The 112,581-nt window shown below is 53.7% G+C and overlaps 1 protein-coding gene across 2 annotated transcripts; it reads left to right on the forward strand.

Moving 5' to 3' along the window:
• The first annotated feature begins 8,705 nt into the window (after positions 1-8,705).
• CLIP2 (CAP-Gly domain containing linker protein 2) lies at positions 8,706-82,552 on the forward strand. Of its 2 annotated transcripts, XM_055410022.2 has the most exons (17): positions 8,706-9,010; positions 30,341-30,530; positions 46,766-47,316; positions 50,990-51,114; positions 52,589-52,802; positions 53,815-54,012; positions 55,154-55,257; positions 57,450-57,510; positions 62,645-62,749; positions 64,644-65,579; positions 68,139-68,196; positions 70,831-70,914; positions 72,027-72,183; positions 73,737-73,896; positions 75,688-75,879; positions 76,316-76,378; positions 80,536-82,552. In XM_055410022.2, exons 2-17 carry the CDS (start codon positions 30,407-30,409, stop codon positions 80,545-80,547), a joined length of 3,144 nt encoding a protein of 1,047 aa, XP_055265997.1. In that variant the 5' UTR covers positions 8,706-9,010; positions 30,341-30,406; the 3' UTR covers positions 80,548-82,552. The 2 variants fall into 2 exon arrangements, with proteins under 2 accessions (XP_055265997.1, XP_055265998.1); XM_055410023.2 differs by lacking the exon at positions 62,645-62,749 and having other exon boundaries at positions 8,882-9,010.
• Positions 82,553-112,581: the final 30,029 nt, after the last annotated feature.

Below are 112,581 nucleotides of genomic sequence, written 5' to 3' on the forward strand. Positions count from 1 at the left end.
ATGGCTCCCCCCACCACCCCGCCCCTCACCAGCACCAGCTCTGGGACTTTGTGGGGAGGGCTGGGAGAGCTTAGCCAGGAGAAGGAGCTTTTCTGTGTGTGATGGGGAAACTGAGTCAGGGAGTTCTTAGGCGTCTTGCTCGGAACCCTGTGGAAGGTTTGTGCATAGGCTGTTTTCAGCTCCCCAGGCTGGGGGAGGAGGAGAGGAACCAGCTCGCTGATGACATTCACAGACACCCTCCATCCTGCCAAAGACAGAAAAAGGCTCCTCCTCCTCCTCTCTTCCCTGCTAAATCTTGCTCAGAGCTGCCCACTCGGAGCCAGCATTATGGCTTCTGCCTCTCCTTGTCCGGCCAGCAGGAAAAGACGGGGGTGAAAATGCTTTAAGGTTTAAGTTTAAGCCCCACTGCCCTAAATCCCCCAGCACACGACCTGACTTCATAGCCCCACAACTGGGAGGTAGGCGTGACCCCAGGCAGCCTGGCCTGCCTCCATCAGAGCATTCAGGCTTTGAACTCCGTCTGTCTGTCCATCTGTCTGCGTATGTGGAGTCAGAGTCTGTCATTCCCATTTTGCAGACGAGGAGACTGAGGCTGCCCCTCCACCCTCACCTCAGTCCCAGTTCCCTGATGCTCTGTGGGTGGAGCCCTTCAAAGTTCCTCCTACGTCACTTTTGTGCTGCTCCCCCTGCCTGCCACACACTTATGCTTTCAGACACTTCTGGGCTGTCTCATCCTCTAGGCAGCTGCCCTTGGCTCCATGCATTGAGAATTCGATGTGGCCCAAAGCATTCTGCCCACAACTTCATCAGAGCTCTCGTCAGGTTTATACTGAGGTATCTGCACCAAAATCTTTTCAAAGCAATTTTGCAGACACACACTGGGCAGAAAAGTGGCGAAGGTATTCAAAAGCAGTAAAGGGTTTTGTGGCTGGGACACTAGAAGTTTGAATATGAGTTCTAACTGTTGTCTATTATGCACACATGGACCACATCTGTGGGATGAGGGACCAGTTTATGAATGATGAAGCCACAGGAGTAAGCTTTAGGGAAAGGAGGCTGCTGTTTGAAGAGGGCTTATGGTTTTCCTAGTGATGTTTTGTCTAATTGTACTTCATCTTTCCTGCTGAAAAGCAAGAGGGGTTGGACAAATGACCTCCTAGCTTCTCCCCAAACATCTGGCTCATAGATACTGGGGTGATACTAAGGCTCAGGGGGCGCCAGAAGGTGGGAATGGGGAGGATGGAAGGGTGTGTGGGTGGATCTGAGAAAAGCCGGATCAGGCAGTGCAATTTGGTAAGGCAACCAGGGTGACTGACAGTGCCAGGAGTGGGTGGGACCAGCAGAGTCACCACCCGGGCCTGGAGGCCAGAGTGAGTCTCCTTAGGACACTGGTTCCCAAACGTTCCAGGAACAACTGCCAATCTGGACTTCTATCTGCCTCAAAGTGAACAAAACAAAAATTTTCCAGAAACCCAGATTTACTTCATTCAGAGGACTGTCCTTTATTCCAAAACGATACTCTTACCTTTTTCTGGTGCTAAAATGTCCTTTCTTGCAGGAAATGATGGTGATGGCCCAGTTGTTTTTTTTTTTTTTTTTTCCACTAGTGTCTTTTCATGGTAAAATCACAAATGGATAAACTTCTCTCAGTTTCGAGTTTTGTGTTTCTGGTGGGGAGGGTGACTGGTAACCGGTGTGACTTCTCAGAAGGACACAGGAGACCACAAGAGATGTACCCTTTGGTGGGGACTGCAGAGAGGGTGCAGCCTGTGCAGGGCAGGCGTTGCTGGAGGGAGCGGGGGCCCTCGGCCAGCGTCCTGGGCAGGAAGACACTGGCAGGCTCCCCGGGCAAGAGGCTCCCAGAAACGGAATAAACATGATTCCAGGGTGTGTCGCCACCTCGGCCGATGATGCAATGCACAGATGTGCAAACTCGGGGACGTGGAGAGAGGGATGAGGAACAGCAGCTGGGGAGGGGGGCAGGCTCAGGATGGACAGCAGAGGGACCCGGTGGACAGCGCCTTCCAGAGATCTCCCTGGGCCAGGGGAGGCTGGGTGCTTGTGGCCCAGCCGGGGATCCAGGGAGGAGGTAGCCCAGGGGGTGTGGTGGCACAGGGGCCTAAGGCTTCTTGGGCAGATTTCCACCCAGAGGAACCACCCCAGCGGGAACCACGGTGGCAGCAAAGTCCTTAGACACACTTCACCCGATGCTCAATGAGAGGGGGCGTTGTCCACCCACGGAGGGGCTGGTGTCTTCCCTGCATAGTCCCCCATTTCCAAGGCTCCCTGTTGAAGGAGCCTACTTAGGAGTCACCCCAGGACAAGTGCCCCCCGAGTCAGGCCTCAGCTGAGGATTTGAGGTGTCCCCCTGCTGCGTTCTCACAGCCACTGCTTCACCCGAAAGGCAGGACGTGTAGGGATTAAAACATGGACTCTGGGGACCTCCCTGGCGGCCCAGTGGTTAAGCGTCCACTTGCCAAAGCCAGAGACATGGGTTCGATCCCTGGTCCAGGAAGATCACCCCACAGGCCGCGGGGCAACTAAGCTCGTGTCCCATAATGACTGAGCCCAAGCTCTGGAGCCCGTGCACTGCAGCGAGGAGGAGGCCCCGCTCACCCCAAGTGGAGAAAGCCCCCACGCAGCAACGGAGCCCCAGCACAGCCAAAAGCAAAACTCAGAGAAGAACAGACTCTGGCTCCAGGCAGCCTGGATCCCACAGGGCACTGCTCCCTACCTGCCTGTGAGTTTCAGACCCTCCCCCTTAAACGGGGCAGGTACGGCCCCTGCTCCTGGGGCATCCTGAGGAGGATGTGAGCTTACAGAATCTCAGGTTCTGGCCTACAGCGACTAATCAATGCAGCATACAGTAGGCACTCCACATGTGCACGTGGAACCGGCACTTTTACAAGAGCCCTGGGGGAGAGGCGCGATTCCTGTGTCACCTGCCCAGGGTCGTAAAGCTGGGAGCAAGCAGAGCTCGGATTGGAGTTGTTATTTTTTTTTTAATAAAATTTTTTAAGTTGATGTGCTATATTTTCATTTTTATTCAGTTCAGAAATTTTTTCTTTTTTTTTTGGCTGTGCAGCACAGAGGATCTTAGTTCCCCAACAAGGGATTGAACCTGAGCCTATTGCAGTGAAAGTGCAGAGTCTTAGCCCCCAGGGAAGTCCCTCAGGTTGGAGGTGAAGGTGGCATGGATCTCCCTGCTCTCTTCTTACTGGCAGGAGGGAGCCCAGCTCTGAAGCCGCGTGCGCATACCTGCGCATGCGTATACCTGCGCATGCGTGCTTAGTTGCTCAGCCATGTCTCTTTGTGACCCCATGGACTGTGGCCCGCTAGACTCCTCTGTCCATGGGATTCTCCAGGCAAGAATACTGCAGTGGGTTGCCATTCCTTCCTCCAGTGGTTCTTCCTGACCCAGGGATCAGATTCTTTCCTGCTGAGCCATCAGGGAAGCCCCCTGACCTCGGGCATGTCCCTTAACCTCTCTGTGACTTGATTTCCTTTATCCTGAAATAAACTCATAATTACAGCTGGCTTCCGAAGTTTTTGCTTCTACTTCCAGCTTAGGACCAACCCCAAAGCCAAATAGGCCTGCCTCACCAATCACAGAGGTGATTTAGTTTACCTGGCCTCCAGCCTCTCTGGCCAACAGCCTCCCATCAAGGCACACCTGAACGACTCCCCTGTTGGTCCAGCGGCTAAGACTCCACACTCCCAATGCAGGGGGCCCGGGTTTGATCCCTAGTCAGGGAGCTAGACCTTGCATGATGAAACTTAAAAAAAATAAAATGAAAATTAAAAGATCCTGTATGCCACAGTGACGATTGAAGTTCTGGCTACAACTAAGACTCGGCACAGTCGGAAAAAAGAGACATCCCTTTGCCTTCCCTCAGGTCCTCTCTGAAGCACTCCCACTCCCTGGAGGCCCGTGAGTCTCTGCCAAACGCAAGTGATGCTTCTGACTCCCCTGCTGGGGCAAGCACTGAACGAACAGCCTTTGCTGGTTCTCCTTTGGGTGATCTCTGTGGATTTCCCCAATCCATACAACTACCCTGTAACAGGGGCTTCCCTGGTGGCTCAGCTGGTGAAGAATCCGCCTGCAACGTGAGAGACCTGGGTTCGATCCCTGGGTTGGGAAGATCACCTGGAGAATGGAACAGCTGCCCACTCCAGTATTCTGGCCTGGAGAAATCCATGGACTGTATAGTCCATGGGGTCACAAAGAGTCGGACACGACTGAGGGACTTCCACTTCCACCCTGTAATCATGACTCAAATTCCAGCGTTGGGTCACTCATCGAGCCCATACGAGCTGTTATCAACCCTGTATCCACCGGAGGGAGGGGGCACGGCTTCCTCTTGAGGAAGAACAGGGCTCAGGCAACATCCTTGTGTTTGAAAGTAAGGGTGTGGCTTTCAGAGTGAGGCGGCCTCAGCTGACGTCTCCATGGTGATGTCACTCCCAGTCCAAGGCCACGACAACATCCAAACAATCATTTTTGTGTGTTTTTAACAGAAGCACAACATCCAAGCAGTTGTTTGAACAGAAATGGGATGGGGTTTACATTTCTTTTGTTGAAAAAGGCAGAAAAAGGGAAAAGTCCCATTGGTTCTCCCCACCCAAAGGTCACCAGGGTTACAGGTTCCCCTCTCGATGGGTTACCAGGGTGAGTTCAACTGGACCACAATTTCATGCTCTGCTTTTTTCATTTGACAGAAATCCAGGTGTGTTTCTCAAGTCGTTTATTACAAATTCCTTGTGAACAGCAATTTAGAGGTTACAAAATATTCTATCAGGGGAATGTCCCGTTGGTCTTAACAAATTAAACAATAACAAGTGTCCCAGGAGAGGGACTGTCCCCGCTGCAAGCACACCCCTCCCCAGAGAGCTTTGCCCCGGCCGGCCAGTTATTCCCAACAGGCTCTTCCCATGAAACACCCCCACCTCTTGTGGGGCTGCCAGTCACCACCCGTGTCAGCAAGAAAACGGGCAAATCAGCACTTTCTGTGGAGACAAAAGGGCTGGGCGAGAGGTCTGCGGGGAGAGCCCCTCCCTCGGCCCCCCCAGCCCCCCTCCCCAGGTCTGATGCCCAGGGCATAGTGCCCGGCTCCACCCTCCACATCCACACCAGAAAACGCCGATCCGAGCTTCACCAAGGTAGAAGCAGGTCTCCCTGCTCATCTGGAACAAGCCTGGCTTGCTCACTCTCAGGTGAGTCACCCCTTTGCAGCTCCACCCACACCATTCAGGTGGGGGGAAGCTAGTACCCTGGGGTGTGTCTTGCTGCTCTGAATAACTGGGGGTGGGGCTGTCAGTGAGGAGGGGGCTGGTGGGGGCTGAGGTGGGAGGAGGCGGTGACTGGACCTGCTGGGGCGGCACGGGTGAGCTCAGGTGTATTGCGGTGGTGCTTGGGTAAACCCTTGTCTCTCTTTTTTATATTTTGCCACATGGGATCTTAATTCCCCAACTAGGGATTGAACCCATGCCTTCAGAATTGGGAGCACAGAGTCCTAAATGCTGAACCACCAGGGAAGTCCCCTTGACTCTTTTTAGACCTTGGTTTCCCCACCTGTGCAAAAAGGGGCCAGGACTAAATGGTGGTTTCATTTCCAGCAAGGAAACTTAAACTTCTTAGTCCATCCCTGATGGACTGAGGTCCTGGGAACTTTGGCCAATTTTCTGGTTCTGGAAGCCTCGGATGTCCCAGAAGGGAGAGGTGCCCCCAGGGCTCAGGTGTCATTTGATCTGGGTCACCCCATTCCCTCCACCCCACCGCCCTGATTTGGACAAATCACACTTTCTGTTACATCCCAGTGACCCCTGTCTGTTCTGAGCTCTCTCTACCACCCTAGAACCTGGGTGCACAGACCAGGTGGGCTTCCAGCGTCTGTGAATGGCCTGAACCTGCCTGCAATACCCAGTGTGTGTGTGTGTGTGTGATTGTGTGTGTGTGTGTGCGTGTGTGAACACATGTAGGTGGGTAAGCATATTGCATGTTTCTGGGGAGAGTCTCCATGGATTTCAGAGTTCGGAGGCCTCTGTGACCCTAAAGACGCGTAAGAACTTCTGGTTTGGCCCCTCCCTTTGTTTCCTGCACTGTCCTCCTCCCCCACAGCTTCCCAGGCCCCAGCTCTAGCCCACAGCCTTCCAGCTGGTCTCCCAGGGCTTCAGTCTGCCCCCAGGAGCTACTGCGTTCTGAGTTGTTTCTGATTGGGTCCTACCTACTTTCCGTCATCAGGAGCCCCCTGGCCTCCATGACCATCCTGGGCTCCCTTCCTGTTGTTGATGTTGTTTAGTCACTAAGTTGTGTCTGACCATTTGTAACCCAGTGGACTGCAGCCCGCCAGGCTCCTCTGCCCATGGAACTCTCCAGGCAAGAATACTGGAGTAGGTAGGCATTCCCTTCTCCAGGGGAATCTTCCCAACCCAGGTCTCCTGCATTGCAGGCAGATTCTTTACCATCTGAGACACCAGGGAAGCCCAATTTAAGGACGGCATCGACCATTGGGTAGCTGTGGGAAGGCACTGCTCACAATATGCACTCAAGTCCTTTTCTAACCTCGCCCTTTGGGAAAAAAGGGTCACATTTCATGAATGTAGGCGCTATTCATTCTTAGCACTTCACCTAGATTAATGTATTCCAGCTTGATAATGGCCGGCCCTCGCAGATAAGTGCGTCACTAGGCCATGTTACAGATGGAGGAAACCAAGTCCCAGAGAGGACTGCCCACTAGCTGGTAGGTGATGGAGCTGGATTCTTACCACTGCACTTTACCCCAGGTTTTATTTCTTAGTAGGGAGACTGTCCATCCCAGCCACGTGGAACAATTCACTTCATGTTTCCTGAGCACATCCCTCTCTGTGTCCTTCCCATTGTGCCGAGACCCCCTTCAGAAGCTTGCGGTCCACTGGGCTCACTGGGCACCCTCCTTCTGCCATGGGCTCCGGGTCTGGCTCTCCCAACCAGCCGAGGACCTTCTTAAGGCTGGTCCAATGCCCCAGCCTCCATCATCAATACCATGACCGGTTTGCTGAGGTGAAGGGAAACACTACCCTCAATTTATTAGTGGGTAAGCTGAGTTTAAGAGGACTTCCTTGGTGGTCTACTGCAGGGGACGTGGGTTCAGTTCTTGATTGGGTAACTAAGATCCTGCAGGCCATGTGGCACAGCTGAAAAGTTTTTAAAAAATATTTATTTAGGCTATGCTGGATCTTAGTTACAATGTACAGAACCTCCCATCTTCCTTGTGGCATGAGGGATCTAGTTCCCTGATCAGGGATCAAACCCTGCCCCCCTGCATTGGGAGCTTAGTCTTAGCTGCTGGACCACCAGGGAAGTCCCAGGTGACCTATATATATATAAATATATATATATATATTTAAAGAAATTAACTCATTTCTCAAAGATTATGGATTCCAGTGGAGGGAAGTGTGTGTATGTGTGTGCTCAGTCATGTCCAACTCTTTGGGACCCCATGGACTGTAGGGAGCCAGGCTCCTCTGTCCATGGAATTCTCCAGGCAAGAATTCTGAAGTGGGTAGCCATTCCCTTCTCCAAGGGATCTTCCTGACCCAGGGATCGAACCTGGGTCTCCTGCATTTGGGCAGACTCTTTACCATCTGAGCCACCAGAGATCAAACCTTCATCTCCGGCACTGCAGGCAAATTCTTTACTGCTGAGCCACCAGAGAAGCCCAACTCAACAGGTGTCATTATATGCTCTAAGGCATGCTCGGCCAAGCTCTGCACTGGGTGCCTTAGGGCATATAAACAAGCCTGGGCCTGGCACCTGCCCTCCCCCAGAGTCCTACTGTACTGACCACACCTCCCCCAACACCCACACTCCCATACAGTAAGGGGGAGCTGAATTAAAGGTGGGTTTCAAGGGGAGAGATGACTTGTCAAACAGAGAAAGTGGGGAGGAACCAGCAAGGGGCAAAGGCATTGAGGTTAGCTCATCGAGGGGAAAAGAAAAGGAGAACAGAAAGCACAGCGACCAAGCACAGCCAGGCACCTATGGGTGCTGGGACCCAGTTCCTTCCCACCCCTCGGCTGCCACTTAGGCTCTGCCCTCGACTTCCCCCGGGGTGGAGGGGTAGGCGGGTAGCCGTGTCAGTCCTCTGATATTGCGGGAGACAGCTCCTGCCTTGGGAGGATGGTGCAGGGTTCAATCCGCATCTTGGGGACCACTTTTTCCAAACAAGCGTTGGGAGCAAATCACCAAGACTCCCGTGCCGTTTGTCCTCATCCGTTTTGGCTTCAAGACCGTCCAGGAAGACCTGGAGTTTGCGGCTCCGCGACACTGTCGCCTCCTCATCCTGTCCAGTTCAAACGTCACCTCCCCAGTGAAGCCTTCCCGGAAACTCCAGGAACCTCCCCGGCCCTCTCCGCGGCTCCCACCTCCCTCAGGGGTCTGGGACATCCCTGTGAGCCGAGCAAGGCTGAAGGATGCTCTCTTCCGTCACACACGATGGAGGCGCCGAGGTCGGGGGCCGGCACGCTTCGGACGCCCAGCCACTGACCGCCTCCAGGAGCCGGGGCACGAGGTGGCGGCGCGTTTTCCGCCCGCCCGCCCCCTTGCGGCGCGGCGCCGCGGCCTGAGAAACGCGAGGCCGCGCGAGCGCCCGCCGGGCCCCCGCCGCGCCAGGCCCCGCCCTCCCGCGCCCGCCCCAGCGCCGGCCCCTTTTGTTCCCTCCCGGCGCCGGGCCGCTCGCTCCGCTCCCGCTCGGCTCGGCGCGGGCTCCGGCGGCGGCGGCCAGGGCTGCCCGGCTCAGCGCCTACCCGCCTTCCTGCCGCCGCCCGGCCGGCCGCGCACGCGGCGCGCGAGGCCCGGACCCGCGGCGCGACCGCGGAACCCCGGCGCCGGAGGGGCTGCGGGCGGCGGGCGGCGGCGCGCGGGGCGGGGGCCGCAGCATCCTCGGCCCCCGCCGGTGCCCCGGCGCCGGGAGAGGACGGGGGTCGGCCGCCGCCGCCGCGCGCCGCTCCGCCTGCTGCTGGAGGGGCGAAGGTAGGAACAGCCGGCCGAACCCCGAGGGAGGCGGCTGGCCGGGCAACAAAGGACCGAGGCGTTGCGGGAGGCGGCGGCAGCCCCGGGCCTGGTGCGGAGCCGGGAGGCCGACCCGGAGGCATTGCGGGGCGTGAGGGGAGGCCGAAGGGGTCGGGCCCCGGCGGGTGGGCGGGAGCGGAGCTCGTTCCGGGTGCACCCCGCGCCCCAACTTCCCCGTCGCCTGCAGGCGAGGAGGGGAACCCTTGCCGGGCATCCCCAGCGCCCTCGGTGCCCCTAACGGGGGTTCGGCGCAGATGCTAGGGAGCCGCCCGACGCTCCTTCCAAGGGCAGCGCTGGGCGGCTGGACGCGCCGCAGGGCTCTGGGCTCCCAGGCCCCGCGCGGGGGATGGGGGGAGCCGAGCCTGGTGGGCGCGGCCACACGGCCCTTCTTCTCCAGACCTGGGGCCTGGGAGGACACGGAGCCCCCGCCCCACGGGCTGTGGTCGCCTGGCCAATGCCCTTTGCAAAACTTGGTTAAAGTGCATGGCGCAGGGGGAATAGACGGATGAGGTGGGGCGTCTTCCCGCAGGGGTGCCCCCCCCCCCAGGCTGGCGCTGGTGGCTGGTGAGGCAGCACATTTTCTGCCCTCCCTACGGGGAGGGGCCCTGGCCGCCCCGAGGATGCTACAGCTGGGCCTCCAGGGCCAGCCCGTTTGGGTCCTTTAGGCGGGGCCTGGGCGGGGCAGGGTGCCCACTGGGCACTGCCACGCAAGCCCCAGCCCCACCCTGGATAAGAGGGGGCACCTGGGGGGAAGTCACCCACCCAGCTGCGAATCCCCCAACCTCTGATTTGCCGCTTCTTCCCTTCTGGGTGAGAAGTGGGAGGTCCAGTTTGGGGGGGGGCCGCCCTCGCTGCTGTGAAATGCCCAAGGGAGACTTGTGGGGGATGGTGCTGGTCTAGGGATAACAGGCAGAGGAGGAGGAGGGTGCTGGGAGGACCACGTGGGGACAAGACTCCGCACCAGTTGTAACGTAAACAATGAGCCTTTCATTCATCCAGCTGCTGTCACCTGGCCCAGCACTGCCAGGGGCTGGCAGGTACACAGGGCGGGCGCTTCACTGCCCCCATGGAGCACAGCCCAGCAGTAACGGTGGAGCACCGTGATGGGGGAGCTGGGAGCACACCTGGAGGATGGGGTGGAGCAGGAAGCTTGACAGAGCCTGCGTGTAGAAGTTTGCTGCCAGGATCCCAGAGGAGGGGCTCGAGGGAGAGGATATAGTGTGGGCAAGGGATGGGAGTCAGAAAAAGAGGCAAGAGACCAGGTGGCTGGTGGGTCAGAAGGGCAGCAAAGGATTTGGGTGACTGGGTCATGATGCCCTCCTCCATGAGCCCAGGATGTGTTGGCATCTGCAGTCCTGGCCTCGGAGGGGTGGTGGGACTGGTGAAGGGGGATGGGCTGGAGGGGAGTTTCAAAGGCAGAAGAGTCTGGCAGAGAGACCTGGGGGGAGCCTTAGCAAGCAGGACTGTGCATCTGTGGGTCCCAGGTGCAGCCAGCAGGCTGGAAAGGAGGTGCCTGGAATTCCGTGCCCAGAGCCTGAAGTTCCAAGTGAGGAACCCACTCGCAGAGGCAGCAATCTCTTTTCAGCATCTGCTCTCCCCTCTGGCAATTAAGTTTGACTGCTGGAGCCTGACAGCCTGGGTTCAAAGCTCAGCCCCGCCACTTACTAGTTGTGTGACCTCAGACAAGTCATGATACCTCCCTCCGCTTCGGTTTCCCCATCTGTAACGTGAGGATACTCAAGGTGTCTACCTTTTAGGGTTGTTGAGAGAGCTGAATGGATAGATAACTGTGTGCGAAGCATGTGTACTGCAGTGAGGAGAATGCCTGGTGTTTGTGGCCCTTCAGCCTCCATCCACACCCAGGAGTGGCCCGTCCTGCCCCCTCCCAGCTGTTTGTCCACGTCAGGCAGTCCTGCTGGTCAGCCTCGCCCGGGCCCTGCTGTTCTGTGCCTCAGTGCAGCCTCCTCCCTGGGCTGCTCTGTCTTTCCTGGTCCAGCCTCCCGTGGTGATGCCATTCTTGCTCCCTCTGCTCCCGCCCATGAGGTGGGGGACAGTTTCCTCTTGACCTTTCTGTCCCTAGAGCTGCCACCCTAAAGATTGATCCTGCCCTCTTGATGCCATCTCCCCCCACCTCTGCTTCAGCACCCAGAGGAGGGAAGCTGTATTCTTGACCCTCCCGGTTCCCTGTTATCTTAGTCTGAGCTGTTCTAACAAACGACTGCAGACTGGGTGGCTTTAAACAGCCCATTGACTCCTCACATCTCTGGAGGCTGGAAGGCCGAGAACCACGCGTCAGCATGGTTGGATGAGGACCCTTTTCTGAGGCACACTTATTTTTGTGTTCTCAAGCTGTAGAGGGGCTCGGAGCTCTGTGGGGTCTCTTTTACAAGGGCACTAATCCCATTCATGAGCACTCCACCCTCCTGACCTAATCACCCCAAAGGCCCCACCTCCTAATACTGTCTCCCTGGGGGATAGGATTTCAACTTATGAAGCTAGAGGAGGGAGGGCACCTTCAGACCAAAGCACCTGCCCAGTGGTCTTTGGAGAGAATGTCAGCCTTTTTTAGGTTAAAAAACAGCAACAACAATGCATACTGAGTGCTTACTCTGCCAGGAACTGTTTTAAGCTCTTTAAACGCGTGTCTTAGTTTGCTTACGTTTTATGGATGAGGAATTCAAGACGTGGAGAGGTTTCCCTGTTTGCCCTCCATGCATTTACATATATTTATTTATTTTGGCTGCTCCCCGTCTGAGTTTCAGCATGTGGCCTCTTTAGTTCCCTGACCAGGGATCAAACCCGAACCCTCTGCACTGGTAGCTTGGAGTCTTAGCCACTGGATCACCAGGGAAGTCACTCCATGCATTTATTGAGTACCTACTGTGTGCCTGGATGACATAACTTCCTTCCACCATCCCAGTTGCCCATCTGGTTCACTTCCTGAAAGCATGGTTTTGGCCATGCCTTCCTCAGACACCTCCATCCCACGGGCTCAAGTTCAAAGTCCAGACCCTCTTTGGCTCTCAGGGCCCTCTCCCAGCTGGCGGGGCCCTGCCTTTTATATACCTGGGGCCTCACCTTTTATAAACTGTCTAGTGCCCTGGGCCTGGTGGGCAGGCCTTGATGGGAGAAGGGGGAGGGGCCCCTGACGCTTCTCTTTGGTTTATCCTGTGGCTGCGAACAGGGACTGCCTCCAATTAGGTTAAGTGAAAGGGGAGTTGAGAGGAAAGGAACTTTGCAGGCGGCCTGGCTCCCCCAGGACCCGGGAAGCCGGCAGGCAGCCCCTCCTCCGGCCTTCCTCTCTGGACTCCGGTTTCATTTGCTGTCCTTTCCTGGTGCCTCTGTCACGGCTCCTCTCTCTTGAGTTGCCGGCGTGGCTGCCCAGAAGGGTGGCTTCAGCTGGAGGCCACAGGACCACCCAGGGGCGCTCCCCTCAGTCTCTGGGTGCCGGAGAGCCGGAGGGGCCCAGCTTGGGTGAGGGCGCCCATCCCATCTGCTGGGCTGCTGGAGGGCAGGCCGCGCCATCTCTGGGTCTGCGGGTGGGGGACAGGGCTGGGCACAGCTGGTACGGGATTATGATGTGGGGTGTGTGGGCTGCGGGGAGGACAGGGGGCTGGGGGGCTCACCATCTCTGGGAGTCCACTGCAGGCCTCCCCATCGGGCTTGGGGCCCAAGACGGGCTCCCCTTTGGCACCAGGGGACTGAGGTCTGGGGAGCTGGTGCCAGCCGGGGACCCACCCCATCCCACCTCTCTTTTCCTTGCTGGACATACAGAAACGGTAACACAGAGCTTATGCTTTCAGAGGAGATGCTTCAAAACGATAATGAAACATCTCCCCTCTGAATAGAAAGTAGAGCATAGCAGGTGGTTTTGATTAATGAGGCATGAGTTTGGGGCCACGTCCACTTACCAGCTTCCGTCTTCATGGAGCGCCCTGGCTCCGACCCTGGGACGTACCTCTGACTCCAGCCACAGCCCAGGGAGACGCCCGCCCCTCGTTCACTTCCATCTTCGCCTTTTTGGTCTCTTCACCGGGTGAGGGGAAATTTGGGGCTCACGATGAGGGCCTGGGTTTCCCGTTTCTCATCCCTAAAGGAGGTGGTGCAGGGCCGATCTGCTCCTCCTCGCCCCCAGCCTGGCCTCGGCTCCCCCCCGGGCTGCCCCCGTCTCACCCTCCAGCATCCAGCGTGGTGGGTGGGAGTGGGTGGCGGCTGAGCCCCTCAGAGTGGAGGGAGCAGAGTACATCTTAGTTTCAGACCCTGCCTCCAAGAGGCGTTTGCCAAATCAGGAAGACATTAGCCCCCTTCCTGAAAGTATAAATGACGTCAGTGCCTTTGAGGAACATTTTTAAGGCCAAAGGAGAAGAGCCTCCATTCCCAGTGTGGTCACTGCCCCCAACAATGGTTCAAGTCCCTGAGGATGACTCAGAGGCAGGGCACGACGTGGGTGGGATGGCCTAGGGGGCTTTCTGGGGGAGACAGGACTGCGCTGTGTCCTGAAGGATAGGCGGACTCGGGGTTGATAAGGCGCGCCTTCCTGAGGGGCACAGAGAGAGAAGAGTGAAGGAGAAGTTTGGGGGCAGTGGGGCATTGAGTGTCTGACCTGGGAGCTCAATGTGGAGCCCACCATTCTTCTAGGCCCGCTGTGAGGTCGGGCATCTGGTTGTAGGCCCCTCCCTGTGACGAAGGAGAAAATGACATTAGGTGTTTTCCGCTTTTTTGTTGCTACCTTGTGTCCTGATTTTCGGGACTTACCAGGTGGTGCCAGTGGTAAAGAACCCTCCTGCCAATGCAGGAAGACATACCAGACATGGGTTTGATCCCTGGCTAGGGAAGACCCCCTGGAGGAGGGCATGACAACCCACTCCGGTGTTCTTGCCTGGAGAATCCCATGGACAGAGGAGCCTGGCGGGCTACAGTCCATAGGATCACAAAGAGTCAGACACGACTGAAGCAACTCGGCACACACACATACATGCGTGGCACATATCCTGATTTCGCTCCTGCTGTTCCCCCTTCTACTGGAGACTGTTCCCTGCCTGAGTTCATCTGCTTGTAGGTTCACTTCACTCAGCCCGCATTCGGCTTCTCTCTGACTGAGGGCTGCGCTGGGCACTGGGAACGCAGAGCAGAGGAGAGGAGATGCCCAGAAGGGTCTCCTGTGTTCTTTGTCCAATTCCAGAAAGAACTCGAGGTGATTTACAAAGATAAACGCAGTCTAAGGAGATGGAAAAGACGTGAGACAATCGGGGCAGGGGGAGCCCAGGGTAGCAAACATCAGGGGAAGCCGGAGGAGCTGCGGCACCTTCTGTTGGTGGTAATTTGACCCAGCTTTCTAGCAGCCAGATCCAGGGGGCATAAGGAGTGGCTTTGGATTGTCACGTTGTCTTGTGTAAGCCCCTGCTATATATAACATGAAAGCCTGAGTGAGGGGCAGCGGGTCCTGGGAGGGGGTCCCTGGCAGAGGGAAGGGAGGACTGCAGCCGCCTTGTGATCTTAATAACCCTCCTCCCGGAGGCTTCTTAGCAGCAGCTGCAGGGGAGCTGAGAGCTGGGGCTGATGCTCACAGCCAGTCCCCTCCACGAGGGCCTGATGGGCTCTAGGGGAAGGGGTGAGACCCCGGGAACCAAGAGCCCAACTGGTCCCTGCTGGAGAATCCCCATCCTGCGAGGATGCCGGGGGTGTCTGTGATACAGGGGTGTGCAGAGAGCACACCCACTGGACCCCAGGACTTGGTTCAGGAGTAGAAGAGGGGTGAAGGGCTTCCCAGGTGGCGCTCGTGGTAAAGAGCTCACCTCCAGTGCAGGAGACATAAGAGATCCCCTGGAGTAGGGAATGGCAACCCACTCCAGTATTCTTGCTGGAGAATCCCACGGACAGAGGAGCCTGGCAGGCTATAATCTACAGAGCCGCACAGAGTTGGACATGACTAAAGCGACTTAGCATTCCCGCAGAAGAGGGGTGAAGGCGTTCTGGCAAGCAGGCAACTAGCTGGGGTGTCTTCAGGAGTAGGGAGAAGCTCAGGGGAAGTTGGAGCTCAGGGCGCTGGGTGGAAGGGGCCCAGGAAACAGGCCAGAAGCAGGAGGGAGCTGGCAGACACGCTATGGACTGTGATCTCGGCACCCAGGGCCGTGGGGCGCCCTCCTGACCTCCTGCTTCAAACTGTGCCCTTATTTTCCCATCCCGGTGCCTGGAGGAGCGTTGGTCTCAGTTCTGAGGAAGTGAAGAGCAGTGGTTAAGGGGGGCTTCCCTGGTGGTCCAGTGGTTAAGACTCCATGCTTCTAGTGCAGGGGGCACAAGTTGGATCCCTGGTTGGGGAACTAAGATCCCACATGCTGTGCAGCATGACCCCAAATAAACAAGTTTTTAAAAAGAGCAGTGTTTAAGAATGTGAACTCCATGGCCAGGGGACCTGAGTGGGAACCCCACCTGCCACCGCTCAGTTGTATCATCCCCAGCAAGCGACCTGCTGGCTCTGGGCCTCAGTTTCCCAGTTAGTAAGTGGAGCTCATGACAGCGGCATCTTCACAGGGTTGCTGGGCACACTGGACAGGTCAGTGTCTATAAAGGGCTTAGACGTGCCTGCAGCAGGATGAATGTTACAGGTCTATGGTTCCTTGTGCTGAAACAGCTTGGCGGGGGATATAGCACCACCCCACCCATACTCCTGCACCTGGTACACTGCTCAGGTTCACAGTCGGGCACAGTGCAGAGCACAGCTGTGGTGGCCCAGCCCTGGATGGGGGGAGATGCTCAGCAAGTTCTGGTTCATGTTGTTATCCCCAGTGATAATACCATGCCAGCTCACAAGAGCCTCTCAGGGCAGCAGGAACTGAGACAAGAACCCATTCTGAGAGTAGGCTTCAGTCTCTGCTTGATTACCCCCAAGTGACAGGGGGCTCACTACCTGATTCTTTGCTTGTTGGACTCACTTGTGAGCGGTGGCTCTGTGCCAGGTGTGCTTGGCACTGGGATTCTAGAAGAATGTGAGTTAGTCGGAATGCTGAGTTACTCCTCTCTCTCCTTTCCAGAGATCACTCCAAGCTGGCCAGTGAGTGTGGCCATGGGGTGTGACAAGCTGTCATGGGCCCCCATCTCAACATGAGAAGGATGTTGGAGGCATGCATGTGTGCATGCTAAGTCACTTCAGTCGTGTCCAACTCTTTGCAACCCTATGGACTGTAGCCCGCTGGGCTCCTCTGTCCATGGCATTCTCCAGGCAAGAATACTGGAGTGGGTTGCATGCCCTCATCCATATCTTCCCGACCCAGGGACCTGCATCTCTTACGTCTCTTGCAGCAGCAGGCGGGTTCTTTACCACTAATGCCACCTGGGAAGCTAATGAAGGCAGAGGAGGGTGTTTTATCCATTCATGTATTCCTTAAACATTTTTTGAGCTCCCATGTGGGTTGGGTGCTGTCCTAGGTACCAAGAACCCTGCAATGAACAAGATACTCTAAGAACCTACCGTTTAAAGCTGTTCTCAGTGAGAGAGGCCAGGGATCTTGCCAGTGGATGAGAGAAAGGGATTCTAGCAGAAGGAACAGAGTGTGCAAAGGCCTGGAGATGGGACAGACTGTGCGTGGCTGTGCTTGGGCTTTGGTGATATTCCGCCAGAATTTGGTGACTGGGGGCGTTGATGGGGAATGCCTTCCTGGAAGCAATAAAAGAAAATACAGACTTTGAGGGCTTGTTAGTCACTGACCTCACTCCTGGGGCCACTAAGTTCTGCCCCGCCTGCCCGTTCCTTTACACCACCCCCTGCCCCCCACCAGCGTCCTAGCTGGCCCTTCAGAGGTGTAGGTGGTACCCATGGACCCCTGGCTGGTTCATCCCTTCTCCACGCCACCCACATCCTGGCCATTCATCGTGGGCCCTGATTGGTGTCCCCTCCTCTCGTGTGGGTGAGGAGCCAGGCTCTGACCTCAGCGGGCTGAGCCTCCCCCTACCCCCTGCATACAGGGGCAGGCCTGGGAGTGAGAGGACGCTGGGGTGGGAGTCAGCGTGCCTTCTTTAGGGAAGAAAGCTGGGCCTGGAAGGCTGTTCGGTGAGCACAGAACCCCTCTGTGCCAGGTCCTGGGAGCTGGAGCCCCATGGGGCTTGAGCTTGCCTTCCGACCCTTGGGGGAGTCGGAAGCATCAGTGGGTCCACGTGCTTAGGTGCTGGCTGGGCTCATCTGCAGGCTGGGGGAGGCCCCAGAGCAGTAGGGACCACACCTGGTGTGATGATCTGGGCCTGCCCTGCCTCCTCTACTCTGCTGCCACTCCCCCCAAGCCCAGGAAATTAAAAACAAGCCTTTTTGTTGAAGTACAGCGTCCATACAGACAAGTGTGTGTATCATGAGTGTGGTATTTTGTCGACTTTTCTCAAACGGAAATACCTGTGTGGCGCTCACGTCCAGAATCAGAGCCCGCTAGCTCCCCCAGAGCCCCTCTTGTTTTTCCTTCCAGCCTACACCCCTGACCCAAGGGTGACCCCTTCCCTGATTTCTGGTACCATCAATAAACTTTTGCCTGCCCTTGAGCTTCTTTTCAGTTTTAAAAACTGTATTTATTTATTTTTGGCTGCACTGGGTCTTCGTTGCCGTGTGCGGGCTTCCTCTAGTTGCGGCGGCGAGCGGGGGCTGCTCTCGAGTCGCGGTGCGCGGACTTCTCTTTGCGGTGGCCTCTTTTTCCAGCGCATGGGCCCTGGGGCACGCAGGCTTCAGTAGTTGCGGCTCACGAGCTCAGTTGCCACGCAGCCTGCGGGATCTTCCCGGACCAGAGTTCGAACTGGTGCCTCCTGCATTGCAAGGGGGATTCTTAACCACTGGACCACCAGGGAAATCCCTGACCTTCTTTTTAAACGGAAGCACACCGTCGGACTTTAAGCGCTTTCACAGCTGCCTTCTTTCACGCGGGAGTCACACGGTTCGCGTATTATTGCAGGTAGTTGTATCTCGCCCACTCCCATTGCTGTGCTTTATTCCACTTATTCACTCACTCTGATGGGGATGGATATTTGGGCTATTTTCGGTTCGAGGATATTAGGAATAGCCTGTGTCTCCTGGTGCATGTATGCACACTTTTCTGTGGCGACGGAGCTCGGGATGGGCTTCTCGGGTGGCTCTAGTGGTAAAGAGCCAATACAGGAGACATAAGGGATGCTGGTTCGATCCCTGGGTCGGGAAGATCCCCTACAGGAGGGCATGACAACCCACTCAAGTAATTCTTGCCTGGAGAATCCCCATGGACAGAGGAGCCTGGCGGGCTACGGTCCATGGGGGTCACAAAGAGTGGGACACGAGTGAAGTGGCTGAGCACGCACGCGCACACAGTTAGGAGTGGGGCTGCAGGGCCACGCTCAGCTGCGGTGTGTAACGCCGGACTGTCCCACATTGCTTACGCCACTTTCCACTCGCAGGAGCAGTTCACGAGCGTTCTGGATACTCCACATCCTCACCGACACTTGGGGTCCATGCTTCCATTTATACATTCCAGTGGATGTAGTGTTGTCATGGTGACTAATGAGGGTGAACTTCTTTTCATCTGTTTATGGGTCGATTGAACACTCTTTTCTGGGGTGAAGTGCTTGTTCAAGTCTTGCTGAGTGTTTTCTCACTTGCTTTGAGTTTTTCCCATATTCTGAATAGGAACCCTTTGCAGAATACAGGAATTACAAATTCATTCTCTCTCTCCCTCCCCCACCCCCACCCCAGTGGTATCATTTGAATTACAGAAGCGTATTGTCCAGTTTGTCCATCTCTTCCCTTTCCGCACTTCCTGTGTTGAAATCTCTGCCTTACTCCAGCATTAGGCAGATCCTCTTTCATGTCTTCTAAAAACTGTATTGTTTTACCTTTCACGTTTGGATCCTGCCCTCTGTCTGGAGCTGATTGTCGTGTATGATGTGAATTGAAGCAAGCGTATTCGTTTCCTGTGGCTCTTATAACAAATGACCACAAACTGAGTGGTTTAGAACAACACAGATGTATTATCTTACACTTCTGGAGGTCAGAAGTCTGACATGGATCTCAGCAGGCTGAAATCAGGATGTCAGCAGGGCTGCGTTCCTTCTAGGAATTCTAAGGAAGAATCTGTTTCTGGAAACCTTTTCCAGCTTCCTTGAGGCCACTTGCATTCTTTGGCTGACAGCCCCTGCCTCCGTTCTCAAAACCAGCAGTGTCTGACCTGGTCCTTTGCAGGCAGTCATCTCTCTGCCTCTGTCTCTCCTGCCCCCCCTTTCCACCTATAAGGACCCTCGTGATTACATTGAGTCTGCCTGGATCATTCAGAATAATCTTCTCCTCTCAGGTCAGCTGATTAGCAGCTTAGTTCTATCTGCAGCCTTAATTCCCTTTTGCCAGTAAACTGAAATATTCACAAGGACCAGGATGAAGCCATTATCCTGCCAGTCACAGAAAAGATCATGGGTTTTTTTTGTTTGTTTTTTCTTTTCCCTCTAGGCTATCCATTTGATCCAGCACCACTTATTGTAAAGACTCTCCTTTTGCTCAAGGGTCTTTTTGAGTTGCTTATGCAAATCCCAACCCCAGGGAGGAGGCCCAGCACGCTTGGTTGAGGAGAACCCAGGAGATGGGTGGCCCTCCTGCAGCTGCACTGGCCTGGACAGGTTAGATGGAGCTGCCATGGAAACCAGAAGGGAAGGGCAGTAGTGAAAGACGACTGGATCAGCATCCTGTCTGGGAAGGCAGGATACCAGAGCCTGCTCCTTCCTGTTGCCCTGATGTCTGGGTGACCTCAGGAGTCCTGCCCTTCCCTGTGACTCCAGTTGTCTGGTCTCGAGGAGCTTCTTGCCCAGCCCAGCTCTTCTTCATTTGGACAGTTGTCTCTTATTGTCCTGTTCGCTTCACATTTCTGCCCTGGGCCTCAGTTTTCCCATCCCGTGAAATGGGAGTAAAGGTGGGTCGGGGGGCAACTAGCCCTTCTCATCAGGCCTGATGGAGGACCCCATCCAGCAGAGTCAGGCTGATGTCTGCCCAGTGTCCCGGACCAGTGGCGGGAGGGTCCCAGCTGTCCGGTCACTGTGTCTGGGGCGTGGCCTGACAGCTAGGGCTGGGGCTCTGGGGCCATGGCTGTGCCCTGGTTCTGAGCATGCCAGCTGTGTGTGTTGTGTGTGTGTGTGTGTTTTTTTTTTTTTTTTGTGTGTGTGTGTGTATCCACATTCCTTCCCCTCGCTGGACTGGCAGGGCAGGGAGGGGAAGCCCTGATCCCCTTTGCTGGGAGACAGGATCTGAACTCCAAGCCCAAGGGAAGATGGCCACACCCCAGTCTGTCCAGCTTAGGGAGGACTGACAGGCTGGCTGTTCGGAGCTCTGCAGTCACCCTGGTAGTGGACCGGCCAAGGAAGATACTGACTTACAAATTAAGAACCGCAGCCCCAAGCTCAGGGGCTGTGAGGATGGCAGGATGGCAAGCAGGTGGGACTGCATCCCGGCCTTCTGGACCCAGCCCCTTGTGTCTCCCCCTGCGGGTACCAGGGCGATGGGGAGTCGGCCAGGGCTCTTAGGTCCGCCTGTCCTTCCCTCCTCAGCCCTGTGGGTGCGCCTGCCCTCTCTGTCTCCCCGCTTCGTCCTCTCTCCCCGCTCCTGAAAGCCACATCAGCTGGTTTAGCCTGGGTTCCCTCCCTAGCCCAGCTGTGAGGCTTGGGCCGGGTCCCTTCCGCATGTTTTGAATGGCTGCCAGGCATCCCCAGGGCGGCTCGGACCCCAGATGGGGCCCACCACTGTCCCGTCCTTCCTGGAGTGTCCTGCCGCTGGCCGGCAGCTGTGTGGATATTGGGCTGTGGTCCCCCCCGACCGGGTGACGAGTGTGGGGCTGGAGGCACAGGCAGACAGGCTTCACCTCCCCGGCCCTCGCAGGCCTCAGGGGTGGCTGCTTTGAGCTGGCAGGACTCGCAGGGAGGGTGCCCCACTCTCCACTTGACCATGGGGATTCCAGCTGGCTGAAATTTCCCGAGCCTCAGTCACATGCAAACAAATGGCCTCCTTTCCCAGCAGGATGGGACGGGCAGTGGGTGCCGGCTGGGTGGAGGCTCAGGGGGGCGGTGGTCACACTGGATTTGGGGGTTGGGTAGCACTGGGGTTCTAGTGCAGGTGTGGGTGTTGGGGTGCCCGGTGGGCCAGGGCTGGGGGCACCCATCCCATGCTTGCATAAGGGTGCACCATTTGGAGCCTGGGGCCAGCACCTGGGGTTCACTCTCTTGGGGACTGCCCCTACTCTTTTGGCGGGCATGCACTGGGGGAGACTGTTTTCTCCCTCTCTCCTTCTGTCTATCTGTAAAAAAAAAAATGTTTTTTTAATTTAAAAAGTATTTTGAGGGACTTCCCTAGCAGACCCATGGTTAAGAATCCACACTTTTATTGCAGGGGGAATGGGTTCGATCCCGTGCCGGGGAACGAAATCCTGCATGCCTCACCAGGCAGCCTAAAAATAAATACAAATCAATTTTTAATGTTTTGAAATATTTCAGGCACTCAAAAGAATAGACAGGGCACAGTGAACTCCCATGTACAGCATGCAGGACTGAAAGAAGCAAACCTTACAAATACTAATGAAGCAGGACTTGTGTGTGGTGGTCCAGTGGCTAAGACTCTGCGCTCCCAGTGCAGGGAGGCCCAAGTTTGATCCCTGGTCAGGGAACTAGATCCCACATGCCCAGCTAAAAAGATCCCGCATGCCACAAGGAAAATTGAAGATTGAGAGAGCTGCATCAAAGACCCAGCTCAGCCAAATAAATAATGAAAAGTGAAAGTGTTACTTGCTCAGTCTTGTCCTACTCTTTGAGACGCTACGGACTGTAGCCCACCAGGCTCCTCTGTTCATGGGGATTCTCCAGGCAAGAATACTGGAGTGGGTAGCCATTCCCTTCTTCAGGGGATCTTCCCAACCCAAGGATCGAACCCAGGCCTCCTGCATTAAAAAAAAAAATAGAAGCCCCCAGCCCCATCCCTCGAGCCATATTTACCAGGGGTGCTGCGGATCAGCACCATGGAGGTGACTCCTGGACGCTCTGCCAAGGTCCGTGGTGGGGTCTCCTCTGCACCCGCACGGCTCCCTGCTCCCCTCCCTTCCCATGCCCACTGGTGAGCTCTACCCCAGGCCTTTCCAGCAACTTGGTATCACCTGGCTCTTTGACTTTGCACCCATCTGATTGGGTGGGAAACAGGATCTCCTGGAGGCTTGGATTTGCATTTCCCTGATGACTAGGGAGGCCCCATGTGTCTCCTGCTGTCATCGGGTACCCTCAGCTTGGTGCCTGGAGTCCCTTTCTTCTTCCCCTCCAGTCCCTGACCCTGCACACCGGGTGGGCACCCCAGACCCCCATCACTTCACACCTAGCCTGTCCCCAAATGAGCGCCCCCCCCCCGCCCCAGCCCCTCCCTTTTCCCAGGTCCCTCCTGGCGTTGACTCTCCTGCCTCCCGCCATCCTTTCCTTAGCCCTCCATACCCCTCTGTTTGCCGCCTGGTCAGCATCTGTCCCCTCTCCATCCCCTCCAGCCCCTGCCTCTGTCTCAGTTCAGGCCTCCTGGAGTCCCTGTCTGTCACAGCATCTCACACCCTACTCATCCTCATCGGCTCCTGGAGGTTTTGCTAAAATGCTCATCTGGACACACAAGGAAGTGAATCAAAAAGAAAAAAAAATATCGTATATTAACGCATATATATATGGAATCTAGAAAAATGGTACAGACGAACCTATCTTTAGGGTAGGAATAGAAATGCAGACCTGGAGAATGGACATGTGGCCAAGGGGGCAGGGGAGCCTGGGGCAGATTGGGAGAATAGCACTGACATGTATACCCTGCCATGTGTAAAACAGCTGGCGGAGGGGGCTTCAGGATGGAGGGGACACATGTATATCTATGACCAGTCCATATCGATAGATGGCAAAAACCATCACAATATTGTAATTGTCCTCCAAATAAAATCAGTCAATAAAATAGTTAGTGGGAAGCTGCTGTATAGCACAGGGAGCGCAGCCCCTGTTCTATGCTGATCTAGAGGGGTGGGATTGGCAGGGGGTGGGAGGTTCAAGAGGGAAAGGATATATGTATCCTTTACTTTGTTGTACAGCAGAAACCAACACAACATCATCAAGCAGTTATACTCCAATAATAGTTTTTTAAAACATTAAAACAAATATTCTTCAAAGGTGTAGAAAAATGAAACAGAGCAAAAAACTTTAAAGGATTTGATTAGAAATTCTCTACAAAAGAAAACTGATTTCTTTGTGCCTTCCAAGAAAAAAAAAGTGCCCAAGCAAATTGTTGGATTCTTTGCTTGATGTCTTCCGTGGCGCTTTATTCCCCCACCCCATCCCAATGTCTGGGCACCACTGGGAGACCCTCACCCAACCCCCGCCGGCCAAGTGTCCCTTTCAGTCTCTGGATCCCCCCCACCCCCGCCCCATTTTAAGCACTCTAAATCCTCAGCTGTTTGGTCGACTTGGCAGGGTGGGGTCTGTGCCCCCAGCCCCCCCACCCGGTGCTCCCGATTACAGCACTCTTCCTCCCTTCCCCCACCCCACCCATGGCACTGTTGTGGTCCCCAGCCTTTGGGCAGGGGGCCACTCTGGGTCCATCTCTGGCTGCCACGTGGCTCAGAAAAGCAGGGGGAGCTTGGGCACCCCAGCCGCGGGGATCCGTGGGGTGGGGAGGAGGCGCAGTCCCACACTCCCCACTCCCCACCCCCCAAGAGCCGCCTCTGTTGGGCGGAGGGGGCGGGCTGCCCTCCAGCAGGAGAGCTCAGGGTGCGGCTGATGGCTGAGCTGAGGTCTGGTCCTGGGAGCCCACTTCCTGGTGCCGCCCCCCGCGCTCTTTGGGCGACGCTGGCACAAGGGCATGGGCTTTCCACTGTCCTATTTGGCACCTTTCCCCGATCTGCCGGGCCGCACCCTGGGCCTCCGATTGGCAGAAAGTTCTTGGGCCCCATTCCCCCTCCCCCCACAAACTGCGGCCGGCCACCCCCGGGGACAGCTGAAATGGAAACCCTGAAATGCAGCCTGGTTTGTCTTCGGTCAATGGCGATTGAAGGCGGCACAAAGGGGGCCTGTTGGTCTGAGTGCCGCCCGCCCTCGCCCGCCTCTGCGATGCCTGCCTTGTTGTGGCCCCGGGTCCCAGCGGGAGGCGGCGTGTGCGTCCCAGGCCTGCGGACAACATAACAGAGACCCGATCGTAGAGACGCCGCCCCTTCTGCACAGCCTGTGTGCCCGGCACAGAGCACCCTCGTGGGGCTGCCTCTGCGGCCTTGCCCGGCTGTGCTCCCCACGTGGCAGCAGTGTTCCCGCCCATTTTACAGGTCCGACGCTGAGGCTCACACCAGGCCAGGGCCCTACAGCTATTCGTGATGGGTCTGGAGTTTGGACTCCGTGAGACTGAAAGCGATACTTCCTCCCCCAGGCCTGCCCCATCGGCAGCAGCGTGGTCAGAGGCCAGCGTGTCCCCACGTCCCAGCTTCTTCCAAGAAACCCCTCTCTTCCTGTATCCCACGAGCCGGCCTGAGTCATAAAGGGCCCTCCTTCCCCTCTTCCTGTTCCATTCCCCCCTCCCACGCTCCCCCAGTGCTGGAGCCCTGCACGGGGGCGGGGCTGGGGCTGGGGGTGGGCGGCAGGCCTCTCCTCCCCTGACCCCAGCCCTCCGGGGACTGGCTTACACCGCCTGGGTTCTGCTCTCTTCCGCCGGCTCCTCTGGTCTCCTTTGTCAGTGAGGCACGTGGGCGCCATCCCCAGAGGCCAGGGGTCTCACAAATGTTATTCCAGGCCTGGTCCAGGCAGCGCGGGGAGGCGGGGCCAGACCTGGGTCTGACTCCCACCCAGCTGCTGAGCTGTCTTGTGGCTTTGGGTGCATTTTCGGCCTTTCCTGCGCATTGGATGTTCACCCGTAGGATGCCCACTGCGTCACCAGGGCGTATGGTCTGGCACACAGTAGGTTCCTCATACTGGATGCTCCTGGGTCATCAGGGCCTGGGAGGGCAGGAGGGCGACTATGGGAGACTCCGGAAGCCTCCCCTGAGAGCAGTATCCCTAGAGATTTGTTATCCTCTGAGCCACAGCAAATGTGCTATCCTATGGGGTTTCTGAATCACGAGCTCTGTGCCAGGCACCATGCTGAGGCTGGGGTTCCCAGAGAGGAGACTGTGGCCCCACCCGGGGTGGCCCATGGGCTCCTGGGAGGCAGATGAAAAGAAGAGAACAGTATCCTCTCTTCTTGGCTCAGTGTGTGATCCTGAAGTCTCTGGGGGTCAGAGGTCCTGGGGGACTTCCTGGAGGAGGAGGCATTGGGCCAAGTGTCTCATATGTGGTTGGAATATGCGAAGTGAAGCAAGTGGGAGAAAAAGGCACAGGAAGAGTCTGGGATGTGAGGGAGTGTCAGGCGAGAGGTGAGGAAATGCAGGGTCATCGTCAGCGAGGCTGGCTGGGGAGGCTGGGATGCCAGACACGGTTTTGACGCCTGGTCCCTGTCTCAGAGAGCAGGCAAACTAGTGAGCAGACCAGCTGCCTGAAAAGCCGCGGTGTCAGACGACCAGCTGGGCTGATCATCGCAAGCCGCTCAGTCCTGAAGGTTGGGCCCTGGGGAGGTGAGGGGAGCCTCCCAGGCCTTTTATTGCTATAAGCCAGTGTCATTAACCATTCAAGTGATTCACTGAGCACCTGTAGGCACCAGGCCTACATCAGGACCAAGGATACCACAGGAAACAAAACAGACTCAAGTCCTGTCCTCAGGCAGTAGAGAAAAACGAAGCAGGAGACAGGTGGGGAGGGATTGTACTCTTACAAGGGGACACTGGAGCAGGTGCTTGAAGGAGATGAGCTGCACTCTGCATATCTGAGGGAAAAGCACTCCAGGCAGAGGCAACAGCATGTGCAAAGGCCCTGAGGCCAGAACATGCTTAGCGTGAGCATGTGTGGCTGGAGTGGAGTGGGCGAGGGAGCGCTGTGGTAGGGCGTGAAGGCATTTGCACTAACTGCTGTGGGGGGTCTTCAGAAATTTTTTTTTTATGGATTTAAAAAAAAAATGTTGAGATCCAATTTACCTACCGTTAAATCTATCCATTTTAAGTGTACAGTTTGATGACTTTTCATATAAATATATGAGTGGCAGCCATCACCACAGTTCAGCGTTAGACTATTTCTACCACCCAGAATGTTCTCTTGTGCCTATTTGAAGTCAGTCCCTGCCCAACCCCCAGCAACTGCTGATCTTTCTGTGTCTATAGTTTTGAGATTTCAAACAATATGTAGTCTTTTGTGTCTGGTTTCTTTCACTTGGCATAGTGTTTTTGGAGGCTCATTCGATATTGCTGCATATATCTGTAGTCAAGGGCATCCCTGGTGGTCCAGTGGTGAAGACTCTGCCTTCCAGTGCACGGGGTGTGTGTGCAATCCCTGATTGGGGAAATAAGCTCCTACATGCTGCGGGAAAGTGGAAGTGTAAGTCGCTCAGTTGTGTCCGACTCTCTGCGACCCCATGGACTGTAGCCTGCCAGGCTCCTCTGTCCATGGAATTCTCCAGGCAAGAATACTGGAGTGGGTTGCCATGCCCTTCTCCAAGGGATCATCCCAATCCAGGGATCAAACTTGGGTCTGCCGCATTGCAGGCAGATTCTTTACCGTTTTGAGCCACCAGGGAAGGCCTGGTGGCCATGCCATATGGCATGGCCAAAAAAAATTAAGGATAGTTGGGTTCTGCATCTGCAGTCAGAAGGGCTGACTGCACGATATCATTTTATATGAGGGACTTGAGCATCCTCCCATTTGGGTATCTGCAGAGGGTCCTGAACCAATCCCCTGAGGATGCCAAGGGACCTCTGTGTACTGTTGTATAAAAGTGTTTGTGTGTTCACCAGTTGATGGACATTTGGGGTGTTTCCGTGTTTTGTGAATAAGGTCACTATGAACAATTTTTTTTTTTAACAAATGTTTGTATGGATATATGTTTTTATTTCTCTTCGGTGATTGGGTCATATAGTAGGTGTATATTAACTTTTCAAGAAACCTTCAAAAACTGTTTTCCATCGGGTTTGCACCATTTTTCATTTCTCCCAACAATCTGTTCTGATTATTCCACATTGTCATCAGCACTTGATATTGTCGGTTTTTCTGATGTTAGCCGCTCCAGTCGGCGTGAAGTGGTATCGCACTGTGGTTTTGATCTGCATTACCCTCGTGACTGATGATGTTGGCCATCTTCCCACGTGCTTGTTGCTGCTTGCCCGTCTTCATTGGTGAAGTGGGTATTCGGCTCTTTTGTTCATTTTGTTTATTAGGTCTTATTAGTAAGTTGTCAAGTGTTCTCTTTTTAAAAATCATCTGTTTATTATTTTTGGTTGCACTGGGTCTGTTGCTGCACGTGGGGCTTTCTCTCGTTTCGGTGCGAGGGCTTCTCATTGTGGTGGCTTCTCTTGTTGGAGCACGGACTCTCGGGCACGCAGGCTTCACTAGTTGTGGGTGGAGTCTTCTTGGACTAGGGATCAAACTGGTGTCCCTTGCATTGGCAGGCGGATCCTCAACCACTCGACCACCAGGAAAGTCCAACTGCTCTTTATATGTTGGTGACAGATGATATTTATTAGATACATGATTTGAGACTTGACCCATGCCTAACAGCAAGTGACTCCTAGACCCCAGAATTCCTAGGGTATTTGGTAGTTGGTCAGGCGGTTAGAATGCTGGATTTGGTGGATTCTGGGAGCGGGGGGCAGATCAAGGTTGGCTGGTATGCCTCGCTCCCATCAGCCCACTTGGGCATGTAGGTGCCACTTTTCTGTGACTTAGGGGAGGTCATTTTCTTCTGCTCTGATGTCTAGCCACCCTGTATGAGGAGCTGACTCTTCCCATGGCTGTGCCAGGATGGGTAATAGTGTTGCTGGCTCATCGTGCTGGCCTGAGAGCCATTCTGGGGATACTTTGCATATTCCTGCTGGGAGCACTGTGGGTTGGCTTCTGTATTAGTCAGAATTTATTTAGTTGTGGGTGACATGCATGTGTGCTCAGTCGCCAAGTCGTGTCTGACTCTTTTCAACCCCATGGACTGTAGCCTGCCAGGCTTCTCTGTCCACGCAGACAAGAATACTGGAGTGGGTTACCATGCCCTCCTCCAGGGGATCTTCCAGACCCAGGGATTGAACCCACGTCTCTTGCATTGGCAGGTAGATTCTTTAACACTACCCCACCTGGTAAGTCAATTGCAGGTGTCCCTCAAAGAGAATTAGGCAAAAAGATATAACAATGCCTGTGTGTGAGAGAGGATTTGTTGGCTGATGTGAGTGAAGGGCTCAAGGGACCACCTTCAGGTTCAGCTGGATCCAGGCCCCCTGAATCCTGGGACTCGGCTCTGCTTTCTCTGTGCTGGCGCTGCTCCCTGGTAGGCTCTGCCATGTGGCAACCCTGCAGCTCCTGGCTTTCATCCCACAGCCGGGCAGCCCCGGAACAAGAAGAACACCTCTTCCCAAAGCTTCCAACCAGAATCCGGGCCCTGATGCTCCTTGGGTCACACCACCTTCCTTCAGCTAACCATGGGACTCTGGCCAGGCCTGGGTCATGTGTCCACTCTAGGTGTGGGGGTTTGGGGTTGGCTCACATAAGTCATATGGGGCTTCCCAGGTGGCACTAGTGGTAAAGAACCCACCTGCCAAGCAGGAGATGTAAGAGATGCAGGTTCGATCCCTGGTTCAGGAAGATTTCCCTGCAGGAGGGCATGGCAACCTACTGCAGTATTCTTGTCTGGAGAACCCCATGGACAGAGGAGCCTGGCAGGCTGCAGTCCACAGGGTTGCACAGAGTCAGACACGACTGAAAGAACTTAGCGTGCACACACAGATCATATGCATCAAGAATGGAGAAAAGGGGATCTCCCTGGTGGCTCGGTGGCGAAGGATCCACCTGACAATGCAGGGACACCGGTTTGATTCCTGGTCTGGGAAGATCCCACATGCTTTGGAGCAACAAAGCCGTGCGCCACAGCTGTTGAGCCTGTGCTCTCGAGCCCGGGAGCCGCAACTCCTGAAGCCCGCCTGCCCTAGAGCCTGTGCTCCATGACCAGAGAAGCCTGAGCACCGCAACTGGAGAGAAGGCCCCCCTCGCCACAACTAGAGAAAAGCCCGAGGGCAGTAATGAAGACCCAGTGCAGACAAAAATAAAAGATAAATAATAAAATTTTAAAATCGGGGGGAAAAAAAAGAGTGGAGATAAGTGTTCTCTACAAAGGAATAGTGTTCTATGTCCGAGAGTGGGATGAGATATGGCGCCCCTGGGGGCGTGATGCTTTCTCCCCAAATCCTCTATCTGTCCGTGGCGCTCTGTATCCCCTTTCCCCACTGGACAGTGTGCCTCCCGAGGCGGAGGGCACATCCTGCCTGCGGCTCTGGGGGCAGGACAGGGCCCAGCGGGTGGTGAGTCCTCCATGGACACCTCGTACAAGAGAGGGAGTGCGCGCAGGGTGGCAGGGGTGGAGTAGGGGATGGTGGGCCGTCCTTTCTGCTCCCCCAACCCCCCTGCAGCCAGGCCCATCTTGCTGTCACCTGGGGCCCTGCACTGATCACCGTGGATACGGGGACTTCCCCTCTCAGGAGTCCTCTCTGTCAGATCCTAGTGCCTTGCATGCTGTGTGCATCGCATTCTCTGCTTAGTCGTAAAAGCGGGGAGCTGTTACGGTGGGAGGGCGGGCAGAGGATGTGCTGAGTCCATCCTGGTGCGAGGTTGGGGCAGGTATAAGCTTCTCTGTGTGTGGGTGTGTCTCTGCACTAGGGATGGGGTGGGCGGGTGCTGGACTCAATAGCTGGCGTGTGGCCTGCGTGGTGAAGCTGGTTAATTAGATGTTGCTTTGTCCGCCCACTTCGAGAAGGATGTGAGCTGTTGGCTAGTCATAGAGGGTCTGGGGTCCACTGGGGAGCGACCCACCAGGTTGCCCTGCATGTCAGAACCTGCCGGCCTGTGCTCTGGTGGTGAGAGCCGCATTCAGCTGTCGGAGGCCGCGATGACCCATGTGGTCCTGCTCTGGGGCGTCTGGGGTTAATACAGCCAGTGCCGCAGACCCCCGAGCCAGCTCACTCTCGATTCTCACCTCCTGGGCCCAGGACCTGGGCAGAAAAAGCGAGCTGGACCGAGAGTCCGGCAGACCAGGACACAAGTCCCGACAACATCTGCTCATACACAGCGCACACCAGTGACCACTTCTCTGTACCTCAGCTTCCCCATCTGGAAAATGGGGGTGACCGTGTCTCCGCTTCACGGGGCCAGGGGTGTGATGTCACCTGGTGATGTGATGTCGTCCCTTCTGTTGTCTGCCCACAGGTGAGTGACCATGGCAGAGAGCACGTGACCTGCGCGGACCTTCTGTGCCCACCGAGTGGCACCACCATGCAGAAGCCCAGCGGCCTGAAGCCCCCCGGCCGTGGGGGGAAGCACTCAAGCCCCATGGGTCGGACATCCACTGGGTCAACCTCAGCCTCTACCACCATGGCGGCCACTGGCTCTAAGGAAGGTACGTAGGGCCGGGGGTAAGGGGTGAGGGGCTGCAGGGGGGCGGTGGGTAGTGGTTCTTCTGGAAGAGCTGAAAGGACTTGAGCCACTTCCTGACCAGCCCGGAGGCCAGTGGTTCCAGGAAGTTCTTGCTGTCTGCCCACATCTCTCTGAAAATTAACTAGCGATGGGCAGTGACACGTGCTTTGGGTTCATTGTTCCTTTTGACACTTCCAGCTCCAGGACGCAGGTACTGCTGTTGCCTTCCCTTAGGGACGAGGCAGTGGAAGCCCGGGGAGGCATGGCACCTTGCCCACATCACTCAGCCTGGAAGACACAGCCCTATTCATACTCCAACCTCTGCCAAGCTCCCTGCGCCCACTTATTCCCCTTCTGGGGGTCTGAAATGGTCCCCATCTTCCCACCAGCTTTCTTGTGTGCCACCCAGAACCATGCCCTTTGAGCTTGCTTTACTTTACTGCAGGTGGGCACGGGGTGCCCGCAGGGCAGGGCTAAGGCCGGGTCTCTGGCTGGAGGCACCAGCTCTGAAGGCAAATGGGTTGAGGACAGCTGTTAGCTGTTGGCTTTTTCTGGTGACAAAAGTAAGATAGTCCACTGTGTACTAGTTAAAGCTTGATGCAGGGGTAAAACTGCCAGTCATCATCTCTAGAGGCAACTGTTGAGTTGGCCGGAGAGTTCATTTGGTTTTTTCCATACGATATAACAGTAAAACCCAAACAAACTCATTGGCCAACCTGGTATTATTACTTTGGTTTTTATCTTTTCACTTTTTTCTTAGCTGTTTACAGTCATGCTACATATACAACCTGAAAATCTGCTTTTTTCCTTTTAACATGATCAAGTGGATTTTCTCATGTCACTGAAAATCTCACATGTCCATCATTTATAAATGGCTGTAGAATATCCTGTTCACTCAACAAATATAAATCAAGGGCCTGCTCTATGGACGCAGTCCTAACCACTGGAGCTCTGTTTTGAGCAAAACTGGATGTGGTCCCAGCCCTTAGGGGACAGCCGGCCTGGTGGGGGGCAGGGTGCTGAGTATCATGAGGTCCTCTAACTGGGGCCTGACATGGTCCTGAAGGTCAGCAAAACCTTCCCTGAGGAGGGCATGTGTGAGCTGAGGTCTGAGGGTAACGGTTTACTAGATGAGAAGGGGAAGGCATTCCAGGTAGAGGGAACAGGACGTGCAAAGGCCCAGTGGCAGAAGGGAGCGTGGTGAATATAAGGGAGGGGAAAAAAAGTGAGTGTGGCTACAGTATGGCCAGTGGGAAGTGTGCCGGTGAGATAGGGTAGACTGGTTGCAGGGGACAAGTTGGGATTTCACAGGGAGCTTCATTTCCCTCCTAATGGTGGGAAGCTGCTGGGAGATTTTCAATCAAAAGGAATATGATAGAGGGAATTGGGAAATGAGGAGTATGAGGTTGGGGAGGGCGGCAGAGGCAGGTGATGAAGGGCAAGGGGACTGGGTTTGTTTTAAGTGTGATGGGACCTGTTGGAAGATGTTATTATAGCAGAGAACATCTGGGTGTTGCTAAGCATCCTTCAAGCTTGGAGAGAGGGTTGCAGGGGTTAAGAATGGGATGGGAGAGATGGGCAAGGAGGCATGTGGTCACCCAGGTGAGGATGTTTGCACTCACTGCCAGGGCTATGAGAGGTCAAGGGACTGACCACCATGAGTGGGCTGCAAGGAAGACTTCCTGGAGGAAGTGTGAGTGAGCTCAGCCTGGAGGCTGGAGGAATGTAAATGTGAAGGAGGATGACATGGGACCTGGAGGAAGAGCCTGGGCAGAGGTACCAAGTGGGCTGAGCTCAGTCAAGTGCGGGTGGGAGTTGTGTAGCCCTTTGATTGGAGAGGGCTTCCCTGATGGCTCAGCAGGTGAAGAACCCACCTGCTGGTGCAAGAGGCACAAGAGATGTGAGTTCAATCTCTGGGTCAGGAAAATCCCCTGGAGAAGGAAATGGCAGCCCACTCCAGTATTCTTGCCTGGAAAATTCCATGGACGGAGGAGCCTGGTGGGCTGCAGTTCATGGGGTTGCAAAGAGTCGGACACAACTGAGTGTGCTTGCGCGTGTGCACACACACACAGATTGGAGAAGGGCTCAAGTGAGGCCCCTTGCTGACCCTCTTCCCTCTTCAAGAGAGCCCATAGCACCTTCTAGATTCTTTCCTCCTTGCCCCCGCTCTGATCTAGAGAGGCCTGAGTTCTGGCTGTGATCCAGCTCTGCTCTCACGTCCCTTCTAGCTCTGCCCCTGCTGTGTGACCTTGAAAGAGTTACTTGACCTCTCAGAGCCACAAATGGGATAATAACGTTTCTCTCATGGAATCAACTGAGTTAATAAACGTGAAGTGCCTGCAGGCACAAGGCTCATTAAGAGAGTAATTTCTTTTCCTTTCAACCATCCATAATCTCATTACGGAAAGATCTGAGTGATAAAAGAAGGAACTCCCATTACTCCTCCATTTAACCTAATCACCGCCCCCCCCATCGCCCTCTATTTCCTTCTGGTCTTTCCTATTGCACGTGCTGTTTCAAGCAGTTAAGGCATGGTTTGTATCCAAACCTGCATCTGACTGCTGGGCATTTCATTGCCTCCTGTGGCACGTGCCCCGTGCTAAGGCAGTGTCATCTTTACCGTCTCATCTTGAACGGCTGCATCACTGTGGTCCCTGGAGGGAAGGGGATCGGACCACACTGTGGGGCCTGCTGGTTGCCTCCTGGTCACCCTGGTCTGGGACCCCCTGAGGGTGGGGGCTGGGTGGTCTGCCTGGACCCCAACCCCACAGGGGGGGTTGTTCTGGGGAGAGGGGTGCCACTCCATGAATGCCCGATCGATCAGGAGCCATGCTCCCCGCCAAGGGACACGCTGGCGGCCAACGGGGACAGCTGCGCTGGATGCTGCCCTCCTTCCTGCTCTGGCAGCTGCAGGTCAGAGAATCACAGACCCCGGGCTGGGGAAGGGAGTAGTTGGCCGGGGCGAGGACCCTGTGAGAGGGGAAGGGAGGCGTTTTGGGCACAGCTCCAGGTCTCATAACAAGAGTCCCCGCAGAGCTGGGATGGGGAGCAGCAGCAGGGGAGGACGGTGCCCGCCCCCAACTCCTATTGGCCCATGGGCTCCCTCACCCATACCATGGAGCTGGCCATCGGCTCTCCAAGGTGCTGGAGGTGCCCGTCCCCAGGGGACGCTGGGACTCTGGGGGTGGGCACTGGGCACTGGGTCACCGAGAGAGGATCTGGCAGAGCTGGAGCCTGGCAGTAGTTGGAGGGGGCAGTTGCTCTGGGAATCAGGGCAGTGGCAGACTCCCAAAGTATGAGCTCAGCCTCTGGGCAGAGGGTCTGCCAAGGGTTCAGGCCTGGACCAGTGCCCCAGCCCACCCCAGCCTGTGTCGGTTCCCAGAGTGGTGACATACAGGGAGCAGGATGGCCGGGGGCTGGGAGGCAGATGTGGGAGGGGGTCTCCCATACCAGGAGGTGGCCCAGAGGTGGTCAGGGCAGGTGCACAGGATGGCAGTCTGGGACCCACCAGTGGACCAAGACCTGGGTGGGCCTCGAGGTCAGAGGAGCCCAGCCAGATGCGATGGAACCCCTGGAGGCTGCTTGAGATCAGGCGGGGGCCCAGGGGGAATCCTCGCTCAGGAGGTGACACTGGTTGCAAAGATCTGAATTGACAAGCAGGAAGCCGCCCAGCTGAGGTCAGGGGAAGGGCATCCCGGCAAAGATTCTGAGTCTTGAAGTCTCTGAGGACTAGAATGGACGGAGAGCAGCTTGAGGGGTCCTTGGAGGGTTGTGAGTGGGCCAGGGCAGGGGCGGGGCCAGAAGGGAGATGGGGCGCTGAGACCCGGGCTTCCCCAGGGATTGGGGCTCTATCCTGGGCCTCAGGAAGATGTGGGGGGATTTCAGGCCTCCAGGCCCCCAGATGCTGCTGGTGACGGACCACAAACCACTGTTGAGGTCTTCTGCCCTTGCCCCCAGCTGGGGCAGGTGGGTCCTTGGAGGGTCTCTCCCCTCTCGCATCCCTCACACTGTGGTCCAGCCCCAGAGATGCCCGTCTAGCGAGGGATGGCGTCTGACACTTGCTTTGTTACAAGCCAGCCCAGCAGCAGGTGGCTTTCCACATCTCTTTCTCGTTAACCAGCCAGTGCAAAGAACTGCTCTTCTGTCCATTTTAAAGGTGACAAAACTGAGGCTTCGAGCTCTCAGCTGAGTTGCCCTGAGTTACAGGGCCAGAGAGTGGCAGGACTGGGGTTGTGAGACATGTCTAAAGCCGGCTCAGGGGACCTCCCTGGTGGTCTTGTGGTTGAGAGTCCATCTGCCAAAGCAGGGGACACGGGTTCGATCCCTGGTCCAGGAAGATCCCACATGCTGTGGAGCAGCTGGGCCCATGCGCCACAACTACTGAAGCCCAAGCTCTCTAGAGCCCGTGCTCTGCAACAAGAGAAGCCACTGCAATGAGAAGCCTGTGCACTGCAACTAGGGTGTAGCCACTTGCCGCAACTGGAGAAAGCCTGAGCACAGCAACAAGGATCCAATGCAGCTAAAAAAATACAAAGAAAGCAAGAAATTAAAAAAAAAAAAAAAACTGGTTCAGGCTGCTGGCACCCACTGCCCGCCACCAGGGGTAAGGCGGCTGGGATGGCTGGAGTGCTGAGTCCAGTCCCACACTCTGCTCAGACCTGGGGCTGGTGGGCAGGGTGAGAGGAGCCATCTGTCTGCGTTAGGATGAAATCTGTGTGACCTGTGGGCCTGTGGCCTTTCCACATTTGGAGCGTCGGGGACAGGAGACCAAGGATGGGTGTGCGTGGGCATTCCCTTCACACAAGGAGTGCCCACTTGGGACAGGGTCTACCTCTTGTTCTTTGATCTCCCCCAAAGGGCACAGAGCTTTTCAGGTCTGGCTTATTGAGCTGGGGCCCGGGTGCCCCCACATCCTGTGGGTGCTCCAGACATAAGAGCCAGCCTGACATGCCTGGGATCGGGCATTCAGAGTTTCATAGCTGGCTTCTAGTCCTAGACACTGACCCCCCTCCACTCCACCCCGGAGGTCTGTGTCTCTCAGCCCGGTCCCCATGCTCCCAAGAAGGGTGTATGTGTGTGTGTGTCTGTGTGTGTCTGTGTGTGTGTGTGTGTGTCTGTGAGTGTCTGTGTGTGTGTGATGGTGTATCTGTGTGTGTGTGGGTGTGTGTGTGTGTCTGTGTGGGTGTGTGTGGGTCTGTGTGTGTCTGTGTGGGTGGGTGTGTCTCTGTGTGTGTGTGTCTGTGTGTGTGTCTGTGTCTGTGTGTGTGTCTGTCTGTGTGTCTGTCTGTGTGTGTGTCTGTGAGTGTCTGTCTGTGTGTGTCTGTGTGTGTGATGGTGTATCTGTGTGTGTGTGTGTCTGTGTGTGTCTCTGTGTGTGGGTCTCTGTGTGTGTGTGTCTGTGTGTGTGTGTCTGTCTGTGTGTGTGTCTGTGTGTGTGTCTGTGTGTGTCTGTCTGTGTGGGTGTGTCTGTGTCTGTGTGTGTGTGTCTGTCTGTGTGGGTGTGTGTGTCTGTGTGTGTGTCTGTGTGTGTCTGTCTGTGTGGGTGTGTGTTTGTGTTGGTGTGTGTGTCTGTGTGGGTGTGTGTCTGTGTGGGTGTGTGGGTGGGTGTGTGTGTCTCTGTGTGTGTCTGTGTGTGTGTCTGTCTGTGTGTGTGTCTGTCTGTGTGTGTCTGTGTGTGTGTCTGTGTGTGTGTGTGTCTGTGTGTCTGTGTGTGTGCTCAGTCGTTTCAGTTCTGTCCCACTCTGTGTGACCCCATGGACTGCAGCCCGCCAGGCTCCTCTGTCCACGGGATTCTCCTGGCAAGAATACGGGAGTGGGCTGCCATGCCTTCCTCCAGGGGATCTGCCTGACCCAGGGATCGAACTTAAGTCTCCTGTATCTCCTCCATTGCAGGCAGATTCTTTATCACTAGCACCACCTGAGAAGTCCCCCCTAGGAGGGTAGGTGGCATCATGCCCGTTTTAACTGACTTGTCCCAGATGCTGTGCCAGCCTGGGTGGAACCAGGAACTTCCAGCAGAGCCAGCGCTGCCCCGGGCGGCATGCACTCCCTTCAAGGTCAACGCTCCCTCTCTCCTCCCCTAACCACATCCTAAACTTTTTTATGCCCTCAGGATGGGGAAAGCCACGCTGAGCTTTTCTGTGGCTGGACTGCGGACGGGCGGGGGGCAGGGCAGCCTCCTAATGCTCCTGACGTTGTCCAGAATCGATCGGGAGTGGTGGGGGAGGGGTGAGAGCAGGGGGGCGGGCAGGGGCCCAGCTGCCAGCGCCGCCCGCCGCGACTGGCCTGGCCATAGCAGGGCTTCTCCATGGGGACCTGGCTCTGCTCTTTCCAGGGTAAGCCTCCCGGGTCTTTGTCTCCCTTGGGCCCCAGCCGAGTCTGCTGGGTGGGTGCTCTGTCTGCCTGGTTTGGGAGTAAGGGGAATGGAACGGGGGCTTCTGAGTTCTCTTGGGCTCAGGAAGGATGCTGAGCTATCCCTAGGACTGGGACCCGTCCCTAGCGGGCTGGTAGAGGGTCCCTTCTTCAGGGGACAGATAGCTGGGGACAGCGTAGCAGGGGAGATGCCGGGCCTGTGGTGCCTTGGTCAGGGTAGGTTGGGAGGGGTCTCTCCAGAGACGATATGGGCGGGTGCTGTCAAGGAGCTGATGGGAGGTGGAGCGGGCAAGGGGAAAGTTGGCACCCTTGTGGAATGCTGTAGAGACCCCATCCCTTCCTTTCGACCTTTGTGTTGAGTATCTGCTGGGAGAGCAGGGGTCTTGAAGCAGAAAGCTGCTGTGGGGCTTCTGGGGCATTTATGTGTGTTGCTTCAGGGTCACCACGGAGGGGAGGTCAGGGTCTTGACCAGGCTGCATTTGAGCCCCGTCCTGGGGCTCTGGGGCCGGAGAGGCGGTCAGTGTGGACCCTGCTTTCCAGGACTTGTGTTCTGGGCGGAGCAGTGCAGACGTGTACCCTGGCAGTTTGGGTGGCAGGCTGTGCAAACCGAGGCAGAATGAAGCTCCGTGGCAGTACCCATGAGTGGTGCCAGAGCTGGTCTGATGGGCAGGCAGGGTTTCCTTAAGTGACACACAGAGGAAAAATGCTGTAATTTTAAGTCAGAGTGACCATGTACTGCCTGGGACAGCCCTGGTTTATGCTTGCAGTCTTGGCATGATACTGTATTAATAGCACCGGCTTTCTCTCCACCGTGTCTGGCTTTGGATGATAAATCATGTAGTCATCTTATTCAGTGCCCCTCCTAAGTCATCACACTGCTCATTTGCACATTAAAGGCAAAGTCACCTGAACTTTGCTTAAGCCCCTGCTTCTCAAGTTGGTTTGAATTTTGAGATTAAAGTTTTGTTTTCATGAGACCTATTAACACTGTGTGGAACTACATTCTATGGGATATTTATGTGTGTGTTAAGACACTTTAGTCGTGTCTGACTCTTTGGGATCCCATGGACCATAGCCTGCCAAGAATTCTGTCCAGGGAGTCTGTTCATGGGATTCTTCAGACAAGAATGCTGGAGTGAATTGCTATGCCTTTCTCCAGGGGTTTTTCCCAACCCAGGGATCGAACCTGTGTCCTTTCTGTGTCTCCTGCATTGACAGGTGGGCTCTTTACAACTAGCACTACCTGGGAAGCCCCATGGGACATTTACAGATACACTTTATCCCCTCTGGCCTTCAGGGGCAGAGGGCCGACTTCATCACGCCCCTTGGTTCATGTCATATTGCCACTGTGGGTCCTTCCAAGGCTTCTCTTGATTTTTTTTAAGTTGATTCCTTTTTATCCAGTTTCTTGTTCCCATTTCCCCCACACCTAGATATTCATGCCTGTGTACTTTGCCTCGGGACCCTCTTGAACCCTTTCTCACCAAACATCACGTCATCAACACTTCCCCATGTCACTTGAAAGAAAAATTTTTTTTTGAAAAAATTATTTTTAAAGAGTACTTAATAATCTGCAAGACTTGATCATAATTTATATAACTGCTTACTATTTTGGGGGTTTTATTTTGTGAATGACAAGACACTGAGTCAGTTTTTCTCTTTCTAAATGATTTCCTTGGGGAATTGGCCGCAAATAACATTCCTATTTTATTATTTTCTTTCTCAAATATTCTATCTTATTTTTTATTGCACATTATTCACTTTATTACACACGAAACGTGGGCTTCTCATTAAAGCCGAAGGTTAACATAAAAAGTGATCCCCAAATTGAGAGTTAAGTGAATCAGGGGGAATGAGGATATGGTGGGTTTGCCTTCAGGGAGCTTGCACTGATGGCTCTGGAAGAGGGCCTGAAGCTGGGGGCTGGAGACTGGAGGCTGGAAAACCCTTCTGGAAGGTTCTTTGCTGGGCAGGGTGTGAAATCTCAAGGACTTGATCTCAGAATGGGTCTCTGAGACCCTTGAGGGAGGTATGGATTTAGGAGTTATTTCTTCTGTGAAATTTCCAGGTCTTGGTGAATAACTGGATTGGGAGTGGAGAGGTGGGGGGGGGGAAGGGGAGAAGCAATGAGGGTTAGCAGCCTGAGAAAATGCGTGGGTGGGGGCACTCCTGAGATAGGGAGGACAGAGGTGAGGTCACTATGGTTCAGAATGTCAAGTGTGAAGTCCTGGAGGACATCCAGGAGGAGGCAACTGCTGGAAGGGCAAGTCGGCAGCCAGGGAGGGGATCTGGACTGAGGAGAACAAGTGAGGTCCAACTTCATTCTCCATCTTTTTTTTTTCCCCATTCTCCATCTTTTTGTGTCACTTGGATCTTTTTTAAAAAATTTATTTATTTTTAATTGGAAGATAATTGCTTTACAATATTGTGTTGGCGTGCTGCAGTCCATGGGGTCGCGAAGAGTCGGACATGACTGAGCGGCTGAACTGATTGTGTTGGTTTCTGCCATGTATTAACATGACTCGGCCATAGGCATACATATGCTCCCTTCCTCTTGAATCTCCCTCCCACCCCATCCTCTAGGTTGTCACAGAGCACCAGGTTTGAGCTCCTTGTATCATGCAGCAAATTCCTATGAGCTATCTATTTTACATATGATAATGTGTAAGTTTCAATGTGACTCTCAACTCGTCCCATCTCTCCTTCCCCCACTGTGTCCACATCACTTGGATCTTTCACAAGAATTTATTAACATCTTTTTTTAAAAGGCAGAAACATGGCAGTATACAAACAGTAGCTAAAGGCGCAGGAGAGGGTTGGATGGAGAGGGTTAGATTACAGCGCAGAGCAGGGTTCCCAGGTACTGACCACAGAAGAGGAATATTTTTCCCGCCTCTCGCCTCCTGCCCACCCACTCCCAGCACTGGAGACAGGCCAGGGGTTTTGTCTTTCTCCATCTCCTCTTCCTGTCTGTCATTCATAGGGTCTAGAGAATTTAGATGGGTCTCAGATGGGCCACTAGCCAGGGTGTGGGCTGGGACACGGCCAGTGGTGTGCTGGCGCTGGCCCAGGCTGGCTCATGAGAACCAGTGGTGAAATTGTCAGGAATTTTGCAAGCCAGATTCACAGCCCTTATTTAAACAATCGGATTGTCTGTGAACTTTAAGCACATTCTATTAAAAACTAAGGTAATAAGTATTCAAAATTTATGACTTCTCCTAGTAGCATTTATACCACTAATACTACTGTTGTTTTGTTGGTAAAATACTACTATTTACTCCAAGTAAGATTTTTTAGCATCTGTGTTTTTGAGGTTGCATGCATGCTTAGTCGCTTCAGTGTGTCTGACTTTTTGCCACCCCATGGACTGTAGCCTGCCAGCCTCCTCTGTCTATGGTATTTTCCCAGCAAGAATAGTGGAGTGAGTTGCCAGCCCTCCTCCAGGGGATCTTCTTGACCCAGAGATCGAACTTAAATTTTCTGGGTCTCCTGTATTGCAGGCAGATTCTTTACTGCTGAGCCACCGGGGAAGCCCGTTCTTCAGGTTGTTTACTCTATATTGGAAGTACTATATATAATCTCTTCCCAACTCTGTGTTCCATGGCATCATGCTGGCATCTTGAGATGGACCACGGGGGGAGAATTTACACTATGGGAATTGGCAAAGGCTAAAAATCAGGGTTATTATTATTGGGCTGGCCAAGAAGTTCATTTGGTTTTTTCTGTAGCATCTTATGGAAAAACCAGGATGAAGTTTTTGGCCAATCCAATATTACTATTATTTTCTCTTGGAGAATCAGTTAAGCCTTTCCCACCACACCACTAGCCAGAATATAGGTGGAAAGAGATAGATGGAGACCACCCCATTGGAGAGGACCACTGGGGTCGGGCTGGAGTGGAGGAGGCAGATGGGACCCAGTCCTGTCTTGGGAGCAGAGAGCCTTGAGAGGGGCGTGGACAGCAGGGCTGGGCACCACAAGGCCGGGAAGGGTCTCCTGCAGTGAATGGGGAGGACATGGCATCCTTGCAGAAGTTTCCAGAGCCAGGGGGCGGGAGTGGGGGCCAAGAGTTTAGGGTCAGAGAGGGATGAGGAAGCAAGAGTCCTTTCAGGGGATGGAACCACTCCCTTCTAGATGCTGCTGGATGGAAAAACACCCACTGCAAGAACAGCAGAGGACTATAGCCTGCCAGCCTCCTTTGTCTTTGAGTAATAAGTATCTAACTACACCCTGGCTGGTGTTTTGGACTTTTAAGTGCTGTGTGTACACACACACACACACATACACACACACACGCGCGCGTGCGCGTACATGCACAGGACAAAGCCTAGAAAAACAAAGCCCAGGATGTTAACTGTGATTATGTTTATATGATGGAACTCTGGGTCCTTTTTTAAAAATCAGTAACTATTATATGTTTAAAATTTTTTCTGCAGTGTACCTGAGTGATCCATGTAATAAATGTTTAAATAGAGAGAAAAGCTTGTTTTCTGGGAAGGAGATGGGTGACAGCAGGAGGAGGGTGAGGTGAAGGAAGGTGTTTTGTGGGCCAGGAGGGTGTGCATGCTACACGTGGGCTCTGTCCTCTGTCAGAGGGCCGGTGTGGGAAGAGGAGAGAGTTGGCTGGGAGGTGGGTCCCAGGGAAGACCAAAGGGGGATGGAGGTTTGCTTCTAAAAGGAGAAGGAGGTTCTCAGCTTTCCTCTGAAAACACAGGGAAAATGGGAAGGGCTCAGCGAGGTCCAAAGGCGGGAGGGAGACCAGGTGAACCGGAAGGTGCCTGGAGTGAGCCTCAGATTCCTGGACTGACTCCCTGCAGCCCAGGAAGTGAATATTCCATGCACCCTGCACAGAGCCAGGTGGAGCCCAGTTATGTGCGGACTGTGCAGAGTGGCTGGCACTGAGGACCTGCCACAGGATCCCAGCCTGGGTGCTGGAGAGGAAACACAGCACATTATGAGCTTCCATTTAAGTCTGGAAGACAGACATACACTTGTTGAAGATGGGCTAGATCTCTAGAAGAATAAAGCAGGTAAAGGGTGCTACAGGCAGGTGGGCTTTTAGGTGAAGCAGTCACGGAAGACTTCTCAGAGGAGGTAAGGGAATGAACAGGCGACTTTCGGGGCAGAGGTTCAGGGAGGTGCTTCCATCCCCATTCACAGTGACCGTCTCTCCCCAACCCCACGCTCCTGTGTCCTTGTGCCTTCTTGCCAGGCAGGCGGTCTGGCAGGGCCAGGCACTGAGCTGCAGATGAGGTCCTGGTGTTCCCCACCCCTTTGGCTGAGCTGGCATTTGACTGGGTGCTCAGCAAATGGGGTACCTGGTGGCTGAGATTCAGCAGGTGTGAAAAATGCCTGTGCCCACTGGACCATAAAGAAGGCTGAGCACTGAAAAGTTGATGCTCTGGAACTGCAGTGCTGGAGAAGGCTCTTGAGAGTCCCTTGGACAGCACGGAGATCCAACCAGTCCATCCTAAAGAAATCAACCCTGAATTCACTGGAAGGACTGATGCTGAAGCTGAAGCTCCAATACTTTGGCCACCTGATGGGAAGAGCCAGGTTATTGGAAAAGACCCTGGTGCTGGGAAAGATTGAGGGCAGGAGGAGAAGGGGGTGACAGGGGATGAGATGGTTGGATGGTATCACCGACTCAATGGACATGAGTTTGAGCAAGCTCTGGGAGACAGTGAAGGACAGGAAAGCCTGGTGTTCTGCATTCCATGGGGTTGCAGAGTCGGACACGACTGAGCAACTGAACAACAGCAATGGCTTCCCAGGGAGGGTGGGAACAAAGACTTTGCTGAAAAAGGAGAGGATGCACTCTCATCTGGGCAACCCCTCCCCGCCACGCTGGACCAGACCACCAGCTGCTGTCCCTCCGCATCACATCCGTTAGCCCTTTGCATCAAAGTTCTACTTGAAACCAGCAGTAGGTTCCTTTGTGCCTGCTGTCTGGGGAAGGATCAGCTGCTAGTGTGAGGTTTAGGTCTGTCACTGCTCTTTGCTTTCTTGGGGCTTTGCTGCTGGTCCCTGAGGGAATTAAGAGGGCAGGGAGCCCCAGGCCATGCCTTCAAGGACCTTCCAGAACTGCTCCAGAGGCTCAGTCCATCAGCCAGGTCTCTGATGACACACCGGCTCCTCTGGGAGAAGAGGTGAGGCTTGTAGAATGTCCATGCTTCCCAGAACCCTAGCAATTTCTGACCTCACCCTTCATAGTCCTGTGGGGAAACCAAGGCCCACACCTGAGAAGGGGCTTGCTCAGGCCCAGCCAGTGTGTGACAGATGGCTCCTTGGAGGGAAGGGGGCTCGGTGGGGTTGCCATGCCTTCCCCAGCTCAGGCAGCTGCCAGCTGCCCCAGGGTGAGTGGAGGATTTGATGAAAGTTTGTGCCTGACAGCCTGGGCCACCAAAGAGGAAAAACGCAGCAGAACACCCAAGTGCGGCTACCCAGTTCCTGGCCTGGATTTTAGCAGCTGTTGAAACAACTGGTCTCTGGGCCTGTGACCCCTGGAAGGGGTGGGGTTGAGGAAGAATGGAGATTACCTGGGGGTCTGCGTGGGCTGGGACAGCTGGGAGGACAGCTGAGTAGGCAGCTTCTGACCAAGAATAGCCACCCTGGGTTCCCCTCGACCAGGGGTCCCTGTTGTGTTCTCAGCACAGACAACAGGTAGGCTCTCACCTGGGCCATGGCTGTTCGGTTAAGCAGACATCACAGAGCCCCTCTGCTCCAGGAAGTGTTCTGGAAGCAGAGATGGGAAAGGCACTGATGCTTGCCAAGCCCCTGTGGGGCCTGCCTTACCAGGAGGCTCTGAGCCAGACCAGCTGGGCCCGGCTCTGGCCTGGATTGTTTTTCAATCACTCTGTCGTGTTTGACTCTTTGTGACCCCGAGGACTGCAGCCCACCAGGCTTCCCTGTCTTTCACTGTCTCCCAGAATCTGTTCAAACTCACGTCCATTGAGTTGATGATGCCATCCAACCATCTCATCCTCTGTCGCCTCTTTCTCCTCCTGCTTTCAATCTTTCCCAACATCAGGGTCTTCTCCAATGAGTCGGCACTTCCTATCAGGTGGCCAAAATACTGGACCTTCAGTTTTAGCATCAGTCCTTCCAAAGAATGTTCAGGGTTGATTTCCTTTACGATGGACTGGTTTGACCTCCTTGCTGTCCAAGGGACTCTCAAGAGTCTTCTCCAGCACCACAGTTTGAAAGCATCAATTCTTTGGTGCTCAGCCTTCTTTACGGTCCAGCTCTCACATCCATACACGACTACTGGAAAAACCATAGCTTTGACTAGGTGAACCTTTGTCGGCAAAGTGATGTCTCTGCTTTTTAAAATGCCGGCTTGGATCACTCTGGGCAAGTTTTGTAAACTCCATTTCCTAATCTGCAAGATAAGAATATAATGTGTAAAAAGCACCCAGTCCATCGAGGGCATGGGGTCAGCACTCCATGAGTGGTAGCTGCTGTTTTAATGACGATAACCTTGACCTCTCGTAAGCATGACCCATGGGCTGCTTGGACAGTGCTAGGCAGGACCTGGGGTTGGAGCTCCATCTGATTTGTGGCTTCCTCCCGCTATGACTGCTTTTTGAGGCAGCTTTTTTTTTTTTCTAAGTTGGGGACCCACCTGACCTTGCAGGGTTCCCAGTCCCCATACGGGTGTGATCCCAGCAGAAGTTCCTGGTAACAGGATGGTCCTAGATGAGAACTGGGGACCCAGAGCTCGGCCCAGGCGTGGGGAACAGTAGGATGAAGTCGGCTGCTCCAGAGGGTGGGGTGAGGCAGAGCTATTGGTCCAAGGTCACCAGAATCTCCCTGGAAGCCCTTCTTCTGTCCCCTGGGCCTTTTGTGATTTTAAATTTTTTTCTGATCCTTTCATTTGAGTATCAGTCATTCTCATCACAATAAGAATGGTCGGCATTTGTTCTCTAGTGTGGCCCAGGCACCCTTCCTAAGGCTTTATGTGCATCATTGCTCAGCAGCCCTGTGATTGGGGCCAGGTGAGGAGACTGAGGTGGGGCTCTAGAGTCGGCTTCCTTAGCCACCATGGCCTCTATCTCTTGGGATCTCAGGGGTGGAAGAGAAGAACCTTGGGGACCCACCCAACCAGGGTCCCACAAGAAACAGGACACATCCCTCTCCAGGAAGGAGTATAGGATGAGATTGTTCCCTGTTCGAAGGGAACTGTAGGGTTTGGCCAGAATCTAGGAAATGGGTCCATGCAGGGGAGCCCAAGATTAGGGTGGTTGTAGTTTGGGGCTTGGTGTGGTGAGTGTTTTGTACACATTTTTTGGATGAATGAAAGTGCCCTGCACCAAGAACCAGAGGCCTTTGGTTGGAGCTTGGCTCTGCTGCTTCTTGCCTCCTTAGATAAAGCAACTGATGTCTCTGAGCCTCAATTTCCTCATCTGTAAAACGGGATCACAAAATCACTACACACAGTTAACAGTGACGGTCGTATGAGCTACTGTATGTCCGCCTCTTAGCACAGAGCATCAGTTCATGGGTACAATCACTGTGGTTGCTAATCAAGTTCAGTAGCAAAACTCACAGATTTCCCAGGAGCCCAGCTCACAGCTGAGAGGGAGCCCCTTGCCTCTCAGTTAAGACCCCCCATTCTGGCTGCCTAGGCCTCGGGTGGTCACGTGCTTTCCCACCACTACTAGTGCCCCAGAGGGGCACTAGTCCCTGCCTGCTTGGCCTCGTATGTGTGTCCTGCCTTGGAGTTTGTGACTTCCTCATCCTCCAGGAGCTCTGTCCTTCCAGCCTTGAGATAGCATGTAGCCAGGCCTATGGCCCTGGCCTCCTTGACCTTGGATACTGGGAGGATGTTGGCGGAGCTGCTGCCCCTGTGACCCCTGTACTGGCTGCTTGTGGAAAGAACCAGAAACACAAGCATCTCTGATAGGGGCATGGCAGTGTCTGCTTGCCTTCTGTCCCCGTCTCTGTTTGACAGGCGCATCAGCCTCTGGAGTAGAAGAGAAAAAGGATGAGTCCTTCCCTGCCTGATATTTTGTCTGGCAGGAAGGAGGAGCAGCCTCTGAACCTTGAGGTTTAAATGGGGAGACTTTCCAAACACCCACTTGCACACGGGGCCCTGCATGCAACCCAGGAGCCAGACATGCACAAAGCATGGTGGGTTTGAGCTCTGCTCTGTCCTTTTGTGAGTGACCAAGCCTGCCAACGCAGGAGACATGAGATGCGGGTTCCATCCCTGGGTCGGGAAGATCCCCTGGAGGAGGGTATGGCAACCCACTCCAGTATTCTTGCCTGGAGAAGCCCACGGACAGAGGAGCCTGGCGGGCTACAGTCCATGGGGTCACAAAGAGTTGGAAACAGCTGAAGCGACTTAGCACACACGTGAGACCTTAGCCCTCTGACCAGAGATAGAACCCGCACCTCCTGCATTGAAAGGCAAAGTCTTAACTGGGCCACCAGAGAAGTCCTCTGTAACTTTTTTTGGGGGGGACCACACCATGGGGCTTGCAGGGTCTCAGTTTCCCCACCAGGGATTGAACCTGGGCCCCGTTAGTGAAAGGCCATAATCCTAACCATTGGGACACCAGGAACTCCCCATAACTCTATTTACTTCTTTATTTTGGGTGGAAAGCCTTCTGAGGAGGCACTGTCCTGAGCTTTTCATCCCTAGAATCTTCCAGAGGGGTTGGCAGAGTAGGGGATACCCACACAGCCCAGAAGCCATGAGACCTGCCCCAAGCCCCACTCCCAGCCCTACCTGCCTCAGTTTCCCCATCCGTCAGCCAGACCGCGCCCTAGGGGGCCGCCGAGGGTCCAGCCCCCCCCCTCCCCGGACCGAGCCCTAACCGCGCCTTCCGTCCTATCTCCACAGGCTCCCCGCTGCACAAGCAGGCTTCGGGCCCCCCGGCCGCGGCCCCCGCCGCCCCCGAGAAGCCCGGCGCCAAGGCGGCCGAGGTGGGCGACGAGTTCGCCGGGGACTTCGTGGTGGGCGAGCGCGTGTGGGTGAACGGCGTGAAGCCGGGCGTGGTGCAGTACCTGGGCGAGACGCAGTTCGCGCCGGGCCAGTGGGCGGGCGTGGTGCTGGACGAGCCGGTGGGCAAGAACGACGGCGCGGTGGGCGGCGTGCGCTACTTCGAGTGCCCGGCCCTGCAGGGCATCTTCACGCGGCCCTCCAAGCTCACGCGGCAGCCCGCGGCCGAGGGCTCGGGCAGCGACGCCCACTCGGTCGAGTCGCTGACCGCCCAGAACCTGTCGCTGCACTCGGGCACCGCCACGCCGCCGCTCACCAGCCGCGCCATCCCCCTGCGGGAGAGCGTCCTCAACAGCTCGGTCAAGACCGGCAACGAGTCGGGCTCCAACCTCTCGGACAGCGGCTCCGTGAAGCGCGGCGACAAGGACCTGCGCCTGGGAGACCGCGTGCTGGTGAGCCCCTGCCCCCGCCCCCGCCCCCGCCCCGATTTGCATTCTGTGGATTGTCTTTTCATTTTGTTTATGGTTTCCTCTGCTGTGCAAAAGCTTGTAAGTTTAATTAGATCCCATTTGTTTCTTTTTGTTTTTATTTCTGTTACCCTAGAAGGTGGATCAAAAAAGATCTTGCTGTCGTTTATGTCAAAAAGTGTTCTGCCTATGTTTTCCTCTAAGAGTTTCATAGTGTCCAACCTTAGTAATCCAATCTGAGTTTATCTTTGTGTATGGTGTTAGGGTGAACTCCGGGAGTTGGTGATGGACAGGGAGGCCTGGCGTGCTGTGATTCATGGGGTCGCAAAGAGTCCGACACGACTGAGCGACTGAACTGAACTGATGGTGTTAGGGAGTGTTCTAATTTCATTCTTTCACATGTAGCTGTTCAGTTTTCCCAGCACCACTTGTTGAAGAGACTGTCCTGTCTCCATTATATACTGTTGCTTCCTTTATAATAGATTAGGATGACCGCAGATGCGTGGGTTTATCTCTGGGCTTTCTATCTTGTTCTGTTGATCTATACTTCTGTTTTGTGCCTGTACCATATTGTCTAGATTAGTGTAACTTTGTCACAGTCTGAAGTCAGGGAACCTGATTCCTCCAGTTTCGTTTTTCTTTCTCAAGTTTGCTTTGGCTATTCGAGGTCTTTGGGGAACACAGAGAATTTTTAGGGCAGTGAAACTATTCTGTATGATAACTGTAATGGTGGGTATGTGTCATGTATTTCTTGGGAATTCCCGGGCAATCCAGTGATTGGGACTTCACTCTTTCACTGCCAAGGGCCCAGGTTTGATCCCTGGTTGGAGAACTAAGATCCTGCAAGCCGCATGACGTGGTCCAAAAAAAAAAAAATATATATATATATATATATATAAAGATCATCCCATAATTTTAAAAGGATCTGCGTCAGGGGGCTTCTGAGAGAAACACGGATTGCTTTTCTGCTTTCCCTACAGCTGCCTGTGGACCTGGTTGCCCTGGGTTTCCAGCTCTATGTCTGCCATCTTTTCTCCTGTTCTCTTTGTCTTTGAGGGCTTAAGACCTTAAAAAAAAGTCCCCTCACTATCATTCTAGTGCAGATTGAAAAAAGGGTGAAAATAAACTGTGTATTTATCTACCATGTTTGTGTTAGTCGCCCAGTTGCGTCTGGGTGTTATGCAGCGCCATGGACTGTAGCTCGCCAGGCTCCTCTGTCAATGGAATTCTCCAGGCAAGAATGCTGGAGTGGGTAGCTGTTCCCTTCTCCAGGGGATCTTCCTGACCCAAGGATCAAACCTGGGACTTCCTGCGTTGCAGGCAGATTATTTGCCGCCTGAGCCACCAGGGAAGCCCCTACCATATTTATGTGAACCAAAATAGGACTTCTAAAGGTTACCTTCTCTGACACCCCTAAGTATGCCTCAGGTGTGTGCCCTCAAAGGAACCAGCTCCATGATTAAAACTCACTTCATTCCCACCATTTCTTAAGGACCAGCTATGCACCAGACACACTGAAGATGTGAATTCTAAACTTCACAACTCAGGAGTTCTCTGATGGCCTAATGGTTAAGATTTGGTGCTTTCACTGGCTTGGCCGGTTTTCAACCCCTGGTCAGGGAACTAAGATCATGCAAATTTTTTTTTCAGATAGGCAAAGGCTCAATTATTTTATTTCCTCTTGCACCTCTTCTTAGAAAGCAGTGGCAGGCTCTACCAAAATAAGTGAATAAACCAAGAAAAAAGAAGATACTGCGTCCAAGAAATGGGAAATCCAGCCCAGGAGGGAAGAAGAGGGACTCCTCAGGGCGATGGTGACAGGTGGCCCTGGAGTAGTGGCCACGCAGCAGAGGGACTCCCAGCTCCAGGAGAGTCTTCTCCAGAAAGAATTTGATAGAGTTCTCAATGCCTCTATACATTTTGTCAGGAGATTTTAGAGGGCTGAGAGAGTTTGGGGTTAACCTAGTGTGAAAACCTAACAAACAATCATAGAAGACAGTTGTTATCTGTAGGGAAAATTGGTCGTGGGAAGGAAAAGTTTCTGTATCCACCCATCTGTGTCTGTGACTAGTGTTTACTTAAGTCCCAGCACCGTCAGCCTGGAGTCTGATCAAAATGAAGCCACTGATGTCTGGGAAGAGTGGAGAGCCAGGAGGGGTGGGTTCAGCCTCCCCTTCCTCACGGGAAGTCAATGGATGTCACCCCAAACTGAAAAACTGACAAGTAGCAACATAAGCATGTCAATTAGAAATATGCAGTCAACACCAAAAACTTCATCATAAAGAGTAAAGAGTAAAAGTGCTTCTGGGGAGAGGTGGAGAAATTCCCGGGGCTTTTTAAGGCTTTGAAAGTATTTGACTCTTTATGTATATGTGTGTGTTAGTCACTCAGTCGTGTCCAACTCTTTGTGACCCCATGAACTGTAGCCCACCAGGCTCCTCTGTCCATGGGATTTCCCAGGCAAGAATACTGGGGAAGGTTGTCATTTCCTTCTCAAGGGGATCTTCCCCACCCAGGGATCAAACCCAGGTCTCTCGCATTGCAGGCAGATTCTTTACCTTTGAGCCACCAGGGAAGCCCCTTTATGTATATATGTAAACTTAGCTAAAAGTGTTTTAAACCATTTTTTACAGTAATATTCCTGATTACTGGCCTGGTCTATGAGTTTTTTTAACTGTGGTAAAATACATACAACAGGCGGGTGGGATGAACTGGGAGATTGCGGTTGACATATATACAATGCACTGCTGCTGCTGCTAAGTCGCTCCAGTTGTGTCCAACTCTGTGCGACCCCACAGACGGCAGCCCACCAGGCTCCCCCGTCCCTGGGATTCTCCAGGCAATAACACTGAAGTGGGTTGCCATTTCCTTCTCCAATACTATGCACTACTATGTATAAAATCGAAAACTAAGACCCTACTGTCCAGCACAGGGAGAGCTACTCAGTGTTCTGTGCTGACCTAAATGGGGAGGAAACCCAAAACCGAGGAGTTACATGTATGTGTATAGCTGACTCACTGTGCTGTACAGCAGAAATTAACACATTGAAAAGCAGCTATACTCCAGTAAAAATTAATTTTAAAAATATAAAAAAATAAAATACACATAACATTTACCTTCTCAACCATTTCTGACTGCAATTCAGTGATGTAAGTAATAGATTCATGTTGTAGTACAACAGATCTCTTTTATCTTGTGAGACTGAAACTCCTTCCCATTAAACAATAACTCCCAATTTCCCCTCCCACCCAGCTCCTGGCAACCCCCATTCAAGCCATTTTTAAGGATAACATTTATTGAGCTCTTGTATGTACCAGACACTGCACAAACAGTACTTAATCCTCACCAGAGACCTTTTGACAGATGAAGCCGTGCCAAAGCTCATACAGGTTAGGTAACTGGCCCAAGCTCACACAGCTTGGAGGTGACAGCGTTTGAATACAAGTCTGTCTTTCTGACTCCAGAGGTCTCGCTCAGAACAGACTTGGGAAGCATTGGTTATACCTGTATCCCTCCCAGCTGTCCTTGAGCTCCTTCCATCTCTCCTAAACCTTGCACACTGGAAGCGGCGGGGATGAGCCTGGGCGCCTGGGTACCTGTGCCATCTCTGCTCTTCCCACTGCATCCTCTGGACCCGAGTCTCTCTGTGTGTCACCAGGTTGGCGGGACGAAGACTGGTGTGGTGCGGTACGTGGGGGAGACAGACTTTGCCAAGGGCGAGTGGTGTGGCGTGGAACTGGACGAGCCCCTTGGGAAGAATGATGGGGCGGTGGCGGGCACCAGGTATGGTGGGCTTCCCCTGGGCAGGAGGAAGTGGGGTCCTCTTCTTGGATGGGTGAAGGGGATGGGGTTGGGGCATCTGAGGATGCCAGTGTGGAGCATCCAGTGGCTGTGCCTGATACCATGTATAGGTGCTGCCATAGCAGCTCATGGAAGCAGGTGGTGGGACTGTCACTCCCATTTTATAGATGAGATAACCAAGGCCAGAGAGGTCATTTCTCAAGATCATGCAGAGAGTGACGAGCAGGTGCTAAGAGAGTCATCTGTCCCTGTGTCCCTTTCCCCATGCCACCCTGGCTAAGTGCCGTGGGAGTCCCAGGAAAGGAGAGGCAGTGGTCCCTGCCTTCCGGGAGATGCCCTGGGTGACGCAGGAAATAATTGGTGCTTGGTGCTCTACAGTCAAGGTTAGGCTCACAGCTCGGTCCCAGGTTTCTCAGCATCTCTAATTAGAGGGAATTGACTGTCAGGAATTCTCGATCAAGAGGGTCTAAGGCTGTTGCTGGGCCCATTGGGGATGGGAAGGGTGATGTGATGAGTGAGCAGTGTCAGGGGTGTGGGGCTAAGGGGAGGTGGCCCGTGAGCCTGTGTTTGTCACTGGGCTGGATTTTGCGGTCCAAGTGAGGCTGGAACAGCTCTGAGAAGGAAGGCCTGCTAGGCTGGGGGTCAGCCTGAACAAAGACCTGAATGCAGGAAGTGGCGGGATGGCATGGCAGTTTCATGGTGAGCCGGAAACTGTGCAGGACTAGTTCCCTGGTCCCACGTGGAATCCACTGCCAGAGAGGTTTAGAGAGAAGATGCTCCAGAGTTTCCACGACAACACTTCCCTTCCTGTTTTCAAGTCGCATGTTTCTCTCAACTTACTCTTGCATTCAGAATTCAGAGGAAGGTTGGTCAGCATCCCCCATCCCACCCCTAAGATGCTTCCTTCCCGTTTCTGCTTCTCCATGGGCAGGGAGCTCCATGGGCAGAGAACCTTGGCTCTGGGGGTGGTCCAGGGGCAGTTGTGAGAATAGGGCTGCAGATATGCCTGGGGGCCTCTGGTGTGTGAGCGGAGCCAAAGCATTGAGGGCTTTGGAGTCCACTGGATCCACTCTCAACTTTGCTATTTAACCAGCCGTGTGACTATGGCAGGTTGCTTAACCTCTCTGAGCCCACGTCTCATTTGTGAAAAATGGATTACAGTAGAGTGGTTGGGGGATTGAAATGAGCGTTTATGAAAAGGGACTGGCATAGAGTAGGTGTTCATCGATTGTCATTCCCCCATTGCCCAGAAATATGTCCAATTGCTATGCCGAAGAGCAGACCCTGCTTACCTCTGTTCCTTTTCTGGGAGTACTGTCTATTGGTCTTAGCGTACGGGTGATGGGTCCCCAAAGAGGAACCTCTCTCTTTGCTGGGCTCTGAAAAGGTGGGGAAGGCAGGCCAGGCTCCAGGCTGTGGGGCAGTAATGGCAGTGTGGTCTCTCCTGCCCCTCCAGGTACTTCCAGTGTCCACCCAAGTTTGGTCTCTTCGCACCCATCCACAAGGTGATCCGCATCGGCTTCCCATCCACCAGCCCGGCCAAGGCCAAGAAGACAAAGCGCATGGCCATGGGTGTGTCGGCGCTGACCCACAGTCCCAGCAGCTCCTCCATCAGCTCTGTCAGCTCTGTGGCCTCCTCCGTGGGTGGCCGGCCCAGCCGCAGTGGCCTGGTGAGGATGGGGGACTGGGGAGAGCTTCCCTGGTGTGTATATGGGGATATGGAGGGTGGGGCCGTAGAGATTCAGGTGTCCTCTGACTTGCTCTGGCTCCAGGCATCTGTCAGTTTGGAGTTTGTTTGTTTTTCTTTAAATATTTAATAGAATTTTCTATAAAAGAACATGAAAACTTGGTAACTTAGGCTCTTAAACTGAAATATACATTTCAGGTGCTGAGGTAGAAGTTTGGAGTTTTTGAATAAAGATGAGCGTGTAAGAATTTCCCTGGTGGACCAGTGGTTAAGAATCTGCCTGCCAATGCAGGGGACATGGGCTCAATCCTTGGTCCAGGAACTAAGATCCCACAGGTCACAGGGCAATTAAATCCATGAGCCACAACCACTGAGCCCACAGGCCACAACTCGAGAGTAGCCCCCACTCACCACAACTAGAGAAAGCCCGCACCAGCAACCAAGTGCCCACGTGCCACAACCAGCACCGCCAACAGATAAATAATCTTAAAAAAGAAAGTGTACGCTTTTGTAACAGAGAAACTGACCTGTTTACATTTATTGTTATTTTTCTATTAGTGATGTGTCAGTAGTCTAAAACCCTTTCCTAGGAATTAAAGAAGGTCATGCAAATGCAAAGCAGGTAATACTGGTGGAGGGCAAGCAGTTTAGAAAGGCTGGTACCTCACCTGGGGTGAGGCTGCCATGCAGAGCTCTGTCTACACGGGGTTCCTCCTAGTCCAGGAGAAGGGGGCCCAGGTGAGGGACCCCGCCATGGGGTGGGGAGGAGCCCCAGGGGCTGTAATGTTCCTGGGAGTGGGGAGTTCCCTGGATCTCAGATGTCATGATTCCCTCCACGTAAGGAGCAGAGTATCTAGGGCTCTGGAAAGGGGAGGAGCTGGACCCTAGGAGTCCAGGCACTTGGGCCCCACGCCCCCCAGCTGTGGGGTAACTGGGGGTTGTCTGGATGGAGCTCCACACCCCTGAGTCCCGCCTGCTCCCGCGCCTCCCTGCAGCTCACCGAGACCTCCTCGCGCTATGCCCGCAAGATCTCGGGCACCACGGCCTTGCAGGAGGCGCTGAAGGAGAAGCAGCAGCACATAGAACAGCTGCTGGCCGAGCGGGACCTGGAGCGGGCCGAGGTGGCCAAGGCCACGAGCCGCATCTGCGAGGTGGAGAAGGAGATTGCCCTGCTCAAGGCGCAGCACGAGCAGGTGGGCAGGCGGGCTGGGGTGGTGGGGTCCCCAGCGGGGCACCAGCGGCCTCCTCACGCCAGTCTTGTCCATCCCTCATGCTCGGAGAGGAGAACTCGGGGTGTGCAAAAGACACTGAGATGCGGGTTACCAACCTCCCTCGTCCTGGTGATTTTCCTTCCAGGGGCAGGTCCGCATTCCTCCAGAACTTGGATACAGACTTGCGTATCCTGCTTTTTCCTACTTCCTCTAGTGTGAGCAGGGCTTCCCTGGTGGCTCAGATGGTGAAGAATCTGCCTGCAATGTGGGAGACGGGGGATCGATCCCAGGCTTGGCAAGATCCCCTGGAGAAGGGAATGGCAACCCACTCCAGTATTCTTGCCTGGAGAATCCCAAGGCCAGAGGAGCCTGGCGGGTTACAGTCCGTGGAGTCGCAAAGAGTTGGACCCGACCGAAGCGACTGACACACATAGCCCAAGCATGATTTCTAGGTCATGGAAAATTCTTACCCACTTGAACGGCTGCGTTGCCATCTATCACAGGCTGTGTCCTTACCCACGTGGCATGTTCCCTGCTGGTGTTCACGTGGTTTTCCAGTTCCTCACCTTTTCTAAATAATTTCTAATACCAAATTTTGTGGGGGGTACAGATGTCCACATTTCAGATCACATTTCTGAGCAGATTCCTGAGCTGGGTTTCAGGGAAGGAAGGTGTCACTCATCACCTCGATTCTGCTGCTGTCATGTGTCTCTTCTTCCCTGGCGCTTGTCCCCTACCTGGGAGCTCCCTCCTGGGCCCCTGTCCCCATTTGGAGCCCGCCTCCCTCTTCCCTCAGGATCTGGAATTATTAAGGCCAAGCTTACATTTGTGCTGTGACAGGGGCATTCATAAGACAGAAGGTCTTATAGGCCCTCAAAGGTTGGCAGAGGGTGCAGGTCCTGGGGGCGGTGGACCTGTGGTTCCCGCTGGGTGAGGCTGGTCCTCTTCCCTCACATCTAGACCCACAGTTCCTGCCTGACTGGGCTGGAGGGGGAGTAAGGGTGGCTGGGATCCCAGGCCTGCCTCCTCGCATCTCCCCTGCTGCTCCCCATCCCTCCTCACCCTGGCTCCCGGCCCCCCGGGAGGAGGCCGACCCTGTCCGGGCCCTCCGCTCGGGGCCCAGTATGTTGCAGAAGCAGAAGAAAAGCTGCAGCGGGCCCGGCTTCTGGTGGAGAGCGTGCGAAAAGAGAAGGTGGACCTGTCCAACCAGCTGGAGGAGGAGAGGAGGTACGTGCTGCCCCGGGCCCCGTCCAGGGGGGACACTCCCAGAGCCTCACTGAGGATGGCTCGGGACCAGCAGGCCCAAACCCCGCCTCCACCACCGTGTACTGGCCGTGTCACTGGGCTGGTGACATGAGCCCTGCAGGCCTCAGTCTTCTCATCTGCAAAGTGAGGTGATGATCCCCATCTCTGCAGGCTGTTGGGAGGACTTGCAAGATAACCCCAGTGAAGTGCCCGAAACAGTGCTGAGCACACGGGAGACACCGTGTTTGTCACTGCTTTCCTTCCTGATGTGGGGTTCACCGTTCCTGCCCTGCCTGGCTCATGCAGTATCATGAGAACACCCAGGGAGGGCAGTGGGGGGTCCTCTCACTAGGGAGACGTGTACCCCATGTGCCCACGCCGTGACCCAGTTCAGCACAGGGAATACCCGCCTCTGCTCTAGGCAGGTCCTGCCAGCAGAACATGCAGCCTGTGTCCTGACGCTTAATGTCCATTTCACATGTCAGGAAACTGAGGCTCAGAAGCAGCAGGAAAAGGCCACTGGAAACACCTTGCATCTGGGGGTCAGCCCCCGGGCTGGGTGCTTTACCTTCACCGTTTCTCTGTCTTACAATTAACCCAGGAGGCAGGTATTGCCCCCAGCTCACAGATGAGAAAACAGAGGCTCAGAGCAGGGAAGGGACTCACCCGAGCTCACTAGTCTTGTTAGTGGTGCCCCTGGCTCTTTGTGACCTGCCATAGTGGGGAGTCGGGTTTGTGTTCCCTCCGTATGGGGTCTCTGGGCTGACTTGGTCCTAGAACAGCTGGAGGGGTTCAGAGCCCACAAGGGCCAGGGTTTCCTTCAGCCTAGGAGCCTCTTTTTGTCTCTGAGCTGCTGATATGCAGATTTATGCAGCTTCTTCTGCTCCCCCGTGCAGCAGGCAGCCCCCAGCCCCAGCCCCTCACCTCCCCCAACTTGGGTCTGCTCTTGGGCTTTCAGCCCAAGCATGTGCTCCAGGGGCTGTTGTTACTGTCTGACTCCGGGAGAGGAGGGCTTATTTATATCTGCCTGAGACCGTCGGTAGGGCCCACACAACTGGTTCCCATGGCAACGCGCCTGATGCCAACAAACAAAAACAGATCCCTGAGACATCGTGGGAGCTGTGTTCAGGAAGTCCTGGGTACAAGGGCCAGCGTTGCCCGGTGCTTGCTGTGTGACCTTGGGCAGGTCACTGGCCCTTTCTGGGCCTCAGTTCCATCCTCTGTCTGCTAAGAGCCGTCACGAGGCCCCAGGAGCAGCCGCTTTGTGAGCTGTAACGTGCCTGTGTCTCTACCCGGTGCTCCCTCGGGGGTGGGTGGGCGGGTGTGTGTCCTTGAGGGTGGGCCCCACACCTGCAGCAGGGCATTGGGGGCCCTCCACATCAGGGAGCAGCCCAAGCAGTGGGGGCTGGGACTCTGGGCCCTGATTCTGAGGGGAGGGAGTGAGGATGGGGTCAGCAGGGGAAGAAGCCCACCTCCCTCCTTCCCCTAGACTGTTTCATGCAGCCTATCTGCTCCCTGCTGCGATGAAAACAGAGCTGATTCTGCTTCATTTACTATCCATTCCATCATTTATTCCCACAACCACCCTAGAGGGGAAAGATGCTGCATTAAACACAACTATTTTGCAGAAGAAGAAAGGATTTATTACTTGCAGCAAGTAAGGAGAACACCGAGGATCTTTTCCTTAAGCAGTGTCTCCTGTACAGTCCCACTTTAGAGAAGTCCATTTCTCTGTGTAGAGCTTGGACCAGGAAGTTGGGAGGGCTGGGGATTTCCAGGAGGTTCCTCCCCCAACAGCCATGAGGCTCTGGGACAGTACCTTCTGGGTACTCTGAATGTGGACTCGTGGCTTCTTGTGGCCTTGGCTCTCTCCGCCATTGCTGACTTGGCAAAGCCCACCCCTCTGGGTAGGGGTCACTTGTGGGCTTCCCTTGATGGCTCAGCGGGTGAAGAATCCACCTGCAATGCAGGAAACACGGGTTCAATGCCTGAGTTGGGAAGATCCCTGGAGAAGGAAATGATAACCCACCCCAGTATTCTTGCCTGGAGAATCCCATGGACAGAGGAACCTGGTGGGCTACAGTTCAGGGGGTCGCACAGAGTCAGACATGACTGAGCAGGAGCGGACCCCTCTGGGTGAAGCCTGCTCAGCCCCCTCTCCCCTCCCCCTGCAGGAAGGTGGAGGACCTGCAGTTCCGAGTGGAAGAGGAGTCCATCACCAAGGGAGACCTGGAGGTAATGGTCAAAGGCCCCCAAATTTCCCCCAGGCTTGCACCCCAGGCTTAGCCCTCAAAGGGAAAATCGTCATGAGGTCCAGGCAGCAACTCTGAGCCCTGTGGGAGGGGACTATGGGGACCATGAGGCAGACAGACTGGGGAAGAGTCAAAGGTCATACCCTGGGAGAGTGGGGAGGGGCCAGTCACAAGACATTCGGGCATCAGAAGTGGGAATGACTCAGCTCCAGGAGCCCCAGAGGGGCCACGCTTCCTGGGTCAGCAGCTGGGTGGGATGGACCCAGGGAATCCACAGAGCTGGGCCTGAGGACATGGTGGCTGGGCTCCCTATCCCTTCTTTCTTGGGCAGTATCCCTAAAGGTGTTCCCTGGGCCCTTCATTCATCTTGAATTCCAGCTAAAACTTTGGCTGGGAATAGTTTGTGTTTGAGTCACAGAATTTATAGATGGGAAAACAGGCTCAGAAAGGCAGAAGGGACTCACCCAGTCATGGCGCACCTCAGCAGCCACTGGGACCAGGACCCAGGACTCCTGACTCCCGAGTGTAGTCCACAAAGATGGCCATGATAGCACCTCTTCATGTCACACCACCTGGCTGAGGGGTCTGGGCACCAGTGGAATTTCACTCTCCCTCTTCAATCCCACCCACCCTTTCTGAGCTGAGGGATGGAGGACACTCACATCAATTCATAAAGCACCTAAGGACCCCTGCCACCCAAGACAGACACCAGCCCTCCTCACCAAACCATCTGGAGTCCGCAAGGCTCACTAGGCCTGCTCACAGTTGGGTGGGTAGGAATGCCTTTCTGCCATGACCCTCCCTGCTCCCTGGGAGGTGACAGAAAACGTGGACTCCTGGAGCCATCAGATGAGGCAGAGGGCAGTCAGCTGAGTCCCTCTCCACATTCCAGTCCTGACCCTAACTGGTCTTGGGCAGCCGTTTCCTCTCCCTGGACCTCCATTCGCTCCTCTGTTAAATGAGGAGGTTGAGCCAGGTCAGTGATTTCCCAGCTTAAGAATTTGTCACCCAGTAGGTGTGTTCAGACCCAGAACTCTGGACCCAAGTGGCCATACAGTAGGTCTGGGTGGGATCCAAGGGTTTGCATTTCTAATGAGTTGCCAGGTGATGCTGACCTGGGGACCACACTTTGGGAATCACTGCACTGAATCATTTCTGAGCTCCGATGGGAAACTACGGTTTCTGATTTTGTGAAAGAGCCGTGTTAAAACCCCTCTGACTTCCAGCATTCAGCAAAATTGTACAAATGGCTGTCCTATCCCTGAATGACCCTGGCTGGGGAGGGATGTGTGTGATCTAGGGTCACTGACGGCTGCCCCTGTTGGGATGGGTTTTGCTGCCTGAGCTTAAAGGATAGCTACTGGGGCACAACCTGGTGTAGGAACCCCAGCCTGGCATCCGGTATTCCAATATAAGTTTCTGGCTTAGCCAAGGGGCCAGTTATGTGGTTGACATTTAGCAAGCTCTTCCGTGGGGTGGCTGCCCTCTGGAAGGGATTGGGGGTGGAGGTCGCTCCCGGGAAAAGCACCTGTGATTGCAAAGACATCTGGTAACTGCTAACTTCAGTCATCCTGGGGTGGGGGGTGTGAGGGCGGGTTACTAAAAGGCTTCAGGGAAATCTCACAGCACCAAGGGCAGACAGTTCAGAGAACTGGAAGGAGGAGCAGCATCAGAAATGGAGTCTCTTTCCCCCCACTCGCCTCCCTCTTCTCATGACTCGTGGTCAGTCTGCCTGTCTCTCTGTGTCTGCAGATCTCTTGACACATCTCCCTTCTGCCCTGACATCCACCTGCCCGGCCCTGCCCTGCCCAGGCTCCAGCACTTACTGCCTCCCAGCTGTCCTCTTGAGAGAATCTGATTGGCCCGAGGCTAGCCAATGGGCTGTCTTGCTTTGGATCGGGTGTCCACCCCAGATCCAATCAGCCCTGGCTGAGAGAGGAGGGGGTGGGGCAAACGGTGACGGACAGCTAGTTCAGTCCAAGGGCAGTGGAGTCCCATTGCTGCTGTTTCTGTTGTGACCGTATTCTTGGCAACCGGAAGGCACATGGACCCAAGTCCCTCTCATCCCCCTCCATCTGAAAGTAAAAAATAAGCCCCCAGAACGCCTCCTTGAGCTCCTCCTAGGACCCCTCCAGCTATGTGACCCCATTTCTCTGCTTGTCCTCCCCCCCACAACTGTGTGAGATGTCCCATGACAACCTCTCACCGCCTTTGTGACCTTGACTGTTGGCCTGTCCAGGGGCTCAGTCTCAGGCTTCACTCTCGTTGAGAGCGTCCAGTCTGTGGCATTAAATGCCCTTTATAAGCCCACAATTTACTTGGTCCTCCCCCAAACTCCACACCAGCATACCCACAGGACATCTCCACCAGGAGGAGCAAGGGACAGGCATTTGTAGCACCTTCTGGAGCTGCAGAAAGAAAATTCTCACAGTTCAGCAGCGGCTCCAGACAACACACATCTATGCTCTCACAGTGCTGGAGGTCAGCAGTCTGAAATCGAGGTATGGGCAGGGTCAATTCCATGTGTCTCTCCCAACTCTGGTAGGATTGCTGGCAGCCGCTGGTGTTCCTTGGGTTGTCGCAGCATCCCTGCCTCCGTGGTCACGTGACCTTCCTCCCTGTGTGTCCCTCCACGTGACCTTAAAAGGAAGTCATCAGGCCCACCTTAACCCAGGATGACTTCATCATAACTGTTTACGGATGCAAAGACAAGGTCACATTCTGAGGTTCTGAAGTAGACAGGAAATTTGGGGATTTATCATCCAGGGGGCTTGTGTTACTGTTCTGTTGATTAAATAGCATCTCGCTGTTATTTTTCATTGGCTTGAGAACACCCATTGTAACGGGAAGAGACGGAACTCAGAATCAGCTGTTTGTTGGGAACTGGCTGTGCAGCTCGAGGCCTGGAGGGAGATGAAAAGGGGCGACGACCTTCAGGAGCCCCTTGTGCAGTTGGAGTAACTCCCTGCCGGCCTCCCGCCATTGATTGATAACACCAGCCCTCTGTTACCTGAAGGGCGTCCCAAGGCAGAACCTTTGTGCTTTGGAGTAGGATAGACACTGTGCATGCAGGGAGAAGAGAAAAAACGGTAGGGCAAGGGCTCAGGCCAGGCGTCACCGAGCTTCTGGGATTTGGACGGGGGCAGGGACACTGGGAGGCCCCATTGCTGGAGCCTCCATCACTGCTCTGTGCTGCTGCCAGAAGTCCATGTCTCCCCTCCGTGGAGTCAGGCTTGGTTTGGGGAAGGGCCTCAGTTCTGAAATCCGGACATCTGAGTTCTAGGCTTCACGCTGTCCCAGGTTGCTGGGTGATTCTGAGCCTGAGGTTGTCCCGCTGGCGTGGCCTCTCTCTGCTGTGAGTTGGGGAGACAGCCGAGACACCGCGGGATGGGGTAGATTCTAAAGTTGATGTGTGAGACAAAAATTACGTCCATTCTTACACCGCCCTGCGGATAAGTGTGGCGGCCACTGCTCCTCATGCCCTGGGCAGCGTCCTTGGAGCAGAATAAAAGCCAGATTGTCCATCTCACTAAAATCTAGCCTTCAGAGGCACTCTCCTGCCCCAAACTCCTAAGACTGAACTTTGTTAAATTAAGCAAGCCCCTCTGATGAGTTAGTTCTCCTGTGCCCACAGGGAGACTCCACCCCAGGGAACAGGAGGCTGAGAGTTCTGAAAGTTACGGGAAGGGAGTTTCTGTGGTGGTTGGGGTACCAAATGAAGTTGACCTTAAAATTGTGAAACTAGAGGCTTTTTCTAGCCCTTGGGACCACCAATATGGTATTTGTGATCAGGCTCTGTCTCGTGCCTGGGGTCGCAAAGAGTTGGACACGACTTAGCAACACTTGCACTTTTTTTTTTTTTTAGTGTGGGTCCCAGGCAGGTTTGCCATGGCCACCATCAGGGGGAGAGAAGCAGGGGGGAATATGGCTCTGTGAGGCTGGGGTTGATCCCTTAACTTTCCGAAAGAGACCGAGCATGGCTGTCTTGTAGCACTGCGCCATGCTGCCCTCTTGGGGGAGAGAGAGACACCTTTGTTCCTTTAGGAAAATTCACAGGAATAAGATTGGGAACCGAAGGACATAAAGGTCTCTATAGCTCTTGATGAATTGCGTGCGAGTTTCTGAGGCGATTCTATCAGTCTGCACTGTCACCATCTCCCTTGCTCATGTTGGGTATGTGTTCCTGGGTTTTACGCAGTAGAGCTGTGGTGCTCAGCCTGCCTCACCAGAACTGCCGCTCGGGTCTGCTTTCACCTTGTCTCTCCTTGGTGATGATGGGCTGAGCCGAAGGATGCAGTGAACCCTCTGGCTTGTCCCTGCCGAGAACTTGGGGTCCAGACCTTCTGGATGCCCTGAGCCTTGAGCCTCCTTCTGCCCCTGCAGATCTGTTGGGGTAAAATCGAAATGCCAGCCTGGATGCCCTGAGAATGTCGGGCTTTGTTAGCGTGTGAAGCGGGTGTTGTGAAGCTGGGACAAAAGTGCCCTTGTGCTTTCGGGAGACCAGGCGTCCACAGCGGGGGGCCCCGGGGAGTGGGCACCACTGGGGCCGGGTTCGGGGCAGGGCGATGGGAGACACAGCCCAGCCTCCACTTAGGAGCCTGGCCGGGGGAAGTCATGATGGTGTGGGTGTATTTGAAATCCTTCCTTTTTGGTTCAACCTTCAAGACAGGCCTGGGGACCAGGAATCCTGGGATCATGTACTCATTCATCCATCCTGGGGGTTTCCTGGGTGCTGGTTTGTGTGCCTAAAGTGAGAAAGGGGCTCTCAGCTTCCTGATGGAGAGGTGGGGAGTAGGTGGGGGCTCTTCCGCAGCAGCTGCAAGGGGAAGGGCCACGTGGGGGGTGACAGAAGGGACCCGGGTGCCCGTTGTCGCCCCATCCAGGGGCCGGCATGGGCAAGGTTGCTGCAGCCTGTCCTGGCCCTTAAACAGATCCGGCTGAGACCCAGCGAGGGGCGGGCACCTATCCGGACGTCTTCTCTTCCTAACACCCGCTCTCCTGTCCTGCGCGCAGAAGATGACCTGCCTCTCTCTCTCTCTCTCCTCTCTTCCTCCGGCTTCCTCTCGCCTGTGCTCCTCTCTCCTGTCCCCACCTCGCCACCCGCCCTGGGTGGACAGACCCAGACGCAGCTGGAGCACGCGCGCATCGGGGAGCTGGAGCAAAACCTGCGGCTGGAGAAGGCGCAGGCCGAGCGGCTGCTCCGAGAACTAGCCGACAACCGGGTAACCGCCGCCGCCGCCGCCGGCGCCCCCGTCAGCGTCCCCGTTTTATTGTTTTCTCTCTCTCTGGCTGCTCTCCTCCCAGTTGTGTCGGGTGTTTGTTTTTCCCTTTTTGCCTCCCTTCTAGGAGGGCAGGGCCGGCGTAGGAACGTGCTTCTGTGCTCCTCCGCCCTGTGATGCTGGTTCGAGGAGGCGGAGGTCTTGGTTCTCCGGGATTCTGCGCCCCAGCTCGTGGTCCCATTGCCTGGAGAAGGGCCTGCGAGAGCCTCTCCCACACCCCTAGCCGAGCCTTGCCCAGACAATGCTCTGTCATGTTCAGCAACTGGGCGCTCTTGAGAACATTCCGCCCCTTGTGTGAACGACCCATCCACCCCTCCCTTCTCTCCAGGCTGGGGAAGGCAGAGGTCCGGGGACTGGGGATCCAAGGTCTTCAATAGGGTGGCACGAAGGGCCAGCCTGAAGGACCTGGGGCCGGGGGAGTGGGGGTTCCCCAGGGCATATGATTCTCCGTCAGCCCCAGGGTCTGAGTGGTTCCTAGATCAGGGAGAGCTCTGTGTGGGAGTGAAGTCCCCCCCGGAGTCCCAGGGCACAGTCTGAATCCAGTCTGTAGACCCTGCTGGCCCCTCCATGCCCACCACGCATGCCAGGGGCCGGCCTCCTACGCAGGTCCACCTGCAAACAGCTGGCCAGCCCAGCTGCAGGGTCCCTGGTGACAGAGTTAAACGGACAGCCGGCAGTGATTGACAGAAGCCACTGTACGCAGCGTGTGGGTGTGGGGCGGCTGACCACCGGTTTCTGCAGGCTGGCCTCTGCACACGAGTGAGTGTGCGCGTGTGCCTGTGTGTGTCTGCAGATGCACACGGTCCCTGTCACACGCCGGCCGTTGCCCGGTGACTGCGTGTGCAGTACACAGGCGTGCACACAGCGACTGCTCGCAGAAACAGTTGATAGGCTGAAGCCCTCCACACCGAGGCCTTTTCCTCTAGGAAGGGTTCAACCCAACTTAAAAAGCCAGAAACGTGTTTACTGAACTAGAGGTCACCTTCAGATACAAACTCCCTAAGCTTATAAAAGATTTAAAACTCTCAAATATATTATTTTCCAATCCCTGACCACCGACTTGATCAAAGTGGGATTTGGGCAGGTGGAGCCTCTGATCTCAGAGTTTTCCATCGGAAGATGGGTCTGGGCCTTTTTTATTTTTTTTCTGTGCTAGGCATTAAAATGGCAGACCCTTCTCTGACCACCCCCTCCAAACAGCCTCTCTGTGAATCCACTCATTCTAGCTGAGTCTTTTCTAGAGCAGGATAGTGCAAAATCCCCTCTGTCATGTCCATCCTTTAAAAATAACTTAGACTTGAAGAAAACCGTAACCTCAAATAGATGGTTTCTTTTTATTCCCCCTCTTTGTTGCTGTTCAGTCGTTCAGTCGTGTCCGACACTTTGCGACCCCGTGGACTGCAGCACGCCAGGCTTCCCTGTCCTCCACTGTCTCCTGGAGTTTGCTCAGACTCACGTCTAGTGGGTCAACGATGCCATCCAACCATTTTCTTCCTTGGCTGCTTTATTTATTTTTGGCTGCACCACGCAGCACGCCGGATCTTAGCTCCCCCATCAGGGACCGAACCTGCACCTCTGGCATTGGGGTGTGGAGTCTTAACCTCTGGACCCACCAGGGAAGTCCCCAGATGGTTTCTTTTAACCACGGATTTGTCACAAGCCAGCTAGGGCAGTGGGGACCATTGAGTCCCCGAATAATTGGGGCCCAAGACAGGGGGCGGTGCTCAGATGGGATGGGGCGTCCTTCCGGTGACCTTCCCCTGTCGCGTCCTCCTGCGCACCCCCTGCCCCCCGCACCTGGCGGCCCGCTGACCCCGGTCTTCCTCTCTCCCGGTAGCTGACCACAGTGGCCGAGAAGTCGCGGGTGCTGCAGCTGGAGGAGGAGCTCAGCCTGCGTCGCGAGGAGATCGAGGAGCTGCAGCAGTGCCTGCTCCACTCCGGCCCGCCGCCAGCCGACCACCCCGAGGCCGCCGAGACCCTGCGGCTGCGGGAGCGGCTGCTGTCAGCCAGCAAGGAGCGCCAGCGGGAGAGTGGCCTGCTGAGGGACAAGTACGAGAAGGCACTGAGGGCCTACCAGGCGGAGGTGGACAAGCTGCGGGCGGCCAATGAGAAGTACGCGCAGGAGGTGCTGGACCTGAAGGCCAAAGTCCAGCAGGCCACCAGCGAGAATATGGGCCTCATGGACAACTGGAAGTCCAAGCTGGACTCGCTGGCCTCGGACCACCAGAAGTCCCTGGAGGATCTCAAGGCCACCCTGAACTCGGGCCCCGGCGCCCAGCAGAAGGAGATCGGGGAGCTGAAGGCCGTGATGGAGGGCATCAAGATGGAGCACCAGCTGGAGCTGGGCAACCTGCGGGCCAAGCACGACATCGAGACGGCCATGCACGTGAAGGAGAAGGAGGGCCTGCGGCAGAAGCTGCAGGAGGCCCAGGAGGAGCTGGCTGCCCTGCAGCAGCACTGGCGTGCCCAGCTGGAGGTGCAGGCCGGCCAGCACCGGCTGGAGCTGCAGGAGGCCCAGGACCAGTGCCGCGATGCCGAGCTGCGCGTGCGTGAGCTGGAGAAGTTGGACGTGGAGTATCAGGGCCAGGCGCAGGCCATCGAGTTCCTCAAGGAGCAGATCTCCCTGGCCGAGAAGAAGATGCTGGACTATGAGTTGCTGCAGCGCTCCGAGGCCCAGAGCAAGCAGGAGGCCGAGAGGCTGCGGGAGAAGCTCCTGGTCACCGAAAACAGACTCCAGGCCGTCGAGTCCCTGTGTTCGGCCCAGCACACCCACGTAGGTGGCCGCTGGTCCTCCTGCCCACGGGGCGGCAGGCGGCCCCGGGCTCAAGGGCCCGGCTGGGGGAGGGTTCAGGCGTCTGTCGACCTTTTATTTGCAGCCCAGGGAAGTGTCCCTGTTGCCCACTCCACCTGGAGCATACCTGTCTGAGATCAGAGGGCACCTGGCTCAGAGGAGGAGCCCCTGGCCTCTCTCTCAGAAGGGCAGCAGTCCTGAGTGACCGTGGGGCTCCTAAGCAGTATGAGCAGACCTGACTGGGTCCCCACAGACCAGCCTGGAGAGGAGTGTCCCTGAGCACAGACAGCAGCCTTCTCCCCAGCTGGCAGGCACATCCCACCGTGCAGGCTCCCAGGCCTCCCCAGGGCATTGGTACCGGGAGCTCCAGCACTGGGCTGGCAGAGATGTGGAAGGCAAACCCTGCCCACCCTTGGGCAGGGGTAAGGGAGTCCCATTTCTGACCTGAGGGTGGCCCCCTATTTGCCAGTCCCGATGAGACGGAACAACAGTCTGGCAGCCACTTCCCTGAGTGGAGTGGTGGGATAGGGGAGTGGTCCTGGGAGTGGGCTCTGCAAGGCCAGAGGGGTGTGACCCTGGGGAGACTACTGCCACCCTTATCAGCTTAACTCCAAATCTAGAAGTCTCAGCTGAGCACGCTGGGGAGGCCGGGACCCCAGGTGTCATGGATGGGTGCTCCTGCAGGGCCAGGAAGGGCCTCATAAATGGTTCTGGGCACCACACCTGGTGCAGGACCTAGGATGCCCCATCTCACCTGGACTCCCTTGGGGTCCATATTGGCTCCATTTCATAGATGAGCAAACCGAGATTCTGAGGCAGAGTAGCTTTCCTGGAGTTTCCTGCCCATCAGTGGCAGAGTTCATGTTGAACCCCACTGCTTAAGGGGCAGAGAAGTACCAGAATGACAAAGTCTTATATGAAGGGACAATTTGCAGCAATGTCGTTGCCTCCCCCCACCCTCCGCCTCCCCCGCAACCTCGAGGCTTGTGGGATCTTAGCTACCCAACCGGAGATCAAACCCCGGGCCTCTGCAGTAGAAACTTGGAGTCCTAACCACTGGACCACCAGGGAAATCCCAAGATGGTTGCCTTTTTATCAGCCCCAGTGGTTCTTGAGCTTCCGGTTCCCCTTGTACATTTAATCCAGAATTTAGTGTTGGAGCAACCAGAGGTTCTCCATACAGGGGGTGCCTTTTTTGTAAAAGGAGCCCTGCCCGTGTCATGCCTTGAGGCCCCACTGCACCGGCCATCTGCCCCCTTCTCCCAAGCGGGGGCCCCTGTTAGTAAGTGCCCTCCCAGGATGCTGGGCAGAGGGGAGAAGAAGGGCCTCGGGTTAGCTGTGTGCACATGGCCTGGTAGGCTGCTCAGGGCAGGAGGGTCAGGCCTGGGGCCCCAGGACCTGGACTCCCTTAGCAGGGAGGTTGGGGGTTGGTGAGGTTTCACAGGATGGCCTGCTGCCCCTCTGCACAGACCTCACCCCAAGGAGTGGGTGGTGACCTTAGAAATGCCCATTGATTTCCACACACGTGGGACATTGGTCTGGACCCACATGCCCTCCAGATTCAAAGGTTTAAGTTCAAAGACAACTTGATTTTTGTTCTCATGTGTAAGTATGGGACTTTAAAAAAAAGTTTAATGTGTGCCTCGTTTTCTCTGCAATGTGTATAAATAAAGACCTAGGGGGCTTTGTTAATCACAACAGACTGGCTGAAGCAGGGCTGGGGATGTATGAGCGGAAGTATGAGGGGCAGGCAGATGGAGGTAACTGCCTACTCAACTCTGTGCTGCCCTGATATGCAGTGCTAGGGTCTGGCAAACTGCAGGCCCAGGGGATGGCCAGCTTCTCTTGTGCAGGAAGCCAGAAATTTCTGCCAAGAAGCAGCAAGGAGCCTGTTGATGTTTGCCACGCAGATTTTTTTTTTCTTAGTTGATTTTTTGCTTCTTTGCTTCTGGGTTTGTTTTTTAAAGGAAGTGTTAGATCCCCTGGAGGAAGGCATGGCAGCCCACTCTGGTATTCTTGCCTGGAGAATCCCATGGAGGGAGGAGCCTGGCGGGCTACAGTCCATAGGGTCGCGCAGAGTCAGACACCACTGAAATGACTGAGCATGCACGCATGCACACAGTGAAAAAAAGTAGCATTTCTTGAAGTCCCTCTGGGAGCTGGCTCTGGGCGTGCGCTGCATGCGCTGCCCCATGGCAGTTTTATGGATGGGAAACCGAGGCTGGGAGTCTTACCTCTGGATAATGGTAGAAACAGAGTCCCAGGACCAATCTCTGTAGGCGTCCCCAGGAAGGAGACATCTGTTTAATATGATAGACATTTGTGGACAGGAAGTGATCACATGGATGCTGTGTCAGCAGCCTTGGGGGGCCCTGGGAGCAGAGCGCGGGTCCTCTTGTCAGGGAAGCCAGACCGAGAACACCTGTGCCCCCTGCTACAGCAAGTCCATGAAAGTCTCCTTGAACTGGGGACAGGTGGGCTGGCTGGGGCTGGGGGCCGAGACGGGGAGGGAGCATCCCCCTTACAGGGCTCTTCTTTCAGATGATTGAGTCCAACGACATTTCAGGGGAGAAGACCAGGATGAAGGAGACTGTGGAGGGTGAGTGGCCACTGGGCCGGGCGGGATGAGGGCCTTTGGGGAAAGGCTGGTGGGTTTTGCCTCCAAGCTGGGTTTGACTTTGTTTTGCGTCATCTGGTGTTTGGTGAAAGCTGCCTGGGCTTCCCAGGTGGCACTAGTGGTAAAGAATCCACCATCCAGTGCAGGAGACGTAAGAGACATGGGTTCAATCCCCGGGTCGGGAACATCTGCTGGAGGAGGCGATGGCAACCCACTCCAGTATTCTTACCTAGAGAATCCCATGGACAGAGGAGCCTGGCAGGCTACAGTCATAGAGTCACAAAGAGTTGGACATGACTGCAGTGAGTTAGCACACACATGCAAGAGCCGCCTACTGCATGCACCAGCTATTCACCCCCCCAACGGGAGGAGGGCGAAGGCTGTTTATTGAGAACTTGACTGGGTGTTTGGTTTTGTTATTTTTCTTTTTTTCAAGATACTTTTTGATATGGGCCATTTTTAAAGTTTTACAACATAGCTCCCCAACCAGGGATCAAACCCACACCCCCCGCATTGGAAGGCAGAGTCTTAACCATTGGACCACCAGGGAAGTCCCTTGCCATGCAGATTTTTAAAAATCAGTCTTTTATTTTGGGGATCTTGGGTTTATTCTTTTTGTGTGCAGATCTCTAATTCATGTAGAATTCTTACTCCAGGTGTGCGGTAAGGATCCACTTTTATTTTTTTCCCCAAGAGTACCCACTTACCCCAGCACCATTTTTGAAAACCTCATCTCCCTGTCTCCACTGATTTGAATGAACCAAACTTACCAGATCTTTAAATTCCATCAGGTAATTGACTCTAGATTTTTTATTCTTTTCCAATGACCTATCTGTCTGTTCATGCACCAGTTTTACAGTGTTTTGACGCTTCGTTGATATTTTCAGTTACTGGCAAGGCTGGTCTTGGGCTCTGTTTTTTCAAAATTCTCTCGGCTGTTCTTTTTTATTTGGCTTTGCTGGGTCTTAGTTGAAGCATATGGGATCTAATTCCCTGACCGGGGTCTAACCCCGGGTGTCCTGCATTGGGAGCATGGAGTCTTGGCCACTGGACAACTAGGGAAGTCCCCCCTCGCACCTTTTTTAAAAATTGAGACAGAATTTAAATAAAATCAACCGTTTTAAACAAACCGTTCAGGGGCATTGATATATTCAGAGTGTTGTGCAATCATCTCTTCCGTCTAGTTCCAAAACGCTTTCATCGCTCCAAGAGCAAGCCCCATACGCATCATCAGTCACTCTCTTATTTTCCCTCGTTGCAGCTGCTGACAACTGCTAATCTGCTTCTGTCTCTATGGATTTGCCTCTTCTGGACGTTTCGTATAGAGAGCATCATATAACATGTGGCCTTTATGTCTGGCTTATTTCACTTTGCATAATAGATTCAAGGTTCGTCCATGTTCTAGCTAGGGTCAGTGCTTCACTCCCGTGTGGGACCAATAGGCCATCATATGCATACGCCCAAATTTGTTACCCATTCACCTGACAATGGACAGTTGGGTTGCTTCTACCTTTCGGCCATTGTGAATAGTGCTGCTGTAAGTGTGCATGTGGGGGTACTTCTTGAGTTCCTGTTTTCAGCTCTTTGAGGGTATATCCTTGGGAGGGGAATTGTTAAATTGTATAGTAATTGCAGGCTTCCCTGGTGGCGCAATGGTAAAGAATCCAGCTGCTAATGCAGGAGACTCAGGTTTGATCCTTAGATCGGGAAGATCCCCTGGAGAAGGGAAAGGCAACCCGCTCCAGTATTCTTGCCTGGAAAATTGCATGGACAGAGGAGCCTGGTGGGCTTCTGTCCATGGGGTCAAAAAGAGTCTAACATGACTCAGCAACTGAGCACGCACACCCATGGTAATTGTATGTTTAATTCTTTGAAGAAGTTTGTGTTTTTTTTTTGCCAGATTCTCTTGGCTGATCTTGCTTATTTTTCCAAGTGACTTTATTTTTATTTAAATTTTTTCCTCTTTAAAAATTTGTATTTAAAATAATTTTTTTCCAAGTGATTTTAGAATTAGCTTATCTGGTTCCACAAAAATTACAGTCTGGCTGGCATTTATACTGGCATCACATTGAATTTATAAATTAATGTACAGAAAGTTAATGCATTTCTAGAACTTTCCATGCATCTTTTTCATGACTGTCCTGGGCTATCCAGTATTGAATGCATGTGGCCAGGTGATGTGAGCACCTTTATTAGCCCCATTTTTCACTTGAGGAAGTTGAGAGTTTGAGAATTATGTTGCTCAAGACCATACAACACTGGCACCTCTTCTTCAGGGTGGGTTACCCAGGCTTCCCTTGTGGCTCAGCTGGTAAAGAATCTGCCTGCAATGCGGGAGACCTGGGTTAGATCCCAGGGTTGGGAAGATCCCCTGGAAAAGGGAAAGACTACGCACTCTAGTTCTGGCCTGGAGAATTCCATGGACTATATAGTCCATGGCATCGCAAAGAGTGGGACAGGACTGAGCGACTTTCACTTCACTCAGAAGGTCGACTGTCGTGAGAAAGAACTTGGACTCTGGAGGCCAAATGTAACCTCATTTTAGGGTTTGGATGGGAGGGCCACCCCTCTGTCCACCGGACTGCAGTGTTTCTCTCATTTCTCGCTTCTCCCCAGGCCTGCAGGACAAGCTGAACAAGAGGGACAAAGAAGTGACAGCCTTAACATCTCAGACCGAGATGCTCAGGGCCCAAGTAAGTGGTAAGTCTCCCTCCTTCAGGGCAGATGCGGGGCTTTCACTGGGCCACGTGCCAGTCCACCAGGGGCGGGGGAGGTGACGCTGCTCAGGGTGCCCTTCCCCACTCTGCCTCGAGGAGAAGTCAGCCTGGCCCAGGCAGCCTGCACTGGACTTCCACCTGGGCAGCGGTGAGGGGAGAGCGGAAGCCCACACTTCATCCGTAATAGAAGTGGGGGTCCCAGGGATTTCCCTGGAGGTTTGGTGGTTAGTACTCTGCACTCCCAATGCAGGGGTCAGTAGTTAGATCCTTGGTGGGGGAACTAAGATCCCATAGGTCGAATGGCACAGCCACAAAAAACAAATGGGTGTTCCCAGCCACCTTCTCTCCCCAGAGCCAGGCCTCTGTTCCGTATTCTGCAACTGCATCACAACTTCTCTCTTTCTGGGCTTGAAGACCCCTGGGTTTCAATCTCTCTGCCTTTTGCTGTATTTGGGCACCAGCCCTGGAAGAGATACCAGGATTTCAGAATTAGGAGGGGAAGGACTTTGGCCGCAGCAAAAGCCAAGGCCCAGGGGAAATTGGGATGAAGCCAGAGGGTAGCCTGGTGGGGCGGGGAGAGTGGTAGGGGTCCTGGAATCTGCGACTTGGTGACAAACTAGCCGTGCTTCTTGTCCGCCAGAATGCCAGGGGTGGTGCCCGTGAGCCGGCCCCCATCCTGGGAAACAGTTCTCACCCCGCTTCTCTCCACTCCCCATCACGTTCATGTGGCTTAAAGGGTCCCGACAAAAGTCCCTTGACCTCAGATTCCTCCGGGGCCAAGGTGAAGTTGTAGATTTCCCTCGTCCAGGCGACACTGTAAATGCCCCGTCTCTCGAAGCCTGGACTGCTTTCCTGACACCAGAGGGCCCGGCTGCTGTGTGGGGACCGTGCTCTGCTTTTCCTAAGTAGCTCTTCTCGGCCCCTCGCTGCCTGGCCCTACAGGATGAGAGAGGTCCGCTCAGTGGAGTGTGTCCCTGTTAATACCCTCCTCTCCCCGGGAAAGCCTGCTGCCTGCCTGGGCCTTGGTCCCTGGGTGGGACAGGTTCCTGTGGCGATCCCAACCCTCTCCCTTCTTGCCCTGCTGGCTGGCCTCAGCACTGGAGAGCAAGTTCAGGTCGGGGGAGAAGAAGGTGGACACCCTCCAGAAAGAGAAGCGGCGCTTGGAGGTGGAGCTGGAGGCCGTGTCCCGGAAGACCCACGATGCCTCGGGCCAGCTGGTCCTCATCAGCCAGGAGCTGCTCCGGAAGGAGCGGTGAGTCAGCCGTGGGCGGTGGTCAGACCAGCGTGACCCTCACTCCACCCGGCTACTAGTACCCAGTCTTTTTTGGAGGCGAGGCAGGGATAGGCCTGGTGGACAGATGACTGGCATCACCAGTGATCACCATACTGTCTGCTGCTAAGCTCCAATGAAGCCTCAGAATCCTTCTTAACACAGTTCTCCAAGCAGAGCTCAAAGGAAAGATTAGTGGTTCCCAAATATCTTGGTCTTGGGGACCCCTTGAAACTCTTAAAAATTATCGAGGACTCCCACCTCCACTTCCTTGAAGCCCTCCTTAGTTGACGCAGGCCACCATGAGCTGCTCCTTGCTTCTTTGGTACTTAGGATGGGAGTGGCAGATCAGCTAGAAATGTGTTGGCAGATTAAACGAGTAGAGATTTATTTTCCGCACATAACAAGAAATCTGGAGGTAGCTACAGCTGGCATTTGGTTCCGTGGCTCAGGGTACCAATGCCAATACCTTTGTTCTCTTGGGTTCTGTTAGAGTCTTCCTCATGGACTCTTCCTCATGGTTGCAGGGTGGCTGCTGAAGCTCCAGCCATCAGGTGTCATCATTCAAAGTAGGAAGAAGGAAGAAAGGGAAAGGATCAGTGCCAGCAAACTTTTGCTTTATTCTTTTAACTACCCATGGCCACCTAGAGAGGGAGTTTTCCCTCTCTAAAGTAGATTCTGGCAAGGGGAAGAGCTAAAAAGGGGTGTTTCCTTTTCTCCCAGCCTCTGCCCATGGGAGACATTGCTAATTGATCACTGCACTATTTTTCTGCAAAGTCCAGATGTGGCCTCAGAATCAATCTCACCACAGTATTACAGGCAGCTACTGCCAGTTAATGAAGAGTTGACGTAGGAAATAAAACTTATTTGATATCAGGTATTTAAAATGTCTTGCCCCATGAGCTCTCTTGGTAAAATGCTTTATTTTTAATTTAATTTAATTTTATTATTATCTTAAAAATGTATTTTATTGGGATTTACCTGGTGGTCTAGTGGTTAAGAACCTGCCTTGCAGTGCAGGGGACACCGGTTTAATCCCTAGTTGGGGAACTAAGATCCCATAAACTGCACAGCAGCCAAGCCTGTGTGCTACAAGCACTAGGCCTGTGCCCACATCTAAGACCTGATGCACCCAAATAAAAATATAAATATTAAATAAAAGTAAATAAAAAGTATTTTTTGGAAGTTACATTTATTACATTATATAAGTTTTGTGTATACAACATTATATTTCTACTTCTGTACTATTTTTAATTAAACAAGTATTATATTCTCTTTAAAAAAAAAAACTTCGAAAAACTTCTAACAAAGGCTGAGTCCCCTTGACTGTCGGTTCCTAAACCCAAGTCCCTCCAGCTGTGGTCCAATGGTCTGAAGCCTCATGCTTCCTCTGTGGCCCCTCCCAGCACAGATGCTGTGCGTTAGTAGCCGTATCCCCCTCGGGATGGCCAGTCTCGGGCACCTGGCTAATTGTGGAGCATGAGAGCTGAGGGACCCAGACCGACTGCTGTTCTGTGCACCCCCACCCCCTATAGGAGTCTGAACGAACTGCGGGTCTTGCTGCTGGAGGCCAATCGCCACTCCCCAGGGCCTGAGAGGGACCTAAGCCGAGAGGTCCACAAGGCTGAGTGGCGGATCAAGGAGCAGAAACTCAAGGATGACATCCGAGGCCTGCGGGAAAAGCTGACTGGGCTGGTGCGTGGGGGAGGGGACAGCCTGGGGATAGGGGACACCAGGGAGGGGCTGGGGCAACCTGCTGTCAGGCCTTGGAGATTGGTGACCTCCTGGAGCCACCCCAGGCACTGCCAAGTCACAGTGAGGGTTCACAATCCCCTAGAACCACCACTGGCAAGGTCAGCAGTGTGGCTGGTGGAAGGACCACGGAGGCCACTTTTGTAGACATCATGGCCGGTTGTATGGCTGTCTGGATGATGCAATGCAAAAGAAGATTTCCTAAGAATCTGACCAGTCCAGAGGTGGGGTGGCCTACCACCAGGTGGTGAGCTCCCCATCCAGGGAAGTAATCAACCAGAAGCCAGCTCCTTGTTCAGGGTCCTGCAGTGGCGATTCATGCATCCATCTCAGGGATGAGAGGGGAACAGAGGCCTAACTGAGCGGAGTCCCCAGAAGTGCAGGTAGGGTAGGCTGGTAGCGCAGGACAGAATCATCCCACTCCATCCTCCATTGGTCAGCATTCAAGACTAGCCTGAGGCCTGTTCCTGGGCCTGGTCAACTCCAGGGTGTAGACAGGTTAGGTCCAGGAGGACAGGCTTGCCGTCAGGGGAAGCTGCTCCAAAGCCCCTCACTGCCCACCTGCCCAGCTACAGGGGTTTAGCAACAGTGGAGGAGAAGGAAGAAGAGAGGCCTCGCAGGCAGGAGGAGAGACCAGGACCCACCTGCTGCCACGGGAGCAGCCTAGGCCTGCAGGGTTAAGTGAGGGGGATGTCCATTATTCTGTCTGCACCGAGATTATGGGCATGGGGACCACTGGGCCCAGCTGCCCTGCAGCCTTTCAGTCCTGGCAGGTCTGCCCAGCAGAGAGTGGTTACAGACCCCTCTGTGGTCCTCATGGTGCTGTGAGCCTGGGTGTAACTTGGAAACCAAGACCCCGGGGCTGCTGGAGCCTTGGGAGCTCTGATTCCAAGAATTTCCCAAAGCTGCATGGAGGGGGTGGAGTCACACCTTCTCCATGAACTACAAGCTGGTCAATTTTACACGTGACCAACCTCTCCCCTGTGCCCCCTGTACCGTCCCCAGCACCACAGCGAACTAGGGATGGGCTTGGTGGTTAGAAACCTCCTGAAGTGAGGGAGGTTCAGATGGAGAGAGAGGCTTGGGTAGAGGATCAGAGCAGGGCAGGACCTAGAAGTACCCGCACAAGGAGGGCAGTGTAGGGAGGGTTTGTGGTCTGCCCATCTCCGGTACTGTGGTAGGCGGTGTCCGCTGCAGAGCGTTTGGAAGGGAAGGGAAGGAATGTCTATTGAGGAGGGCGGTGGGGGGGTTCTGAGGAGGGGTTCAGGGGATGAGGCTGTGGGTGGTCTAGGGCTGAAGAGGAAGGACCCACGTAAGACAGTGTGGAGGGAGTCGGGGAGATACCGGAATGAACGAGGAGACGGAGGGGTCCTAGGTTTGGAGACTTGGAAAACATGGAGCATCTGATAGAACCTGGGGATCCAGGGCAGGGAGCAGGAAAGATGCTTCTGTGAGGACCCTCAGGTGAGGCAGGGAGGCTTGAGGGGCATCCTGGTGATGCCCAGGCCTGAGCCAGAGATGACGTGGGACAGATGAGTTTCCTGCCAAAGAGGTCACCCTCCCGCAGCATGTACATGCACTCACACACATATGCATGCATGGACAGACACACGTGCACACGCACACATATATGCATGCACGCACAGACACACACACTCTTCCTCTCTACGCACGCACACACACACACACACACACACACACACACACGCTCGTCCTCTCTCCTGCTGCTTCCAGGACAAAGAGAAGTCCCTGTCGGATCAGAGGCGCTACTCCCTCATCGATCCATCCTCATCCTCGGCACCGGAGCTCCTGCGGCTACAGCACCAGTTGATAAGCACGGAAGATGCGCTGCGGGACGCGCTGGACCAGGCTCAGCAGGTGGAGAGGCTCGTGGAGGCCATGAGGAGCTGCCCCGACAAGTCCCAGGTGAGCTGGGTGCCCCCCAGGTCTGGTGGGAGAGAGCCTCAGCCTTGTCCCCTGGAAGTCCCAGCCCGAGGGGTCCATGGCTTTATCCTGAGGAGCTCAGACGAAGGGTGGAGATGCAGTCTTGCTCTGAGAGCCTTGATTTCCCCATTTTGAGGGAAGGTTCAATGCCTGGGTAGGGAATATCCCCTAGAGGAGGGCATGGCACCCCACTTCAGTATTCTTGTCTGGGAAATCCCATGGACAGAGGAGCCTGGCGGGCTATAGTCCGTGGGGTCGCACAGAGTCGGCCATGACTAAAGTGACTTAGCACTCACAAACGCACGCTCAGAGTTCAGAGCCTGAGATGGTCCCGTCGGGAAGACCTCACCACCTAGTGGACGAACCGGAAAATGCTGGCTGGTGCGCCGCTCAGCCTCTCGCCCTTGACTCTTAACAGGCCATCAGCAATTCCGGTTCTGCAAACGGCATCCACCAGCAAGACAAGGCCCACAAACAAGAGGTAAGGGGCACCCCGTCCCCGGGGGATTGGCTCTGTCACTCCCGCGGCCCTCGCGTACAGGCTGACTTCTCTGGAGAGGAAACTGAAAAGGCACCAAAAGTGCAAAGACACATTTTGCAAGAGCCTTTGGGTGACTCACAGAGGAGGGGCCGTGGAGTCAAACTTGATTCAGTTCCCATCCTGCTCTTTTAACCTTGTTCCTCTTTCAAAAAAAATATTATTATAAAGTAATATGTGCCTATTTGGAAACTTTTGGGAAAAAAAACTCAAAAATACATAAGGAAGAAAACACTGGACATTCCCTGGTGGTCCAGTGGTTAGGACTCTGCATGTCCATTGCAAGGGGTACAGGTTTGATCTCTGGTCAGGGAACTAAGATCCCACAAGCTGTACGGTGTGGCCAGAAAAAGAAAACACTCACCAGTAGCTCTTCTACCCAGAGATGACCGAGGCTGACATTACTCTGCTAAGCATGCATATGTGCGTATGTGTATGTGTGACCGCACGTACAGCCAGTCCAAACTATTCCGTTTGCAAACTCACCTGCTTGGTAACATTTATCTGTAACCCCAAACTCCACACTGACAGCACTTTTGTGGTCATTCATGGACACGTGCAGAGCAGAGAAAAATGTAATCGCCTGAGACATGGCATGTTCCCAGATGAGCTTGTACAAAGCAGCATGCTTGTACAAAAATTGTGCAAAAAAGTGTCCTTTTCACGGTCTATTTGGTGACACGTTTCTCACGTTTTCATGCTTTTTTTTTCCTGGTGATTTCCACTGTTTAAAATGGCCCCCAAGCATCATCTTGTGTTCTAGAAGAGCCGTGTTTCTAAGTGCAGGAAGGCTGCAATGTGCCTTCCAGAAAATACTTTAGAGAAGCTCCATTCAGGCATGAGTTATAGTGCTGCCGGCCTTGAGTTCATTATTAATGAGTCAACAATACGTATTCAGTGAAATGTTTTAAACAGAAGCACCCCTGAAACATGGTTACCTGTTGATCAATTGATGAAAATGTCACATCAGAGATTTGCAGGAACCTTGTATTTCCACTGAGAGCAATGGTTCAGTTTTTGCTGGTTTCATGACAGTTTGATTCTGTAGAACAGAACTCCTGCAAATAACGAAGATTGTTATGTGTGTGTATATATGTCTGTAAATCTATGTACACGTTAACTTTTTTAAAAAAATTTTTATTCCTGGTGACTCAGACAGTAAAGAATCTGCCTGCCCATGCAGGAGACCCAAGTTCGATCCCCAGTCGGGAAGATCCCCTGGAGAAGGAAATGGCAACCCACTCCAGTTTTCTTGCATGGAGAATTCCACGGACAAAGGAGCCTGGCAGGCTACAGTCCATGGGATGCAAAGAGTCAGACATGACTGAGCGACTAATACATATAATTGACATATATAAATGCTTTTTTTTTACTATTGTATTTTTAAGATTTTTTTTTAATGTGGACCATTTGTAAAGTCTTTATTGAATTTGTTACAATATTGCTTCTGTTTTATGTTTTGGTGTTTTGGCCACGAGGCATGTGGAATCAGCTTCCTGACCAGGGATCAAACCTGTACCTCCTGCATTTGAGGGCAAAATCTTAACCACTGAACCACCAGGAGAAGTCCCTATACATTCTTTTTATTTAGAAATAATTTTTAATTGACAAAAAAGTCATAAGAATTTTAAAAAAGCACCTAGAAGGACTTTCCTGGGGGTCCAGTGGCAAAGACTCCGAGCTCCTAGTGCCGGGGGCCCCGGTTTGATCCCTAGTTGGGGAACTAGATCCCACAGGCTACAGTGAAGACTTAAGATCCCTCGTGCTGCAGCTAAGACACGGTGCAGTCAAATAAATAACTATGCAAGTGAGAGTGTTGGTTGCTCAGTCGTGTCTGACTCTGCGACCCCATGGACTGTAGCCCACCAGGCTCCTCTGTCCATGGGGATTCTCCATGGCGAGAATACTGGAGTGGGTTGCCATGACCTCCTCCAGGGGATCTTCCTCACCCAGGGATCGAGCCTTCGTCTCCTGCCTTGCAGGCGGATTCTTTACCGCTGAGCCACCAGGGAAGCCCATAAATACCTATACACAGATACAAACTGAAACTAAATAGCACCTCGAGCATCGGCTCTCCTTCCCCCCATAACACGTGGTTAAGATTCTGCCCCGTTTGCTTTACTTTTCGTTCTCTACGTGTAGATGTGTGTTATATGCATGTAATATTTTTCTGAACCATTTGAGTATAATCGCATATTCAGTCTGCATTCCCTGAGAAACAGGGAGTGATTTTACATAAACACAATATAGTTATCAATCTCAGCAAATGTCACGCTGTTATGAGATTTGTTAATATAGCCAATCATACTCCCTACCTGTTTTCTTCAGTTGACCCTGGCATGTCTTCACGGCCCTCTCCCTGCCCCAATCCAGGATCCAATCTAAGGTTAATGAGGCTCGTTGCATTTACTTGTTGTGTCTTCTTTAGTCTTCTGGCATCTGGAACATTTCCTCCATTTCGCTTGGATTTTTATGACATTGGCATTTTTGAAACACAGTCCCTCCCTCTTTGTTTAATAGAAGATTCCTCCTTTGGGGTTTGACTGTCCCTTGAGGTGATTAGAGCCGGGTTCTGCAATTCAGGCTGAAATACTCGGTCAAGGTCATGTTCTTCTCCAGGCATCACGACTGGGGCATGTGATGTCCATCTGCCCTTCGGTCCAGGTGTGACTCTTAATCACCTGGTCAAGGTGTTGTCTGACCCCTACTGTATGGTTACTGGTTCTTTCAGTGGAGACCCTGGAAAACCTTGTGAATTCTCTGTTTCTGACTCAAATGCCCCCTGGATTCATCATTGGTCTGTGAATCTTGCCTGAGCTGTCTTTATTATGATGGTTGCAAAGCAGCACGTAAATTATTTCATTTTAATTGTTTTGGCTGTACCACACTGCTTGTGGAATCTTGGTTCTCCAACCAGGGAGCTAACCTGGCCCTCTGCAGTGGAAGGGTGGAATCCTAACCACTGGACTGCTAGGAAACTCCCTAAATTATGTAATGGAGTAGATAGCGTGCTCCAACTCAACAGCTGTGAGTTTGAGCAAATTCCGGGAGACGGTGAAGGACACGGAAGCCTGTTGCGCTGCAGTCCATGGAGTTACAAAGTTGGATGCAACTTAGTGACTGAACAACAAAGCGTGCTTTAATATTCAGTTTCACCTCCTGATTTTTTTGGCAACTGAATATTTTAAATGTAGCATCTTCTCTCTTTCTTAAGCAGTCTCTGTAAAGTCTACGTTTTACAAAATTGTGGGTGGAAAATTGGTCTCCCAGGACGTTCATGGGCCTGACTCCCTTGCTGGGAATGTGTTTTGCTGGGTTCTGTATTAAGGGGGTGTCTGATGGCCCACACCCCACAGTTAGCTCCTGCCATTCGCCTGTAGTGTTAGCTCACCTGGGGCCCAGGTGCCAGCTCAATTAGGCTCTGTCCCTGGCTCCCCGTGTGACCTTGGGCCAGTGTGACCTTGCGCTAGAGGAAAGAAGGCTTGTCCTTCCAACTCAGTTGATGGAGCCATTGGCTGCAGGCACTCACCTGGAGACCAGAGAACCCTGGCCACAGCATCTGCCAGGGGCCTGGCCCTAGGGTGAGAAGCAGCGAGAGATGAATGTGGGGAGGTGGGGAACCCGCACCAGACCTGAGAGGGTCTCCTCCAGGGTGGAGGCAGGAAGGTGGAGCAGGACCTGTTGGGGTTGTGTCTGCAGAGGAGCCTTGGGAGTTGATGTCCAGACCTTGTGTGTCTTTGTCCTGTGAGGCACACGGGGTCATCCCAGTTTACAGATGTGAAAACTGAGGCTTGGAGTCTCAGCACCAGTTTTCCTTTCCTTGGATCCAGCCTCCATGCAGGCCCTCAGAGCTCTTAGTAAATCCTGCCTGCTCTCGCCTCTTCCCGTCAACTTCCCATAAACCGCTCCCACCCTGCCTCCTGTCTCGCTGTGCCCCAAACACTCAGCACAGAGAGTGCTCTTGCCTCAGGGCCTTTGCATGTGCTGTTCCTACTCCCTGGCACCGGCCAGTTCTCCTCCCCCAGCCCCGCCCCGCCCCCTCTGCCCCTTGCCCCTGAGTCTCCTGTGTCCCTTGCTGACCAAGCCCTTGCTCTCTCCAGGACAAACACTGACCCTGAGGGACACCGTGGAGCAGCCCAGTCCAGACCAGAGCCCCTCCAGCCTGCCCCGGTGGCGCCCCCTCCAGGCAGGGGGCAGGACTGTCGCTTTGAAGATGAGAACAGTGTTTATAACAATGACGTACCCACCGCCATGGACAATCCCCCACCCCCGACCCCCCTGCCGGACCAGGAGGCTTCCTCAAGCACGACCTTCCACGGAGAGCGGTACAGGCCTGGCCTGGCCCCTGGGACCTGCAACCTGGACGCCTTGGACACCCGGCAGTTTCTGGAGTTGGCTCGGGGAGGCCGGGGCAATCCTAACAGGCCTCTCTCCCCAGAATGCACTGCCCTGAGGACCGTCTTGGCCCCTGGGCATGTCCCTACTCCCTTTCTTCCCTTCCTTCTCCTGGGGGTCCCTCTCAGACTCCTGAGAGCCATTGTCCTAGAAAGGGGCCAGAGGAGGGCCCCAGCTTCCCCTTTAGGCGCCAAGGAGAGAAGTCCAGTCATTTGGAGGCAGGAGGAGACCCCCTTTCCTGCAGCCTCTTCCAGACTAAGGCAGTCCCCAGGGCTTCTCGTCCCCACACACTGAGCCTCTTTCAAACAGTGGTACAAGTTCCCCTCAGCCCGTCTGCCCAGCAAGGCCCCGGGTTCAAGGTGCTGGGAGGTGGGCCCTTCGTTCCGAACCCAGCACACACGCAGCTCCAAGCTGCTGCTGTCCAAAGGGTGGTCCCCAAAGCCAGGAGCCACAGTATTAGGAAAGTCTGGAAGCCCCTTTCCTTCTCCCACCCATCCCCAGAGACCTGGCTTGGAGCTGGGGCAGGGAGGTCACAGGGAGGCCCCAAACCAGCCCTTTGGGTGTGTTTTGACTGGTAGGTCATATGCCATCCCCTGGGTTGACTTGATGTTCCAAAACTGGTCTCCCACCGGCAGATTCACCCATGCAGACCCCGACGTATACAACTTCTGACCCTTGGCACAGGCACGCTCAGAGGGTCACGCATGCGCACATGCCATGTGGGTGGGACCTTTGCAGATGCTCACCCTCAGGTTCCAGGATGGCCTGGCAGGGTTGCGATTGCAACCAGGCACTACAAACGTGCCTGCAGCCTCGTTGTGCACAGAATCAGCCAGGTCCACGTGGGTGAGCCTTCAGGGTGGCGTGGCCACGCACACACATCTGAACATGCAGCCCAACAGCCCCCTTTCAGTGGTACAAGGCGTCTCCCTGGGGCATTTTAAGTCTTGTCTCCTGTAGCCACGGAAAAAACCCACGGATAGATTGGGGAAGAAAAATCTCCCCACCTCCCCTCAAGCCTGCCAAGTTACTCCAGCCTCGTTTGTGATGGGAAAGCCAGCGTCTGCCCGAAGCCCCACCTCTAGAGCCAGGAGAGCCACAGGTGGTTGCCTTGCACTGCAGCATCTCCATGGAGGCCTGTCCCACCTCCCCCAGCTTAGGGGCCTCTCCCCCTAGGGGTAGAGGGGGTGCCCGATGGGCCAGCATGGTGTTCCCCAGTTGCACCAGGACAGGTATGCAGGTGGTGCCCAGGTCACCCCTGAGTACTCCCAGGTACAGGTGGGTGGTCTTCACGTCCTTGCCCCAAAACAGCCCACCCCGGGACAGCCAGTTAGTCCTATCGGCCCCTCCTCGCTCCCCGTTGGCTTTCGGTAGCTCTTGCATGCAGTTTTATTAACAACGGTCTAGAAGCAATGCTGTAGTGGCTTAACCCAGGGTCAAATACTACTCTTTCCAGCAAAATCAGGCAGCTGCCCTTCCCACTGGAGGCACTGATTAGTCTACTAACAGCCAAAAGCCCACTCTGAGAGGAGTTGAGCCCCCGGGATGGGCTGGCGGGTGGCAAGCGCTTTCCCCATGAGCATCTGCGCCTGCCCAGTGTGCGCTCAGCCGTGCCCCTCCCCAAGCCCTCCTGCACCTTCCCCTTCCCTTCCCCAAAGTGGAATTGTTGAAGTGTGGCGAGTCCGTGCTCGAGACAATAAAGCTTGTGACTGAGGTCCAGGACCCCTGCAGTTTCTGCTTCTCTCTCTGTGGGCCTCCTGGCCTCTCCCCAATGTCTCCTAGCTCATGAACACCCAGGTGCCAAGAGTCTGACTTGATCCTGTTCCTAGTGGACTGCTAACTAATTCTTACTCAAATGTGAATGGCTGATAAAGGCCTCAGGGGGCCTGGTGTGGAACAAGTGTGGAACCGAGCTGCCTTGTCTGAGAAGAGGGAGCTCAACAAAAGCGGCAGAGAACCAGAGAGAGGGGGCAGCAATGGAAGCCGGGCAAGGCTGCCAGAGAGGCATGAGGGTTTGGATTTGAATCTGTTGGAGATGTAAGTGGGCCCACAAGGAAAAATCGAAGTCTCCCCTGTACAAAATAGTAATGGATCAGCTAACAAATTTGATGAGTTCAGTGAGAACGCTTAAGACAGCTAATGCTGCCTCCTGCAGTAAGATGTCTTTAGATCACGTGGTCACTCTTTCGCCAGCTTTATGGTCATTTTGCATGCTGTGCAATTGAGGGTCCCTCCCACCCCCCACCCCTCTCCATAGAGACCAAACAAGGCTCTCGAGGTTAACAGCTGACGGTGTCCAGCTTTGTGCCCTTTCTCGAGCACTGCATCAGCAGAGTCCTGGAGGAAGCAGTGAGACTGCAGTGGGGGAATCAGAGTTTAAAAGGAGGGCCTGTGTGCTCAGGTGTGGACGGGGACCCACGAGGGACTCAACTGCAGAGAGAACTCCAGCGGGCAGTGTGGCCCAGTAGGGAAGGAGAAAAAAAGTGAAAGTCGTGTCCGACTCTTTGTGACCCCCATGGGCTATACAGTCCATGGAACTCTCCAGGCCAGGACACTGGAGTGGGTAGCCTTTCTCTTCTCCAGGGGATCTTCCCAATGAAGGGATCGAACCCAGGTCTCCTGCATTGCAGGTGGATTCTTTACCAGTTGAGTCACAAGGGAAGCCCAAGAATACTGGGGTGGGTAGCCTATCCCGTCTCCAGGGGATCATCCCGACCCGGGAATCGAACCAGGGTCTCCTGCATTGCAGGTGGATTCCTTACCAACTGAGCTATCACGGAAGCCCTAGGACGGCAGCTGCCTCTCTCTCAACTCCCGCCCCTGCCTTCTGCCGACCCCTCCCACTGGCTGAACCTCTGCCGACCCCTCCCACTGGCTGAACCTCTGCCGACCCCTCCCACTGGCTGAACCTCTGCCGGCCCCTCCCATTGGCTGAACCTCTGCCGGCCCCTCCCATTGGCTGAACCTCTGCCGGCCCCTCCCATTGGCTGAACCCAAGGCAAGGGAGCCGATTGGAAGCTGTGTAGGTCTCCCTGGGGGCACAGCCAGGCTGGAGATGGGGAGGCAAGGTGGGGACTAATGGAGCACACTCGACGCAGTGTTCACCAAAGACAGATTCGGGGTGGGTTTTGTTGTCTTTGGGTTTTGTTTTTGTTTCTTTGTTTTTTTTTGTTTGTTTTGCTGTGCAGCACCATGAGGTGTTTGGCGAAGGTAAAAAAACCTGGTAAGTGACTGAAATTTGCTCTGACCATGCTTCACAGCTTGTGGGATCTTAGTTCCCCTATTAGGGATCGAACCCAGGCCCTCGGCAGTGAAAGAATAGAGTCTTAAAACACTGGACAGCCAGAGGATTCCCCAGACCGTCCAAGTCTTAAACCTGCTCAGGTTCTTTGCATGTCTCTGGGATCCCTGACCAAGGAGCCAACCCCAGCTCCCTGCAGTGGAGGCTCAGAGTCCTAACCAACGGCTCACCAGGGAAGTCCTGGGGCTGGATTTAAACAGTACCCAATTCTTAGGCTTCTGCTGCCTCTAATATAAATGGTCTCTATTTTCCCAGAACTCATCATCCCAGTATTTTGAAATTCAGAGAGCTTCTGCAGAAAGATTCTTTCCTCAGACCAAACACCACTGTGACCTATTTGTTTTTCCCCCATTTTACCCAAGGCACTGGGTTGGCCCTGTCCCCTTCCAGGTAATGATACTTAATGGGTCACCTTCCCCAGGGTAAAGCATTTCAGGGACTAGTTTAACCTTTGGTGGAAACGCTGGGGGCTCGTGGGCAAAGAAGAGTGAGATCCGCACCCACTCATGGCTCCCAGGCCAGCAGTCCTTGGAACCCCATATTTACTGCTTTGAAGAAAGGATTGTGAGGGGTGGCAGGGAGGAAGGGAGTGGGGGCAGACAGGGACTGTCATGGGGAGAGGGAGGGGCCTGCTCTCTCTGGCCCTTACGGTCACCAGAGGGTGCATGGAGCCTGAGGCCGGGTGAACAAGGGCTTGGATCTCCCGAAAGGAGCTTCCTGAGTCCTTGTCTGCCCAGGGCTTGGCATCCAGAAGGCAGAGGATGGAAGGAGGGCACCTGGAGCACGGTGAGGGGCCCTCCACCAGGTGTGAAGCAGTGATGACAGTCTGCCACACAGAGCCCTGCTCACAGGGCGCTCAGAGCCTGGGCGGTGGGTAGGAAGCCCAGGGCTGCAGCTGTGGGGGATGGGCAGCTTCAGAGAGCTGGCTACGAAGTCAAAGCCCGGGAGAGCAGCCTGGAGCCCTTCAGCTGGTGGAGGGGAGGGGGCAGTGGCCTCTGACTGCACCACCCTGGAAGAGATTAAGCCTGGACACCCTTGGGGTTCAGCCCAACCCCCCACGCTCTGAGTGCGGGCCAGGCGCATTGCTTCACTTCCGTGAGTCTCAGTTTCTTCATCTGTAAAATGGAGACTATAAAGCCAATCTTGTGCACCATGGAGTCTAAGTGAGTCCACAGAAACCCTTAGATTAAAGGCTACACGGAGAGGTTTCCTTCACTCTCGCATCCAAGCAGTAAAGTTGCTCCTTCTCCATCTGCCTCTGGGAGCCCCCACCCCTGGCTTGCTGGGCCCTGGACAGTCTAGTTTAGAGGCAGCAAGACTGCGTCCCCCAGGGCCAGGTCTGGGATACGGTGGGAGGGTGTGGGAGCCTGCCACTCCAGACAGAGGGTGTCTCCACACCACCCCTGGGTCGACTTTCCTAACTTTGAAGATAATGTCAGCCGTGCAGAAGAATTGTAGGTAGAATTCCCACACGCCCTTCACCAGCTTCCTCTCCTCTCAACTTCTTGCCTGATCACAGGACTGTGATCCAACTAGAACACTGACATTTGTAGGGTACTGTGGACTCAAGTACAGACTTTATTTGAATTTCACTGGTTTTTCTTCTAAATATCCCTGTTCTGTTCCGGAATTCCAACTAGGATCCTACAGGGCATGGATTCATCATCCAGTCTGTAGTTTCGCAGACTTTCCTGTCTTTCACGACCTTGACACATTTGAAGAACACTCAACAGTTATCTCGCCCAGTGTCCCCCACTTTGGTGTTTTCTCAGAATTAGATGGAGCCCCGAGGTGATGTGCCCTGTCGGGGTACCTGATTTCATCTATCTTATTACCAGTGAGGGTTAACTTGGATCACTTGGTTAAGGTAATGTGTGCTGGGATTCTCCACCATCAACTTACTCTTTTGTCCATTTATAATTCATAACTGTTTTGGAGGAAATGCTTTGAGATTATGGAAATGCCACCCTTTCTTCTTAAAGTTTCACCTCTGATTCTTTTCATTTTTTGGCCATGCTGCACAGCTTGTGGCATCTTTGCTCCCTGACCAGGAATCAAACTCGCACCCTTGGCAGTGAAAGCTCAGAGTTACAACCATGGAACCTCCAGGGAATTCCCTCACCACTGATTTTTGCATCTGTGTGCAGAGCTTGCATGCTGTAATTATTACTGTGATACTCTAGTAGTGGTTTTCTAGTTCTCCATTTATTGACTAGAATTCTTCCTTAAGAAAGAGTTGTTTTTCCTCCCCCATTTATCTATTTATTTATTTCACTATGGGCTCATAGGGCTTCCCTGATAGCTCAGTTGGTAAAGAATCCACCTGCAATGCAGGAGACCCCAGTTCAATTCCTGGGTCAGAAAGATCTGCTGGAGAAGGGAAGGCTACCCACTCCAGTATTCTTGGGCTTCCCTTGAAGCTCAGGGAAGGATCAGTTGGTAAAGGATCCGCCTGCAATGTGGGAGACCTGGGTTCGATCCCTGGGTTGGGAAGATCCCCTGGGGAAGGGAAAGGCTACCTACTTTAGTATTCTGGCCTGGAGAATTCCACGGACTGTATAGTCCTTGGGGTCGCAAAGAGTTGGACACGACTGAGCGACTTTCCCTTCACTTCGTGGACTCATAGATAACTATTCTGTCCTTTGTGTTATTATCCAATATAATTGCTCTTTGCTTTGTTGTCCACATTGTCCTGGCCCTGCCACTGGGAGAGCCTTTTGTTGGCCCCCCTAACTCGCCTGCAGCTCTGGGCAAGGCCTCGGTGTCCTCATGTGTACATGGGGAGAACAGTCCTCAAGTTCTCCCTGACCAAGAGTCAGGGTCACAAAGGGAAATGCTGGGAATGGTGAGTTGGCAGGGGTGGGGGAGCATTTCTCTGGGTCCCTCATCCTGGGGGCCCTTAATCTTTGGGAGGATTAAGACTTGGAGCAGCAGTGTCTGGGGTGTGGGACTGAGCCCCTGGGGACTGCAGGGAGGAGCGGGGTGTCACCACGACACCTCTGCTCCAATGTTCACAGCACTGGCCCTTGGAGAGTGGCTCCTGGGGACATGCAAAGAACCTGAGCAGGCTTAAGAATTGGATGGCATGGGGAATTCTCTGGCGGTCCAGTGGTTAAGACCCTGTGCTTTCACTGCTGAGGGCCCAGGTTCGATCCCTGATCAAGGAACTAAGATCCCACAAGCTGCAATATGCATTAGTCGCTCAGTCGTGTCTGACTCTTTGCAACCCCATGGACTGTAGCCCGTCAGGCTTCTCTGTCCATGGGATTCTCCAGGCAAGAATACTGTGAAGCATGGCCAAAAAAAAATCCCCAAACAAACAAAAAGAATTGGATGGTCCGGTTTTGAATTTCAGTAGCTTACCAGGTTTATAACCTTCACTACACCCCTAAACCTCACAGAGTCACATTTTTCCCTCTCTCTTTGGTAGGGACAGTGGAATACATCCCATGGGGTTGTTGTGGCAATCAAATATGACATCCTCTCCCCCCAACACAAGGTCTGTCTCCTGGAGGAAGCAAGTCTTAGGAACCGGGATTTCTCTTGTCCCACTTTCTCTCTTTGTCTGCCCTGGGGAGACATCAGCCGGACCCTCGAGGTCGTTTGGGAGGTCTTAGCCATCTCCTCCAGAGGGAACTGGGGTGAAACTGGCTTATGGATGAAACACACACCGCTGACTGCCTGGGGAACTCATCCAACCGGCCAAGCTTGCAATGCTTCCCAGTCACCACCAGGTGTCGCCCTCGGCCCTCTCACCACCGCCTGTCAACCCACTACCTGAGCCGGGAGGAGACTGAGGCCCGGAGCCCTGAAGGCACTTGGCCACGTTCACAAACCAGAACCGAATTCGGCCCAGACGTCCCTACAGCTCTCGGCCCTGTGGCCTCCCGGTCTTGCTTCCAGCCTCTATGTGAGTATCTATGTGGGACCAAGGTCAGCTGGGAGTGGACATTCATTCCGTCACCAGGACCTAACCCATCCCCGCCTCGCGTCACTGTGGCCTCCCCACTCTGCAGCACCTAGGGTCTCAAGGTGCCCTCCTCACCCTAGGCCCTACCCCACTCCATGGAGCTGGCTTCTAGACCTAGAATCTCTGCCCTCAACTTTTTCATCCCGTCCCCCTGGCCAGCCCCAACTCAGGGTACTTTTTCTGTTCCCCCTCCTACTCCCCAAGAGGGGCTGACAAATGTCTTAATTCAGAAGTTTGGGGCCCAGTGTAAATTTAGGAGACAATGTGGCATGGAGCAAATAACAGGAGACTTAGTTCTAGAATCTTCTCTGGAACCTTGGGCAAAGCTTTCTGCTCTTTCCCTCAGGTATCCCAGCAGAGAGAAGGACCCCCTGCCTCCAGGGCTTCCCCAACACCTGTCTAGATGCCCCTCACAGCCTTCCGCTCCCAGTCGCATCGACCACCCTGGCCTCTGACCTACGCAGACCACTTTGCCTCCAATTTCCCAGAAGCCTCGAGCCTGAAACTTACCAGGGGCATCTTCATCTTCCCCCCAACCGGGTGTGGATCCTAGACGTCATTAGGTTCATCCCTTCTTATCCTTCATCTCTCAGCCCTGCATGGCCCTCCCCCAGGTACCCGTCACCCTCATCCGGGCTCAAGCCCCACAGCCTTGGAGAAACCATTCCAAGCACATCCGGGCTCAGCCCTCAGATCCTGGCTCAAGCCCCACAGCCTTGGAGAAACCATTCCAAGCACACACACACACACACACACACGTTTTTCTCTCCTGCACGCTCCCCACCCCCTCATGGCAGAGACCACAGTCTAAACTTGTGTGTCACCTGCCTCTCCCATAGTCAGGCACTGTGTATTGCTCATCCATATTCCTCACTTTTAGCCCAGTGCCCATACATAGCAGATGCTCAATAAACAGTTGTCGGATGGCTCTATCCCCACCCTGAGACACACGCCTAAATCTTTAACCTCTCCCTCCTGGCGGTCATCTTCCTTAAGCTCCAAACATTCCCAGGTTTGCCCTCCATTCTAAAAACATGTAGCCCTTGGGACTTCCCTGGCGGCCAGTGGTTAAGAATCCACCTGCCAATGCAGGGGACATGGGTTCGATGCCTGGTCTGGCAAGATCCCACTTGCTGCTGCAGGGCAACTAAGCCCATGTGCCACAACTACGGAGCCCTCAGATTCTAGAGCCCTTGCTCCACAACAAGAGAAGCCCCTGCCATGAGAAGCCCTCGCACAGCAACGAAGAGTATCCCCCACACTCCACAACTAGAGAAAGCCTACCTGCAGCAGTGAAGATCCTGCTCAGGCAAATATAAATAAACGAGTAAAAATAAATGTACAAGTGGGCATTGTTGTTCAGTAGCTAAGTCATGTCTGACTCTTTGCAACCCCATGGGGCTGTAGCCCGGCAGGCTCCTCTGTCCGTGGGGTTCTCCAAGCAAGAATACTGGAGTGGGTTGCCATTTCCTTCTCCAGACAATCGTGCAACTAGGTGTTTAAAAACATTGAAAATGTAGCCACTTAAAAGTCTCTTTATTCGTCCTCACTCACTTGTAATCTCAGTCTACTTTCTACATCTGCAATCTTCTCCGAGCTTTCTGATGTTATTCCCTTTTAAAAGGTTTTTGTCTTAGTCCTCTTTCAAGTTTACTTCTTGTTTAGAAGGTAAACAGCACTGTCTTCATTCTCAAAGTCACATCTCCATCCAGGGTCCCATCCCCTTGAAAAAACTCTCTTCATCTCGTGGGTGGTCGTTTGCATTTTCTGAAACTTTACCTCTTTACCTTTCCCAAGTTTAATCTTTTAATCTCAGACTTTAGGCTTTGATCTTCGATCTTAAATCACATTCATTTTGTCACTTTATTTTATCATAATTTTAAATCTCTTAACTTTCATCCCTCGGTAAGGGTAACCTTTAAGCCCGATTTCCTGGTTGATTACAACTTTGTGTTATACATACACAATTTAAAGCTGTTACCTTCATTTTCTTTTTCATTTCAAAAAATTCTCTATGTCTTCACTGGCTTTTAATTGTCTCAGTTTAAAATCATCATTTTTCTCAGGGATTCTGTTTTCTTCATCTTTGACATTCGTCCTCATTAAACCCTACACCACTGGTGTTCGAGGTTTGTCATCAACCCTGTTTGAAAGGTGAGCAGATGAGATGCAAGGAGAATAAACAGTTGCTGGAGGTCATAGGAGTGACCTGAGTGGCCGGAGGGATGACCAACCCGGGCCACACGGCCCTCCTCACTGTCTCATTCCCCTGACTCTTCTGCAGGCCCCCTTAGGCAGGCCCATGTATCTCCCTCCCCATTCACTGCTGCTTTTTCCCAAAAACCTGGTTCCAAGAGACTCAAGAGACTCCCTCGCCTCTTTGCAAATGTCACCTTGATTTACTGAAGCACATGGTTGCCTCAAATCTCAAGCCAGGCCATCCAGGCTTTCATTAAGGACCTGCATGCATTAGAATTCATGGTCTCTGATGCCCACAGGATTGGAGTCAGAACAGATTCTGCCAGGAGAATGGCTGGACCCAGAGGCCATGCTGTGCGGGAGGTCCCACCCATGCCCCCTGGTTTTCAGTGGGGACTGATGCTGGGGTCCTGTAGCTGGTGATGGAGGGCAAGACAGTGTCCTCACCAGGAACCTGGCCCAGCTTTATGCCAGGCTGCCCTGACACACTCATTTCCTGGATGGTCCAGTCTTGTTCTCTGAAAGGCTGTTTGAAGGTCAAGCCACCGTGTTGCACAACTCCAGGGGGTGCTATTCATGTAGTCCTGTGCAGGGATGCTGTGTGAAGGTCCTCCTGGTGGGCCAACGGTCAGGGAGCAGCTGGCTCTCTCAGAATTTATTGTGAACAGAGATCATCTTTGGGATTCATGATTTAGGCCACTCTTAGATTACCTCCCCATCCCCAGCCCTTTCCTGCCAGGACCAACACGGGTCACCAGGATCCCTTAGAGTGTTCATTCCTTAGGCTTGTCTCACCTCCTTCCCACCCTTTACCCCCAGTGATAAAGAATAGAAGCGTAGTAGGCAGTTAAAAAGGAATAGATCTGTTAAAAGTTCAGTTCAGTTCAGTTCAGTCGCTCAGTCGGGTCCAATTCTTTGCGACCCCATGAACCACAGCACGCCAGGCCTCCCTGTCCATCACCAACTCCTGGAGTTCACTCAAACTCATGTCCATCGAGTCGGTGATGCCATCCAGCCATCTCATTCTCTGTCGTCTCCTCCTCCCACCCCCAATCCCTCCCAGCATCAGACTCTTTTCCAGTGAGTCAACTCGTCGCATGAGGTAGCCAAAGTATTGGAGTTTCAGCTTTAGCATCAGTCCTTCCAATGAACACCCAGGATTGATCTCCTTTAGAATGGACTGGTTGGATCTCCTTTACAGTCCAAGGGACTCTCAAGAGTCTTTTCCAGCACCACAGTTCAAAAGCATCAATTCTTCGGCGATCAGCTTTCTTTATAGTACAACTCTCACATCTATACATGACTATTGGAAAAACCATAGCCCTAGCCTCTTGATGAAAGTGAAAGAGGAGAGTGAAAAAGTTGGCTTGAAGCTCAACATTCAGAAAACTAAGATCATGGGATCTGGTCCCATCACTTCATGGCAAATAGATGGGAAAACAGTGAAAACAGTTGCTGACTTTATTTTTCTGGGCTCCAAAATCACTGTGGATGGTGATTTCAGCCATGAAATTAAAAGACGCTTGCTCCTTGGAAGGGAAGTTATGACCAACCTAGACAGCATATTAAAAAGCAGAGACATTACTTTGCCAACAAAGGTCCGTCTAGTCAAGGCTATGGTTAAAACAAAAGGTGCCAGGCCAAACAGTGCATATTGTACAATCCCATTTGTATACAGAATAAAACCTGCAACAGTAATCGATGCTGCTGGAAGTCAGGCTGTGACTAGCAGGAGGTATAGGGGGACGTCTGGGGGCCTGGAAAATTCTATTTCTTCACCTACGTGCTGGTTACACACAAGTATTCAGTTTATGAAATCCAATATGTTGTACACTGTGTTGCGTACTTTTCTGTACACAGTACCTCAATAGAAATTAAAAAAATTTTTTTGAAGCCTTTATTGAATTCGTTACAACATTGCTTTTTTTTTTTAATATTTTGGGTTTTTTTGGCCACGAGTCATGTGCGATCTTAGCTTCCCAACCAGGGATCGAACCCACACATCCTGCATTGGAAGGAGAAGTCTTAACCACTGAACCACAAGGGAAGTCCCTAAATTTTTTCTAAAAAAAGCCAAAAAGGAAGCATTCTCCTGCAGGCAGAGGATATAACTTTCCCAGGGGCCTAGCCCAGGCCTGGCCAGCCTGCTAACTATCGCAGTCAGAGGGCTCAGATCTACCATCCCATGTCACGACTCTGGGAGATGCTCTGGTTTTTAAAGACTTTTAGATAACAACCCATTTCTGCAAGTCACCCCACTGAGTTTGGGGTCTTATTTAGAGCCTGGAAGCCTCAGGGCTCACACCCACACATGTATGACACCTTACTGTGTGTTTTTCTTTGTTTTTTTTTTTTAACAGCTTTGTTGAGATATATTTCATATACCATACAGCTCATCCATTTAAAGTGCTGTGGATTTTCATATAGTTACAGAGTTGTGTGACTCATCACAAGCAATTTTAGAACATTTTTATCACCCCCCCAAGAAACCCTGTGCCCCTGAGCTGTCACCCCCTAAATGTCTGCACCATTCCCAGGAACAATTGGGTTTACCTCATTATTATTGTTGCTTACTCACTCAATCGTGTCCAAATCTTGGCAACCCCATGGGCTGTAGTCCTCCAGGCTCTTCTGTCCATGGGATTCTCCCAGCAGGAATAGTGGAGCCAGTTGCCATTTCCTCCTCCAGGGAATCTTCCAGAGCCAAGCATTCAATGCACATCTCCTGCTTGAAAGCGGTCTGCTTTTACCTTTTGGATAAAAATAGATGTTTCCCTCTGTATATCAGATGCCAAAAATTTCACAGGGAAATTGCCCATCTCTGACAACTGCAAGAGCCATCACCTCTGTTTTTTTCTTCTTTTCCTGCTTTTATTTTCCTTAATTTCCTAACCTGTTTTTGTTTATCTTTGCAAATATAACTTGAAAACCCTACACTGGGATTTGATTGGGGGTGGCATATAGATTAGTTGAGGGGAGAATTACCTTCCCATCCATGAATTATCCTTCCATCCCTATGCATGGTATATCTTTCCATTTATCTAAGTGTTTTTTGTCTGTTTGTTTTGGCCAAGCTTCAAGGGCTGTGAGATCTTAGTGCCCTAATCAGGCATTGAACCCATGCCCCCTGCAGTGCAAGTGCGGAGTTTTAATTCCTGGACCACCAGGGAAGCCCCTATATTAAGTGTTTTTTTTAAATTTGTGTCCCAAAGTTAATTTTACAATGTTATCTATGTGGGTCTTCAGTAACTTTTTACTAAATGTATTCCAAAACACCTTTTACTTTGTTTTGAACTACTCAATAAATGATGCTATGACAATTAGCTGTCCATATGGAAATAGAATAAAATTAGATTCCCACCTCCCACATAAACAAAAATCAACTGCAGACAAATTAAAGAACTATGTGTGGAAAGTAAAGTTGTGAAACTTTTAAAAGAAAATATAGGATAGGGAAGTGTGTTCAACTTGAAAAACCCAAAGCAACAGTTGCTTCAGTAAGCTCTCTCAATATAATTTACATCTCAGGGATAATCACTCTAGATGTAGGCAATGAAGCAAAACCAAACAAAACCAGAAAAACTGTTATGACTGATTCACAGTGATACCAAGAATTAGGCTTCTAACTTTTACCCTGCCGTATTCAGTATGTTGCTTCCATTCTGAGGTTGCCTCAAAGTCCAAAGTAGCTTCTGGAGCTCCGGACGTCACATCTACATTCTAGATGGCAGAATGAAGAAGGTAGGGAAGGGAAATGTCCCAGAAGTCCCATAAAATGCTTTCACTCTCATACCTTCAGCCAGATATCAGTCTAATGGCCATACCCACCTGGGAAAAGGACTGGAAATGTAGTCTTTAAGCTGAGTGGCAGTATGTCCAGCTAAAAACTGGAATTCTGTTACTAAGGCAGAAGGGTAGAATCAATATTGGAGGCCACCAACATGATCAGCCATAGAACATTTTTTCTGAAAAAAAAATGCAAACAGTGCACATGTTAAAGGAAAATATTGACAACTATAAATTAAAATATAAAACTTCTAATAAATAATAAAATTATTTTAGTAAATAAATATTGAAAAGAAGTGAACATTAACTCAGTTTGGGGAAAGATTTGCAGTGCATATAGCTACATGTTTTAAAATTTTACACAAAAGCATTGGGATCTATCATATATAAAGAATTCCCACAAGTCAATAAGAAAAAGATGAAAACCCAGTACATGAAACTTACCCTCATGTACCTAGCAAAGACCAGAAAGGATGTGTTTTGTCTGAGCAGGGGGGTTTGAGGCAAACTGGCAAGGTTCACACTGAACCCCAGAATACACTGCTGGAGGGGGAAGTGATGCCTTAAGGACCAAGCCACTGCAAAGGCATGATGTCATTTGACAAACACGGGGTGACCCAGCTGACATGAGTGTTATACACATGTTGCTGAAAGTGGCTTTAAATCTTCCCTGAAACGAGGTACAGTTGAGATAACTGAATAAATGAAAGGGTGAAGATGCAAACTTTCGCCACAGATGCTTGCTCTGGGGTGTCTCAGCATCGTTTCCGACATCCCTCTTCCCTGGGCCTTCTGTAGCCCCACCCTTCTCAGTGACAGTCACTCGGTCCTGTCCGACCCTTTTTGACCCCCTGGACTGTAGCCCACCAGGCTCCTCTGTCCATGGGATTCTCCGGGCAAGAATACTGGAGTGGGTTGCCATTTCCACCCTCCTCAGATGCTTCTTAAACGGGAGTCAATTTGAGAGAAATAGGAGATTCTGGCCATCTTTGCTCATGTTCCTCAAGGATATGGGTACAAGTGACTGGGAAACAAACCAGGGTGACCGTGAGGGGGTGGGACAGGGAGCAAAGCCAGTCAAGAGGTGTCAGCGAGCAGAGGAGTTTGGGGGTAACTGGGGTTCAGAACATTCTGAGATCTCTGGCTGGCTTCATGCCTCAGGATCGTCCCGTCAAGCAGGGGCAGCTGGGAGGTTCACCCTCCAACTGTTGCCTCTCAATGGCTTACCATCCCCCTCCCGCCCCCAGGTAGCACCTAGAGCCAGACACTGCCTTCAGGGGGAGTCACAGGACGCTATTTGCAGTTAACACCAGGTGGGTCAAGGGCATATGGAGAGGGACTTCCCTCATGGTTCAATGGTTAAGAGTCCACCTGCCAGTGCAGGGGACCCGGGTTCGATCCCTGGTCCGGGAAGATTCCACATGCTATAGGACAGCGAACCCCTTGGCCATAGCTACTGAGCTTGAGCACCCTAGAGCCCATGATCTGTGACAGGAGAAGCCACAGCAGTAAGTAGCCTGCAACGCGAGAGTAGCCCCTGCTTTCTGCACCTAGAGAAAAGCCAGTGTGCAGCGACGAACACCCAGCGCAGCCAAAAAACAAGCAAACACACGTATATGGGGAGGACACCAACAGCAAAAGTGTCACAAACAGCATCGTGTCCTCCCAACATCAGGACTGTGGTCCACCCCTGCCCCCGCCTGCAGGGCTCTTCCCTGCCACATCCTCTCTTCTCTCCCACATTTGGGTCAAGCTGGAAAACTCACTACTTCCGATGCTTCCTCCGCTCTCTCTGCCTCCTGTATTGTCCTCAGGCGTTTCCTTCTCCTGATCTGTCCTTGATCCTCTCCCATCATTTAGGTCCAGCTCAGAAGCTAGTGTGTGTCCCCAACCCCTTCTCTTGATCTGTCTCTCATCCCCACGGCCTGCTACTTGCCCTCCTCAGAGCATCCATCCAACTGCCCCGTATTTATTCCTGGATGTCCTGTCTCCCCAGCTAGCCTTGGGCTCCGAGAGGACAGGGATGTTCAGAGCCGCTTCCTCGGCGGGTCCCAGGGTCCGTCACTGGGCCCTGCTAGTAGCAGATGCACCACGGACTCTCATTTCACAAAGGGGAAACTGAGTTCCGGAGAGGCAGAGGGCCCTCGGTCAGGCTCAGTGAGACCCCATCTGGGCCTGAGCTTTCAGGATGATGGCAGTGAGCTCCTAGCCAGCAAAATGGGCTCCTCCCCAAGCCAGGGGTTCCCCACTTGGGGGTGTGTGAGCCGTCTTCTTCTTTGGTACCTTAGAAATGTTCATTGAGGGGCATTATGCGAAGGAGCCCTGCTCAGAGATGCTTATCTGAACCTCAACAAGGTTCTATGTTAAAAATAGCAGGAGGGTGAATTAGCTTTGGGGTTGGAGGGGGACAACGGGCCCTGTGCCCTGGGGGGCTCCAGGCTCCTGGGTCCCAGGTAGGGCATCCAGGCTTCAGACCCTGGGCCCAGCTCTGACAGCCTGGGGTCCCCACTGTAGTCGGGCTCCCATGAGTCTTTGTTTTTTTAATGGTTTGGCAGCACAGTGTAGCCTGTGGGATTCTTAGCTCTTGGATCAGGAATCGAAGCTGCACCCCCTGCATTGGCAGCATGGAGTCTTAACCACTGGACCACCAGGGAAGTCCCCGCCCACAAGTCCCTTTCACAGCCTGGACACCCGTGCAATGATTCTCAATATCAGATCTGACCCCATCGCTCTTCTGTATACAACCTGCTGTAGCTGTCTGTTGCCCTGAGACTTACCCTCAATCCTGCGCTCAAGTCCCGTCCTGTCTGCTCCCTCAGACTCTTCTCCCACCAAATCCTCAGGGCTCCCTGGCGCTCCAGCCCAGGGACCATCCTTTCTGATCATCCCCTCTGCGAGCAAACCCTGGGAGATGGTGAAGGACAAGGGAGGCCTGGCATGCTGCAGGCCACGGGGTCACAAAGAATCCGACACGACCGAGTGACTGCACAGCAACAACAGCCTCTGTGCCCGCACTCAGAGCCTTTGCACTGGCTGCTCCGGCCCTGCGGAAGCCGCGTCTCCTCTTTCCCACCAGGACAGTTACGTCATCCTTCACTTGAGCGGCTCAAAGGCACCTTCTCGGCGCCTCCAGGCCAGCCAGGCTGGCTGGCTGTCTCCGCTTTTCCAGAGACTTCTCCTCTAGCGCCTCCTCTTAGAATGGATGTGTCTGTGGATCTAGCCACCCTGGGGTGCTACACGCTCCCCAAAGTCGGAGGGGCCTCCTCTGGACCTGGCCCCATCCAGAGGTGGCTCTCCTGCACAGAGCATGTTTGGGGGGGGTGTGGAGGGGTGTCAAGAATGACTGCACGCCTCCCTCCAGAGCTGGCCAAACAGACCCGTGTTGACTTTGGGTCCCTCACCCTGGCCTGTCCTCAAGGACAGCAGGGGGAGCAGAGGGGAGTGAGGAGAGAGGCTGGTTATTAATTAAAAAGCAAGTCATGTGTAGGCCCTGCCTCATTCCAATAAAAAACCATCAAGGGTATTTCATTACCAGATCTAGCGATAGATGCGGGGTAGGTTGACTCAGGCCAGGTAAGGATGCTGGCGGTCAGAATGTCAATGAACGCCTGGCCTCCGTGGCTCGGGCCTGGCCGAGGTGGGGGGCTGGGAGCCAAGGGGCACTTTGGGTGGACGTCGGTGATGAAAAGAACCCCCCACTGCCAGTTCCCTCCTGCCGAGCGGTTCCCGAGTTCCAGGCGGGGCCCATGTGACCACTTTTATGTGCTTTCTGTCATTTCACTCCCTCCAGCCTCGTGAGATTGGTCTTATTTTTATCTCCCTTTTTCAGCTGGGGCCATTCGGGCACAGAGAGGTCTCATAACTTGACAGGGTCACACAGCTAGCATGAGGACACCGGTCAGGACTCTCAAGCACGGGGACGTGTGGACCTAGCATGCCCCTGTGATGCTGGCTAGGGTCATCAGGAGGCCCCTTGTCGCACAGGTGGGGAAACTGAGGCAGGAGAGGGCATCGCTTGCCAAAACCATATTGCACATTGGTGGGGTCGAAAACTTGTCCCTGGATGCCCTGTCCAGGAGTCTCTCTCTTCCTCAACAGCTAAGTGCATGTGGTGGGGGATCCAGCCCGGATGGAGGGGCTCCAGGGTTTGGGGGCCAGGGCCGCCTGTCCAGTCCCATCTACCTCCACACCTCCCGGCTCCTCCCCTTGCCACCTCCCAGAACCCTCAACAGCCCAGTTGGGCTGAACCAACCCAGTACTTCTCTGGGTCAGGCCCGGAAGGCGGTCTCAGCCCAGCCCTGGTCCCAGTGGAATTAAAATAGGCCTGACCTAAATACAAGCACAATGCCAGCGCTGAAAATACAGCGGTGTCAGCAGAAACTCCAACTGGTAGGAAGCCAATGCACTTGGGGATGAATATCCCCAACCCCACCCCAGGAAGGGGGCCTGGCCACCTGACCTGACCGTCAACACCGAGAGTTCCTTAAAAGCATTCCACGTCTGACAAAGTGGTGGGCAAGACAGAAGGACACCTCCCCCACGCTGGCCTGGCTGATGGCAAGTCCAGGAAGCAGCCGCGCCATAGTGATTCTCAGCTCTCATCTCTCCCCAGGGAAAATGAGACCCAGAGAGGGGAGGTACCCTACTCAAGGATGCACAGCTCGTGAGCAGCAGAGGTGGGGAGGCAGGTCTCTGGTTTCTGGGAAGGAGGACCAGCCTGGGGGGCTGGGGACGGTGAAGGGAGCAGAAAACGGGCTCCTGAAACCAAAGTCTGGGTCCATGAGGAGGATTCAGTTAGGGACAATGCCTTTGACCAGCCTCGGGGTGGGGGCTTCAGGCAAGCCCCCAGGGTTCCGCAGACTCCCTTTGGACACCAAAATGAACTGCAGGTGGTCACTGATGATGTATCAACAGGCATAGGACCCAAGCCTTGCTCCCTTCGGCAGGACCCACCTCTGGGCCACGCGGGGCCCTGAGCTCAGAAGGGTCCCTCGCTCAGTTAAATGCTCTATTGTTGCCATCTTGAAATTCTTACTAGTTCTATCTTTGGATGTGCGCGTGTGCTGTAAGTGAAGTCCAACAGGAAAATGGGCATGGGCGGGAACAGAGGGGATTCCAGTGGATCCACCAAGAGCAGGAGGCTCGAAGCAAGCGCAAGGTGAGCATGCCAGTTGAGGGGGCTGCTGACAACCTGGAGAAGCCCTGCCTTCTGTTCAAACCAGAACTTGTTTCGAATGTAAAAATAAGACAGTGACTTTTCTTCCCCCCAGTTACTTATTTATTTATGGCTGTGCTGCGTCTTCATTGCTGTGCACAGGTTTAGTTGCCCCGAGGCATGTGAAATCTTCCTGGACCAGGGATCGAACCTGTGTCCCCTGCATTGGCAGGCAGATTCTTAACCATTGGACCATCAGAGAAGTCCAAAGGCGATGACGTTCTAAGAATCACAAAGAACCAGGGAACCCTGTCATATCCTTTCTTACTTCCCTGCATGAGCCAACCACTCATGCTAAAAATGATGACATAGAAGGAAAAGAAAAGATATGGCAACTCAGAGTTTCTTTTCCTTTTGGGCCTTCCTTACACATCAAAAGCCAAAGGTCAAGGGAGTTGCTCGAATGTGTGTATATCGAAAATTAAGAGAGTTGAGATGGTTTTGCACTGTGTTTCCATTATCGGAGTCAGAATAAAATACACAGGTGTGTACAAAGCCTGATATAAATTGTGTAACTTCAAGGAGATCCCACATATGAGTTAAATGTTCTCACAGCTGCATTTAAAGTTTTATTCACTGATTCTTTAATTTTTTTGGCCATGCCTCCCAGTATGCAGCATCTGAGTTCCCCGACCAGGGATCGAACCTGTGCCCCCTGCAGTGTAAGCACAGAGTCTTAACCGCTGGACCGCCAGGAGATTCTCCCTTTCAGCTGCATTTAAAACTGGCATTGAACAATATAAAGATGAATGGTAAAGAATGAAGTGGTGCAATGCTAATCATTTAACATTTTCTTAGAATAACATTAAATAGCAAATGTTTTTAAACGCCATGATAAATTGAAAGAGAGACTGCGGAAGAAAGGGAAAAGTTTCATATTTTAGAACTCTTAAGGACACACTTTTTCCTGCTTGTGGAACAGCACACACCACCCCACTCCTCTGTCTTCATTCTGAAATTCCGTCACTGGCCCCAGCCCTGGGTGAGGTAGGAAGAGAAGTATGCGCTGTGTGGCTTTCTTTTTCTTTATTCAGGTCTCTGGAAACCTTACTGAGCAGGGTCAGAGTGCTGTGGGTCCATGGGAGCCCAGAGGGGCCACTGACCAACTTGAGATCAGGGACGCCTTCCTGGAGGCAGTGACATGAGAGCTGAGCCAGGAGAGGTGAATAGAAGGCTGGCAGGCAGACAAGGGGCTCTGAGCACACCAAGCGGCCACCCACCTCGGAGCCTTGGGGTTCTCTGAGTGCCTGGCTCTGGCACGTGTGTCCATCTGAGTGGGAGCTGCAGACAGCCTGGCACTGACCCCTGAGGACCCATCACAAGGCGAGCTGGAAGATGGTGTCCCAGGGACGGGGGCCCCAGCCCTGCAGGTCCATGCCCTACCTAGGTTCATCCACTTCTCATTCAATGAATGTACATCTGCTGTACTTCTGGCAGTGTTCCGGGCGCAGGACACAGAGCAGAAAATGACACAGACTAGAGTCCTAGATGCGTGGGGACAGCTGACTGGAAATGATCAAGCGCTTCCATGGTGGCTCAGTGGTTAAAGAATCCGTCCACCAATGCAGGAGACCCAGGTTCGATCCCTGGTCTGGGAAGATCCCACATGCCACAGAGCAACTAAGCCTAAGTACAACTACTGAGCCCAGAAACCACAACTACTGAAGCCCGCACGCCCTAGAGCGCTCAGCCACAAGAAAAGCGACTGCAACGAGAGGCCCTGGTACCGCATCTCCGCTCACAACTAGAGAGAAGCCTGTGCCCAGCAGTGAAGGCTGAGTATAGCCAATAAATAAATAGAGTTATTTTTTTAAAAGAGAGAGAGCTTAGGGAAAGATGGTCTCAGCCATCGGTGGCAACAGGAAGCTCCAGGTCCATGCCTGGACGAGCTGGATCTCAGAATAGGAAGTTGTGGGACTTCTCTGATGGTCCACTGGTTAAGACCCTAGGCTCGCAATGGAGGTTCGATCCCTGGTCAAGGAAGATCCCACATGCCGCATAGCATGACCATAAAAAGAACCAGACATTGTTTTCCAGGAGCTTGGGCAGGTGACCCAGATTCCACAGGTGTCGAGGGTTGCCTCTCAGGAGGGCCCAGAGGGCAGGGACCGGTTGCCTCCAAACACGTGAGACCAAGGCTCTGCTTTGGGCAGGTGATGTGCTGGGCGCCAAGCGTGATGCGTTGACCGGGGAAGCAACCTCAACTACTGAGCCCAGGTGAGCTGAGGGTGGCCTGGACATCAGCCCCAGTCACCTGCTCATCGCCTGTCCAGCCACCCAGGCCTGACTTGGTAGGTGTGGACCTTCATTGCGTCTGTCCTACCGGGTCCCTGGCCTGCCTCCTGCAGAGGGCCCTTCAGAGCTGAAGGTGGGGGGCACTTGTAGATGACGCCATGGAGGCTTACACGTGCCAGACAGAGTGCTGACCATTCAGATGCACGGACTCATTGCCCTCACTCCCACAGCACCGCCTTGAGGTAGGCAAGCTCCTTATCCCCATTTGATCAGTGTGGTCATTGATGCACAGAGAGGTGAGGTTATTGGGGCCACAGCTGGGATTTGCACTGTTAACCATCAGTCTGAGAAATCTCTTTCTCTTTATCTCTTGGCTCCCTTAGGTTCTGGCTTAGATGGCCCTTTTAGATCATTTTGGATGAAGCCCAGGGGAATCCATTCAAGTGTTAGATAATTCCTCTATTTTGAAAAAAAAGAAAGGTTCAGAGAGGGAAAGGAACTTGCCTGCAGTAGCACAGCAATTCCTGACTCCTTACTCCAGAGTAGAGCCAACAGTCCCATACTGCCACCCAAAGGATACTTCCATTGTGAGATCTCAAAGGGTCCCTCAGCCTCCTGGGACCTGGGAGGTGAGAACTCCAAGACTGGGCAGTTTGTGCTGATGGGGGAGGAGGAGGCTGAAATCTCACCCGCACTCAGCTTGCTGGCAGCAGGATGCGGCCCTGGAGTTGGGACCCTGGTTATGGGGATGCAAGAGGGAGATTCTGAGGGTGAGACCCTGGCTCCCTGGGCCTGTGTATCCCCCTTGTCTCCTGAACAACAAGAACACGCATTTTGTCCACAGCTCTGCCTTCCTCGGGGGTCAGAGGTGATGAGTTTGTTGAATGTATTCCTTCGAGTTTGCTACCCGGATGGCTTTGCCCTGCCCTCCCTCGTCCATCAGCCCAGTCCTGAAGATACAGCTCCTGCAGGCCTCCAACCATGCAAGGTCTCCACTTGAACTTCAAATGGGCAGTGCTCCATTTACCTCCTTGCTGCTGAAGCCAAGTCCATTTTCTGTGACCTTGGCCTAGAGCACCGACCTCCTTTGCTTAATTACCATTGATGTGGGTTCAATCGAATTAACGTTCCCATTTTCGATGCACTTTCTGGGAAGGGTCCACCCTGAGTTCTGGGCCCAGGGCCTCCTGGGTGACATGCTTTTCCCTAGGGGATGTTGGAGAAGGGCAGAGGAAACTTGGGGGGGGGAGTGTGGGAGCATCTTCCAGGCGGTGGAGACAGGAGTGCTCTGCGTCTTTTATTTATTCTTCAGGCCACAAAAGCACCAGTTAAGTGTGTGTTCAGCCTGACCCTGGCAAAAAGCCAAGGCAGTTCCTCCAGGTTGGGCCAGCTTCCAGTCCCTGGAGGATCCCAAGATTGTGCCAACTGCCTGGGAGCCAAGAAGTGCCAAGGACCAGAGAGTCACCTGGTTCACCTGGATTGGGGGTGGGGTGGACTCTCCCTGGGCTGGGGCAGGCAGAGCGGGCAGAGAGGAGCCTCTGGCCTCAGACGCGCCTCTGGGCTTGACCCAGCTTGCCAAGCGTGTGGGTCTCAGGCCCTGACGGGCAGGGGCCTCAAGTGAGGGGACAGAAATAGGCCATCTGTGAGCTTTCCCAGGGTTCAAAGGAGTCTCGGCCCACGGCCTCCGTGTGCGCTGGCATTCTCTGCTCATTTATTTATTTTCAGAGCAGGAAAGTGGATTTGCAACGCTCCTTCTGAATGTTTATCCCCGGGGGAATGTGGGGCTCATGAATAATGCAGTGCACAGGGGGGCAGGGGGCTGGAGGCCAGGCGGGCTCCGTCCTATCCGGGAAGGCTCCAAGTTGCCACAGATGGCAGGCCCAGGGCACCTCCTGGCTATGCCCCCTTGCTGCACTGTGCGTTTGGAAAGTGTCTCTGAGCCTCTGAGGCCCCAGCTATAAGACAGGAGCGCTGGGCCTCGCCCTGCCACCCACAGGGCAGCGCACACAAGGCTGGTCTGTCCTTGCCACCACCCTGGCCCTCTCCTGGGCCACCGCTGTGCTCACTCACAGCCTCACCCTAACCCTCAGAGCCCACTTTCCTAGTGAAAGACGCTCAGTCGTGTCCATGAATTCTCCTGGCCAGAATACTGGAGTGGGTAGCCTCCCCCTTCTCCAGGGGACCTCCCCAACCCAGGGATCGAACCCAGGTCTCCTGCATTGCAGGCAGATTATTTCACAGCTGAGCCACCAGGGAATCCCTGTCTTTTCTAACCATGCACTTAACAGTGTCAGAGACGGACGGTCATTCCACACTGCTGGAGGCTGGAGGGTTAGGGAGAGCCTGGCCCCACCAAGACCAAGTGGGCTCAGCTCAGCGTGGATCGCTGGGTGGCTGCGGTGAGCACATCTCCTCCCGGTCCTTGGATGATCCAGGCGGGCTCCTTAAAATGGCTGTTCTTACGTCGAAGGCAAGAGGCAGTTCCTGTTCTTGTTTCCACCCTGAGCGTCCAGCCTCATTTCCCCTGGGTAGAAAGGCGGTCCTCTGGATGCCAGAAATGTCCCCTGTCCACAGGGACCATGCTTGGGGCAGTGGCTCTGTCCTGCCCCTCAACCCTCTGCCAAGACCCCTCAGATCAGCCCCAAGTCCTGTGGGACTGTCTCCAGCCAAACCCAACTTGAGAGTGGAAGGACCATCCTTTCTGTCCCCCCTCACCTCTCAAGGGTTTCCTCAGTGGCTCAGATGGGTAAAGAATCTGCCTGCCATGCAGCAGACCCAGTTGGATCCCTGGGTCGTGAAGATCCCCTGGAGAAGGGAATGGCTACCTACTCCAGTCTGCTTGCCCAGAGAATCCCATGGACAGAGGAGCCGGGCAGGCTACAGTCCATGGGGTCACAAAGGATCAGACACAACTGAGCGACTAACCCTTAACACTCACCTCCCAGGTGAGAGCTCTGCAGAGCCCTCTACTGGTGGGGCAACACCCTGCAGGCTTCTAAATGCTTACCGCTGAGCTTAAAGCAGGAATGATTTAAGACAGGTATGGGGAGGATCAGTGGGGTTAAACTAGATCAGCAAATGGCCAAGCAGAAGTTGTCTGGGGCGGGGTGGGTCGGTCTGGCTGGGAGCGGCTGGGGGGTGGGGACCACCCCTTGTGACTCCCCGTCCCCCACCCCATCCTCACGCTCTGGGAGGCAGTGACCGCATGCCACTCTCTGTCATAATATTTACCAACAGTGCTGCAATCGAGCCAGGCAGCTCGGCAATTATAATCATGTTATCATTATTGCTGATAATTCCGATCATAAGCATAAATTATAAACAGGAGCAGGGCCCGGCGGTAGGCGCAGGGAGGCAGGGACACCTCTGAGCCAGGGTATGTGGGAGCTTGAGATGGGCCTTCCTGCCCACTCACCCACTCCTCTCCTGTTTCCGGCCAAGGCCAAGCGTCCCCTCCACAGCCTGGCCCTGTGGTACTGCACGCTGCAGGTGGCCCTTTCCCACCAGAGTCCCCGACCATCCTGGCCACCTCACAGCAAGCCCCACTCTGTCTCCCAGAAACTATTACGGTGCAATTATTACAGAGACGGTCGTTCCAAATTGATCTTTCAGTTACTCCACAGCTGCAACCATGGAGACGGCCCCAGCTCAATTACATGCCTCTCTCTGTTCGTGAAAGATTCCAGCGGAGGAGAGTCGGAGGAGGAGGCAGAGAGCAGAGGCGCAAGCAGAGCTGCAGAGAACGAGAGACGCAAGGACCCCCAGAGACAGAGAGACAGAAGCACAGAGACGCAGAGCCCGGGAGAGCGGGGAGAGACGGAGAGGCCAGGGCGCATCCCACAAAGGAGCTGATGCGGACAGAGCGGCGGACGCGGACTCAGAGAGAGACGGGGTGATGAGGGAGAAGGGGAGACCAGGCCAGGGCAGGCACGAGGACACAGGAACAGGCTCGCACGCACATGTTGCTGGAGAGAACTTCACGAAAAGACAGCGGCCAACAGACGGAGAGAAACCGAGAGAGCAAGAGAGAAAAAACAAGAGCCCAGCGAGCCACGGGACAGCAGACAGACGAGGCCCTTTTCATTCGTTCATCCATCCACCTGGTCATTCACTCGGCAGACGTCTGCAGAGCTCTACAGTGCCAGCCTGGGTGCGGGGACCGCTCCCCACGCCCGCCCTCACTTGAGTGTAATGGGTGAGTCAGACAGGGCTCCGATCATCACTCAACCAACGTACAATTCCAACTGGAGCCAGGGCTCAGAGTCTCCCCCTGCTCTTTCCGGAGGGGCTCCCAGAGCCTTGGTGGGGTGGGCTGGCCCCCACTGGTCAGTGCGGTGAGGGGGACTGAGCTCTGGAGGAGGAGCTGACCTGGTGGGGCAGGCAGGGGGCTGGGTTTAGAAGGACTGTGTGTGCAAAGACCCACTTGCACACGCTGATGCACAAGCAAAGACTTGGCTTCAAGGCCTGGACCAGACCTCCCCTTGGAGGATGGGGTGGTATGGAAGGGTGGTGGGCAAGACAGGGAGACCCTATGTGATGTCTTCTCCTGGAGTTGAGGGGATGCAGCAGAAAATCCTGGGGCAAAAAGGACTATTTTAGCACCTGCTGAGGCCCTGGACCAGGGGGCCCATGGAGTGGAGGCCAGAGGGGGCTGTGTTCTCGGTTCACTATTTCCCATAGGGCCGGAGGGCGCAGCCTCGGCAACCCATTCCTCTTCAGGCTGAGCTGGGTGACCCTCTGGCTCCACTGCCCAGGGCCGCTTCATTGCTTCACAGCCCACACTGCGTGCTCATGCCCGGCCCAGAGCTCCTGGGGCCGGTGGCCACTGGGTCTACAGGATGCCTGCTACACAGAGGGTGTTTCCGTGTGGAATCCCCCATCGCAGGCCTGATATGGCCCAACCAGATGTCAGGCCTGCCTGGCTGCTGGGCTGGGCACTGGCAGCCTGTGTCAGAGGAGCCAATGTGGAGTGCCACGTGGCACAAGGGATGCGGCTGTGGACTGAACCCACAGGGCTGAGAGTGGTTAAACCACAGATGCCAGAGCCCAGATGACCTTTCAGTTCAGTTCAGTTCAGTCGCTGAGTCGTGTCCGACTCTTTGCGACCCCCATGGACTGCAGCACACCAGGCCTCCCTGTCCATCACCAACTCCCGGAGTTTACTCAAACTCATGTCCATGGAGTCGGTGATGCCATCCAACCATCTCATCCTCTGTCGTCCCCTTCTCTTCCCGCCTTCAATCTTTTCCAGCATCAGGATGAGTCAGCTCTTTGCATGAGGTGGCCAAAGTATTGGAGTTTCAGCTTCGGCATCAGTCCTTCCAATGAGTATTCAGGACTGATTTCCTTTAGGATGGACTGGTTGGATCTCCTTGCTGTCCGAGGGATTCTCAAGAGTCTTCTCTAACACCACAGTTCCAAAGCAGAAGGCGACCCTTGGAGGACGTGAAAGCTAGTACTCCTCAAACTTGAATGCGTATCAGAAAGGGCTGTGGACTGGGTACTAAAGTACGAAATTCCGACCCCTCCAGTGTCTGAGCCAACCGACCTCTGGAAGGGGTCTGAGCCTGCGCTTTTTAAAAATATATATTTATTTATTCATTTGGCTGCATTGGATCTTAGCCGCGGCGTGCGGGATCTCTAGCTGCAGCGCACCGTCTTCTCTGGCTGTGGTGCGTGAGCGCTAGAGCATGCGCAGTTGCGTTGCGATGGCTTAGGTGCCCCCACGACTTGTGGGATCTCCGTTGCTCCATCAGGGATGGAACCCGGGTCTCCTGCATTGGAAGGTGGATTCTTAACCACCAGGCCTCCAGGGAAGCCCCTGGACCTGCGCTATTAACAAGACTCAAGATGGGGAAACTGAGGCCGAGGCCCCCCATCCATCTGAGCCGAGCTCAGACGGAAGATGCGACAACACCAACCCCCATTTCCAGCTCCTCCACTTGCTGCACCTGGGCCCGCCCTTGTGTCAAGCGTGGGGCTGGGGCTGAACTCACCGAAGGCCTTGAGCTGTGGTAGAAACCCCTTCTGCAGATGAGAAAACTGAGGCTCGGAGAGAAGAAACTATGCAAATGATGCAGCTGAGTTTCTGATCTTGCTGAGATCAAGACTTCCAGCTTGGGGTGGGGGTGGAGAGCCCGTTGGCTGCTCGGAGTCCCTCTCCCCACCACCCTCCATGGATGCATGCGCAGAGCGGAAGTCCCCCTGAAGCTTTTCTACTGACTTTGCTCTTTTCCTTTAGTGTCTGGGGAAGTTGCTCTGAAGTGTGTTTTCCCCTTGTTTTTTTCCCCTTCTGGCCCTGAAGTTCTAAATCTTCACTAATTTATAACTCTAAATTTGCTTAGCAGAGCAGCGGCCTGGTACTGCTGTTTCCTGCTGGGGGTCGGGGTGGGGGTGGGAGGCTGGCAGGCCGGGACCTAAGAAGCGGGGGCACCTTGTGGGGGATGACACGAGGGGCAAAGGCTTTGCGCCCCCCTTTTTCCAGCTCCTTCCATGAAGACTGGCTTCTGGGTGGTAAGATGACCATATTTCTGGGTAAACTTGACCATATTTCTCAGGGACCTCCTTGAGCCTGTATCTTCCACGGAATGGGCATGATGGAAGATGTTTAGCACCATGCCTGGCTTCCTGTGGGCTTCCCAGGTGGTGCTAGTAGTAAAGAACCTGCCTACCCATGTAGGCATTATAAAAGATGCAGTTCAATCCCTGGGTCAGGAAGATGCCCTGGAGGAGGGCATGGCAACCCACTCCAGGATTCTTGCCTGGAGAATCCCATGGAAGGGCCTGGAGGGCTGTATTGGTAGCAAAGGGTCAGACATGACTGAAGCGACTTAGCACACACACTGGCTTACAGTAAGCATTCAGGAAATGAAAGTTACTGGTTTCTGTTTTTGTTTTTTGGTTTATAGGATCTTGGTTCCCTGACCAGGGGTTGAACCCAGGCCCATGGCAGTGAAAGCACCAAGTCCCAACCACTGGATTGCCAATATAAGTGTGAAATTGACACTGATTTCAAAGACTTTAGTACAAGAAAAAGAATAAAAAAGTCTCAATTTAAAAAAATCTTATTACATGTTGAAATGAACACATTTTGGGTTGTCATTGTTCTTTAGTTGCTAAGTCATGTCTGACTCTTTGCAACCCCATGGACTGTAGCCCACCAGCCTCCTCTGTCCATGGAATTCTCCAGGCAAGAATACTTGAGTGGGTTGCCATTTCCTTCTTCCAGGGATCTTCCTGACCCAGGGATCCAACTCTCATCTCCTGCATTGGCAGACAGATTCTTTATCACTGAGCCACCGGGGATCACTGGGTTAAATCAAATATATGACTAAAATGAATTTCACCTAGTTCTTTTATTCTTTTAACGCAGCTACTAGGAAATTTAAAATTTCCTCCGGGGTGTGTGTTTGTGGCTCATGTCCTATTTCAGTTGGCCTGGGCTGCCATAGACCATACACCAGCGCCAAACCCTGGGGCCTGGGAACTGGGGTTGCAGATCTACCTGCTTGTCTTGTGAACAGAAGACCTCCTTGCATCCCAGGTGTCCACCCCAGCTTGCCAGGGTGCCTGAAATCCCAGGACTAGGGCTTTGCTTCTGGGGGTCTGTAAGATTCTAGTAGGTTCCTCTTCTGATCAGATGCCCCAGTGAGGGGAATGGTTTCTACCCTAAGCAGTCTGGGAGAGCCAGGGAACAAAACTCTGGAAGGATGGGGCCCAGGCAGGGGATGAAAGGAGATGCCCGGAGGCCTGGGGAATGGTTCTTTGTTGGTGGAGGGGGCTGGAAATCTGAGTCACAAACTTGGGAACCTCAAGAAAACCCATCACCAACCCTTTGTCCCTTCACAGCCCTCAAACCATTTGAGCACCCTAGCTGTGTGAGTGCTCAGTCACTTCAGTTGTGTCCAGCTTTTTGCGACCCTATGGACTGTAGCTTGCCAGGCTCCTCTGTCCATGGGATTCTCCAGGCAAGAATACTAAAGTGCGTTGCCATGGCCTCTTGCTGACCCAGGGATCAAACCCACGTCTCCTGCATTTCCTCTGTCCCCTTCACTGCAGGCAGATTTTTTACTGCTGAGCCACAGGGGAAGCCCCCCTAGCTGGGTAGGGATAACATTTAACATCTAGACTTACAGATTCTCTGCTCACCTTGCTTGACCTTGTTTCATGGATCCTGCGTGCTGCCTTGAAAGCACATTTCCATACATTGAATCTCTTTTCCCTTTGGTTTCCAAGATAGAATAACAGATAGGTGACTCTGAAGAGAAATTGGAGCAGTTAAACCCAGAAACCATTCAAGTCTCACTTTTAAAGGCTAAATAGTAATTATCAGATAAAATCATCATCCTGGAAATCCAAAGAAAGCCAAGGAGGTGGCAGAAAATAATGGCAGGTAGGGGATTGGGAGACCTTGAAGTCCACCCCTGTCACTCACCGCGGGGCTGCTGTGGGTCAGTGCTGCCCGGCTCAGTACTGAGGGATGCTTACCTGTAAGATGAGGGCATTGGGCTCACCGTCCTCACCTTTGGTCCCTGTAGTCACACCCAGGGCAGCCAAGCCCCTGGCTTCCTCTGGGCTTGCCCGTGTCAAAGAACAGATACCCTGATGGAGATGGCTGGGCTGTCCTATCCACATCCCCTCCTACCCCAGAGAGTCTCCATTCCAAGGAACAAGGAGCCAGAAGTGGCCCAGAATGATGGGAAAGGAAACTGTGCAAGAAGGTAGGGATCCAGGCTGGGCTCAAACCCCAGGGGAGCAGAGGGCAGAGTCCATATGGCAGTTCACTCTGGTGGCCTGTCTGCTGGTCAGAGACCCTGCACCAAACATGCTGGGCCTGGGAGCTCCTGAGCTAATGGGGAGACGGGATGCCCAGATGCCCTGTCACTTCCACACATGAGCCGCCATTCTATATTCCCATCTGTGAAAAGGGGACTGCTTTAGTGAAAGAAGGTGTAGGAAGGGCTTTGTAATGGGAGTAATCTCGGGTTTTTTGTTGGTGGTGCTTTATTTAAGATGTTTTGATGTGGGCCATTTTAACAGTCTTTACTGAATTTGTTACAATATTGCTTCTATTTTCAGTTTGGGTTTTTTGGCCAGGAGGCATGTGGGATCTCAGCTCCTTGACCAGGGATCGAACCTCCACCCCCTGAACCAGAAAGTGAAGTCTTAACCATTGGACTGTGAAGGAAGTCCCAACCCTGTGGCTGTGAGGGAGTTAGGAGGAGGGAGGAGAAGAACCTTGGTTTCCACATCTACATACACAGAAGGGGGACCTTACCAGGCCAGGGCAAGGATGGGCCAGGGCCAGTGCAGATGAGTTTCATAAAGCCGGCAGGAGTCATTCCTCTAGGTGGGAGGTAGCCACTGGCAAGGACTTCTCAAACAGATTCCCCTCTCTGCTTAAACAGCTGTTGCTGCCCTTCCCGGGAGAAGGAATTGAACTTGACAGAAATGTGACTGTCCATGACCTTGTCCTTAGAATCCCACCTTCTCTTGAAGAGCAGTTCAGCAAAAACTCCAAGTCTGACTTTGCCCCTAGATGAAACCAACAAATTTTAAAAATGAGAACTTTGGAAATTTCCTGGCAGTCCAGGGGTTAAGACCCTGTACTTCCACTGCAGGGGGTACCAGTTTGATGCCTTGTCAGGGAACTGAGATCCTGCAAGCCACATGGTGCCGCCAAACAAAGAAAAAGAGGGGGAATTGGCCTTTACTGAGCACCCGCTATATACCAGGCGCTTTGATAAACTTTTCCTGTAAAATATGTCATTTAATCCTCATAGCAATCGTATGAAGAAAGGATGACCTTGGCTCCATTTTACAGGTGAGGAAGTTGAGGCCCAGAGAGGGCAACCAACTGGGCCTAGGTCACACAGCCAGTGAATATAGAGCCAGCGGTCATACCCCAGTCACACCCAACTGAGTGGGACCTGGACGTGGTAGGCCAAGGCCCTCTGCTGTATCACACTGCCCCCAGTCTTGGCCTGCGTGAGCCTGGGGGCAGGCAGGCTGTTGCCCCTGGGAGGAGCAGCCCAGAGGCCAGAGGCAGGAGGGCACCTTTCTCTCCCAGCACTCCATTTACATGTCTGCTTCTCTTGATTCTGCCTGTAGAGGGCAGTCCTGAGCACGCACCTGGCTTCAGCTCCTTTAAGCCCTGGGGTCCAGAGGTTTCTGGCACTCTGTCCCTGGACTTCAGGTCCAGGAAGCGTTCTGTCCAGAAACCAACAGCCCAACCAGCCAGCCCTTCCTTCCTGGGACCAGCTTCTCCCAGCTGGGCCCACTGAAGCCATGCCTAACCCCCAAATCCTCATGGTAATGGAGGGAGCGTAAGTCAGTGGGACAAACAAGGGCTAAGGAGTCAGAAGCAGCAATGGCACTCACATGCTGTACGTCCGGAAACAATCACTTCAGCTCATTGTGAAATGAGGCCAGTAGGACAGCCCTTGCAGGGTTCAGGTCAGGAACAGCCACCTAGGTAATATGCCTGCTGCTGCTGCTAAGTCACCTCAGTCGTGTCCGACTCTGTGTGACCCCATAGACGGCAGCCCACCAGGCTCCCCCGTCCCTGGGATTCTCCAGGCAAGAACACTGGAGTGCTTTGCCATTTCCTTCTCCAATGTGTGAAAGTGAAAAGTGAAAGTGAAGTCTCTCAGTCACGTCCGACTCATAGTGACCCCATGGACTGCAGCCCACCAGGCTCCTCCATCCATGGAATTTTCTAGGCAAGAGTACTGGAGTGGCTTGCCATTGCCTTAGTAGACCCCTAACTAGCATGCCCATTGAAAGGTTGTTGCTGAACCACAAAAAGACACCGGGATTCTTGGCCTCCGGAGGAGAGGAATTCAATCCAGGGCCAGAGACAAGGCTTGATCGCTCAGAGCTTTTGTGTAATAAAGTTTTATTAAAGTATAAAGGAGATAGAGAAAGCTTCTGACATAGGTATCAGGAGGGGGCAGAAAGAGTACCCCCTTGCTAGTGTTAGCAGTGGAGTTACATACTCTCCAATGAATCAAGAGTGTCTGGAGGTTGTAAAGACCTCACCAGAC

This window comes from Moschus berezovskii, chromosome 27, assembly GCF_049115385.1.
Source record: "Moschus berezovskii isolate FMDL1 chromosome 27, NW_MosBer_1.0, whole genome shotgun sequence".
In the NCBI taxonomy this organism is placed as follows: domain Eukaryota; kingdom Metazoa; phylum Chordata; class Mammalia; order Artiodactyla; family Moschidae; genus Moschus; species Moschus berezovskii.

Bases quoted from the DNA above. Each gene is read 5' to 3' on its own strand.
- CLIP2 (XM_055410022.2), top strand. From the start codon at position 30,407: ATGCAGAAGCCCAGCGGCCTGAAGCCCCCCGGCCGTGGGGGGAAGCAC. The intron at 57,511-62,644 runs GTAATGGTCAAA...CTGGGTGGACAG, and splicing joins TCACCAAGGGAGACCTGGAG to ACCCAGACGCAGCTGGAGCA. The intron at 70,915-72,026 runs GTAAGTCTCCCT...GGCTGGCCTCAG, and splicing joins GCTCAGGGCCCAAGTAAGTG to CACTGGAGAGCAAGTTCAGG.